This window comes from Salmo trutta, chromosome 6 (assembly GCF_901001165.1).
Source record: "Salmo trutta chromosome 6, fSalTru1.1, whole genome shotgun sequence".
NCBI lineage: Eukaryota > Metazoa > Chordata > Actinopteri > Salmoniformes > Salmonidae > Salmo > Salmo trutta.
In genome coordinates this window covers 22,328,027-22,468,431 of record NC_042962.1, presented here as the reverse complement: position 1 = coordinate 22,468,431, position 140,405 = coordinate 22,328,027, and the positions used below count along the sequence as shown (strand labels likewise).

Sequence of the window (140,405 nt, the reverse complement as noted above, 5' to 3'; positions counted from 1 at the left end):
TAGTGAGGGAGATATAAGTCTCCAACTATTGCATTTTTGCAATTCATTCCAGTCATTGGCAGCAGAGAACTGGAAGGAAAGGCAGCCAAAGGAAGTGGTGGCTTTGGGGATGACCAGTGAGATATACCTGCTGGAGCGCGTGCTACGGGTGGGTGTTGTTATGGTGACCAGTGAACTGAGATAAGGCGGAGCTTTACCTAGCAGAGGCTTATAGATGACCTGGAGCCAGGGGGTTTGGCGACGAATATGTAGTGAGGGCCAGCCGACGAGAGCATACAGGTCGCAGTGGTGGGTGGTATATGGGACTTTGGTGGCAAAACGGATGGCACTGTGATTAGATGCATCCAGTTTGCTGAGTAGAGTGTTGGAGGTTATTTTGTAAATGACATCGCCGAAGTGGAGGATCGGTAGGATAGTCAGTTTTATGAGGGTATGTTTGGCAGCGTGAGTGAAGGATGCTTTGTTGCGAAACAGGAAGCCGATTCTAGATTTAATTTTGGATTGGAGATGTTTAATATGAGTCTGGAAGGAGAGTTTACAGTCTAGCCAGACACCTAGATATTTATAGTTGTCCACATATTCTAAGTCAGAACCGTCCAGAGTAGTGATGCTAGTCGGGCGGGCGGGTGCGGGCAGCGATCGGTTGAAGAGCATGCATTTAGTTTTATTAGCCTTTAAGAGCAGTTGGAGGCCACGGAAGGGGTGTTGTATGGCATTGAAGCTCGTTTGGAGTTTTTTTTAAGACAGTGTCCAAAGGGCCAGAGGTATACAGAATGGTGTCGTCTGCGTAGAGGTGGATGAAGGAATCACCCGCAGCAAGAGTGACATCGTTGATATATAGAGAAAAGAGTCGGCCCGAGAATTGAACCCTGTGGTACCCCCATAGAGACTGCTAGATGTCCGGACAACAGGCTGAGTTAGAAGGAGTTAGGAAGGACTGCAGTATCTTTGTAGTGACTGGGTGTATTGATACACCATCCAAAGTGTAATTAATAACTTCACCATGCAAGGGATATTCAAAGTTTGCTTTTATTTTTTTTACCCATCTACCAATAGGTGCCCTTCTTAGCAAGGCATTGGACACCCTCCCTGGTCTTTGTGGTTGAATCTATGTTGGAAATTCACTGCTCGACTGAGGGACCTTATAGATAATTGTATGTATGGGGCACATGATGAGTTAGTCATTCAAAAATCATGTTAAACACTATTATTGCACACAGTGAGTCCATGCAACTTATTATGTGACTTAAGCACATTTTTACTCCTGAACTTATTTAGGCTTACCATAACAAAGGGGTTGAATACTTATTGACGTTTCAGCTTTTCCTTTTTTTATTAAATTTGTACAATTTCGAAAAACATAATTTCACTTTGACATTATAGGGTATTGTGTGTACGCCAGTGACCAAAAAAATCTAAAATGTAATACATTTTAAATTCATGCTGTAACACAACAAATTGTGGAAACAGTAAAGGGGTGTGATTACTTTCCGAAGTTACTGTATATAGGCCACACATACTCCACTGGTCCGTGCAGTGACTAAGCAGAACTGTCAGCCTCCTCTCCAATCTCAGACAGGCCGCCTCCCAAGCATGACTGTCACTGGCCCGGATTGTTCATCTGATGACCATCCTGGCTCTCTAAACCCTTCAGTGGGGACAACAGGGGACAGGGACAACATGCTGCCATCCCACCCAGCAGGAGTAGAGGAGAGCTGGGACACAAGCCTTCCTCTAGTGTCTGGCTCTCTGAGACAGAACTAGACAAGAGTTGGACCGAGTCAAATGGGGAAAATAATAACATCTCTGTCTTTTCTCTCCCTAGGCCCCACAGACTGATTGCCAACAGGAAGAGAGAGAGAGAGAGAGAGAGAGAGAGAGAGAGAGAGAGAGAGAGAGAGAGAGAGAGAGAGAGAGAGAGAGAGAGAGAGAGAGAGAGAGAGAGAGAGAGAGAGAGAGAGAGAGAGAGGAGAGAGAGAGAGAGAGAGAGAGAGAGAGAGAGAGAGAGAGAGAGAAAGAGAGAGAAAGAGAAAGAGAGAAAGAGAGAGAAAGAGAAAGAGAGAAAGAGAGAAAGAGAGAGAAAGAGAGAGAGAGAGAAAGAGAGAGACTGCCAACCAGAAGCTACTGGGGAGTGCCCTCCACCCCCTCACCCTCTTCCCCCGTTCCCTCTTTTTCCATGGGGTCTGGGCTTCATGCCATTTTTGTATCTGTGAATGAACAGAGGGAGCAGTGGCCCTTCTCTAGCCCATTAAGAGGCAGTGCCACCATGCCAGCCACAAAATAAATGGACCCCTGCCTTTTAGCATTACCATGCCTACAAGTGACTGAAATGGCCAGAGCAGGAATGGCACCATTACTGGCATGACCAGAACATCGACTGACACTATTTAAGAGTGTGGGTTTTCTCTCCATATTTCTTTTGTTGTTGCTGAGTTTCCCTTTAACTTTACTGGCCCTAACAAATATTTATACACAGACACACAGACCTGTGCATGGATACAGGGATATGTTATCCTGACCAGGGTGGTTGGATCCTGGGTTAAAAGGTCCTCCACTGTCTGGATATGTCCTGTTCAACTAGTTCCAAAACCACCCCTGCCTCTTCAGCGCCTCAAGCACCACCGACACCACCCGCTCAACTTTCACTACCTGGGTGTGGATATATCTACATGGAAACTTCCTCAGTGTCTATCTTAGTCAGAGGGTCCTTCATTTAAGTTGCCTGGCCCAACTCGGACTCAGGGTTGTAATGGCGTAAAGGGGAGAAGGAAAGAGTGACTTCACATTCACGGTCATTTTCAGACAATTAAACCAACCTTTTAAACAGTATGAAGGAGATATTATTGGGCGTGCACGTCACGACTTCTGGTCCAATAAGGAGGTGAAAGGCCAGTGATACATTTAAGAGGCTTCCTGGTAGTCTGGCCTTAAAATAAGGCGCCAGTCCGGTCGTGGGTACTTTACAGTCTGTGACAATCGCCCCCATAGGGCTAAACAAGAGAGGGGGAGGGTCGAAATAGGGGCAGGGTGGGGGAGATAGAGAGGGGAAGGAGGAAGAGACAGAAAGAGAGAGAGCATCTGCTCATCCAGAGACAAGGCCCCTGTGTCTGTGTCCCTCCACGACATCGCAGCCAAGTCCTTAATTAAAGAATTTAAGGGGGAAACAGAATTTCCTATGTCTGTCTGACCTGTGTGGCTGTTATGCATTCAGTGGCTGTTGCAGAGAGAGAGAGAGAGAGAGAGAGAGAGAGAGAGAGAGAGAGAGAGAGAGACAGAGAGAGAGAGAGACAGAGAGAGAGAGAGAGAGAGAGAGAGAGAGAGAGAGAGAGAGAGACAGAGAGAGACAGAGAGAGACAGAGAGAGACAGAGAGAGACAGAGAGAGACAGACAGACAGACAGACAGACAGACAGACAGACAGACAGACAGACAGACAGACAGACAGACAGACAGACAGACAGACAGACAGACAGGACAGATAGAGAGACAAAGAAAGAGAGAGAGTGCGAGAGAGAGACAGAGGACAGAGTGTAGTTTATTAGGATCCCCATTAGCTACTGCACATGCAGCAGCTACTCTTCCTGGGGTCCACATAAAACATACAAATACATGACAAAGTTTAGAACAGTTATAGACAAGGACATTAAATTAAAATGTAAAAATAAATAAGATGTATATATTGGAAAGACTCCAAGACGCAACAAAAATACAATTCACACACTATTCATACAGTGAGGGAAAAAAGTATTTGATCCCCTGCTGATTTTGTACGTTTGCCCACTGACAAAGAAATTATCAGTCTATAATTTTAATGGTAGGTTTATTTGAACAGTGAGAAACAGAATAACAACAACAAAAAATCCAGAAAAACGCATGTCAAAAATGTTATAAAATGATTTGCATATAAATGAGGGAAATAAGTATTTGACCCCTCTGCAAAACATGACTTAGTACTTGGTGGCAAAACCCTTGTTGGCAATCACAGAGGTCAGACGTTTCTTGTAGTTGGCCACCAGGTTTGCACACATCTCAGGAGGGATTTTGTCCCACTCCTCTTTGCAGATCTTCTCCAAGTCATTAAGGTTTCGAGGCTGACGTTTGGCAACTCGAACCTTCAGCTCCCTCCACAGATTTTCTATGGGATTAAGGTCTGGAGACTGGCTAGGCCACTCCAGGACCTTAATGTGCTTCTTCTTGAGCCACTCCTTTGTTGCCTTGGCCGTGTGTTTTGGGTCATTGTCATGGTGGAATACCCATCCACGACCCATTTTCAATGCCCTGGCTGAGGGAGAAGGTTCTCACGCAAGATTTGACGTTACATGGCCCTGTCCATCGTCCCTTTGATGCGGTGAAGTTGTCCTGTCCCCTTAGCAGAAAAACACCCCCAAAGCATAATGTTTCCACCTCCATGTTTGACGGTGGGGATGGTGTTCTTGGGGTCATAGGCAGCATTCCTCCTCCTCCAAACATGGCGAGTTGAGTTGATGCCAAAGAGCTCCATTTTGGTCTCATCTGACCACAACACTTTCACCCAGTTGTCCTCTGAATCATTCAGATGTTCATTGGCTAACTTCAGACGGGCATGTATATGTGTTTTCTTGAGCAGGGGGACCTTGCGGGCACTGCAGGATTTCAGTCCTTCACGGCGTAGTGTGTTACCAATTGTTTTCTTGGTGACTATGGTCCCAGCTGCCTTCATTGACAAGATCCTCCCGTGTAGTTCTGGGCTAATTCCTCACCATTCTCATGATCATTGCATCTCCACGAGGTGAGATCTTGCATGGAGCCCCAGGCAGAGGGAGATTGACAGTTATTTTGTGTTTCTTCCATTTGCGCATAATCGCACCAACTGTTGTCACCTTCTCACCAAGCTGCTTGGCAATGGTCTTGTAGCCCATTCCAGCCTTGTGTAGGTCTACAATCTTGTCCCTGACATCTTTGGAGAGCTCTTTGGTCTTGGCCATGGTGGAGAGTTTGGAATCTGATTGATTGATTGCTTCTGTGGACAGGTGTCTTTTATACAGGTAAACTGAGATTAGGAGCACTGCCTTTAAGAGTGTGCTCCTAATCTCAGCTCGTTACCTGTATAAAAGACACCTGGGAGCCAGAAATCTTTCTGATTGAGAGGGGGTCAAATACTTATTTCCCTCATTAAAATGCAAATCAATTTATAACATTTCTGACATGTGTTTTTCTGGATTTTTTTGTTGTTATTGTCTCTCACTGTTCAAATAAACCTACCATTAAAATTATAGACTGATCATTTCTTTGTCAGTCGGCCAATGTACAAAATCAGCAGGGGATCAAATACTTTTTCCCCCCTCACTGTACATACATTTAAATAAGATCTTTAGAAAGACAAATGTTTCTTAAAAAGACTAGAAGAGAAGTAGTCAACGTCTCCTCAACCACGAAAGACTGTCAATGGTGTAGCTAGTAGGTGATAGCTTTGCTCCTCGCTGACTCACAGCGGGTCATTTGGCTGTACATATTCTACATAAGTGCTAGATTTATCAGTCACTAAGTTGCAACTTTTTAAGCTTACTTAAAAGGCTCAAAATAAACTGATAACATAAAAGTCCCCACTTATCAGTGTCAATGGACAAACGCCAGACTGCTTACACAGCTGAAAGTCTCACTGAGACAGCTGATAACAACATAAGTCATTTGAAGATCAAATCAAATGTGATTTGTCACATGCTTTGTAGACAACAGGTGTAGACTAACAGTGAAATGCTTACTTACGGGTCCATTTCCAACAGAGTTAAAGATATCAAATAAAAACTATGAATAGTGAGATGAGAAATAAATACACAGTGAATAACAAATAAAAATAAAGAGTTAAAATAACATGGCTATATACAGGGAGTACCAGTACCGAGTCGATGTGCAGGGGTACGAGGTAATTGAGGTAGCTATGTACATATAGGTAGGTGTAAAGTGACTAGGCAATGGGATAGATAGACAGTAGCAGCAGTGCATGTGGTGAGTGTGAAAGTGTGTGGTGTCAGTATGTATGTGTGTGCATATTATGTGTGTTGGGGTGTGTGTGTGTGTGTGTGTGTGGCGTCAGTATGCATGTTGTGTGTGTGTGTGTATGTTTATGTGTGTGTTGGGGTGTCAGTGTAAGTATGTGTGAGTGTGTGGTTAGAGTCCAGTGTGTGTGCATAGAGACAGCGCAAGAGAGTTAGTTCAAAAAAAGAATCAATGCAGGTAGTCTGGGTAGCCATTTGATGAGCTATTTAGCAGTCTTGTTTAGAAGTCTTATGGCTTGGGGGTAGATGATGTTCATGGCCCTGTTGGTTCCAGACTTGATGCGTTGGTACCGCTTGCTGTGCGACAGCAGAGAGAACAGACTGTGGCTAGAGTCTTTAACAATTTTTGGGGCTTTACTCTGACACCGCCTGCTATAGAGGTCCTGGCTGGCAGGGAGCTCGGCCCAAGTGATGTACTGGGTAGTACACACAACCCTCTGTAGCGCTTTGCGGTCGGATGCCAAGCAGTTGCCATACCAATTGGTGATGCAGCCAGTCAAGATGCTCTCGTTGGTGCAGCTGTAGAACTTTGAGGATCTGAGGGCCCGTGCCAAATCTTTTCAGCCTCCTGAGAGGGAAGAGGCGTTGTCGTGCCCTCTTCACGACTGCGTTGGGGTGTATGGACCATGGTAGATCCTCCGTGACATAGACACAGAGGAACTTGAAGCCTTCGACCCGCTCCATTGCAGCCCAGTCGATGTGAATGGGAGCGTACTCGGCCCTCCATTTCCTGTAGTCCACGATCAGCTCCTCTGTCTTACTGACGTTGAGGGAGATGTTGTTGTCCTGGCACCACACTACCAGGTCTCTGACCTCCTCCCTATAGGCTGTCTCATCGTCGTCGTGATCAGGCCTACCACCATCGTGTCCTTGGCAAACTTGATAGTGTTGGAGTTGTGCACAGCCATGCAGTCCTAGGTGAACAGGGAGTACAGGAGGAGACGAAGCACGCACTGCTGATGGGCCACCGTGTTGAGGGTCAGCGTGGCGGATGTGTTGTTGCCTAACCCTCATCAACTGGGGTTGGCCCGTCAGGAAGTCCAGGATCCAGGTGTTCAGTCCCAGGGTCCTTAGCTTAGTGATGAGCTTCGAGGGCACTATGATGTTGCTAGGCTGGCATTGCAGACGACTCTGCCATGTATTTCAACAGATGGGTCTAGGGGGTAGTACCCCATGCCCACAGAGAAGCGTGCCAGCATGCCAGCCTAGACATTGGAGCCCTTTGTAAGGGTGGATGATGCCAGATTCACAAGTGTCCTCTGGAGAGAGTTTGACTCTGACACCAAGTCACCCGTAGAGGGCCCATGGACTGGGTGGGCAGCTGGCAGAGCAGAACCAAAAGATGCCCGCTTCTCTACAAAGACCCACCATCAAGTACAAGATGAGCCCCTAGACACACACACACACACACACACACACACACACACACATATCTATACATCTCTAAAGAGGCTGTGTGTTTCCATAGGATGTGGTGTGTGTGTGATTGCTGGAGTCCTTGCACGTGCCTGTGTGTGTCTCACATCGTGTGTGTGTGTGTGTGTGTGTGTGTGTGTGTGTGTGTGTGTGTGTGTGTGTGTGTGTGTGTGAGCGTGACAGGAAACCCGTAGCACAATGTAAAGAAGGGGAGGGCCAGGAAGGAAGGAAGGAGATCCTGCTTGGGGAGAGGCTGGTCTGGCTGCATGACCACACAGAGACAAAAGCAGAGGAACTCACTCTGACACTCCAGACCACTCCAGAAAGACTTACCACTGAGGCTGCTTACATTCACACAAGGGGAGGCAAAATATTCCATGCAAACACCACACACCACAGCATAATGCATTGGTTATCATTTACACCTACATGACTCAAAATCACAAGTTAAATCGCCAATCTACCAGCGCTTACATTCACAAGAGGGGGAAGATTCCCAGACCCAGAGGCAAAATATATAGGGTCTTCTTTATAGTGGCCTTCCCTGTGGCTCAGTTGGTAGAGCATGGTGTTTGCAACGCCAGGGTTGTGGGTTCGATTCCCACGGGGGGCCAGTACGGAGGGGGAAAAAAAGAAAATGTATGCATTCACTACTGTAAGTCGCTCTGGATAAGAGCGTCTGCTAAATGACTAAAATGTAAATGTAAAATGTTCTTTAGACTGAATATATAGGGTCTTCTTTAGAATGTATATGACTGAATATATAGGGTCTTCTTTTGCTTGGATTACTGTAGTCAATCTAACCCATAAATCTAAGCCATGTCTTCATTATCAATGTCTGCAGCTTTGAATCAATGACCATTTTTTAAATGTTTTTTCCCCCCAAAACATTCACAGACAAAAGACAACAGACAGACGCACACAAACATCAACGAAATCAACCCTGCCCAGACCCACATGGTCCCACCGCCTCAATCCCCAGGGCTTGCAAGACTCTATTCCACATGACTTCAAACTGCACCACTCTGCCCTTCTCTGTCGCCCACACCCTTTCAATATTCAAATAATAATGAATTTGACTCTTCCACCGTCCCAATGATGGACGATCACTTGACTTCCAGTTTTTAAGCAAAAGTTTTTCAAAATGATTGACAAGAAAAGTACGGTCGAACCCACTGGGTATCTCACCGCACCCTCATATAACATGTCTTGAAATATGTAGACAGACGGATTAAAAGTCAATTGATATTGTAAAACTTCTGAAGGCCAACTTTCTAACTCTGCCCATAACTTTTGGACTTTATATCACTCCCAGAAGGCATGAATCACTGAGTCATTGTTAGTTTTACACTTAAGACATGTCTCTGCCATTGGGCTGTAGAATTTGTGAATTGTCTCTTTTCTATAATAAATTATGTACATTAGAATTTACTGGATTTTTGTTAATTGTCATTTTGTTAAAAGTTTCAACATTCCCTACACCTCTTGCCAATATTAGTTATTTTTAGGTCTTGGGTCCAATAGTTCCTTTTTTTCTGTGTCAAATAGAAATCACTCAACATTGCCCTGATGCCCAAAAGACCTCAGATCAACATTTTGTGTTATAAAACTTTTAAGTTGCAAAATGTCTTTGAAAATGTCTATATTGGTTAGTCCAAAATGGCTTTTTAATTCTGTCATGGAAATAATTGTATTTCCTTTTACCAAGTCATTTATGGTTTCTATGCCTTTAGTTTTCTATGTGGGCCAATTTATCTGTGAATTCTGAAAAGCTATCCAAGGATTGTTCCATGGGGGTGTGTTTTTAGGGAGTGATAGTGGTTCTTGTAGAATCTGTTTCATTTTCTTCCATATTGTTATAGTGTTCTTAACTATGAAGTTGTTCATGTTCTTAGCTCCATCCTTCGAAAACAGACACATGAAAAGATTCTGGGGATGAGCATGTACACACTGTTAACAACAGTAAAAGCCTTGGGTGGCGTGTTGATACACTTTTGATATGAGGCTGGAAGGTTCATCCCCATATTGTTATTTATCTTCTTTCTCTTTTGCACCCCAGTATCTCTACTTGCACATCATCATCTGCACATCTATCACTCCAGTGTTAATGCTAAATTGTAATTATTTCGCCTTTATGGCCTATTTATTGCCTTACCTCCCTAATCTTCTACATTTGCACACACTGTACATAGATTTTTATATTGTGTTATTGACTGTACGTTTGTTTATGTGCAACTCCGTGTTGTTGTTTTTGTCGCACTGCTTTGCTTTATCTTGGCCAGGTCGCAGTTGTAAATGAGAACTTGTTATCAACTGGCCTACCTGGTTAAATAAAGGTGAAATAAAAAAATAAAAGGTTAAAACCACCCTCAGACGTTGGGACATGAAAAATGTTCCTTTATATTCTATGAGTTGTCTTATGGCCGAGTATACTTTATTAAAGAATGTCTTCGGTGGGGTACACCTGTGTGTAGATTGATGAGGGACATTTTTTGGGATCCATTTTAGAATAAGGTTGTTACGTAACAAAATGTGGAAAAAAGTCTAGGCGTCTGAAAACTTTCCGAAAACACTGTATAAGCATCCGAAGTATTTAACATTGGTCCACTTAAAGGATTGCTGTATATCATAAGTTATTCTTTGTCTTATTGCAATTGTTTGTTTTGTTCTACATTAATTTTACAAGGCAGGCATTGTTTTCTCAATATTAGTCAGGTATAAATCAGGAGATCATCTGAAAATAAGTTTAGTTTATATTTACCCAAACTGATAACTGTTACTTTTGGGTCCTGTCTAATTCTTTCTGCAAGCGGTTCAATTACCAGTGCAAACAGGAGGAGGGAGACAGGACATCCCTGTCTTGTACCCCTTTCTAAAGCAATTTCATCAAATAATGCATTATTTTTGTATATTTCTACTTTAGAATATGTACATAATATTTTGATTAAATGTATTATTTGAGCTGGAAAGTTGAAGGCTTCCAAAGCTTTGAATAGAAAAGGACATTCACGACGGTTGAAAGCCTTTTCGGCATTAACAGCCATTATTGATAAATCTACATCTTGTTTTGTAGCATATCGTATTATACTGAAACATGTTCTTGTGTTTGTTTTTTAATAGGGGTGTGAATGTTTAAACCACGTTGGGATCCATAACGTTAAGAAAAATCCTAAAAATAATGTTTTTTCCCCCACATAATTAAAACCACAGTGTAGGGCCTCCCGAGTGGTGCAGCAGTCTAAGGCACTAAATCGCAGTGCTTGAGGCGTCACTACAGACCCGGGTTCGATCCCAGACTGTGTCACAACCGGCCGTGACCGGGAGTCCCATAGGGTGGCGCACAATTGGCCCTGCGACGTCTGGGTTAGGAGAGTTTGGCCAGGGGGGTGTTACTTGGCTCATTGCACTCTAGCGACTCCTTGTGGCTGGCCGGGCGCCTGCAGGCTGGCCTCAGTCGTCAGTTGAACAGTGTTTCCTCCGACACATTGGTGCAGCTGGCTTATGGGTTAAGCGAGTGGGTGTTAAGAAGAGCAGTTAGGCGGGTCATGTTACGGAGGACGCATGACTCGACCTTCGCGTCTCCTGAGCCCGTTAGGGAGTTGCAGCGACGAGACAAGATTGTAATTGGATCGCAATTGGATATCACAAAAAGGGAGTCAAAAAATTGTTTTATTCACAGTACAATTATGATAAAACATTATTTTCTGTGTTATTGCCGAACTAGATTATATGGCTATGAAGGCCTGGGGAAAGTTGTGTAATTTAAATAAAACCAGAGAGGAAGAATTTGTGAGGCATGCAAGACAATTAAGGCATTGTGAGATGCAGATTACTATGACATAAGCGCACGGTTCTGCCTGCCCCTCCTCTCTCCCTCGCACTGGCCTGCCTGCTCTTTCTCTTCTAAATCTTCTTCTAGATTTAATAACCCTGAAGAAAGAAAGCTGTAGGATCAGTCAAACTGTTATTTAATTCTGATTTATATACATTTCCATAGAAGCTATTTATATTGCTATTTATCTTAAATAATTATAACTGGTTTGGCATGTACAGTTGAAGTCGGAAGTCTACATACACATAGGTTGGAGTCATTAAAACTCATTTTTCAACCACTCCACAAATTTCTTGTTAACAAAGTATAGTTGTGGCAAGTCGGTTAGGACATCTACTTTGTGCATGACACAAATCATTTTTCCAACAATTGTTTACAGACAGATTATTCCACTTATAATTCACTGTATCACAATTCCAGTGGGTCAGAAGTTTACATACACTAAGTTGACTGTGCCTTTAAACAGCTTGGAAAATTCCAGAAAATGATGTCATGGCTATAGAAGCTTCTGATAGGCTAATTGACATCATTTGAGTCAATTGGAGGTGTACATTAAGATGTATTTCAAGGCCTACCTTCAAACTCAGTGCATCTTTGCTTGACATCATGGGAAAATCAAAAGAAATCAGCCTACAAACCTGACTCAGTTACACCAGCTCTGTCAGGAGGAATGGGCCAAAATTCACTCAACATTTGACCCAAGTTAAACAATTTAAAGGCAATGCTCTCAAATACTAATTGAGTGTATGTAAACTTCTGACCCACTGGGAATGTGATGAAAGAAATAACAGCTGAAATAAATCATCCTCTCCACTATTATTCTGACATTTCACATTCTTAAAATAAAGTGGTGATCCTAACTGACCTAAGACAGGGAATTGTTAATAGGATTAAATGTCAGGAATTGTGATAAACTGAGTTTAAATGTATTTGGCTAAGGTGTATGTAAACTTCCGACTTCAATTGTAATCTTTTTGTGAGGCCTCAGAGGTGTTTAGCATGTTTATTTACCATAAAATAAATAGTATGCTTTATTTGAGTTTAACCTGTAGTTGTTGGCTCTCTTCAAAAGTAAAAGATAATATTCATGCTTAAGTTCCAAAAATGTATTTTCTTCTTTACTTTGTAAATGAAAGAAAAATAAATCATTAACTCAGATTTAACTCTTGCACAGTATGAGATTATCATTCCCCTATGTACACCTTAAAAGCATCCCAAATTATTTTGGGGGTTGGCTTTTCTCTGTCGTATATGTCTACATTTGTAATGGTAAAGGTCTTCTTTATTTTTTAGTTTACGCATTTAATACATTTTGGGTCTTGAAGATGCACTCTGTTCATTCTCCATATTCTGTCGCTAAGTGTATTTTATTTTGGTGTAATTAAGCATGATACAGGAGAATGATCCAATATCACTATATCATAATAGTTCAATTAAATAAAATCTTAATTTGTGAAAAAAAATTAAGTCTCTCATTCTCTAAGAGCTAATGAGTAAAACCTCACTGAAAAGTCAGAAGGTAAATCCCCAAGCCACGTGGGAAAAATAGATAGGTATTTACTTAATTAGCCCTTTCCAACATTTTAATTGATAAGGGATCTAGAGGTGCACCTGGTGAAGTCTCCACTCCCTCCACTCCCTCCACTCCCTCCACTCCAGAGCTCTGCTCTACCAGATAGTTAATCCCTGCAATCATTCAGCTCTGCCAACAGAGACAAATTTAGTCTAGCGCTCAGGTTAGGTTCCAACACACACACACACACACACACACACACACACACACTAGGGATGGACGTTTGAAATTATTTTATTATTAAAATAATATGCATTTTTTGGGGGATATCCAGATAGTCGGAAAAAAAGAAAAACAAACTAACATTTAGCTATTAACTCTCGACCAATCAGAATGACTCAAATGCACATTGCAGAGGTAAACAGCAGACATGCTGCTTTTCTTCGGTAGTTTGGCTAACAGCAACGACGAGAGAAAAGTCTGATTTTCGCACTGATGGAACTGATTCTGTTACAAAAGGGTTTTCTGGTGAGTGTTTTGCATTGTTCTGCGTCAGGTATTTTGGAAACTCCATTAGGTGAGTGCGTGTGATTGCTATTTGAAGTGGGGAAAATAGGACATCCTGGAGGGCTAAATGCCCAGCAGTAAGTTAGCTCAATGCACCGTTATAAAAACTACATTCAAAAGTTGGTTTATTAAAACTTGAATTTCAAATGGTATATCCTTGCAGGTCTAAATGTTTCACGGATAATGTAGGCCTACAACATTTTTTCAAAAATGAACAATCACTCAAGTAATTTGAATATTAACGTTTGTTCGGATATTCGATTAACCGTGCCCATCCCTAGTTTGCACGCGCGCACACACACACACACACACACACACACACACACGCGCACACACACACACAAACAATCGAACAGGAATACACACAACAGACTTGGAAACACTCCAACTACACACACAACAACTATGGAAGATAAACTTGGGTGGTGATGACATGCTCCTGAACCAGCAGAGGTATGATGAAACCAGTCTATTTATGCCTTGGTTGGTTGGTCGGTACATCGGGCGGTGTGAGATTAGAATGCAGACAGAGATACCTGCTGCAACTCTTCAGGGGCCTCAGAAAGAAGGACGGACAGAAAGAAAAGAACCGCACAATGTTTTCGCTGTTTTCACACACGTGAGACACTGACCGAATAGAATAAAAAAAGGGAGGACAGGAGGAAAAAAACATCTATTCTTTCTCTCACAATCTCTGTGCACACACACACTCAGATAAAGACACGCAGTGTGTGTAACAAGCCTGCTCTAAACCTTGGGAGAAGAGGCTCTGGGCAGAGCTGAGGATAAGATAGAATAAGATAAAGGGATAGAGGGAGGGAGAGAGGATAAAAAAAATCCCCCTCCATGAGAACAAATCCTCTGGAAAAGAACCAGCCCTGTGTGTGTGTGTGTGTGTGTGTGTGTGTGTGTGTGTGTGTGTGTGTGTGTGTGTGTGTGTGTGTGTGTGTGTGTGTGTGTCAGGCCTGCCTGATTAGACAGATAGAGATCTTAATGATGCTGCAAGTAGCACTGGAAAAATACAACTCTCCTTGTCAACAAAGGCTTAGTCCCAAATGGCACCCTTTTTTTTTTACTATGTAGTGCACTTGACCTATGGGCCCTAGTCAAAAGTAGTGCACTATATAGGGAATAGGGTGCCATTTGGGATGCAGAATAATGGATGGAACATATGCAGCCGGTGTTGCCTGTGGGATGGCGGGGTGGAGAGAAGAGAGAGAGAGAGATCCATTAGCTAAGGTTTGGTCCAGTGAGAGTAAAGGGGTGAGAGGGTTACAGATGAGAGGGGTTATAGGTGAAAGCGGGAGAGGAGAAGAGACGAGCAGGGGGAGAGAACGGAGGGAGAGGTGATAGTATTCGGTAGAGTGGGGGGAAGGTATGGGTGAGCAGCAGGGGAGTTAGAGGTTTCAGCAAGAGGGGCAGGGGGTGAGGAGGGCAGGGGGTGAGGAGGTGAGAGGGGCAGGGGGTGAGGAGGTGAGAGGGGCAGGGGGTCAGTCTTAGAGCCCTGGGTGATGAGGAGCTACGTGATGTGTGAAGTCAGCGTGCCTATGGTTAATAAACAGGACTGATCCGTTCCTCTGCACTCTCCACGACGCGTGAGTGTTTTCCTATCTGAGCAGTAGCACACGTTAGCGTGCGTATGTTGTTATCCAAGCGCACGCATGTATTTTGAATGAGTAGGGACACACTGCATGTCAACATCGTCTGTTGCCGTTTCCAGAACACCAGGGGGCTGGTGGGTCAGGAGGGGGAACAGGGGAGGAACTTAGTGAAGTCTTAAGATTAACCGACAGGAAGGAGAGGAGAACAAGAGGTCGCGACCCTGGGGTCACTGGATGTCCGTCCAGAGGATATGGAGCCCCCATCCAAACACGCACACACACACACACACTGTGCTCACCACTGGTCATGTGTGACACACAAAAACAAGATCCCCAGCCCTGACAGCCCGGTAAACAAACCCAGCACAGATTGTGAGAGAGAGAGAGAGATCCGAGTCTGTGTTTTCCTCATCAGCCCTGATTTCCCGTCTCAGCTCAAAAACGTTCTGATTTACAAGCTTTAATTAATATCAAACTACCACAGGTTTGCCAGCTTTATGGTTTTTCACTGCAGGGAAATGTACTCCGCGGATGACCAAATATGCAGAGCAAAAATAAAGACGGTGATAGAGAGATGAATTATTGAAAAGCCTGCATGGAAAAGTGATCCAGTCAGAGTTTATAGAGTCACATTTAGTTTCACGTTAAATCTCGTTTTACGAGCGGGATTATCAAGGTTTTAAAAACATTACATTTAGGTGGTCAATTTATGGTTCTTTACGGTTCCACAAGCTGTCGCAGCAACAAGGAGAGAGGAAAGGGGGGAGGAGGGTTACAGTGGGACCACTAACACAGCAGGGCCTAGGGGAATATATTACACAGAGAGTTGCTTCTTTGCCTACGTCCTAAATGGCACCCTATTCTCTACAGAGCCCTATGGGCCATGGTCAAAAGTGCGTTATAAAGGGCACAGGGTGCCATTTGAGACGCAGCCCTACAAGTCTCACATAAAAGGCGTCCCTTCTCTTCCTCACGACACCCTCTCACTGAAGTGCTTATCGTGCAATGGAGTGGGTTTCATTGTCCCCCTCGCTCAAAAACCAAAACTGTCAACAATGCCACGGTCACAGCCAGGCCTTCCAGAGTACCCGGTAACACAAAAACACCTGCCACCAGAGAAGCACGGGACGCAATCACCAGGAGAGCTTAGTTTACACTCAGTTTATCTTTTCATCCATCCCTTGTTTCCTTCAATCAGACATTTTTTTTAAAAGACCATGTAATTTTCTTGTCCCTCCGTTGTCCAGAATAAACATGGGCTGTGCCACTAATGGCGCCCTACTCCCCGTGGGCCCTGGTCATTTGAGAAACCTCTCTAAAGAGGACCGGGGGACAACATTAAAGTCTCCCATGTTGTTTTCCACTGCCCCAGGCCCCAGCTGTAGGTAGTGTACTGTGGTTTATTGTATTGTGAAGCCAGGCAGGTCGTGTTAGGGTTCAGTAGTTAGGCAGTGGGTCGAGTCCCAAACGGCCCCCTATATAGGGCTCTGGTTAAAAGTAGTGCACTATGTAGGGGATAGGGTGCCATTTGGGACGCAAGAGCGAGAAGCCTTTAGTTTCCTCTGAGCTGAACTCCAGCAGGCAGCTAGCTACTGGCCGGACGGTGTTTTCATTGTTCCCCTGCAATTCCTAACCTCTCAGGAATTCCTGCCTCTACCAGGAAATATGGTTTACAAGAACAGGCACCAAGCCTAGGCATCCACGTCACTAACCTAACCCCCTTTTTCCCCCCTGCACCCTCCTGGTAATGTCTTCCCCTTTGCCTCCTTATACCCCTTTTCCCCCTGGCAGATCCTCCTGGCTCATCCCTCCGGAGTCAGACCGCAACCCCCAAAACAGTCACACATGCCCTCTTGGTCCAGAGTCTGAAACTGTCTGCCTGTGTTTCCCAAATGGCAGCCTATTCCCTATAGTCAGCTACTTTTGACCAGGGCGCATAACCCCTGGCCCGTGTTGATATTTGGATGTTAGACATAGATAATCCAGATAATATCAGACCCTTCATGTGAAAGTTCCTCTCAGATTTCCTGCAGTGCAAAAGGTGTGTGGCTGGTGACCTTCCTCAGAGCCACGTGACGAGAACGTGGATTGTTCACTGTTACTGCAGAGTTGAGGACCTCAAGGATCAGATGCTTGGATGAAGTGCGTGTGTTTCTAATGAAGAGCATCAGATGAAAATGATCAGTCAGGGCTCTCTCTCTCTCCCCAGCCCCAGGGTTGTTATTTCATCCCCAGATGATGACACCCCCCCCCCATAAGAGAGACGAGGAGAAGTAGGCCCATCTCTCTCTCTCCCTCCCACCCCATGTCTCAGAGCGGGTACCTTACCTTTCATCAACATCACATGAACCTCTCAGCTTGAACATATTCAGGCCTTGGAGATGGCAAAATGTTACTTGTTTACCACTGAACTGTAAAGCTACAGTAGTTTGGCTGAGCAAATGCGAGGCTGCTTAAAGGGATTAAAGGGAATATATATGAAACATTTCATAACTACTTGGCAAAGTAGCGTAGATAGAAGTATCACTATCGATAATACTGATACATAAATAAACACATGTTTGATTTCCTGCCAGTGCTTCAGAGCCAGCTCCTTGAATGAATCCCAGTCACAGCACCATAGGGGAGGGCGGAGGCAGGGGTTGCACTCCCAAAAACACAGGACAGAGAGAGGACACTCCCATGCTATTTGTGATCCCCAGATGGCACCCTATTCCCTACTTAGTGTGCTACTTTTGACCAAAGGTTGTGCACTACGTAGGGAATGGGGTGCTATTTGGGACATAACCATTGCCTCTATCCAGGCCATTCCATTCTATCTCAACCCAATTATGGAATGATGGTGGGATGTTTTCTAGGAAGAGACTATTCCAGAAGGATTGCTCTGTATCAAGCTAAGAGTCATTCCTAGTTCCTCGTCTCCCTCCATCCCTCTTCCCCCCCTCCATCCCTCTCTCCTTCACCCCCATCCCACATTTCTCCCTCGATCCCTCGCTCTCCTTCCCTCCCTACATCCCCCTCTCTTTCTCTCCCTCCCTCCCTCCATCCATCCCTCTCTCCTTCCCTCCCTCCAGTCCATTGGAGCCATCTGTGGAGCAGAGGGATGGATGGAGGGAGGGAGAGAAAGAAGGAAGGGATTGAAGGAAGGAGAGAAGAAGGCATAGAGGAACAGAGGATTGTCTACATACAGAACATGTGGTCTGGGAAATAACCTTCTTAATGACACACAACACAGTGCCTCCAGCCCCACTCCCCCCCACCCCCACCACCACCATACAGGGAAAGAAAGCAACGTCTTGGGAGAGTAATGTGGAGGGGAGCCATGGTGGTCAGGACACATAAGACACAGTCTTGATCTGGGGCCGTATGTATCAAGTGTCTCAGTGTAGGAGTGTTGATCTAGCATCAGGTCCCCCCCCCCCGTTAGTCTCCATGTAATTGTATTCATTGTGATCTTAAATGCAAAACTGATTCTGAATCAGCACTCCTACTCTGAGACGCTTGATACATACGGCCCCAGTCCCGAGTCTGACCGGTGGTTACCTCCCGGGTTGTAAATGACAGGTTCAAAAGCTTCCTTCACATGTATGCAGACTTAATAACACATTCATAATCACAAGTTATGAAAAGGCCCAGAGTTTTCCTGTTCAGATCTCCTTAGAAAAACTCCCGGACCTCGCTTATTAAGCCGCCTTCGCTGTCATTAACGAGTCTAGCCAAACATTGTCTAACAAAGTGAGACATAAATAACTCTACAGACAATTCATTTACATTTAGAAAATATGCTAACAGCTTTCTCAAGTTGCCTCGCACGCATAGACAGGCATCCAGGACCCAGTGTGCATTTTTAAACAGCAGTGGCCCTCCGTCCTTCCTGCCTTTGAGCCTGGCTGTTTTCTTAGTAATGCCATTAAGCTGACAGAATGTCATTCTTATGGCCCAGCCAAGTCCTGCATTACCGTTAAGGCCAGGCAGCATAGGGGAGTCCACTCCAGACACACACACACACACACACAGTGGTGTGCAGGAGAACAGCTGTGTGCCAGTACGAGTGGTTTTGATTTTAGGTCCACCTGTGTCTCTATTGGCACCTGTTTCTGGGTGTATTGGTTCAGCTTTTGGCAAAGAGCTCAACTCCCAGGTATTTGCTGTGGAGGTTCTCAGACCACTTTTATGGATGGCATGAGAATCACAATAGAATCATCTTTCAAGTTCGATTGATCACCCAGACACTGTGTTCAAGCCACATTCACATGGCATGTAACTTGCAAAATCCCAGGGAAACGTATAGTTCTAGTAGGTTAATATTTCACTGTGTATTATTTGTAAACACTTAGATATCAGAAAAATACATCACAGAATAGATTTAATCACAGAATAATAGGCCTGCATCTAAATCTCTCAGTGGAGTCTTGTTACAATAAAGGAAGCCTTGTCTTTTAAGTAGCAAAAAAACGATTATAAAGTTGTATTATTGAAAGAACCTGAGAATAGGATTAAACAGTCACACTGGTCTCAGAAAGTCACAGAGAAGAATGCCTTCCTTTATGCAGTTGCTGCTTTCCTAATTTCTCACACTTAATCTGAAAAGGTAATCTCCTTTGAGAAGAGGCCTAGGCTACAAACTCTGCAGGAAAGAGACATGCGGATTTTCTGCTGGTAAACCCTCAACTGAGCTAGATAATGAAACAGTGGTTTACTCTGAGATTGACAAATTATAGTTTGAGTTTCACCATCAATGAGATTGACAGGCAATGCACGACTCTGGTTTTGAGGTGAACCGCATGAGTTCTGCTGCATGGGAGTCGGAGGACTCCTATGCCCCTTGCATAATAAATAGGCACGTTTGGTGTCTGAACCTGTGAGATTCCCTGCCGCAAGCGAATATATCTGGGAGATATTAAATAGGCTACTTCATTAAATAATACAACTTTATGAACTCACTGAAAGGAACTCGAGTGTCCCAACATAATCCCGTTCGGTCTTCAGAAGTTCGTTCAAAACACACACTCTCAGGCGTAGCTGTTTCTCCAAATCTTTCCCGCTTTCGCCTTTCCCGTGTTCTCCTTTGCTTTCATCAGTCATGGTGATCACGCAATTCATGAAGGCGATATATTGTCTGCAGAACGTTTGAAATGAAAAAGTTTAATTCAATTGTTGCCGAAAAAAAGTTTGCAACATGGTTTAAAAGTGGAGGTGAATCTCCGTTCACTCACTCCCTGGGGTGCAAACGCACTCAGTCCAATGAATAAAAGGCCCTTTATAACACACTGTACGAAACAACCAAAACAAAAAAATCTATTTGACAACTTCGCCGCTATAAACGCTCAAAATGCACGATCAAATGCGGAGACCCTCGCTTAGTTTCACACGCCTGCCTGACTGAGAGAAAGGAAAACTGTGAAACACAACAGCGGTACGCGTCTGGACATCAGTCAAACTACTTGACTCCTGTTTAGACCTTCATCCCAGTTCCAGCCTCCCTACTCATTTTCGCTCTTCCACCCATAGAGATAGTTAGAGGACGCAACATTGTATATGTCGTTTTATGGAGTCTATGACCAGTGGCAGGGCCAATTCGATTTTAAAGTAGTACATTTTCTTCTTCTACAACTTCTATGAGATGGTAAACAAACTGAAAGGGTGCATACTACCACCTGGAAAAGGTATGAAGCCAAGGTTGGTGATTTACTGCAAACGTGGTTTTCTCACAAGTATAAAGAATTGGCTGACCCCCCCCCATGACCTGGATGGAATTATGTCATCCTTCCTTAACCCATAGAAAGTCCCACCCAGTTGACTACTTCAAAATCGTGAAAGTCCACAATTGCGCTGATAAAATAGGCTTTTGTGCACTAGAGTCCTCTATCTATCTCTATGCTTCCACCCAACCACCACCACCACCACCACCACGGAGAGGACAGGAAACCAACCCTGGGAATGGCCGCCAGCAGACCCAGGTTATGTCCCCAATGACATGTCCCTAATGGCACTCTATTCCCGACACAGTGCACTACTTTTGACCAGGACCCATAGTGCACTAAATAGGGATTAGGGTGTCCTTTGGGAAACAACTGCAGCCTGCTACCTTCAGACCAACAGTATGGAGGGGAAATGTTCATGGAATGCATGGTAGAGGTATAACACTAACCCGGACAGACTGTTTTGAAGTTTCTCACTATTTATAGGCCTGCTATCTGGGGTTTAGAAGTTATGTATTAGCCTAACGCAAAAGTTTAATTTAATGTGAGAGAGTAGTTATTATTATAATTTTTTAATAAATGTACTTTAGTAATTTAGCAGATGCTCTTATCCAGAGTGGCTTACTTGCAATCCGTCATTCAGGGCAGAGCCCCACCTGTTTTGAGCCCCACATTTTTAGCTAAAAAAATGTAAATATAAAAATTGGGGGGGGGGGGGGGGTGGTAGCCTGTTTTGCATGTTATTTTGGTATTAATACGTGTCACATATCAGTTTGCAAACAATAAAACATTTCATTTAAAAATCATTGAGTTAATTAAGCCTCCATACAAACATGGTCTCTTTCGCTTTCTTGAGTAAGGCAGCTCCAAAATGCAGGTGTTTCAGCCTAGCTCAGTGCATTCTGTGGTGGTGGTGCAGCCAGCAGAAAACATGGAGCATAGGGGTCAGTAATGTTCTCTAGTTGCGCCGTGATTGGCTCAGTGTTCTGTCACTCATGGGGACACTACGTCACTGCCAAATCTAAGGGTACAGCTCGAAAATTCAAGCCCCTTGGGTGCTGCCATAGAGTTACATTAGAAGTGCCCATCCAAGAAGGCTCAAGGTCATTGGCTACAGATAAAATGACGTCAAATCACGTTATATCTACAGAAGCTTTGATTGGACTGTCAGCATCATACTTTCAAAATCTTAGCTAGCAGTCATCATCATGAATCAAGTCAACAATCTATTGGCAAATCTTTTTTATTCCTTGTCATAAGAAGAGAAATAATGAAGAGAAATGATAGATTAAACGTATCGGTGCTCATTGGCCCTTGGACATACACATTACAAAACAAGTTGGAAATCGTAAATTCAACAATGAGTGGTTTGGAAGGAATCAGTGGCTAACTGCAAGCATTGCAAAGCAATCACTAGCCTGCTATTCAGTGGAGTGGGTGTGTGGTCCCAATTCTGGGTTTAAGGGTCTCTTTTCCAAACTAAAATGATAAACATTCCACATTGGCCATACTGTCAATCCAGCATGATTTCAGCTGCACTCAAAACAACTGTTAACTCGGAACTGGGTTATCTGACGTCAGTGAGTTCAAGACAACTGGGAACTCGGGAAAAAACTAGCTCTGACTGGGAAAATACGTTTTGAACGGTCACCCAACTTGGAATTGAAAGTCGGGAACTCGGGCCTCTTTCTAGAGCTACAACCTGAAGATCACTGATGTCATTATGATTCGACCTTGTTTTTTTCCCCAAGTTCCCAGTTGTCTTGAAAGCACCATAAATCCAGAGAATGCCAGACTTTGATGACAAAGTTTGATGACAAAATTTGCCCACAAAGGACCGCCACGCCACCTTCCTGTTCAAGTGAGCACAGCACAACAAAAATGTATTGTATGCTTGTATGATGTAATATGCCAGGGAAATATGTATACTGTAGCTAAGAAAGTAATACTAAGTGTATGTTGTGTAGTAAACTGTTAGTAGCCCATGTGGCTCACCCTAATAATTTGGTATATCTTCCCCTCTTAATTTTGTCTACTGTTCTGACTTGGTGGTGCACATGTAGCCTATAACCTGTTTTAGAGAACTGTAATCATTGAATATTGTAAGAGCTTTAATTGTCAGCTTATATGCCCCCTGTATTTATCCTACGGTTCTGACATGGCGTACAGGGAGAACACTGTAAGAACGGCCCATGTTCTGAATTCTGTCGCTGTACATTTCAAAAGTGCTGAACAAATAGTTACATTTACTACGTCCGTCCTAGCTCGCTCATTAATGTCTTAATTGAAATTACGGATGACCTCTTATCCGCTTGTCACCCTTATGCCATAGTCTGTACATCTCAATTGTCATTAGAAACAACATTTGTTTAAGCAAGTCAGCCATATCACCTGTTTTTATTAAGCAGTAAATGAGGCTGAATGAACTGCCAGACAAGACTTCTCTGATAGCAGTGATAAGGTTTTGGGACTGCTGTTGGGACTCTGCTGTTGAGACAGCTTTATATAGGCCCTAACGGTTTGTGGGCACTGTTTGTCACCGTTATAGTGGAATTCATGTATTGTTTAGGGTTGTGTTGTATAGTGGCTTTGCTGGAATGCACCCCCCCCCCAATTATTTTGTTTTTGTTTGCTCTACCAAGATTAACAATGTTACAATTGCCACTGAGTGCATTCATTTTAAGATATAGGTTTAGACAACCACATATCACACAGTCATAGTAAGTACATTTTTTCCTCAATAATGAAACGGTGGAACTTATCAGATATTTACATACTGGGCTGTTAAGTTGTGGGAAGGAATACAATCTACACCACAACTGACTAGAAACAAGCATAGTCCTACATTTAGGAAATCGCTCAATTAATATTGGTTGGGAATATATTTTTGTTGTTGCCAGTTTGGCAGTCTATTATTCATTTGGCATTCACTAAAGTATAGTATCGTGTTAAACTTCAGATTAGTGGACCGTCTTGACAAAAACCTTGTGAGAATATTTAGTATATGAAAGTTCATCATTACCAGAAAGGAGAAGAATTCACACTTCTGAAGTCGGTGTTATCCATTTATAACATTGACTGAATATCAAGGTGATGTGTGAGGTGACTGCAACCTGGACTCAGTGGTAGAAGCAACATAGTAAACGAATATCCAGGACACTCAAATTAGTATGATATGTTACGTTTGGTGTGGCATTAATTTGTGGATGTCCATCATCCATTTCATATCATACGAATTGTAATTTGTAACGTATCATATGTTACGAATTACAATTGGTATGATACGTTACGAATTTCAATTCGTACAATATGTTACGAACTTGCAATATGTATGACATGTTATGAATTCCAATTTGTTGTGGCTAAAGTTAGCTAGGTTGCTAACACTAGCTAGGCTAGGGGTTACAGTTAGGGTTGCTAAACTTTCGTGAAAGCAGTGCACCGCAAACGAAACAGGGCGCCATGTGGGACACAGCCAACGTGAGGTAAGGACAGATATCATTACAACAACTGGATTGGGCTGCACTCAGAGTATCCTCCCTTGGCAAATCGTGCTGTTAAGACACTGATGCCCTTTGCAACCACATACCTACGTGAGAGTGGATTCTCGGCCCTCACTAGCATGAAAACTAAATACAGACTGTGTGTGGGAAATGATTTAAGACTGAGAAGCACACCCTTCTCATTAACCTGTGGTAAGTTATTCACAATTTTCGATGAACAAATAAGGTTTTATAAGTAATATGGTTAAATAAAGAGTAAAATGATTGATTATTATTATATTATTATTTGTGCCCTGGTCCTATAAGAGCTCTCTGTCACTTCCCACGAACCAGGTTGTGACAAAAATTCACACTCATTCTTATGTTTAATAAATGTATCGTATAGTGTGTGGCAGGCTTACGATGACCCTGGTGCTAGAGGGGGTACACAGCTGGAGGTTGAATGTTTGAAGGGGTACGGGACTATAAAAGGTTTGGGAACCACTGCTGTAGCCTAATCCTTGATCAATGAACTGTAACACAGTATGCAGGTTCCCAGACCAGCACTACTAACAATCACTAAACACACCATAGTGGTGGTGGTGACATTTTTTACATTTTAGTCATTTAGCACACACTCTTATCCAGAGCGACTTACAGAAGTGAATGCATACATTTTTCTCCATACTGGTCCCCCGTGGGAATCGAACCCACAACCCTGGCGTTGCAAACACCATGCTCTACCAACTGAGCCACACGTGACCCAACCAGACGTACCAGCATTTCAATCCAACATAGCGTTGTGTTGCAGAACGCTTAAGTATTTCATGATCAGTTACACGAAGCGTTGAATTTGACATTTAGAGTTAAAATGATTGTCAGGTGAAACATTGATTGGGTACAGATACAGAAACAGGCTGGTTAGATTGTTCTGACATACACAAACACACAAAAGAGAGAAAGAGACCAACACACACATACTCGTGCACACACATACATTCAGGTACACACTCCAGTGCTTCCTCCCATTTGAAGGGGAGTCTATATTGGACATTTTTTGCCTTGAGCTCCTTTTCTATCTCAACCACAATATTAGGCTAATTTACCCCTTCAATCAGTCTATTCTTCAGATTAGTGTGCACCTACTGTGAATTCCAAGTTGCTGGCCATAGTCTACCTTTATCCTCAATCCTTTGAATTGCTGCAGTTTTATTGTCCATTTGTTTTCATCTACATTGGTTTTTAAACATCCCTGGTTTTTCTACTTCTCCCCCTTACTCACTCACACACACACACGCACGCACACCCACACACGCACACACACACAGATTTAGAGATTAGTGTGGAGGCATTAGGTCTGCATAACCTCCCGTGGCAAAAGTTAACAAACGTTGTCCAGCTGAGGTACTAGTCAGGCCTTAGTGAGTTAGGCCTGCTTTTCCTCTGTTAAAACACCCCCTCTGACTCACACTCACGCTTACACACTCACGCTTACACACTCACGCTTACACACACAACAGAGTGTGACCCCTGTAGGAAAGGGGTCCCAAAGCTGGGGTCTCAGGGGACCCACACACACACCGTGTGAGTTCTCTCCCTGCAATGCTAAACACTGACATGGCGTCTACTCCTTTAGTACATACTTTGGCCAAACTCTGCAGTAGGCCTACCTTTACAGGTCTTAGGAATGACCTATGCAATTACCCCGTGTCCAACTGGTCAGTACAATCTACCAGCTCGTCCTCTCATCGGTTTCTAAGAGTAAAGTGACTTACTTGACTTAAACTTTTTGTGGTCTTTGGGGAACATAGGTCATTCACAAATATCCTTCATCAGGATCGGTTCTGTGCCGTTTTCTCCACTTGTTTCAAGAATTGTATTGCTTCTCTTAGTTGTGCCTCCACAACCTTCTCCAGCTGTGCCCTGACAAATAGAAATGGTATTGTCAGTCAGTGGACTACTGGACAGAGTCTAATGCCATTATAAACTGGGTGGTTTGAACCCTGAGTGCTATACCACGGGTATGACAAAACATTTAATTAAGTTGGTAACCAGTTTATAATAGCAAAAAAAGGCACCTCTGGGGTTTGTGGTATATGGCCAATATACCACATCTAAGGGCTGTATCCAGGCACTCCGAATTGCGTCGTGCATAAGAACAGCCCTTAGCCGTGGAATATTGGCCATATACCACCACCCCTAATGCCTTATTGCATAATTATCCTGCAGCTATTGTATTAATTCACCTCATATAACACCTATTGTCTGGTCATTACAGTAGGCCACAACAGTGGAGAGACCAGGGGCTGTATGTGTCAAGTTTTTTAGAGTAGGAGTGTTTGATGTTGCACCAGTCTGGTCAGAATAGTAACTTGAAGAGCACTGTACCAGAACCTTGGTATTGTGTACATTACTAATCAGATGGAGAGAGCCCTTGGGCACCTGTTTAAGAGGAATCATTAACGCCCACATTTACCTGTTTTAGTTTACTGGGTGTGTTGAAGGACTAATCCTTTTAAAAATGATTTTAAGGGAGTCATTTTCACAACCCAAGCTAATGGTTTAATAAGGTTTAACCGTAATCAAAGATGTAATGGGATAATTCAATTAGATCCATTTTACACTGTGTTTTTTTCCCAAATAGCACCATATTCCCTTTATAGTGCACTACTTTTGGCCAGAGTCCTAGTAAATTTTTATCAAATCCAATTTTATTTGTCACAATTTTATTTGTCACAACAGGTGTAGACCTTACAGTGAAATGCTTACTCACAAGCCTTTAACCAACAATGCTTTTCAGTCTCCTTAGGGGGAAGAGGGTTTGTCGTGCCCTCTTCACGGCTGTCTTGGTGTGCTTGGACCATGTTAGTTTGTTGGTGATGTGGACACAACGGAACTTGAAGCTCTCAACCTGCTCCACTACAGCCCCATTGATGAGAATGGGGTGTGCTCGGTCCTCATTTTCCTGTAGTCCACAATCATCTCCTTTGTCTTGATCACGTTGAGGGATAGGTTGTTATTGTGGCACCACACGGCCAGGTCTCTGACCTCCTCCCTATATGCCGTCTCGTCGTTGTTGGTGATCAAGCCTACCACTGCTGTGTCATCTGCAAACTTATGTATTTATTTATTTATTTCACCTTTATTTAACCAGGTAGGCTAGTTGAGAACAAGTTCTCATTTGCAACTGCGACCTGGCCAAGATAAAGCATAGCAATTCGACACATACAACAACAGAGTTACACATGGAATAAACAAAACATACAGTCAATAATACAGTAGAATAAAAGAAAACAAAAAGTATATATACAGTGAGTGCAAATGAGGTAAGATAAGGGAGTTAAGGCAATAAATAGGCCATGGTGGCGAAGTAATTACAATATAGCAATTAAACACTGGAATGGTAGATGTGCAGAAGATGAATGTGCGGCCCGTCAGGAAGTCCAGGATCCAGTTGCAGAGGGAGGTGTTAAGTCCCAGGGTCTTGATCTGAACATTAATTAGGCCTACTCATTGGGTGAGTAGAAAATTGATTCAGAATGTCTGACTATTTAGACTAGAGTATATGCAGGTAGAATACCTCCAAATGAAGACATTATTATAAATATAGTGAGGAAAGCTTTTTAGACATGTCCTCCTGGTTAGTCTAGCTTTCCTAATTGGATCCTAATAAAATACCAAATACCAAGTTTGACAAGCAATGGTATGTGTATTCCATTATCATAGGCTATATTTGTATGCATATCAAACTGCTATGCAGGTTTGCAGTGAAGGGTAGTCCTACAGTGAAGTGAAGACATCCGTAAGGGGAAATATAAACCTTGATGTGTGCCGCCCTCTATTGGTCAATGATCATCAATACGTTTGTGATGAAACTTTAATCAAAGCCAACTTCAATGTAAATTTAATATAATTATGCCAATGCCAACAAATGTGTTATAGACACAATTGTTGTGGGTTCCCTCAATTAAAATGTCCCCAGTAAAGATGTTTTGTATGGGGAGTTTTGGTCTTGGTAGTCTCCAATAATGTGATTGTGAGCAAGCAACTGTATTTGAAATGGCCATTTAATTCACTAGCAAACAAGTGTGCTAAATATCAAGGGACTATATCTTTTTTTTTTTATTAATTCAGTGGGTGTGGCTTGATCAGGTGGTTTTCGAATGTAATCCTATGAAAACGAAAGTAGGCTACTTTGAGGAAATAGATTTACAACGACGGGCCTTTTACTTGATAGAATTCTCACTAAACCGTTCTCAAAATGTCGAGATCATCTGTACTGAAAATAAAAAGTGCAAACGCAGTGAAGGTAAGCACTAACTAATGCATATGTTGTTAATAAGTGTTAAGCGTTCATTTAGCCGTTGCTTTTGGCATCTCCACCATGTAGCTAGCTAACGTTAGCTACATTAGTTTAGCTTCGATGCAACTCTCTTGGTTGCATCGAAGCTATATGTAGCCTAAATCACGTCAATGGACCGAGAAACCTCGCTAGCGTTAATTGGGCTAAATGTTTTTTCTTACATAATGTTACCATTTAACTGTGCGCGAGTGGTTGCATAAGAATACCTATAGGTTATAACAAAACTTTTTTCTTGCGATATGGCCTGAAAGGCAAATAACTTGTTACATTTTGTTCTGTTACGCACAGCCGTTGTTAGTTGGAAAAATCCCTAGTCATTCTGCCAGACAGCCATTACTTAAGCGAAAGCGAAACAAAACGGGCAAAAACGGTTTCACTGGTTTACTCGATTAAGGGGGCGTTCCAGGCTGTCTGAGTTTAGGTGTGTAAAGGTAGTTTACAATAGATTACACAATGATTACACATGATGACACACTGATCCTTGTGTGCTTGTGAGTTTAAGTTATTTTGTAGTATGAGTTTAGTACACCTATTTCCACATTATGCATCATACAGCCAAAGTCTGCTTTCCAAACACTTAAAAAGACACACTCAGACCTCAAATTAAGTGGACACTTCTGATGACGTGTTATGACGTCTGACGAGTATACACTTCCTGGGCAAGGTAGGAAGGAATGAGTTTTAAATGGACCGCCCTTGCCCGGAAATTCATCAGTCGTTCATCCCGAGATGATTGTGTTTTCAGCCAAATTAATTAGCTAAAGCCTGCCTAGCTGGAACTTCTGAAGAAGGGAAATGTTTTATTTCTACAATTTCCAAAAGATAACCAAACAAAAACAATTACTTTTTATAAGACTTGCTTGTGCATTAGTAGCACCATTTTTGTAAACTTATTTACATTTAGTTTTTACTTACACTTGTATGTTGACTCTATATTGCTATTGAGGTTTTAAGTTTTGGCGGACTCTTCTTAGCGGATGTACAATCGTCGCAAATTGAATTATGGGGCGTTTCAGGCCCCCGACGTGAACATAATTGTACACTCGCAAACTCCATTTAAAAAACGAGGGCTGTGGGGCTTAGGTTGCAAACTTCCCTTGCCTGGCTAATCATTTGGACCGACGACAAATATGGCTGCGGGCATTCCCCCAAGGGCATAAGGCGAGGGTAAGTGGATGAGGGTGTGTCTTTTTATGAGAGTGAAACGCAGCCAAAGTATCTTCTTTTCATCCCTTCGCCTTAGGTGGAGAACTTCCGCCAGTCTCTGTATCAACAGGTTAGTATGTGTTTGCCTTATTGTGTTAACAGATGTCTGCTGGTGCAATTGCATTACCATTGGAAGTAGAAACGGACATGCCGTTGTGGCATAATGGTGTAGTTAGTTCTTACCTATTTCTGTTTTTTTTTAGGCAGAGGATCTGTTTTCAAACTACATCCCATTGAAGATCACCCAACTGGACAACCTGCTGAAGGTAGGCCTCATTGGTTAGTTCACATCCCATGTATCACTGTCTGCCCCCACATTGTGAAATTAACCTTCCTTTTCATCCTTCATATCTTGTCCAACCGTCTCTACCTACTTTCCTCTCATCTGTCTCTCCACTTCCCTCCCTCTCCTCTCCACTTCCCTCCCTCTCCTCTCTTCCTCTCCTTTATCCCTCCCGCTCTTCCTCCATCCCGCTCTCCTTTCCATCTCTCTTCCAGGAGGAGGATCTCAGCATCACAGACCTGTCCACTCTCCATGCTCCTCTAGACATCCCTATACCAGACCCTCCTACTCCAGAGGATGAGGTGACTGGCTATCATGCTCTTCTAACCAAATACAAAATCTGCTCCCAAATGGCACCCTATTCACTATTTTAGTGAACTTCTTTTGACCAGGGCCCATTGGGCTACCCATAGGGCTCTGTTCAAAAGTAGCCCACTATATAGGCAACTGGGTGCTATTTGGGACACATTCCATATACACTGAACAAAAATATAAATGCAACAAGTGTTGGTCACATGTTTCATGAGCTGAAATAAAAAATCCCAGAAATGTTCCATGCGCATGAAAAGCTTATCTCAAATTGTGTACTTTTCTTTTCCTTTTCCCCATCCCTGTTAGTGAGCATTTCTCCTTTGCCAAGATAATCAATCTACCTGACAGGTGTGGCATATCAAAAAGCTGATTAAACAGCATGATCATTACACAGGTGCACCTTGTGCTTGGGACAATAAAAGGCCACTAAAATGTGCAGTTTTGTCACACAACACAATGCCACAGATGTTTCAAGTTAGTGTGCAAATGACATGTTGACTTCAGGAATGTCCACTAGAGCTGTTGCCAGAAAATTGAATGTTCATTTCTCTACCATAAGCCTCTTTAGAGAATTTGGCAGTACGTTCAACCGGCCTCACAACCACAGACCACGTATATGACGTTGTGTGGGGGAGGGGTTTGCTGATGTGAACAGAGTGCCCCATGGTGGGGTTATGGTATGGGCAGGCATAAGCTACGGACAACGAACACAATTGCATTTTATCGATGGCAATTTGAATGCAGAGAGATACCGTGACGAGTTCCTGAAGCCCATTGTCGTGCCATTCATCCATCGCCTCATGTTTCAGCATGATAATGCACAGCCCCATGTCGCAAGGCTCTGTACACAATTCTTGGAAGCTGAAAATGTCCCAGTTCTTCCATGCCCTGCATGCTCAGACATGTCACCCATTGAGCATGTTTGGGATGCTCTGGATTGACGTGTACGACAGCGTGTTCCAATTCCCTTCATTATCCAGCAAACTTCGCACAGCCATTGAAGAGGAGAGTTTCAATATTCCACAGGCCACAATAAACAGCCTGATCAACTCTATGATGGTCCCAACAGATATTGACTGGTTTTCTGATTGACGCCCCTACCTTTTTGATAATTTTTTTTTTAAGGTATCTGTGACCAACAGGTGCATATCTGTATTTCTAGTCATGTGAAATCCATAGATTAGGGCCTAATTCATTTATTTCAATTTACTGATTTCCTTATATGAACTGTAACTCAGTAAAATCTTTGAAATTGTTGCATGTTGGGTTTTTTAGATTTTCTTCAGTATAGATCCACAGGATTGAATGGTTTGACTTACTTGACTATAACCGCTTGGCACAATTGGGAGCATAGGGCATCCACCATGATGCTCCACCTCACTGTCTTCTGTGCGAGGGCTTTTGTCTCTAGCCAGGAGATCCCCCACTTTACTCAGTTCTTGTAGAGTGGAGCGTCTCCAGTTGGTTTTTGGCCTTTTCTGCTGGGGAAAGCATTTAAGTTTGAATAGGGAGTTAGCTCATTCATTATAATAGTAGCATATACAGTGTATTCAGACCCCTTGATTTCCCCCCCACACACATTTTGTTTCCCCCTCATCAATCTACACACTATCCCATAATGACAAAGAAAATTTTTTTTTTTTTTTTTTTTTTAAATGTTTGCAAATTGATGAAAAATAAAAAACTGAACACATTTACATTAGTATTCGGACCCTTTACCCAGTACTTTGCTGAAGCACTTTTGGCAGCGATTACAGCCTCGAGTTTTCTTGGGTATGACGCTACAAGCTTTGCACACCTGTATTTGGGGAGTTCCTTACATTCTTCTCTGCAGATTCTCTCAAGCTCTGTCAGGTTGGATGGGGAGCGTCGCTGCACAGCTATTTTCAGGTCTCTCTAGGGATGTTCGATCGGGTTCTTGCTGGGCCACTCAAGGACATGGAGACCTGTCCCGAAGCCACTCCTGCGTTGTCTTCGCTGTGTGCTTAGGGTCGTTGTCCTGTTGGAAGGTGAACCTTCGCCCCAGTCTGGAGGTCCTGAGTGCTCTGGAGCAGGTTTTCATCAAGGATCTCTCTGTACTTTGCTCCGTTCATCTTTCCTTCGATCCTGACTAGTCTCCCAGTCCCTGCAGCTGAAAAACATCCCCACAGCATGATGCTGCCACCACCATGCTTCACCGTATGGATGGTGCCAGGTTTCCTTCAGATGTGACGCTTGGCATTCAGGCCAAAGAGTTCGATCTTGGTTTCATCAGACCAGAGAATCTTGTTTCGCATGATCAGTCCTTTAAGTGCCTTTTGGAAAACTCCAAGCGTGCTGTCATGTGCCTTTTACTGAGGAGTGGCTTTTGTCTGGCCACTCTACCATGAAGGCCTGATTGGTGGTGTGCTGCAGAGATGGTTGTCCTTCTGGAAGGTACTCTGGAGCTCTGTCAGAGTGAGGCCCTTCTCCCCCGATTGCTCAGTTTGACCAGGCTCCCAGCTCTAGGAAGAGTCTTGGTGGCTCCAAAATTCTTCCATTTAAGAATGATGGAGGCCACTGTGTTCTTGGGGACCTACAATGCTGCATAAATGTTTTGGTACCGTTCCCCAGATCTGTGCCTCGACACAATCCCGTCTCTGAGCTCTATGGACAATTCCTTCAACCTCATGGCTTGGTTTTTGCTCTGACATGCACTGTCAACTGTGTGCCTTTCCAAATCATGTCCAATCAATTGAATTTACCACAGCTGGACTCCAAGTTGTAGAAACATCAAGGCTAATCAATGGAAACAGGATGCACCTGAGCTCAATTTTGAGTCTCATAGCAAAGGTTCTGAATACTTATGTAAATAAGGTATTGTTTTTTATTTTTAATACATTTGCCAAAATTTCTAAACTTTTGTTTTGTCGTTATGGGGTATTGTGTGTAGATTAATGAGATGATTTTTATTTAATACATTTTAGAATAAGGCTGTAATGTAACAAAATGTGGAAAAGTGAAGTGGTCTGAATACTTTCCGAATGCACTGTATATTTGACATGGTAGGCTAAGGCTACAGATTGACTAATTTATTCTCCCTCCAGGAAATGGAGACTGACAAGAATGATGATGATGAGAAGAAGAAGAAAGGTAAAAAACAGTGGTTTAAGTCATGGCCTTCATTTAGGAGTGGTAGTTGCCAGCTCAAGACCAATTATTTTAAAATAGGCTTCTAAAATAATTCCAAGTAGTGGGTATTTTTATTATTTTACATAAATGTATTTTATGTGGATGCAGGTGGTGGCTACTTACCAGTTGGTGTTGTTGTTTTTCTTTGGTCTCTTTTAGCTCCAAAATGTGGCTTCATCAAAGGGAATGAGAAGATTGTGAAGCTGCTTGACAGAGTCAAACCAGAGATCCTAGCACTGAGGGAGACAATCATTACAGTAAGAACTATACAGAGATCCTACCACTGAGGGACACTATTACAGTGAGAATCATACAGAGATCCTAGCACTGCGGACAACCGCCATTACAGTAAGAATTAGACAGATGTCCTTGCACTGAGACCATTACAGTAAGAATACAATAAAGCAACAGTGACCTCTTGTGGTCAAATGAGATGCAACGCTCTGATACAGGCTGGTGAAGGTTTAAATTTACTGTAGCAGTCATTGGTGTTTATCTTATTAGGTGTCCTGCTGGATTCAGCATCTCATCCCCAAAATAGAGGATGGGAATGACTTTGGCGTTGCAATCCAGGTAAATGGTCAACACACGTATGTTTAAGGTCAAGTGGTCGTTCATGAAAAACATTAAACTGGTACAGATGGAATTGTATTCTCCTGATGTTTATTAAAAGTCAACATTTCCATGTGTTACTTCCAGGAGAAAATCTTGGAAAGAATAGTTGCAGTGAAGACCAAAGTGGACGGCTTTCACACCAACATTAACAAGTACGATAGCTTTTCATACGTTCAAGTAACTTAGAGCCCTTGAGGTTCATACGTTGATCCTGCATTTGACAATAACTTTTGACAAAATAGATATACATTTCACAATAACTTTTGGTCTTTCAGGTACTTTTCAGAGAGGGGTGATGCAGTGTCTAAAGCCTCCAAGTTAACTCATGTGGTGAGAATTGGCATTTGTAGACACTACCCAATTTTTTTTTATTCAACTGACCTGATGTCTGACACATGCCCTTCTTTTACTCATCCCCATATTTCTTCTCCTTCTTCCTGTTATCAGATGGACTACCGCTCTCTGGTCCATGAGAAGGATGAGGCTGTTTACTCTGACATCAGAGTCATCCTTCTGGACATCCGTGGCTTCTATGTGAGTGCCCCTTATGGGCTCTGGTCAAAAGTAGTGCACTGAATAGGGTCCCATTTGGGACAGAGCCAAGATGCTACTGCCATATATGACTATAGTAATGTATATACTGATACTACTAACACTAGTCTATTATTAATAACATCATTCATCTATAAGGGAAATGGGTCAAAGGGATGAATTAAAGTTTGTTGGCTGTTTTTAAGACCTCTAAAGTGAACTAATGTCAAGATGAGACTGTCCCACAACTTGGTTTGTTTTAGGTCCAGCTATGAACCTCCAACCCCAAAGATAAGCTCCAGTGTACTGTAAAAGATGCAAGAGCACTTACTTCAATGTTTCTGTGTTTGTGTGCTACAGGCGGAACTGTATGACATCATCAGCAAGAACCTGGAAAAAGTGACTAATCCGAAAGGAGAAGAAAAGCCCTCAATGTATTGAGATACGCATGAAGAGAAGGGGGGAGGAATGAAAAAAATAGTCAGGCTCAACAAAGTGACATTTTTCAGGGGTATACTAAGATGGAATTTAAGGATTTTTGGGACTGGCCAGCCAGGCTATTAGACCACAGTTTGTAATAACTCGTGACATTGTACTACGCCATGCGATATTTTAAATGAGAGAATTTAGCTAGCTGGCTAGTTTGGCACATTTTCTACTAGCCTCAGGCTAGCAGACTTCTTTAATTTCCATCCTTGGGTATCCTACTATACCAATCAGTCCTGTTTGTACATCAGCAACAAAGCTGCTTGGCTTTGTCCAGATTTGTCTTCTTTTTTTTTCATGCTAATAAACGCATCTTTAATGTTTAAAACTGAACCTAGAGACTTAATTTTTAAAACTTCCAGCTGACTTCTAGGGAAGACACCATAACGAACGTCATCTCCGCAGTAGAACTGTGGCGATTTTTAACAAGTAAAATCATTGGGAAATGAACAGAAAATGACGGCCGACGTTTTGTGGTCAAAGGTGAGAGGACAGCCACCCGCTGGGCATGACTGACATTTGTGTTGGTCTGTCTTGTCCTTTTTAGGAGCTACAAATGAACACACTGGGGGTTGTTTAATTCCAATGACACTTGATTCTGTGATTTATTTATAAGGAGAAAAAAAGTGTAGTTCCACTACATGGTAGAAATGGTTTACATGTCAAAGGTCAAACCAACTGTTGCTCTGTATACACATTATCAAGGCTTCAAAAACACTTGTTACAAAAATCTTCTCAGAACCAAAAATATAACATTATCACAAACTGGTTAATGTAAGTACTGACAGGAAGGCAAGTATACATCCACAAGAACATAAAAAGTTTCAGAAAACCTCTGCTTCTTTTTTCATACTTCAGGTCCTTCTCCTCCAGGTATGAGCTAGAACAGAAAAAGTAGTTAATGCAAGTGTAGCGAAATGCTTGTGCTTCTAGTTCCGACCATGCAGTAATATCTAAAAAGTAATATAACCTAACAATTTAACAACAACTACCTTATACACACATTTACGTCATTTAGCAGACGCTCTTATCCAGAGCGACTTACAAATGTACACACAAGTGTAAAGGAATGAATACGAATATGTACATAAAAATATATAAATGAGTGATGGCCGAACGGCATAGGCAAGATGCAGTAGATGGCATAGAGTACAGTATATACATATGAGATGAGTAATATAGGGTATGTAAACATTATATAAAGTGGCATTGTTTAAAGTGGTTAGTGATACATGTATTACATCAAGATGGCAAGATGCAGTAGATGGTATGGCGTACAGTATGTACATATGAGATGAGTAATGTAGGGTAAGTAAACATAATATAAAGTGGCTAGTGATAAATTGATTACATCAATTTTTCCATTATTAAAGTGGCTGGAGTTGAGTCAGTATGTTGGCAGCAGCCACTCAATGTTAGTGATGACTGTTTAACAGTCTGATGGCCTTGAGATAGAAGCTGTTTTCCGAGAGATGGAAAACTCTCCACCCTCTCCACTACTGTCCCGTCAATGTAGATAGAGGGCTGCTCCCTCTGCTGTTTCCTGAAGTCCACGATCATCTCCTTTGTTTTGTTGACATTGAGTGTGAGGTTATTTTCCTGACACCACACTCCAAGGGCCCTCACCTCCTCCCTGTAGGCCGTCTCGTCGTTGTTGGTAATCAAGCCTACCACTGCAGTGTCGTCTGCAAACTTGATGATTGAGTTGGAGGCGTGCATGGCCACACAGTTGTGGGTGAACAGGGAGTAGAGGAGAGGGCTGAGAACGCACCCTTGTGGGAACCCAGTGTTGAGGATCAGCGGGGTGGAGATGTTGTTACCTACCCTCACCACCTGGGGGCAGCTCGTCAGGAAGTCCAGGACCCAGTTGCACAGGGCAGGGTCGAGACCCAGGGTCTCGAACTTAATGACGAGTTTGGAGGGTACTATGGTGTTAAATGCTGAGCTGTAATCGATGAACAGCATTCTTACATAGGTATTCCTCTTGTCCAGATGGGTTAGGGCAGTGTGATGGCATTAGCGTCGTCTGTGGACGTATTGGGTCGGTAAGCAAATTGGAGTGGGTCTAGGGTGTCAGGTAGGGTGGAGGTGATATGGTCCTTGACTAGTCTCTCAAAGCACTTCATGATGACGGAAGTGAGTGCTACAGGGCGGTAGTCATTTAGCTCAGTTACCTTAGCTTTCTTGGGAACAGGAACAATGGTGGCCCTCTTGAAGCATGTGGGGACAGCAGACTGGGATAAGGATTGATTGAATATGTCCGTAAACACACCAGCCAGCTGGTCTGCTTCTGATCCCTCCTGTCTCAGCCTCCAGTATTTATGCTGCAGTAGTTTATGTGTCGGGGGGCTAGGGTCAGTCTGTTACATCTGGAGTATTCTCCTGTCTTATCCAGTGTCCTGTGTGAATGTAAATATGCTCTCTCTAATTCTCTCTTTCTTTCTTTCTCTCGGAGGACCTGAGCCCTAGGACTACCTGGCATGATGACTCCTTGCTGTCCCCAGTCCACCTGGCCATGCTGCTGCTCCAGTTTCAACTGTTCTGCCTGCGGCTACGGAACCCTGACCTGTTCACCGGACGTGCTTGTTGCACCCTCGACAATTACTATGATTATTATTATTTGACCATGCTGGTCATTTACGAACATTTTAACATCTTGACCATGTTCTGTTATAATATCCACCCGGCACAGCCAGAAGAGGACTGGCCACCCCTCATAGCCTGGTTCCTCTCTAGGTTTCTTCCTAGGTTTTTGGCCTTTCTCAGGAGTTTTTCCTAGGGAGTTTTTCCCAGCCACCGTGATTCTTTCACATGCATTGCTTGCTGTTTGGGGTTTTAGGCTGGGTTTCTGTACAGCACTTTGAGATTTCAGCTGATGTACGAAGGGCTATATAAATAAATTTGATTTGATTTGATTTGTCTGCGCATGCTCTGAGGACGCGGCCGGGAATGCCGCCTGGGTCTGCAGCCTTGCGAGGGTTAACACGTTTAAATGTTTTACTCACGTTGGCTACAGTGAAGGAGAGCCCGCAGGTTTTGGTAGCGGGCCGTGTCAGTGGCACTGTATTGTCCTCAAAGCGAGCAAAAAAGTTGTTCAGTCTGTCTGGGAGCAAGACATCGTGATCCGCGACGGGGCTGCTTTTTCTTTTGTAGTCAGTGATTGACTGTAGACCCTGCCACATACCTCTCATGTCTGGGCCGTTGAATTGTGACTCCACTTTGTCTCTGTACTGACGCTTAGCTTGTTTGATTGCCTTACGGATGGAATAGCTGCACTGTTTGTATTCGGTCATGTTTCCGGTCATCTTGCCCTGATTAAAAGCAGTGGTTCGCGCGTTCAGTTTTGCGCGAATGCTGCCATCAATCCACGGTTTCTGGTTGGGGAATGTTTTAATAGACGCTGTGGGTACGACATCGCCGATGCACTTGTTAATAAACTCGCACACCGAATCAGCGTATTCGTCAATGTTGTTGTTCGCCGCAATGCGGAACATATCCCAGTCCACGTGATCGAAGCAATCTTGAAGCGTGAAATCCGATTGGTCGGACCAGCGTTGAACAGACCTGAGGGCGGGAGCTTCCTGTTTTAGTTTCTGTCTATAGGCTGGGAGCAACAAAATGGAGTCGTGGTCAGCTTTCCCGAATGGAGGGCCTTATATGCATTGCGGAAGTTAGAATAACAGTGGTCTAGGCTTTTGCCCGCCCTGGTAGCACAATCGATATGCTGATAGAATTTAGGGAGCCTTGTTTTCAGATTAGTCTTGTTAAAATCCCCGGCTACAATAAATGCAGCCTCAGGATATGTGGTTTCGAGTTTACATAGAGTCCAATGAAGTTCTTTCAGGGCCGTCGAGGTGTCTGCTTGGGGGGGAATATACACGACTGTGATTATGATCAAAGAGAATTCTCTTGGTAGATAATGCGATCGGCATTTGATTGTGAGGAATTCTAAGTCAGGTGAACAAAAGGACTTGAGTGAAAGGCACTGGAAGATGGCGGCGAGTGTAGACGAGATTTCAGCTTGCTCCGAGTAACCTTAACTTTTATCCCTCTCAAACTTACTTAAATGTAACGGAACTTGGCTTATAGTAAACACAATAGAGAACAACACTTAGTTGACCGATAATTTGATTCATAACTTTGAGAAATGGAAGGAAAAAATGTGCGAAAGAGCAAAGGGAGGAGAAAGCAGTTGCTAGCTGAGCACTCATACGTTGGAGAAAAACCGCCACCTGACTCCTCAGGAGAAGAAATTGAGGATTCTGGACATTCGGTTGATTCTGAAAATGCAGTCAATAGTCCTGCACCCAAAAAGACACATAAAGAATTGTCTTTGCGCGAACTACAGATCAACATAATCGATGCTGTAAACGAAAGAGCCGACGGTCTGGAGAAAATGATACGCGAAAACACATCAAAAATAGTTGACCTCGAGACCTCTGAATCATGCATACAAGAGTATCGAAGAGCTTAAACTTGCAAACACTGCTACGTCTGAGAAATGCATTGCTCAGGAGAAGACCATCGCAGACATGCAAGAGCGCTTATCGGAAGCAGAGCGATACCGGAGAAGGTGGGGGCTACGGCTTTACGGTGTCCCCGAGGACCAGGATGAGAATGTGAAGCGCTTAGTAAGAGACATCTGTAACCGTGTGGCATCGGACTTTCCCGATGGATATATGGATATGGCTGTGGATGTCGCTCATCGTATTGGGAAGAAACAAGATGCCATCGTCAGCCGTTCGATCATCATCCAGTTTGCTTTTCGCACAGCGAGAGATGCAGTTTGGAAGAAAGCAAAGGAAAGCACCTTTCTGAAAGAAAGAAAACTTAGATTCGGTGAGGACTTTACTGCAGCAGACAAGGCAGCAAAGGCAAAATTGTGGCCTCTCGTACAACAGGCCCGAAATCAAGGAAACGGTGGATACTACAGGGGAATCAGAGCCTTTTTCGCCAACGGTAAAGAAATACGACCGGGGTGATTTGTTCTGTCGGTAGGTTTACAAGGTAGTTCCTTCCCCACTGCAAACTGAACGTTCTACTTTTGAAACATGGTGTTACTATTTTACAAGTTAAGAATTCTGTTAATACATATATGAAGCAACTTTTTATAGAGAGGGTAAAGTTGAGATTGCATAGGATTTTTCTTTCTATTCTATAGATATGGACTTGAAGTTTATGTCAATCAATGCCAGGGGGATACGTAACCTGTTGAAGAGAAAAGCTTTTTTTTTGTTTTGTAAGGACTGCAACGCAGATCTTGTATTCGTTCAAGAAACACATTCATGCAAAGAGGACTATAATTATTGGAAAAATCAGTGGGGCAGTGACATTTTTTTGGCCCACGGGACAAATTATTCAGCTGGGGTTGCAATTTTAGCACACAATTTCAAAGGGAAATTTTTGTTTACTCAAATGGACTCCAATGGACATTGGCTAGTAGCGGTCATCAACCACATGGACAGATTATTTGTGTTGTGTAATGTATATGGATACTGTTCTAGTCCTCCAAATAACTTACTTCTAGAGGAAATTGAAGAAATTCTTAAAAATCTTCTGAGAAAATTTCCATCCAGTCAGATAATAGTTGGTGGAGATTTTAATATGGTTTATTCTAATGAGACTGATAGATTGCCTCATAGGCCTAACATTGGTGTGAACAAGTTGGTGAATTTCTGCCAAAGCCTGGACTTAATTGACATATGGAGAATAAAAAACCCTGGAGAGATACAATACACATGGAGTAATAGAGATCGTTCCTTACAATCAAGAATTGATTTGTGGGTGATAACCTCTAGTCTTGTGCAATAATGGTGGCAATAGCTGTATCAAACTCTGTCATGGAACATCCTCAAGATTTAACATTTACAAAGGAATACGACAAGGTTGTCCAATTTCACCTTTTTTATTTTTGTTAGTTTCTCAAATGTTATGCTCATTAGTTCATAAAAGTCCATTTGAAGGCATTACATTCCAGTCCAGAGAGATCAAGATATCCCAACTGGCGGATGACACCTCACTTTTTTTGAAAAATGTATCTCAAGCTAGATTAGCATTGGATATCGTGAAGCAGTTCTCCAAAATCTCAGGCTTGACTTTAAATCTTTCCAAATGTGAGTTGTTTGTTGTGAAAGGAGCTGTCAACCCAGCAGATTGTAACATCTCTGAAAAAGATACTGTAACCTACCTCAGTGTAAAGATCACCAAAAATCTTAAGGCTATGAATGATCTTAATTTGAACCCTGTAACTGAATCTGTCAAAAAAAAATTATCCTCATGGTTAGGGAGGGATTTAAGTCTTCAAGGAAGGGTGCTTTTATCCAAAGCTGAGGGGCTATCTCGTGCATCCTATCTTTTTTCATCTATTGACATTCCCAAATCCACTTGCTGTACCTTAGATAGGCTTTTGTACAACTTCATATGGAAAAACAAGCCACATAAGATAAAAAGAGATGTTATCACCAACAGGGTTTGTGATGGCGGTCTAAATGTCTTAGATTTCACTCTCTTCAATCAGATATCAAAGGTCAACTGGATTAAAAGGTACATAAAAAATCCTCATAGCTTCTGGAATATTATACCTCATTTTGTTTTTCAGAAGTTCGGCGGGCTTAATTTTTTACTACAATGTCCATATATTGTGGGTAAAATTCCTGTGAAACTGGCGGTTTTTCACAAGCAGGCTTTAATGTGCTGGGCTTTGTTGTATAAACAACTTTTCACCTCATAAATGTTTTATTTGGAACAATGGGTCAATATTACATAGAAATAAGATGTTATTTAACCATAAATGGTTCTCGAAAAACATTGTTCTTGTCAGCCAATTGGTTAATAACAGTGGGAATCTATTTACACGGAGAGAATTTATGGAAATATACAACTTTGAGGTTTCAAGCAAGGAATATGACACTGTTATTAAAGCTATACCTAGTGGGATAAAAACTTTACTTCAGAATAATGCATATTTTGGAATATCTCCGATTGTAAGCGATATTCAGTTGAGTGGCATTGGTCTACTAGATACGAAATTCAACAATCGTTTAATAAGGGATATTTTCTACAGGAAGTCTATTCCCTCTGCGATATTTTGTTGGGCTTCATCGTTTGATGTAAACTGGCGCCGTGCTTGGCTCACTCCACACAGATTTATGGTGACCAATAAAGTAAAGGAGATCTCCTTTAAGATAATCCATAGATGCTATCCGTGTAATAGCTTAATTTCTAAATATATATTTGACGTTACCAGTGAATGCAGTTTTTGTGAACTACAAACTGAATCTATTGAACACTTATTCTGTAATTGTTTATATAGTGAAGTGTTTTGGACTGATGTAAAACTATATCTTAGCCGCAAATTGCATACAACCATTGATATTACTAAGTTTGACATATTATTTTACTACACTGATTCCACAATTGAACGTGAGTATGTCATAAATCTCTTTATTTTATTAGGAAAATCTTTCATCCATAAATCAAAATTTATGAAGAAAAAGCCCCTTTTCTTAATTTTTTTATCTGATTTGGAACAGTACGTAGAATCTTTAAAACGTATACAAAACAATATGTCAAAAAAATGTATTCGATATATGTCTGTATTTGATTTGATATAATAGTTTTTTTATTTTTCTCTAATTTCTTTGGATTCCCTCTGGCTGTTATGTTATGTTTATGTTTTGCATGTTACTGTTATTTACAACAAGTTAAATAAAGATTTGTGCAAACTTAAAAAAAAAAGAAAAAAGGGACTTGAGTTCCTGTATGTTGTTATGATCACACCACCTCTCGTTAATCATAAGGCATACACCCCCACCCTTCTAATTACCAGAGAGATGCTTGTTTCTGTCGGCGCGATGCGTGAAGAAACCAGGTGGCTGTATCATTATATCATGCAGCAAGTGTTTGATAAGTTCAGCTTGAAATACCACGACCTGTGCTATCGAATTGAAAGAGGGCAGTCACGTGTGTTTGCGAAGACAGAAGATTGAATACCGGTGTGTGGGCTCGTGTGGAAGGAAGCATTACTGTTAACCCTTTAACTGTATCTAATTGAAAAACATGTTGAAACAATTATTTCACCTTAAATTCCTATTACTAACAACTCAAATGAACATCCAATAGTATTTTATTTTCTACTTGATGTTTATTTTGGAATCAACAGAGCTCTCTATCAGGTGGTTGAGAAGACAAACGGTCATACCAGTAATACCATACTCTAATGGCAATTTGCATAGCAATTTTAGTCATTTCAACAATATTACAAAAATGACTTTAGGTCTGCTTTTATAGGTAAGTATTAGCTAAGCAATGTAAAATAAGGTCACATTATGGTAATTGTGTATGTCCAGACATGAATATTCAATTACATTGAAATGAATGCATTTTCAGGTGGTGTTTCATGGAATGTCCCTCAAAATAGTTAATTTCAAATAAGCCAGGTTCTTCCACATCTTCAGACTACATTTTGAGATATTTGACAATGTGCATTTTTTTTATTACTGTAGTAGTTATTTTATAGGTCGACCTTAAATGTGAATATTGATTAATTTACCATATTGGCCATGAAATGTGCTTTAACGAATTGATGTTGCCTAATATAGTTTTGTCAACAATTTATATTTTAACCAAAATAGGTATTTTTATTAAAAAAATGTACGTACCCTATTCTTAGTCCACCATACTTTTACTGACATAAAATGTAAAAAAGCTAAAAATAGCAGTTAAACTATTTATTTTCATATTCCTACTCTTCAAGGTCTCTACTAACAGGAATGGTGCAATATTAATCCCTCACCAACTGAATTCCTGCCTTTTATCCCATATCTTTAGTGACTGAGTTTTCTTATAGCCCTCTAAGTGGGCAAAGTTAGAGTGCCACAACAATGCACCCAGAAATATACAAAATAATGTAAAGTGGTGCTGGGGGAGATGACCAATTAAGTTCAAGTGTAGGTTGTTTTCATATCCACTTATAAATCCATTGTCAAAACATGCTCTACCAGCCGGTTGAGAATAGGGTTAAAGGGTTAAGCAAGCAGCATGACCTCGTTACACCTACCATGGTGATGTTGTTGCCGTTGAGTAGGATCTGGTCCAGTTTGGTTATCCTTCTTCCCTCCGGTGTGATTTCACTAAAATACACAGTCATCAATGAGAAGGATAAAACATGTCCAGAATCGTCACATATGAAAGGATTTAGGTGAAAGTACTTACAATTCTGTCACGTCCTCCAACACCATGTCTGAAGCGATGGGTGAAGGATCAACTGTATATTTACTGACAATATACACTGAACAGAAATATAAACGCAGCATGTAAATCGTTCGTTCCATGGTACATGGGCTGAAAAAAGTGATATCAGAAATGTTCTATATGCACAAAAAGCTTAATTCTCAAAAATGTTGCACAAATTTGTTTACATCCCTGTTATTGAGCATTTCTCCTTTGCCAAGATAATCCATCCACCTGACAGGTGTGACATATCAAGAAGCTGATTAAACAGCATGGTCGTTACACTGGTGCACCTTGTGCCGGGGACAATAAAAGGTCACTAAAATGTGCAGTTTTGTCACACAACACCATGCCACAGCTAACTGCAGGAATGTCCATCAGAGCAGTTGCAAGATAATTTAATGTTAATTTCTCTACCATAAGCCGCCTCCAACATCGTTTTAGAGAATTTGGCAGTACGTCCAACCGACCTCACATCCGGAGATGGCGTTGTGTGGGTGAGTGGTTTTCTGATGTTAACGTTGTGAACAGAGTGCCCCATGGTGGGGTTATGGTATGGTTAGGCATAAGCTACGGACAACGAACACAATTGCGTTTTATCGATGGCAATTTGAATACAGAAAAATACTGTGACGAGATCCTGGGGCCCATATTTTTATGCATCTGTTGGTCACATATACCATATCTGTATTCCCAGTCATGTTTAATCCATAGATTAGGGCCTAATGAATTTATTTCAACTGACTGATTTCCTCATATGAACTGTAACTCAGTAAAACCAATTAAATGATTGCATGTTGCGTTTATATTTTTGTTTAGCATAAAGGACTACAGTAACAATGTTTGAATTGAATAGATTGCAAAACTACTGCTGAAATGCAAAACCTTCTTTACAATGAACGACAAATAATGAGACGTTTTGTAGGACATTTCCAGAAAGGATACTGACAAAATCATCAAAACCCAACAGGGTGCCGACAATTTCTTTGTCGTTTTTCATGACGATATGGATTCGGGAACCTATACATTTGTCCACGAGCTCTGGAAGAGAACACAAAGAGGAGATGTTGAAATCACATGATTACTTGCATGACCTATATCTATCCTACCCTGCCTTTCTAAGGTCTTTGAAAGCCAAGATAACAAACAGGTTACCGACCATTTCGAATCCCACCGCACCTTCTCCGCTATGCAATCTGGTTTCAGAGCTGGTCATGGGTGCACCTCAGCCACGCTCAAGGTCCTAAACGATCTCATAACCGCCATCAAGAAGAGACATTACTGTGCAGCTGTCTTCATCGACCTGGCCAAGGCTTTCGACTCTGTCAATCACCACATTCTTATTGGCAGACTCAACAGCCTTGGTTTCTCAAATGACTGCCTCGCCTGGTTCACCAACTACTTTTCTGATAGAGTTCAATGTGTCAAATCGGAGGGCCTGTTGTCCGGACCTCTGGCAGTCTCTATGGGGGTGCCACAGGGTTCAATTCTCAGGCCGACTCTCTTCTCTGTATACATCAATGATGTCGCTCTTGCTGCTGGTGATTCTCTGATCCACCTCTACGCAGACGACACCATTCTGTATACTTCTGGCCCTTCTTTGGACACTGTGTTAACTAACCTCCAGCTTCAATGCCATACAACTCTCCTTCCGTGGCCTCCAACTGCTCTTAAATGCAAGTAAAACTAAATGCATGCTCTTCAACCGATCATTACCCGCACCTGCCCGCCCGTCCAGCATCACTACTCTGGACGATTCTGACTTAGAATATGTGGCTCTATGGCCTATTTATTGCCTTTACATCCCTACTCTTCTACATTTGCATACACTGTACATAGATTTTTCTATTGTGTTATTGACTGTACGTTTGTTTGTGTAACTCTGTTTTTGTTGCACTGCTTTGCTTTATCTTGGCCAGGTCGCAGTTGTACATGAGAACTTGTTCTCAACTGGCCTACCTGGTTAAATAAATGTGAAATAAAAAATAAAAGGGGATTTATGGTAGCCTAGACAGACGCTAGTGGGCGTTATTCTCCACTATCGTCTGGACTCAATGATACACTCATGTCCCCCGGAAACCACTTCGTACATAAAACATTCTCCATTCAGGCTGCATAAGTGTTGTTTCCTCAACGTGATTTAATGGTCCGCCAGCTTAAAAAAAGGGGGGAAATATGCCTACCGTCTTAATAAAACCCAATTTTCCACGACCATTTTAGGATGTTCTGACAACTTACGTATGTTGCATACCAAGTTCAGCCAATCAGGTTGCAGTCTTTTGTTTACCCCTGGCGGTGTTCAACATCGGGAAGTAGCATTAGTCACTCTAGCACAGTGGAGGAAAATAGTGTTTTATTAAGACCGTAAGCATATTTTTCAGTTCTGTTTTTCACCAACGGGCCTTTAAATCAAGTTAAAGAGGAAACCGACACCTTTGCAGCCTGACTGTTGGATGACTTATGTATGAACCGGTCGCCAGGGGACGAGTGTATTACCAGCAGTGCACATTAATGTATGACGCCATTTTGCAAATGACGTAAGGAATAATAGCGCCTTCTAGCGGTTTTTAAGATTAAATTGTCAACCCCAGGTAGCCCAGTTGCTAGATCGAATCCCTGAGCTGACAAGGTAAAAATGTTGTCTGCCCCTGAACAAGGCAGTTAACCCACTGTTCCTAGGCGTCATTGTAAATAAGAATTTGTTCTTAACTGACTTGCCTAGTTAAAGAAAGGTTAAAAAAAATATATATATATAATAACTTTATTTGGCAGTTAAAGATGCACTATGCAGAAATTGCTCCAGCATTTCCTGGTTGCTAAAATTCAAATAGTTCACCTAATTTCAGTTCGTGACAAAACAAGCTATGCATAGTGTAGAGAATCATTGTACCATCTGAAATATCTTTTCCATAACCAACATTTTTATTTTCATCTGTTTGAAGCTGGTGTACAAAACCAAAAGTAAAAGACGCAATAACGAACAGGAAGCATAGAAATAACACAGACCAGATCTACCGCTTCTTAGACTTGCTTTCAATGAGAATGACAGATCTATAACCCATTTCTATGTGAATTTAGTAGGGTCACCCAAAAAGTTATATATTGCAGCTTTAATATAGTCCTTTATTTAATCTCTTGAGATGGGGAAACTTGTTTATGAAGTTGAACATATGCTCTTTATGACAATGTTAAAGAGGTGAAATCCTTTTCATATTTATTTTTTTACCAAGTTACACTTCTCAAAAGGCACTGAATTGATGGAACGACCATGCTACCACAGAACAAAAATCTAACATGTAGAAATTATAAAAAATGTAACATTGAGGCAAACAGGATGTGCAGCATGTGTCCCTCCCTTCTGAACAGTTTAACGTTGGTTTGAAGTTTCTACATGATCAAAGAGTTATTGAAATTTGAATAGTTTGATCATGCACTTCGTTGATGGTCCCTAACTTGTTGCGTTGACCATGCGCTACGCTGCCTACACTGTTGCTGTGCGATTATTAAACTAGGGTCAGAATCGGGGAAAATGAAAACCTCTGAAATGTTGTACACATTTTTTTCTTTTAAAAAGAGCTTAAGGTCTGTAGCTCAAATCGTTAACGAGCTATTGGTGTTTGAACGTCCGAATGTCGAATCTCAAACCAACTTTACCAGTGCTATACCTTAGCAATGCGGACATGCTACTGCTAACATGACTCCTGCATTTCATATGTCAAAAGTGTAACTGTCGCAACACGACTTCAAGCGTTAACAACGTACTTGGTATCTGTAAAGCTAGCTGGACATTACAATTATTAACAAAATCAAACAAACCAAGTGGGAGCAACTGTGATGGATTTGTAGCTGGGGTGGCCGCCATGTTTAGTTTGAAAAAGACGGAAGTAATCGATTGAAAAATGGATGATAGGAATCATCAGACTACAACAGTCGAACACAGACGGTGGTACCCGTCGTTTGGTGCGACGCAGACTCGGTCTGCCCTGCTGAGTCTTCACCCGACAAAGTCCAGTGATCACGTTGCAGCAGTGTGTAGGAGGGGTATTTCTAGATGTGAGAAGTGTGCAGAAGGGCATGAGACAAAGGAATGTGTAGTATCGGTGGAAAAGGTGTGTGTTAACTGTAGGGGTGCCCATGGTGCTGGAGATCAGAAGTGTCCGGTGAGAGGAAAGACGGGTTGAGGTTGCCAGGATCAAAGTGGTACAGAAGTTGTCATATGCTGAGGCAGTGAAGAGTGTAGTAGAGGAAGATTGGTCCAGAGCGAGGGAGCCTTAAGATCCCTGTGAGTAGGCCAAGGCCAAACGAGAGTGATAGGAATAACATGTGCTTGAGTAAGGTTGGTTTCTTTAACGTTCATAGCCATGGTTATCAACTGTACTGCAGAAATGGGACGTAAATCACAGAACATAAATGTTGTGGTGGCAGCTGCAGAGAAGTACTTGGGTGTACGAGATTTTACTGCAGAAGAGCTAGGTGTGTTTAATTCGTGTCCTGTCCTCCCAGGCTGCCATCCTGGTGACGGATCAGTTAGGGCCGAGTAGTGGAAGGCAACGGGTGTAGGTTTCTTCCCTTTCCCCCGTCCCTTTTCCTTCCATTTTTTTTGTGTCACAGTGTAATGCATGTACACTCCAGAACAGTAGGCGGGAAACACAGGGCTAGATGAGAGAAATAGATTAGTAAGGAGGCCGATCGGCCTTAAACTCCACTACAGTAGGTGGCGGTGTATGCACCTTTCAGTTGGTTGCGATCCGCCAAAACAGATTTAAAGAAGAATTGCACTCATTTCTATTTTTTACGCTAGCGCTGCGCTGTTTTGTATTACGATCAATGAACATTTAAAGGAAATAATAATTTAACAGCCCGAACAGAATAGAACAAAAGTTTACGTGATGCATTCCGTGGGCCAAATCATGTGAAAGACTGGTGAAGGCAATGCCCAAGCGGTGGCGTTACATTTGAACGACGTCATCCTACTACTGCAACCTGACTGGGACAGACGAAGAGGAAGACAAGATCCATTGCGTTGATTGTGTGACTGCGGACGTTGATTCGAGGAGCAGAAGCAGCGCCGCCCGTTCCAACCCTGTTTACATTGATATCTCAAGTGATAAACAACACGTAACTGCCCGAATATCTGCGGCCATGGAGTCGCATGGCAAAGAGGAACTCAAGGGACCAGTGTTGCATATCGTGGTGGTCGGATTTCACCACAAGAAAGGCTGTCAGGTACGTCAAGCTCGGGTGGCATGCTAACTAGCTCCTTGTGCCAGTTGTATTAGTAGCAGAGAATGCACTGAAGAGCTAGGCTACACAACACGTCGAGCATTGGGTAATGCCTGGGTGAGGGTGCGAGTGAAATGGGTATTTGACTGATCAGCAACAACAACAACCCACCCAGGGACCTTTCCTGTTCGGTTCTACCTAAGTCATTGATCACTTGTTGCTTATGGAAGAGCACTTATGGGGTAGACCAGGAGGGTATTACTAACACAGCATCTTCTTTACATAGCTAACACGGTTGTAAACAATCAGAGACCACCTTGTTGGTTTACCTAGAATTCATGGTAGTGCATGGTGAAGTCATGCTGTGTTGTGATGAAGCCTATCTAGATGTATATGGGCCCAGAGGCACACTGGTAACAGGTTCATGTAAGAGATGGTATGATGCCTGTGCACCATTTATCAACTGCAGTCAATGCCAAGTACTGAAACTGTGCATTCATTTGCACTTTTAACTGACATGAGATTTCATCTGAGATCTTGTCTCTCCATGGCTCATTAACTCACTCTTGGCCAGAGGTTTGTATTTCACCCGGACAATGTTTGCACTAATTGCCTATACCGCCTCAGCTCTGTGACTGTGTTAAATCACCTATTATTGGCAAATCCAAAGAGATATCCACAGTCACAGCCTGCAATGTTGTCACTGTGATTTTGGTTTTTAGGGATTAGGATCAAGTTTAGAGTCACTGACAAGTGAAGGAGAGCATGACAGTGTTTACACCTGGTTAGTAACCTAATGAAAGGGTGTGTGTGTGTGTAACAGGGACAAGAAGATTATTGCAATAAACTTGAGTTATCTACAGAGCTTCTGAAGAGGAGGGGCTATCCCTCCAGAGGTACACAAATAGGCCAGCAGTCTCCCATAAAGAACGGATGGGGAGATTTACTGCACATGTTTTCAACAAACACAATTTGTCCACAGGCCTTGCTGTATGTGTGTGAGTTATGCTCATTACCTCCTGCTCAATAAAATAGCCCAGCCTACTGCACGCGCATACGTCTTAAAAAAACAAAAGAATCCTAGGCCCTGACTTGTTTTTCATTGCAGCCACAGACTGGGCAAAATATTATTCTTCAATTTATATCAGGCTCTGTCAGTTTCTGTTCCGGTAACGCCATCTTAGCCATTTCTTAGTACCCTACCTTTCATGCACCGCAGAGCCCAACAGCCTGCTGCAAGACGTTCAACAAGACGACAACGACCACTCTGTCTTCTGTTTCTTTGTTACTGGCTGCTCTCCACCTTACTGCCTGCCCCTTTGTCCTGAAGAAAGTCTGCCTGTTTCAGAGCTCTCGGAGACCCAGCTGCTGCTCATTCTGACAGGCGGATGAAAGGGGGTGGTGTGTGTGTGTGTGTGTGTGTGTGTGTGACAAACGGACCCAAACCCACCCCCTTCCCCCTTGTGATCACTACCACCAAACCTGTTAAAAACAGACCAGACCAGACAGAGGATTTTCTTAGTCAGGTAATAGCCTAGGTGTTCACTCGAGGTGTAGGCTGCATCTCAAAGGGCACTCTATTCCCTTTTATAGTGCATTACTTTTGACCAGAGTCCTAAGGGCCCTTGTCAAATGTAGTGCACTATGTAGGGAATATGGTGGAATTTGGGACACAGTCAGGGAGGTGGAGTGGTATTGTTTGTTACCTGATAGGAGAGCTACTGGGTTAGACTGGGTATCACTAGATTAGGTTCTCTTGTCTTTCTGGAGGGGGGGGTGCTCGTTGACTTTCTCTCTGTCTATCAATTCATTTCAAAAGGCTTTATTGGCATGAGAACATATGTTTATATTGCCAAAGAAAGTGAAATAAACAAAAGTGAGAAGAAACAAAAACATCTCTTTCTCTCTGGGACCTGGGTAAAAGTAGTGCACTATATAGGGTATAGGTGCCATTTGGGATGCATCCTTGGTGTGGGGTATCTTAGAGCCTCTCTCCCCCTCCCCTCAGAACTGCAGTTAGGGAGAGAGAGACCTCTCTGTGGGGGTAGTTGTGTGTGTCCTACACCTCACCTGTTCTTTAATGGTACTAGAGAGCCTAGATAACACCTGTCTGTCACGTGAGTGGCTCTGTCAATACAGGGATCAATGATTGGTGTAGGGACTGGGGAGGGGACATGGATATGGTGCTAAGGAGAGTGAGAGCTCTCTGGATTCTATTGCTCCGTGGTCAAAAGTAGTGCACTACATAGAGAATAGGGTGCCGTTTGGGGCGTACTCCCAGTTATTTTATTGCCTTTTTCTTAACTGTAAAAATATAGCCCTACAGTTTCACAATTTCATTAAATCATCCTGGACTTTTGATTTGCACAGCACCAATGGCATAATTCCTTAGAAAATGTAGCCAGTATAAATGAGCAATTGCATAATAATTGCACATGACATATTATGTAATATTTGCCAAGGTTGTGGTTATTTGGCCTTTGGCCTGACCAAAATACTAAACACAGCCAGCAAAGTAATTGGTCGACCACCGGCACATTTGAGCAGTCTGTTCAACAAGGCAACCAAAAAGAAGGCACTGGCTGCCGTCGGCGACCCCTCTCATCCTCAGTTGGAGAGGCTTCCCTCTGGCCGGCGGTTCAGAATGCCCATGGCCAAGAAGAGCGTGTTCAACATTCCTTCGTTCGCTGTGCTGTTGGACTACTAAAGGCAAAGTAAATTGTATCGGTATATGTACTGATCTATCCAGTGCAGTTGGGACAGCGGTCAGTTGTGAATGTATTCATGTCCTCTATGTTGGTAGTGGATGTAACATGATGGACTGACTGGTTTAAATGTGTTTGATGTGAGAATGTATGTGATCATTTTTTAATGGAAGCTGATGCCAAAGAAACATTTCCATTCTGGATGGACAATAACGTTTTTTTTTTCTATTTCCACCATAAAGCTACAGGCGTCTTGTTGAACAAGTTGATGAACAGCTGATAACAAACAGGACCTTGAACATGTTCCGCACAATACCTAGAGGCTGCTGTGACTCATAGTCACATGATGATGAGTGTGAATAGCTCTCTTCATCTGGGCTACTGTTGTGATGCATGTTGTCCTTACTGTACACAGTGTATGAGCTATTATTTTTCCCTAACAAATTGAGAGCCGTATTTTCGAATTGTGTGCATTTGCCCTACTTGCTTTTAGTTTAGTCATTTTACTCCCTGGGCTATGCTAAGTCAATCTGGTCCATGCCTAAGATAGCTAGCGTTTTGAGTTTTGTGGGGTAGTAGGATGGATACCGAGTATTGTATCATTATTTTTGCATTGTTTCTCTCTCTCTCTCCTCAGGTGGAATACTCCTACCCTCCACTCATCCCTGAGGAGGGCCATGACAGCAGCAACCTGCCTGAGGAGTGGAAGTACCTGCCTTTCCTAGCCCTGCCTGACGGGGCACACAACTACCAAGAAGGTACATAGGTCTGCGTCCCAAATGGCACTCTATTCCCTTTATAGTGCACTAGTTTTGACCAGGGCCCATAGGGCTGCCATAGGGTGCAATTTGGGATGCGCACAGTCACTTTTTTGATTCTTTTCTTTGTTTGTCCGTCTCTCCCACATGTGTTATTACACTGCTACTGATGGTTTTAACAAAATGTCGAGTGGAACATTCGACCCCTCTCTTTGCCCCTGCAAGACTGTGTTCTCAGCCAACTTACCTGGTAAATTGATAGTTAAATAAATGAAGTAAAAATTATCTCTGCTGATGAGTCACCATTACCTCAGTGGAAAAATAGACTACATATCTTTGTCGTCTTGTTTGGCTTCGACCTTAAAAGGCTACTGCTCATGTTAGAATGCAGAATGAGCAGGAAGGCTGGAAATGCTAGTTTAAGCTAGTTATATAGCCTAGCTGTGGTGCAGTGGATGACTGTGATAGTGTTGCTCTGCTGTGCTCTGTTGGGTAGTGTTGCCCTGAGGCCCTCGATCTTGTCAAAGCCTCCTTCTGTTCATAATATCACCGAGGCCAACAGGCCGGCTCGTTAGTTAGCACTCATCATGTGATGTGATTTTTCCTTTGGTCTGCCGGCCTGCCTAGCTTGTTGTGTTGTAGTCAGTTGTACAACTGAAATCTGTCTTCCGCATTGAACCCAACCCCTCAGAGAGAGGGAGTGAACAATATTGACGTACGACTGAACCATAAAAGCAACTTCTCCTTTCGAAAACGTCCTATGTGGCATCGATATGAGTCAGAAACAGTTATTCTAGTGCCAAAATTGACTACAAAGCGTCAATAGGATAATTTTGGTCATAAAGTCACTTGTCCAAAACTGAGATTTGTGAGATAATTAGAAAGTAATTGTATGTCACAGAATGAAGGGTACCGTAACATTTTTCAGTTTATTTCAATCCTGGCCACATGCTCACAGCTGGCAGCACCCACGTAATCATCAATTCGGAGCACAGCTGCCCAGTAGTCGATCTTAATGCCCATGGTCAGTTTTATTTTATTGCCAAGGCAACAGCTACTCTTCCTGGGGTCCAGCAAAATGAAGGCAGTTTATACCGTTTTAAAAACATTACAATACATTCACAGACCATGAGCCCTTAGGCCCCTTCTCCACCACTACCACATATATACAGTACAAAATCCATGTGTACGTGTGTGTATAGTGCGTATGCTACCGTGTGTGTGTGTATGCATGTGACTGTGCCTATGTTTGTGTTGCTTCACAGTCCCCGCTGTTCCATAAGGCGTTTCTTTTCCTGTTTTTTAAATCAAATTTTACTGCTTGCTTGAGTTACTTATGTAGTCATGGCTCTATTTAGTACTGTGCGCCTTCCATTGTCTGTTCTGGACTTGGGGACTGTGAAGGGGTGTCCGAGCCGTGCGCCAGTAGTTCAGACAGCTCGGTGCATTCAACATGTCAATACCCCTCATAAATACAAGCAGTGATGAAGTCAATCTCTCCTCCACTTTGAGCCAGGAGAGATTGACATGCATATTATTAATATTAGCTCTATGTTTACATCCGAGGGCCAGCCGTGTTGCCCTGTTCTGAACCAATTGCAATTTTCCTAAGTCCTTTTTTTGTGGCACCTGACCACACAACTGGACAGGTGTGACATCTAGGGCCTGTAGGACCTGCTTTGTTGACAGTGCTGTCAAAAAAGGTAAAGCAGGTTCTTATCATGGACATACGTCTACCCATCTTAGCTACTGTTGTATCAATATGTTTTGACCATGACCGTTTACAATCCAGGGTAACTCCAAGCAGTTTAGTCACCTCAACTTGCTCAATTTCCACATTATTTATTACAAGATTTTTAGTTGAGGTTTAGTGAATGATTTGTCCCAAATACAATGCTTTTAGTTTTAGAAATATTTAGGACTAACTTATTCCTTGCCACCCACTCTGAAACTAACTGCAACTCTTTAAATGTTGCAGTCATTTCAGTCGCTGTAGTAGCTGACATGTATAGTGTTGAGTCATCCGCATACATAGAGACTCTGGCTTTCCTCAAAGCCAGTGGCAATTCATTAGTAAAGATTGAAAAAAGTAAAGGGCCTAGACAGCTGCCTTGGGGAATCTGGATTATGTTGGAGAGGCTTCCATTAAAGAACACCCTCTGTGTTCTGTTAGACAGGTAACTCTTTATCCACAATATAGGAGGGGGTGTAAAGCCATAACACAAGTTTTGCCAGCAGCAGACTATGATCGATAATGTCAAAGGCCGCACTGAAGTCTTAACAAAACAGCCCCCAAAATCTTTTTATCATCAATTCTCATCCAATCATCAGTGCTTGCTGTGCTTGTTGAATGTCATTTTCTATAAGCATGCTGAAAGTTTGTCAATTTGTTTACTGTAAAATAGCATTTGTATCTTGTCAAGCACAATTTTTTCCAAAAGTTTTCTATGGGTTGGTAAAAGGCTGATTGGTCGGCTATTTGAGCCAATAAGGGGGGCTTTAACATTCTTAGGTAGCGGAATGACTTTAGCTTCCCTCCAAGCATGAGGGCACACACTTTTCTAATAGGCTTAAATTGAAGATGTGGCAAATAGGAGTGGCAATATCGTCCGCTGTTATCCTCAGTCATTTTTCATCCAAGTTGTCAGACCCCGGTGGCTTGTCATTGTTGACAAGACAACAATATTTTTTTCACCTCTTCCACACTAACTTCACGGAATTAAAAATTACAAGGCTTGTCTTTCATAATTTGGTCAGTTATGCTTGGATGTGTAGTGTCATCATTTGTTGCTGGCATGTTATGCCTAAATTTGCTAATCTTGCCAATTAAAAAATCATTAGTGGTTGGCAATATCAGTTGGTTTTGTGATTTAATGAGCCATCTGTTTCAATGAATGATGGAGCTGAGTTAGCCTTTTTTCCCAGAATTTCATTTAAGGTACTCCAAAGCTTTTTCTATCATTCTTTATTTCATTTATCTTGGTTTCATAGTGTTGTTTCTTCTTTTTATTCAGTTTAGTCACATGATTTCTCAATTTGCAATAAGTTTGCCAATCAGTTGTGCAGCCAGACTTATTTGCCATACCTTTTGCCTCATCCCTCTCAACCATCATTTTTTTCAATTCCTCATCAATACACGGGGATTTAACAGTTTTTAGTCATTTTCTTAATGGATGCATGCTTATTAGCAACTGGTTTAAGCAATGTCATAAATGTGTCAAGTGCAGTGTCTGTTTGCTCCTCATTACACACCACGGACCAACAGATATTCTTTACATCAACAACATAGGAATCACCACAAAACTTATTGTATGACCTCTTATACACTATATTAGGCCCAGCCTTTGGAACTTTGGTTTTCCTAGATATGGCTACTATATTGTGATCACTACATCCGATAGATCTGGATACTGCTTTCAAGAAAATGTCTACAGCATTAGTAAAGATGTGATCAATACATGTTGATGATTTCATTCCTGTGCTGTTTGTAACTACGCTTGTAGGTTGACTGATAACCTGAACCAGGTTACAGGCACTGGTTACAGTTTGAAGCTTTTTCTTGAGTGGGCAGCTTGATGAAAGCCAGTCAATATTTAAATCACCCAGAAAATATACCTCTCTGTTGATATCACACACATTATCAAGAATTTCACTCATGTTATCCAGATACTGACTGTTGGCACTTGGTGGTCTGTAGCAGCTTCCCACCAGAATGGGCTTTAGGTGAGGCAGCTGAACCTGTAGCCATATTACTTCAACAGCATTTTACATGAGATCCTCTCTAATCTTTACAGTAATGTGGTTCTTAATATAAACAGCAAATTTGATTTGGCATTCAATATCCCTATGAGGCTAGTTGGGAACCATCAGTAAATTACACAATGTACGTGGGACAATATATTTTTAAATGTCAATAGCTCAAATTTCAATGACTTTAAAACCTTAAAGCAACTTTTCAATTGTAGAAATGAATCTACAAATATTGAAAGCATATAATGAGACAACTAAAAGGTGTGCAACATTAAAATATTGTCCCATTTACATTGTGTAATTTTTTGACAGTCCCTAACTAGGCCAACAGATCGGCTATCCAAAGTCAAACCCATTTTGCCACAAGGTGCACACCTGATGATTGAAGCTAATTGGAGAGAAAAAAGTTGTCTAGCTTGCTAGCTAGTCTAAGCTACTTCCAGACACAAGACCTAGTTAGTGTTTTAAAGTTCAAATCAAATTTATTGGTCACATACACATGGTTAGCAGATGTTATTGTGAGTGTAGTGAAATGCTTGTGCTTCTAGTTCCGACAGTGAGGTAATATCTAACAATTCCACAACACATACCTAATACACACAAATCGATGTAATGAAATAAGAATATATGGATGGGCAATGTCCAAGCGCATAGGCTAAGATGCAATAGATAGTATAGAATACAGTATATACATATGAGATGAGTAATGCAAGATATGTAAACATTATTAAAGTGGCTAGTGTTCCATTTATTAAAGTGACTAGAGATCCATTTATTAAAGTGGCCAATGATTTCACGTCTGTATGTAGGCAGCAGCCTCTCTGTGTTAGTGATGGCTGTTTAACAGTCTGATGGCCTTGAGATAGAAGCTGTTTTTCAGTCTCTTGGTCCCAGCTTTGATGCACCTGTACTGACCTCGCCTTCTGGATGGTAGTGAGGTGAACAGGCAGTGGTTCAGGTGGTTGTTGTCCTTGATGATCTTTTTGGCCTTCCTGTGACATCGGGTGCTGTAGGTGTCCTGGAGGGCAGGTAGTTTGCCCCCCCGTGATGCGTTGTGCAAACCGCACCACCCTCTCTCTCTCTCTCTCTGGGACCTGGGTAAAAGTAGTGCACTATATAGGGTATAGGTGCCATTTGGGATGCATCCTTGGTGTGGGGTATCTTAGAGCCTCTCTCCCCCTCCCCTCAGAACTGCAGTTAGGGAGAGAGAGACCTCTCTGTGGGGGTAGTTGTGTGTGTCCTACACCTCACCTGTTCTTTAATGGTACTAGAGAGCCTAGATAACACCTGTCTGTCACGTGAGTGGCTCTGTCAATACAGGGATCAATGATTGGTGTAGGGACTGGGGAGGGGACATGGATATGGTGCTAAGGAGAGTGAGAGCTCTCTGGATTCTATTGCTCCGTGGTCAAAAGTAGTGCACTACATAGAGAATAGGGTGCCGTTTGGGACGTACTCCCAGTTATTTTATTGCCTTTACTGAACTGTAAAAATATAGCCCTACATAATTGCAATAAATCATCCTGGACTTTTGATTTGCACAGCACCAATGGCATAATTCCTTAGAAAATGTAGCCTGTATAATGTAGCCTGCGGTTGTGGGCGGCGATGCAGTTGCCGCGTACCGGGCGGCGACGCAGCCCGACAGGATGCTGTCAATTGTGCATCTGTAAAAGTTTTAGGGGCCAAGCCAAATCTCTTCAGCCTCCTGAGGTTGAAGAGGGGCTGTTGCGCCTTCTTCACCACGCTGTCTGTGTGGGTGGACCATTTCAGTTTGTCAGTGATGTGTACACCGAGGAAAGTTATCTGAAAGGGTGAGTGACTGTAACTGTGTACTGTTTTGGCAGAACGCTTCCCACGTTCGAACACATACACAAAAGACATCCACGTCAAAGCACCCCTCCAAAACGCAAATCTCATTCTGTCGCATTTCCTAATGAGGAGAATTGAAGCCTAGGCTAAATCAGGAAGTTCAGCCCCCCTTTAAGAAGTTTGTTATAGCCATAGAATTAGAATCTTGTTCTGTGGTTATAAGCCTACATACAGCTTTAGCGTAATTACACTCCCAATATTTTTCAGTCCTCAGCTTTTCCATATTTCACACTGTAGGCCGTGTGTGTGTGTGTGTGTGTGTGTGTGTGTGTGTGTGTGTGTGTGTGTGTGTGTGTGTGTGTGTGTGTGTGTGTTCAACGGCTGCTGACTTGATAGATGCAAATAAACCCTCTGTGACGCAGTAGATTTTATTACTGAGCGATTCTGCTGCAGTGCAGTCAGACTATAAAAGCAACAGCGTCAACAACACGAGACAGACTCGTGCATGGGATGGCAGAGTTCATGGGAGTAGAGCAGAGCTGAGCGTAGTGCTACTGGGGAGGGAAATGCACAAGGCAGTACAGCTGTGGCCCATCGTGACTGCCTGGCCCATCCTGCCTGCCTGGCCCTGCCTGCTTCATCACTCCCTGGCCTTGTAGAGATGTGATGGGTCCTTGGTTGGTGCTGTGTTCCTGTCGCTATAGAAACCCACTCCCCCATCATCATGGCCGTTGGTCCAGAGGCGACCCAACCTTTTCTCATCAAATCAAATTCCTTTCCACTGCTCCTTGTATGCACATACCATCCACGGTAGACAAGGGACAACCGTTTCCTCCTTTTTATGTTGTCCTCTTGATGCTCTTACTAGCTTTATGTAACTTTAATAACTGTCAAATGCTTGGAATCTCTTGTCAGTTTACTGAAGTCACAGATAGTTCGGTTATATTTTAATGCCACAACAACAGATGTTCAGTCTACTGTGTAATTTGAATTTGCCAATGCAGAAATGATTGTTGCATGCTTGATTGGCTAATTAACAATCAGCTTAATTAAATAGAGAGAACAGTAACGGTCCAGAGATGTTATATGTAATTAAATGTTTACATTTAATCAATGTTGGCGGATGCTTTTATCCAGTGCGACCTACAGTCAGTGTAGTTAACTAGCCTAAGGTTTGTAGGGACAACAACCACACATCAGTTATTGCAAGAAGATCCTTCTTCTAAATGGCCGTTGATGTTTTGTTTTGCAGACACCGTGTACTTTCACCTCCCTCCTTTCAGTGGAGCAGATATGAAGTGTGTGTATGGAGTCTCCTGCTATCGCCAAATAGAGGCTAAGGTTGGTTCTCCCTCATGGCACTTGAATATTTGTGTCTTCTGCTTCACAGAAAGCAGAGTAGTGTCTCTTCTTTGCTCTCTTTGTGGTTCTGTTTGCCGACTGTTTGCCGACGTGCCATTAGGTGTAGGCCTCAAAACGTTGGTTGTTTTTCCTTTTCAGTCCCTGAAGGTCCGACTGGCTGACGTCACCAGGGAGACGGTCCAGAAGAGCGTGTGTGTCCTCAGTCGAGTGGTGAGTCGGCTAACATGTGACAAGGTTGTGAGAGAGGAAGGAAGGAAGAGGTCTAGAAGCAGGGGGAGATGGGAGTGTCTGCCTCGTGGTCCTGTTTTAATATATATATTTATTTATTTATTTTTAACCAGGCTTGTCAGTTAAGAACAAATTCTTATTTACAATGACGGCCTAGGAACAGTGGGTTAACTACCTTGTTCAGGGACCGAACAACAGATTTTTACCTTGTCAGTATCCCCAGGATACTCCTGTTTGTCTGACGTGTGTTGGCGGTTTGAGACTGGGGCCTGGAGGTCGGGCTGGGGATCTCTCTGGGAAAACGTCTCCGGGAGCACTCTGACTTTGTCCCAAATGGCATCCTATTCCCAATTTTTTTTTTTTTTTTTTGTATTATTATTTTTTTGAAATAATAATAATAATACACTACATAGGGAATAGGGTGCCGTTTGGGACGCAGCCTGTGACCCCTGGGGGTCAGTGGACAGCTCCCATAATTCAGTTACGGAACAGCTGACAAGGCAGGGAGAGCACGCTTCCTTGGGTAATGAGAGCTGGTATGGTGGAGGAGACACCAGAATCATTGACTGTGTAGACCGTTTTTAAATCATTTTCCAGGATAAGTCATTAGAATTAAAAAATATATATTAATCTTGTCACCAAAACTGTGTTTATAGTGTGTGTATACTGTAAATCCACACAGGACAACAGTCAGTGAGTGAGGTAGCTTATGTAACTTGGAGGTTATTGTTGTTGATAAGAATGTTGATGTCTGGGTCTCCCGAGTGGCGCAGCAGTCTAAGGTAATGCAGTGCTAGAGGCGTCACTACAGACCCGGGTTCAATCCCGGGCTGTATCACAACCGGCCATGATCGGGAGGTCCCATAGGGAGGTGCACAATTGGCCCAGCGTCGTCCGGGTTAGGGGAGGGTTTGGCCGGAGGTGCTTTACTTGTCTCATCGCGCTCTAGCGACTCCTTGTGGCGGGCCGGGGGGCTTGCAGGCTATTTCTGGTCAGGACGAAGAGAAGTTGGTTCGCTTCCTCACATAACCAAACTGACAGATGCTAATCACCACCCACTAGGCTGGGCTGACTGCCCTCACTCACCGATGAGTGTTTCTCTCCTCTTCCTCCCCAGCCTCTGTACGGTCTTCTCCAAGCTAAACTACAGCTCATCACACATGCCTACTTTGAGGAGAAAGACTTTTCACAGATATCCATATTGAAAGTGAGTGTTTTCAGAGGCTTGAATCACTTTCTTCTTTGATTTGTGACCTTTTGTGTTTATGAAACATTGAACTTAGAACCTTGTCTTAACTTTTCTCTCTCTCTCGTTTTGTCTCTCTCTTTCTGTCTCTCTCTTTCTGTCTCCTCCTCTCTCTCCCTCCATCTGTAGGAGTTGTATGAACACATGAACGGTTCTCTGAGAGGAACGGCTCTGGAGGGATCACAAGTGTTCCTGGGTAAAATGTTCCTGCTTTTCTATCTGGCTCCAACACGAGGTGCATTGCAAATGACACCTTATTCCCTATTTAGGCTGCCATTTTGGGACACAGACCAGGGCTGTGGCGCATGTCAGTCTCTGACTCGCAGTCTGCTCTCACTAAAATGGCTGCTGTTGAATGATCCTGTCTGTGGTGTCTGTCCTAGATTAGCCATAGAACTGTGTCAGTCACGTGTGTCATTGTTATGGGGTTCAGATCAGCTTACAGAAAGAGGACTGTCCTATTTAAGGATGTCTTTGGTCTTTTTTGTTGGACTTGTGACATTGAGTAATGCCCCAAAACATGTGGGGGAAGCGTTCCAAATGGCGCCCTATTCCCTATATAGTGCGCTACTTTTGACCAGGGCCCATGGAGCTCTGGTAAAATAAAACGCTATATAGGGTGCCATTTGGGACGTCGGTTCACACGTATGATAAATGTCCTCCTTCACGCAAACGTCACATTCTTGATGTACACATTTTCTCCCGACAGGTATGTCGCCAAGAGATTTAATACTGCACTTTCGACACAAGGTAAATTCATGTGTTTTGAGGCAATCAAACATCTAGATTGCGTACCAAATGGCATTCTGTTCCCTACGTAGTGCACTACTTTTGACCAGAGTGCCTTCAAACTGAGCCCTATGCACCCCGGTCAAAAGTAGTGCCCTATAAAAGGAACAGAGTGTACCCTGCCCAGATTGGTAGTTAGTTGTTGTGGTGCTGTTGACATGCTTCTTCTCTCATTCGCCCACTTAGGTTCTTATTCTCTTCAAACTGATTCTGCTGGAGAAGAAGGTGAGGATTTCAATTATATCTATCCATCTATCACCACAATGGGCAATTACTTTGGGCATGTGAGTCATCAACAACATGACAGCATATCATCAATGCCACCACACAGTGACTTCATAGCAAGGTGGCACCTCGTCAGTAATCATCATCATACCACAAGACATTACCGGCGTAACTCCCTCTAGGGGTTTGTAGTCAGACTACATGGCCTTACTGTGTGTGTGTGTTTCCTCTTGCAGGTGCTGTTCTACGTATCTCCAGTCAACAGGCTGGTAGAAGCTCTGATGACTGTTCTGTCACTGTTCCCAGGTGAGCACCAGCATAGAGGTCCTATCATTATGACTCTACATATTTTACTCAGGCCCCTTTAGTTTTTCCTCTGGAGTGTTTGTTTCTTCTTCGTCATGGGGGTTCAAAGGTCAAACCTCATCTTGCGTGTTCGTTCCTCTAGGTATGATAGAGCACGGCCTGGCCGACTCGTCCCACTACCAGCCCAAGAGCAGTGTCTCAGAGGACATCAGCCTGCTGGAGTGTGTGTCGGGGGCTGAGGAGTTTGTGTCTGTCTCTGTCACTGACATCACCAACGCTACCCTGGAGCTGGTAGGGGAGGAGGGTTTCGGTGAGGACCAGACTACCACCACCTCCACGGAGGCCTCGCAGCGGACAGCCTCACCCCCAGACACCTCCACCCCAGCTGGGGCTCGCACAAACCTCAAGCCCCCCTCCCGTACCTCCCCAGACTCGTCAGAGAGCGACTGGGAGACACTGGACCCTAGCGTGCTGGAGGACGTTCCAAAAGACTCTGAGACAGGGGGTTTAGGTTTGGGGGTGGAGCACCCAGAGACGTTTGACCCAGAGCCAGGTGTCCCCATCACAGTTCAGCCCCAGGGCCAGTCAGCAGGGCAAGGGGGGCAGGTGGCTGTCACTCAGGGCCTAGTGTCAGGCCTGGAGGAGGACCAGTACGGACTGCCACTTGCCATCTTCACCAAGGTATGTTTTGGGGGGGTATTTTGACTCTTTATTGATCGATGGATGAGAATATGAGATGGGGAGCTGGATGAGAATATGAGATGGGGAGCTGGATGAGAATATGAGATGGGGAGCTGGATGAGAATATGAGATGGGGAGATGGATGAGAATATGAGATGGGGAGCTGGATGAGAATATGAGATGGGGAGATGGATGAGAATATGAGATGGGGAGCTGGATGAGAATATGAGATGGGGAGATGGATGAGAATATGAGATGGGATGAGAATATGAGATGGGGAGATGGATGAGAATATGAGATGGGGAGCTGGATGAGAATGTGACATGGGGAGCTGGATGAGAATATGAGATGGATGAGAATATGAGATGGGGAGCTGGATGAGAATATGAGATGGGGAGAAGGATGAGAATATGAGATGGATGAGATGGATGAGAATATGAGATGGGGAGCTGGATGAGAATATGAGATGGGGAGCTGGATGAGAATATGAGATGGGGAGATGGATGAGAATATGAGATGGATGAGAATATGAGATGGGGAGATGGATGAGAATATGAGATGGATCAGAATATGAGATGGGGAGATGGATGAGAATATGAGATGGATGAGAATATGAGATGGGGAGATGGATGAGAATATGAGATGGATGAGAATATGAGATGGGGAGATGGATCAGAATATGAGATGGGGAGATGGATGAGAATATGAGATGGGATGAGAATATGAGATGGGGAGATGGATGAGAATATGAGATGGATGAGAATATGAGATGGGGAGATGGATCAGAATATGAGATGGGGAGATGGATGAGAATATGAGATGGGATGAGAATATGAGATGGGGAGATGGATGAGAATATGAGATGGATCAGAATATGAGATGGGGAGATGGATGAGAATATGAGATGGGGAGCTGGATGAGAATATGAGATGGGGAGATGGATGAGAATATGAGATGGGGAGCTGGATGAGAATATGAGATGGGGAGCTGGATGAGAATATGAGATGGGGAGATGGATGAGAATATGAGATGGGGAGCTGGATGAGAATATGAGATGGGGAGATGGATGAGAATATGAGATGGGGAGCTGGATGAGAATATGAGATGGGGAGCTGGATGAGAATATGAGATGGGGAGCTGGATGAGAATATGAGATGGGGAGCTGGATGAGGAATATGAGATGGGGAGATGGATGAGAATATGAGATGGGAGATGGATGAGAATATGAGATGGGGAGCTGGATGAGAATATGAGATGGATGAGAATATGAGATGGGGAGATGGATGAGAATATGAGATGGGGAGCTGGATGAGAATATGAGATGGGGAGCTGGATGAGAATATGAGATGGGGAGATGGATGAGAATATGAGATGGATGAGATGGATGAGAATATGAGATGGGGGAGATGGATGAGAATATGAGATGGGGAGATGGATGAGAATATGAGATGGGGAGCTGGATGAGAATATGAGATGGGGAGCTGGATGAGAATATGAGATGGGGAGATGGATGAGAATATGAGATGGGGAGCTGGATGAGAATATGAGATGGGGAGCTGGATGAGAATATGAGATGGGAGCTGGATGAGAATATGAGATGGGGAGCTGGATGAGAATATGAGATGGGGAGCTGGATGAGAATATGAGATGGGGAGCTGGATGAGAATATGAGATGGGGAGCTGGATGAGAATATGAGATGGGGAGATGGATGAGAATATGAGATGGGGAGCTGGATGAGAATATGAGATGGGGAGATGGATGAGAATATGAGATGGGGAGATGGATGAGAATATGAGATGGGGAGCTGGATGAGAATATGAGATGGGGAGCTGGATGAGAATATGAGATGGGGAGATGGATGAGAATATGAGATGGGGAGCTGGATGAGAATATGAGATGGGGAGCTGGATGAGAATATGAGATGGGGAGCTGGATGAGAATATGAGATGGGGAGATGGATGAGAATATGAGATGGGGAGCTGGATGAGAATATGAGATGGGAGCTGGATGAGAATATGAGATGGGGAGATGGATGAGAATATGAGATGGGGAGCTGGATGAGAATATGAGATGGGGAGATGGATGAGAATATGAGATGGGGAGATGGATGAGAATATGAGATGGGGAGATGGATGAGAATATGAGATGGGGAGCTGGATGAGAATATGAGATGGGGAGATGGATGAGAATATGAGATGGGGAGATGGATGAGAATATGAGATGGGGAGCTGGATGAGAATATGAGATGGGGAGCTGGATGAGAATATGAGATGGGGAGCTGGATGAGAATATGAGATGGGGAGATGGATGAGAATATGAGATGGGGAGCTGGATGAGAATATGAGATGGGGAGCTGGATGAGAATATGAGATGGGGAGCTGGATGAGAATATGAGATGGATGAGAATATGAGATGGGGAGATGGATGAGAATATGAGATGGATGAGAATATGAGATGGGGAGATGGATGAGAATATGAGATGGGGAGATGGATGAGAATATGAGATGGATCAGAATATGAGATGGGGAGATGGATGAGAATATGAGATGGATGAGAATATGAGATGGGGAGATGGATGAGAATATGAGATGGATCAGAATATGAGATGGGGAGATGGATGAGAATATGAGATGGATGAGAATATGAGATGGGGAGCTGGATGAGAATATGAGATGGGGAGCTGGATGAGAATATGAGATGGGGAGCTGGATGAGAATATGAGATGGGGAGATGGATGAGAATATGAGATGGGGAGCTGGATGAGAGGAATAAAACACAGAAAGGGAGTGGTGGAACGAGGGGATCGAACCACTGCCTCCAGGGTCATGTGTGAAGCGGCAACACTATGATTAGACCAGCCTCTCACCAAGTTATGTTGGACTGTTCCACTAGGAAAAGGCCAACACTGCATGGGATACAATTACAAATTGAGGAAGTGGCAGAAACCAAATTACTTGGAGTGCAGCTAGACAACTGCCTATCATGGTTGTCTCAAATATATAATCTATGTAAAAAAAAAAATAGATATATTAAAACTGCATGCATGATCAGAAGGATAGCTAAATATTTACCAGGAAAGATTCTTAAGCAAATAACCCAAGCATTAATTGGGAGTCAGGTGAACTACTGTTCTGTGGTCTGGGGAAATGCATCAGCAAGTGAAATTAGGAGACTGCAGATTGCACAGAACAAAGCAGAAAGGATTGTTTTAAGGTGGAGATATGGTTCTTCTGTTGTAGTCACGCGCAATGCTCTTGGTTGGTCATCAAATCAGCAAGATAATTGAAACAAACATGCTTATTTTATTTTATAATATACATTTAAAACAGACAAACTCTATTCACCACAGTAATCAGTTGGTAAGAGACAGACATTCACTAAATACTGGGAACAGATTGTCCACCATCTATGTGTTATCCAGACAGAAAAGAGAAATAGGCAAAATAACATTTCAATTTAGAGCAATAAAGAAATTGAATAATTTAACTGAGCAAACCAGAAACCTTTCAATATATAGATTTAAACAATACTTTAAAACCATTTAAATATAATACATAGGAAAGTTGTGCTGGACTATGGTAGATGAAGAATCAATGTATATTTTTAGACTGAGTATTTATCAGGTCAATATGTTATTGTATTGTCTGTTTGTAACAGTGTGTTATATGTGAAAATGTGTTTGGAATTATAAATTGTATTTGAATGTTTAAGGACACTTGGAAGATTAGTCCAAATGAGGACTAAAAGAGATCCTAATCAAATCACTATCTTCACCAAGGTACTTCAGTTCAAATTCAAAAACCTTTATTGTCCAGTGTCCACTTAACATAAGATTAAAAACAAAAAGGAAGTACAACTTACCAGAGACGGATAGTTTTTTCCTTTTCAATCACAATGAATAAGATTACATAGACAGAGAGGACCTGATCCTAGATCAGCACTCCTACTCTGAGACGCTTGATACATACAGCCCCAGATCAAGAATAAGGGAACCAACCCACTCTAACCTCTATGCCTGTGGTTGCCAGGGTTACCTGTGCCTGCCCTACATGGCCTTGCAGCAGCACCACCTGCTGTCAGACGTGACGGTCCGTGGCTTTGTCGCTGGGGCAACCAACATTCTCTTCCGTCAGCAGAGGCATCTGAGTGACGCTATCGTTGACGTGAGTCCTGCTCTCTGTCTCTCCTCCCTCCGTCTCTCTCTTCATCTCTCCTCCCTCCCTCATCACTTTCTCGTCATCTCTTCTCTCTCCATCCTCTCCCCTCTCTCCCATAGGTCCAGTGATCTCAAGTGTGTACTGACAGTCTGCTACTCTTAGAGGAGAATTAGTGAAGAGCTTAGGAGAACATCGGTCTGTTTTTAACCGGTTCTCTCCGATTCTAGGTTACAGATAGTGATCTTGTCCTTCTCTATTTTTTTGTAGTTCTATGCTGTTTTCATAATGAGTGTTTAAGTCTCCCACGTGTATCCTGCCTACCAGATTTGGCTTCTTTTTCCCAGATATCTTGAGTTTGTGTGTGTGTGTGTGTGTGTGTGTGTGTGTGTGTGTGTGTGTGTGTGTGTGTGTGTGTGTGTGTGTGTGTGTGTGTGTGTGTGTGTGTGTGTGTGTGTGTGTGTGTGTGTGTGTGTGTGTGTGTGTGTGTGTGTGTCCATCCTACTAGGTGGAGGAGGCTAAGATCCAGATCGGAGACCCAGAGTTGAGGAAGCTGCTGGGTCTGACCACGGCTGACCTGCGTTTCGCCGACTACCTGGTCAAACACGTCACAGAGAACCGCGAGGACATCTTTCTGGACGGGACAGGCTGGGAGGGAGGGGACGAATGGATTAGGGCCCAGTTTGGACTTTACGTCCATTCTCTCCTGTCCTCTACCTTACAAGAAGGTAGGACACTTATAGCTTGGGATGTGGTTTTTTTTCTCATGAATGGGAACACCTTCCTCTAGTCCTACTACTATTTCCATGTGGTATCACTTCCTGCTCACATCGCTGAACTTGACTATACTACTCCTAGTCATTTGTCTCAGATGATTTCAACAGCTAAATGCTCTTTTGTGTGTGTGTGTGTGCGTGTGTGTGTGTGTGTCCAGACAATGAGAAGTTGCTAGCGGACTGGGGCGCGCCCTTCATCTCAGCCTGGAGGATCACACACAACTACAGAGTGTGGTTCAGCAACAAACACCCAGCCATGGCCAAGATCACCCCAGGGTAAGATGGCACCCTATTCCCTGCACTACTTTTGACCAGGGCCCGTAAGGATCAAAGGTAGTGCAATATATAGGGGAGTGGTTGGATCGGCCATCGTCGGTGTCTTGCAAATGATGTTGCTACACTTTCTCAGTTATTTACAAAAAATGTACTTCTGATGTAAAATGACTTGTGTTATTTCTTCTTTGTCAGCCATCCATTCCAAGGGCAGTACAGTGCTGCTGATCTGAAGTTAAGATTCTCACAGTGAGTACTTAATTCTTCATTGAAATCTATTGATTACCCGTATACATACAGTATCAGTAATATAGGCTATATCCCGTGTGTATTTACTCTAAATCAGTTAAATGACAGTACCACGAAAACATACAGATGACTGCCCCCCGGTGGTGAGTTTAGAAGGGTTTCTGTACCAGGTAGAATTTAGTCTGTGGGTCAGCATATAGGGAGACTTAGAATTGGTTTTGCTCAACTCCTGCGTCCTCTCTCCTCCGTCCTGCCTCGCCTCCTTTTGGGAAAGGTCGAAGGTAATCATGAACAAAAATGCGCTTGTATGAAATGACTCTCCTTCCCCCATTGGGCAAATGTTTACAGGGGTGGAATCCCAAAATAAATGTGTCAAGTGATAATAAACAAACAAATAAAGTTAGTTGTGCAATACATTTTATAGATAAAAGGAAAATGTATCCTATCGTTTTTAAACGTGCGTACCAACCGTTGATTCAAAGAGGGCGTGGCTGATTAACAAAACACTCCCGCTCTTGCCGCCAGGAGGAGGCCGTTGTGCATCCTTGGCCGAAGTAGGTCATCGAGGACGGAAGCATACTCTTCGGTTCACCGACTAACGAATTGACACTCCTCAACCACTTATCTGTTTCCGGGTCGCGGAGGAGAGGAGGACGGAAGGAGTCGAGGAGAGGACAGACTTTTGCCTAAATGAGAATCTCCCATTGTTATTTTTTTATTAAACCTTTAATTAACTAGGCAAGTCAGTTATGTGATAGAGAATCTATTTTTTGCCAAGACATGCAAATCCAAGTCAAGTCTTTGAGGCTGAGAGTTTGAGTGAAGTTGTATTATTGAGGACCAACAGGTAGAAATCAGGGTAAATGGATGAAAACCAATGTTATAGGTAACTTTGAATATGTTTGCCCTTAGTTTACAGCAGAACACCTGCAGTAAAATTGTATATTTTTCCCGTTTTGAGGTTAATAGACTCAAAATACCATCTTGGTATAACTTCTATTCTGAGCAAAGTGGGGAAATGAATCCCAAACCAAGTTGGAAGGCTCCAAGATGACACTATGGGGTCATTCCTTATGTATTGGCCATAGTCTAAACTGGGATAAAGGAACGAGAGGCCCAAACATGGTATCTTGCTGCTTCCCGGTGATTCATTCCTGCACCCAAATATACAACATTTCTACTCAGTCTGTATGATTATTTTTTTACCCAGCACCAGTAGTCTCAAGTTTAGGATGTGCATATCGCCCTCCCTTCCTCCATATTCTTAACTCCTTAGTCATTGTCTGTAGTTATGTAATAATTATAATTATATAACCTAGTGCCTTCAGAAAGTATTCATACCTCTTGCATTTTTCCACATTTTGTTGTGTTACAGCCTGAATTTAAAATGGATTAAATTGAGTTTGTGTGTCACTGGCCTACACACAATACCCCATAATGTCAAATTGGAATTATGTTTTTAGAAATTTTTACAAGTTAATAAAAAGCTGAAATGTCATCAGTCTTAAGTATTCTGCACCTTTATTATGGGAAGCCTAAATAAGAAGTAAAAATGTGTTTAACAAGTGACATATTAAGTTGCACGGACTCACTCTGGGTGCAATAATAGTGTTTAAACATAATATTTGAATGACTACCTCATCTCTGTACCCACACATACAATTATCTGTAAGGTCCCTCAGTCAAGCAGTGATTTTAAAACACAGATTCAACCAGAAAGACCAGGGAGGTTTTCCAATGCCTCACAAAGAAGGACACCTATTGTGTAGATTATAAAACATTTTTAAAAAGCAGACATTGAAAATCCCTTTGAGCATGGTGAAGTTATTCATAACACTTTGAATGGTGTATCAATACACCCAGTCACTGCAAAGATACAGACGTCCTTCCTAACTCAGTTACCGGAGAGGAAGGAAACCGCTCAGGAATTTCACCATGAGACAAGTGGTGACTTTAAAACAGCTTTCTCCTGTCACAGCCATTTAAAACTGAGGTACGGCCAACAATATTGTAGTTACTCTACAATACTAACCTAATTGACAGAGTCAAAAGAAGGAAGCCTGTACAGAATAAAAATATTCCAAAACAGGTATCCTGTTTGCAACAAGGCACTAAAGCAATACTGCTAAAAATTTGGCTAGGCAATTCACTTTTTACATTTTTTACATTTCTTTGTTGTAGTTTTACCCCTTTTTTCTCCCCAATTTTGTGATATCCAATTGGTAGTTAGTCTTGCCCCATCACTGCAACTCCTATACAGACTCGGGAGAGGCGAAGCCATGCGTTCTCCGGAACACGACCCTACCAAGCCGCACTGCTTCTCGCTGCTCGCTTACCCCGGAAACCAACCACACCAGTGTGTCGGATGAAACACCGTCCAGCTGCCGACCAAAGTCAGCATGCATGCGCCCGTCTCGCCACAAGGAGCCACTAGAGCACGATGGGACAAGGACATCCTGGCCGGCCAAACCTTCCCCTAACACGGACAACGCTGAACCAATTGTGCACCGCCTCACAGGTCTCCCGGTTGCGGCCGGCTGCGACACAGCCTGGGATCGAATCTGGGTCTGTAGTGACTCCTCTAGCACGGCGATGCAGTGCCTTAGACCGCTGTGCCACTTTGGAGGCCTAGCAATTCAATAAAAAGCAGAAATACCATATTTACATAAATGTTCAGACCCTTTGCTATGAGACTCGAAATTGAGCTCAGGTACATCCTGTTTCCATTGATCATCCTTGAGTTGTTTTTACAACTTGATTGGAGTCCACCTGTGGTAAATTCAATTGATTGGTCATGATTTGGAAAGGCACACACCTGTCTATATAAGGTCCCACAGTTGACAGTGCATGTCAGAGGAAAAACCAAGCCATGAGGTCAAAGGAATTGTCCGTAGAGCTCCGAGACAGGATTGTGTCGAGGCACAGATCTGGAGAAGGGTACCAAAACGTTTCTGCAGCATTGAAGGTCCCCAAGAACACAGTGGCCTCCATCATTCTTAAATGGAAGAAGTTTGAAACCACCAAGTAACTGAGCAATCGGGGGAGAAGGGCTTTGTTTAGGGAGGTGAATAAGAACCCTGTGGAGCTGGGAGAACTTCCAGAAAGACAACCATGTCTGCAGCACTCCACCAATCAGGCCTTTATGGTAGTGTCCAGACGGAAATTGGAGTTTGCCAAAAGGCACCTAAAGGACTCTGCCCATGAGAAACAAAATTCTCTGGTCTGATGAAACCAAGTTTGAACTATTTGGCCTGAATGCCAAGCGTCACGTCTGAAGGAAACCTGGCACCATCCCTACAGTGAAGCATGGGGGTGGCAGCATCATGCTGTGGGGATGTTTTTCAGTGGCAGGGACTGGGAGACTAGTCAGGATCGAGGGAAAGATTAACGGCGCAAAGTACAGAGAGAGCCTTGATAAAACCCTTCCAACAGGACAACGACCCTAAGCACACAGCCAAGACCATGCAGGAGTGGCTTTGGGACAAGTCTCTGAATGTCCTTGTGGCCCAGCCAGAGCCCGGACTTGAACCCGATCGAACATCTCTAGAGAGACCTAAAAATAGCTGTGCAGCAATGCTTCCCATCCAACCTGACAGAGCATTTGAGGATCTGCAAAGAAGAATGTAAGAAACTCCCCAAATACAGGTGTGCAAAGCTTGTAGCGTCATACCTAAGAAGACTCCAGCCTCTAATCGCTGCTAAAGGTGCTTCAACAAGTACTGGGTAAAGGGTCTGAATGCTTATGAGATATTTCAGCTTTTTTTATTAATTTGCTTAACTTTCTAAAAACCGGTTTTTGCTTTCTCATTATAGGGTATTGTGTGTAGATTGAGGGGAACTTTTTTTTAAAATCCATTTTAGAATAAGGTTGTAACGCAAGAAAATGTGGAAAAAGTAAAGAGGTCTGAATACTTTCCGAATGCAGTGTACGTTGTTGCAAATCCAATACAACACATTACCAAGTACCACACTCCATATTTTCAAGCATACTGATGGCTGCATCATGTTATGGGTATGCTTGTAATCGTTAAAGACTGGTGAGTTTTGCAGAATAAAAAAAATAGATAGAATGGAACTAAGCACAGGCAAAATCCTAGAGGAAAACCTGGTTCAGTTTGCTTTCCACCAGACCCTGGGGAAATTAATTCACCTTTCAGCAGGACAGTAACCTAAATCACAAGGCCAAATCTACACTGGAGTTGCTTACCAAGAGGACAGTGAATGTTGCTGAGTGGCCGAGTTACACTTTTTACTTAAATCTACTTAAAACTCTATGGCAAGACCTGAAATGGTTGTCTAGCAATGATTAACAACCAATTTGACAGAGCTTGAAGAATTTTGAAAATAATAATGGGCAAATGTTGCACAATCCAGGTGTTCAAAGCTCTTAGAAACCCAGAAAGACTCACAGCTGTAATCGCTGCCAAAGGTGCTTTTACAAAGTATTGACTCGGGTGTGAATATTTATGTGAATTTGATATTTCTGTATTTCATTTGCAATACATTTTATAAAAAATGTCTAAAAACATGTTTTCAATTTGTCATTATGGGGTATTGTGTGTAGATTGATAAGAAAAAAAATTAATGTCATCCATTTTGAATTCAGGCTATAACACAACAAAATGTGGAAGTCGAGGGGTATTAATACTTTCTGAAGGCACAAGTTGCTATGTTTCACTGCAGTCACACTATTTCATAGAGTACTAAGCTACTAATTGCTGTTCCCTGCTTGTGATGGTAATAAAGAAAGACACCAGGTATCTTATTTAACTCTACATTAATGATGAGAGAGGTTCATTCTCAAAAACCCTTGCTGGCTGTCTTCGGGGGTTACGTTACAGAAAGTGCAGAGGAAATGTGATCCCTCCGTACGCTGACTGTCCCAGGTCCTTATCGCCAACCCTGCCTCTAAGGTTACATTCCATATTCCTCCCAAGTGGCACCCTACTCCCTAAATAGTGCACATAAGGAATAGGATGCCATTTGGGACACCGGCTACGTGTCTTCATCCGGAACTTCTCTATTGATAGCTTTATGGTGAGAACATGGGGAGATCTACTTGCTGGTACTATATGGGTTCTCTCTCTTTCCCTTCCGCTATTCAGCGACATGCACGACCCCTGTGAACTCTGACGTAATGGCAAACAAACAAACAGACTGGGGCGCTGTTGAAAGTCCTCCTGAACTCCTCTGAGCGGTAGAGCGAGAGTGACAAACTCTCAGAGCAGAAAATTACTTCCAGAAACTCTCCTGGTCAGAACTAAGTGAACTGCATAGATTTATATTTGATGTACGTTACAGAAGCTTCGTAACGATGAGTATCAGCTCAGTTAAAATGCAACACGTTTATGTATTAGGTTCTCTGTGGTCCCGGCTGTGTACACATTTCACCGTAAGGTCCACACCTGTTGTATTCCACGCATGTGACAAATAAAGTTTGATTTGATAGTGTAACTCACACAATGAAGCGGTTGCATATATAGGCCAACTTTCCAAAATAATGGAAAAGCATGCCTTTTGTACGGTGAATTTTCCATAGGACTCTGGTCAAAAGTAGGGCACTATATAGGGAATAGCGTGCCATTTGGCATGTAGTCAAGGTGCTGAAGGGGAGTATGGCTGTTACACCCCCTGCATAGTAATCTCTGGATATAGCAGGCTGGATGTAGAGTCACAGGCTTGCGTCCCAGATGGCTCCATATTCCCTATAAAGTGCACTACTTTTAACCAGGCCCCTAGGCGTGCGCTATGTAGGGAATATGGGACTCACCCGTCGGACAGGGAATTTGGCAGTTGGCCATGTAAGCTCTTAAGGAATAAATGAAACTCATTTCCTGCTTCATTCACTTTGTATAAGAGTAGCCTGGGTTCCTTTCTACACAGGAACACTGTGGTATTCAGCATGTCTCACGATCTGTCTCTCTCTCTGTGTGTGTGTGTGTGTGTGTGTGTGTGTGTGTGTGACTCTACTTCCCCCCCCCCCCACTGTGACTGTCTTATGTGAAAGAGTCAGGTGTTTAATGACATTTGTGAAGCTTCCCTCTCGTCACTGACAGATGGACAAAATAAAACAGAGGGTACTGTTCAGTACGGCAAAACGTTCCAAAACATTTTTAACAGTTCTTATAGTACCATCCCATTTCATTCTGTTTCGAAACATCTCATCCCATAGTGAATTTTCGTGTGCCCTAATTGGTCAGTGGAGCCGTCAGTCATCAGGGCCCCCCAGTCCAGACCCTGTCCACCAGTCAGCCAGCTTGTTTCCCTCATCACTCAATGACAGTGGAACTCTCTTTCTCTCCGTCTTTCCCTCTCTCACCCTCTTTCCTCTCTCCCTGCATCAATAAACATGGTGTCTAGTGGGGGTTGGTAGGGGTGTAAGGGCTTTGTATTCAGGTCTTTGGGCAGGCTAGAAGGGTGGTCAACAAAGAGCGGGAGAAACAGAGTTATTTTCTTTCCTCTTGGTCCTGTCACTCAGTCTCACCTCACACAATGACCAGTCTTTGTCCTAACCAGGTCCTAGCTGGCTTCTTTCCTCATCCCCCTCTCTATTTTACACTCTCTCTCTGAAAAAGAGAAAACAAATCTGCTTGACGTCCTGGTGAGAGAGCGTGGTGAATATTGTGTCTGTATTATACTGTTAGGTTCATCACAGCTCTCCTATTCATCTGTCGTTACCTCTTGTTGCCAACAACGAGCGCTCCACTCATAGAGAGACAGAGATGTGCTTTTGAAAACAAAGCCACGTGACTGCATGACTTTGCGCCGGCCCTGCAGCAAGCAGAGCGGGGTCCATGGCTGGCTGCCGACCATCGCCGTGCCAACAGACGGTTGCGTCTCAAATGGCACCCTATTCCCTATACAGTGCAGTACTTTTGACCAGGGGCCATAGGGCTATGTAGGGAATAGGGTGCCATTTGGGACATAAAGGGGGATCTGTTTTATTGTGAGCGGGCCGGGCTGGACCTACATGGCTGTTTATTTGGGTCAGGCAGTGAGGGTTGGGCCTGTCTGTGTGGTCGGGCCGGTGTCCGAGCTCTGACACTGGATTGGTGTCACTCTGTCGCCCAGGCTCCTAGCAACCACCACTGGAGGCTATGAGAGAGGTGAATGGGGTCTGGTGTCCTGTCCCGTGTGCAACAGCCACAAGGCTGTGGTTTGTCACTGACGTTCACAGTCTGTGGTGCTGCAGAGACTGGGACAGAGATAGGGTGTCTCCCAAATGCCACCCTGTTCCCTACATGGTGGACTACGCAAGCACATGCACTCACATACACACACAGATACACTATATATACAAAAGTATGTGGACACCCCTTCAAGTTAGTGGATTCGGCTATTTCAGCCACACCCGTTGCTGACGGGTGTATAAAATCGTGCACACAGCCATGCAATCTCCACAGAGAAACAAGAAACATAGGCAGTAGAATGGCCTTACTGAAGAGCTCAGTGACTTTCAACGTGGCACCGACATAGGATGCCACCTTTCCAACAAGTCAGTAAGTCAAATGTCTGCCCTGCTGGAGCTGCACCGGTCAACTGTAAGTGCTGTTATTGTTAAGTGGTCCTTGGTTGCAACACTCTCACTACCGAGTGCCAAACTGCCTCTGGAAGCAACGTCAGCACAACAGCTGTTCGTCAGGAGCATTTGTTCTGCGCGGCCGCGCATGCGTGCAGCTTAGAGGGAACACCGGTCACTTGTATTCCAAAACGGATTTGAAAAACCAAACTGATTTGAGCATTAAGGCCTGCAGTGTGAACAAGGCTTCAGTACAGAAGTCCATTCTCTGCAGCTGTACTGTGACTGTATCCTGTATGTAGTGTACTGTGACTGTATCCTGTAGGTAGTGTACTGTGACTGTATCCTGTAGGTAGTGTACTGTGACTGTATCCTGTAGGTAGTGTACTGTGACTGTATCCTGTAGGTAGTGTACTGTGACTGTATCCTGTATGTAGTGTACTGGGACTGTATCCTGTATGTAGTGTACTGGGACTGTATCCTGTATGTAGTGTACTGGGACTGTATCCTGTAGGTAGTGTACTGGGACTGTATCCTGTAGGTAGTGTACTGGGACTGTATCCTGTAGGTAGTGTACTGTGACTGTATCCTGTAGGTAGTGTACTGTGACTGTATCCTGTAGGTAGTGTACTGTGACTGTATCCTGTACGCAGTGTACTGTGACTGTATTCTGTACGCAGTGTACTGTGACTGTATTCTGTACGCAGTGTACTGTGACTGTATTCTGTACGCAGTGTACTGTGACTGTATCCTGTACAGTATGTAGTGTAGGAGTCCCTTGGTGCTAGTGCCAACCATAAGAGGTGCCAGGTAGGGAGGGGCTCTGGGTGGGTCACAAAGGGCACTGATGTTGATGCCGGAGTCACGGGACACCACAGCTGAATTCTAAATAGACCCCTAGTCCCTAGATCTGAGAGGATTGGATAGGTCTAAGCAATCTAGCGAAAAACTTCTACCTAGCCAATCAGAAGGCAAGGTGAAGCTAGATATTGCAGTAATGCTATCTATCCTCTTGTCACCGAGGTTAGTAAGAAGAGAACGCTTATATCTATCCAATCATTTGACCAGGACTACTGACCCTCTTGGGACTGTAATGTGTGTGTTGACATCTGGGTGATTTTTAAAAAGAGACTGCCAGGCTGGATTTATTTGTGTGTATGTTGTGAAATGTACCCAGGACAAGAAGTGGACTCTCTGCTGCTCTAGTCTCAGGTTGGCTTGGTTTGGATATTTAGATTCGACCACCGGTGACAGTAACACTCTCTCTACTTCCGCAGAGTTATTCAGTACTATAACAGGCTGTAGCAACATTTTAGTTGAGAAATGTGTCACTGCTACCCAGGGTTTATTTCTGGGTGCAACATGGTCGTGACTGAATTTTTTCTTTTCTCTCGCTGAATTTCAGCTCGGTGCAGAACAGCGAACGGGGGAAGAAAATTGGAGCAGCTGTGATCACCACCAGTCGGAGTGTCGTGCAGACCGGGAAGGCAGTAGGTGAGACCGATAAACAGTCAGTCTCTCTAACCAACCTTTTCCCCAGACTCAAATTAAGCCACCTGTGAAGGATTTGTAGTCCAGGAAACTGGCCTTCAAAAATAGTCAACACAGAGTACTGCTAACTAACATTCACTCCCGGATGGATTTGTTTTCATCAATTAATTTATAAGAAATGTATTGTTCAGTACAGAACTTTATATCTTATCCACAATCCCTCCCGTCTCCATCCTCCAGGTCAGTCGGTGGGTGGAGTGTTAACCAGTGCTAAGTCAGCCATGTCGTCCTGGTTCTCTACGTTGGCCCAGCCTGCTATTTTAGCCACTCCAGCAGCCTCCCCTGAGCCTCAATCACCTACCGAGGCCAAGCCTTGACCACCTACCTGCTGCCTGCCTCCTAACCTAACCTTAGCCTCTGTCACAGGCTTTAGCCAACATGAGTTAAGCCTAGGAGCCGAGGATACCCTAACCTAACCCCCTCCAACGGTCCTTCCCTGAGTGTCTCTCGATTCATCTTTCCTTGATTCCCTGCATCCTTTCTCCTGAGCTCCTTCTCAAACCCTATTGGAGAAGGTCAGAGGGGAGGGATCTTGGACAGTGTCCTCCAATACGGTTGAGAAGGAGGCAAGGAGACAGGATGCGACATGACACACTCCTCCTATTCCTCCTCTCCCCCTTTCTTTCAGAACCAGTTAGTTACAGAAGGAACTGGGGTCAGGTGGGCAGGATAGGTTGATTTTTGCGTGTTTGGGGAAAGGTTTTATTTTAGGAAGGATTTGTTTCAGGCCTCTGATGGGATACCCCAACACAGCAGTGGGATTCAGGTCTTTGTCGTAAATGATACTCTATTCCCTATGTAGTTCACAACTTTTGACCAGGGCCCATAGAGTACTGGTGGTAAGTAGTGCACTAGGAATAGATGCCATTTAGGACGCAACCCTGGTCTGCAGTGCCCTTTCCCCTCCATCCCCAGGTTACAACTGCTCCAGCATGGAGGACAGACCGACAGGGGCAGATGAGAGGAATAGCCACTTGTGCTAAACAGACGGACAGAAATATCCTCAGAGCCCATGCTCAGACACTTCAGATTTCAGTGTGTTTTTCTCTGTGTGGTGGAAAACCTTTTGTGTTTTATCCATTGCCAGTGTTTTGCTCTAACTGTATTCCAACAAGGTGTATACTGTATATACTGAGTGTGAAACCAGTGCATCGCTGGCTGGAAGCTGTTACTGTAAATGAGTAAGATGCTGGGTCAGAGCAAGTTATTCTCAGTTTACTGGACAGGACAGACATCCTATGGCTGTGTCCCAAATGGAACCCGATACCACAGTGTACTACTTTTGACCGGTCCCTGGTAAAAAGAGGGTGCCATTTGGAACACATTCTGCTTGTCATTCCTTCAGGTTAAGAAAACTACTTATCTTTTTCCTCATTATGTCCGCACTATACATGTAATAGTGAACTTTTCTAAAGATGGTTGGAGTATGAGATAAAACTAATTCATTAGTTGTATATAGTTTGTTGGACTTGTACATAAGTGATTTCCCTGTCTCGACACGACTGGAACCAATCTCCCTCTACCTGATCTATGGCTCACTATCATGCATCTGAAATGGCACCCTATTCCCTATATAGGTCACTACTTTTGACTAAGACCCTTTAAACCTATTCCCTAGAAAGTGCACTACTAAAACTAGTGCTGTACGTAGGGAATTGATTGCACCTATACATAGGAAAGATTATATTTCTATGTACTCTCTTAGCCTATACTTGTTACTTTGAGATGATTACAGTACTTTCTCCCAAACTGTTTGTATTGAAGTTGTTGGATTAGTTTAACAGTTAGGCACAGATCCATATTTAGAAAATAAGTGTATATATATATTGATCTTTGGAAGGCATGATCTTGGACTATCCACTAAAAGTCAGAATGAGAGTGCTGATCTAGGATCCCACCTGTCATATAACCTTATTAATTACAATCTAAAAGGCCAAACTGATCCTAAATCAGCACTCGTACTCAGACATTTAGACATGGGGCCCAGGTCCAGTTTTTAAACTGTAATGACGTCTTTTCCAGCTGTCAACTTTGGACCTTGATTTCCTGTCTTGACTTTTAAACTAAAAATCTGAGTCATTTGTTTTACCTGTATGCTTTGTTGCTGTTGAACTCTGAAAATTACATTAAGTATGCAATTATATTTTTTTCATCTGACATGTGTGTTGAAAATATGTATTCTGAATTATAGTTAATTTATGCTGCATTAAATATGGAAAACAAAGTCTGCTCTTTACTGAAAAGACAGATGGAAATCTACTTTCTCATAGCTTCTGTACTTAACAGCTGGAAATCAGCCTCATCTTTACTGCTTCTGTACCTTAAAAAAAAGTGCTTCCCATAAGCTTACAGGAAAAGTACTACCTACTACAAAAGTATTTCTCTGTAAGCTTCTGTTAAAGAGAGCGAGATATTCATGGTCTGTTCATACTGTATGTAGGTCAGCCAAACAAAAGACAGAGGGGGGGGGGGTGTAGCAGGGTCTACTGGACAAAAACAGGCTGCAGCCATGTGCCTCAGTTCAATAACATCACACGCGAACCCAGGGACCTCACGGATGACTTTCAGATTATCAGCTCAAAAGCTATGGGTGGGGAGGGGGCAGAGCAGTAGAGGGATGTTTGTTTGGCTTCAGTGGCTGTCCCAAATGGCACCCTATTCCCTGTATAGAATAGGTTGCCATTTGGGAAGCAACCAGCTCCAGTTATAGCTATTCAGAGGTGGTACTGACAGGGCTTCTGTGAATGGCAACGAATGGTGAAAAACTATTTTAAGCAGGCATAATAGGTCCCTAGGTTATGACTAACTGAACATGTAAATAGGCTAAATCTGTAATTGTGAGCAGACTGGATTAACAGGTAAACACATTGTGACATGTTTAAAACAAAACCAAGCATGCGTCGTCAACCCATGTGAAAATAACAAGTCATTTTTTTCAAGAACGTTTTGGTATGTTTTTTAATAAATTAACGTTCATTCAAAATACAGTGCCAAAGGAACATGATGCAGCCAAACATGCTAGTTAGGTTTGTCATGAAGCACCTGTGCTCATGTTTAAGGTAGGAACCATGGAACAGCTCCGTCCGCTCCTTCCCTCCCACACCACCCTCCAGTCGGTCTCCACTACCGCTAGTGGTTGCCTGGACAACTTCCATAGCAACAGCACTGGGCCAGCCCTCCTTCTCAGACCCAATCAGCAGCAAGATTCCTCAGTATTTCACTCACAAGAAAATAATCTGATGGGGGGGGTGGATACCTAAACACAATCACACTACAGTAATGTCTATTAAATTAAAAAAAAAAATACTAATACAATAGAACCTGGTTGTTTTCCCCACTAAAACAGTTTCTTTTTTAAACATATGAAAAATATATATTTATATATATTTCAGCAGCTTAGGGAAAAAAAAAAAAGAAAAATGCATGAGCCCAAAAATCTATAGTTGAGAGTATTGAGAGAGTGAAGGAGGCGTGTGTTGTTGCAGAGACTCGCGCTTGTCAAAAATAAAATAAAAAGCCGGCATAAATCCTCCCATCACGACGATGAGATGGTGGTTGCTTAGGGTGAGCTCCGTTCTGTAAACCGCTGGCTGGCTCTGTGGAAGACCTGTGTCCAGAGAGATTGACTAAGGATGCCTCCCAAATGGAACCCTATATAGGACGCTACTTTTGGCAAGAGCTCCACAGTGCCAGCTCAACAAGCCTATGGTGGCCCTTTGTGCCCTGGTCAAAAGTAAGGCCCAATTTAGGGAGTCGGGTGCCATTTGGGACACAACAGCCTAAGAGACAGGCAGGCTAGAGTGGTGTTAGTGTGAGCAGGGGACTAAAGGAGTGAGGGGAGAGGCAGGGGGTTACGTGTCTGGAACAGAGGTGAAGAAGAAAACGGGTAGAGTGACTGGACCTGCAGTCACCACCTAGAACCCCTTCTCTCCCATACAGCCCCCAACACTTGGCCCTGTATGTTCCTATACTAGGAGCATCCCAAATGGCACCATATTACCCATTTAGTGCACTACTTAGAGAATAGGGTACCATATGGCTGGGACACAGGCCACGTGTCCCTAGGATGTGGGTTTACAACAGTGGTGATAGAAGAGAGAAAGAGGTGGAGACCAGAAGGATTTTGGTACAGTTATTCCAAGGAGCTTTTTGCCAGTAAGTGCATCATCACAAATCAGTCGACTTTCAATTATCACATTGTAGAAACAGTATAACAGACTTGAAGTTGCAATGAACAAAAGAAAAAACAGAAATCTACTTATTCCATATTACTTTTTCGTTTCTCTCCTATATTTTCAATGTCTGAGGCTTTGTATAGCTTGTTTGTCAGCAACAGCCAGCCAGCAGAACAGCCTTGTAGCTCTCAGATCCCTTTGGAACAGACTGACAAACCTACCCCTCTGGCTTTCAGGTCCATCCCTCAACACACCCAGAGTTCAGAGGGCAATTCGGGGACTCAGTTTGGGGGCAGAGAGGTGGAAGGTTACGAGCTATATGTGAGGGAGGGAGACCATCTCCCCGTCCACCTCAAACTCCTCGGCCCCATCGGGGGAAAACAGGTAGGTGGGTGGTTTCCACGGGGATTCTTCCAGACAGGATGGGTATAGCTTCCCCACGGCGCAGCGGAAGTCCTTCCCCAGGTCCCAGAGCACACGCTCAGACACAGGCTGCTTCAGGTACCAGCGGTCCAGCTCCAGGTCGTACTGGTAGATGGCGTACTTGGCGCGCTCGTTCATGTGAGTCTCCCGCATGAAGATGCACAGAGAGCCAAGGAGCACCACGGCCCGCACGCACGGGTCCGAGTAGCGCTTGGCAGGGATGTTGGCGGCCAGACGCCACTCGTTCTTGCCGACATCGTAGATCTCCACGGTGACGGAGGAGCCGTCGATGGTGCTGGTGGGCATGCGGACGCCCGAGTTGGAGACGACGTGGAGCCCCCCGATGTAGAAGATGAGGTCACCGAAGGTGGCAGCGGAGGCGAAGCAGCGACTAGTTTTCCTCATGGCCATCTCTACCCAGGTGTCAGCGCGAGGGAAGTAGCAGTACATGAGGTCATGGGTCATCACGTAGATACAGTCGTGGGCTGCTACGGACGTGGTCCAGTTCCAGGCGCAAGGGAGGGGGCTCATCATAGCCCACTCGTCTTTCTCACAGTCATAGCGTTCTACCGTACGTTTATTCAGCTCCCCGCCTACATTGTCCCCCCCGATGGCGTAGATGTACCCCTCGCAGTAGACCAGAGAGGGCTTGATGCGGGCACACAGCATGGGCGTCTTAGGCACCCAGGCATTCTGCTGGGCGTCAAACCAGAAGAAGCTATCCACCGATCGGAATACTGCCTGTTGCTTGCTGCCGCTCTTCCCGTGGTTGGCGATAGAGTTCTTCAGCGGGATTTGCCCGCCGGCAATGAACACGTCGTTGTCGGGTGTGACGAGCGTCCCGACCTTCTGGAGGTCGCCGGGCGGGTTGCTGAGCTTGTAGACCTTCTCGGCCTGCGGGCTGTAACACACCACCGTGTGGTTGGGGCCCGCCATCACCTGTCCCATGTCAGACGGCCACTCTGACGTGGCCTCCATGAAGATGAGCATCTCCTCCTTGGTCATGCCAAGGCGGGGTTTGAAGAACTTGGGCATGGACTTGTAGAGGCCCTGCACTACGACAGACTTGTCGTTAGGCGGTAGGCCCTGGAACCAGGCGCGCTGCGTCACCTCGGAGAGGGCGTCGATGCGGATCTGGCTGAGAACTGAAGACAGGTACTGGGACCTAGCCTCCATGTTATACTCCAGCCACAGCATGGCAGCCTCTCTCACTGTCTCCTCCTGAGAGAAAAGATCATATTTTAACAGCAAACATACTACATTGTGACAACACCATAGGTGTCATTTTGCGTAGCCAGAAGCCACATTCTTATCCCCTAGGGGGTAACTTGCTTTACAGCTTAGGGATAAGAAATACACAGAAACAACGTTAAGACAGAGTTACAAAAATATATTTTTTAAAGTACACATACCGGTAGGAATATTTCTAAGTATGTAGTAAGTACATTAGGTACGTATAGCCGGAGAAGTGTGTACCCACCTTCTCCACGTTGAGGTTGTCTGAGCACAGCACGTCGACCAGCAGCTCGTGGGACAGCTGTAGGAAGGCCTCCTGACGGTAGACCACGGGGAACTTGTGTTCCACCATGCGCTTGGCGCTCTGCTTCAGCTCCACACAAGAGAACAGATCCCCGATGCTCAGCATCCGGACACAGTTGTCTGCGTGGATCTTCTTCACCAGGTAGTCCCTGCACTGCAATAGCACATCCTCTACCTAGATAGGTGGTGGGGGGGGGGGGGGGTGGCATTATAGAGAAATAGCTACTGCATGAAAATCATCAAGATCATCAATGCGATTATATTACTAAGAGACACTATCACTCAATTAGGCATATACACACACACTTAGTAATGTCCACTGATCAGAAATAGGAGGGTCAGTGATGTGACGAGACTCATGAAGACAGGACACATCTACCTCTGTAGATCAGATCAGTAGAGTAATGTTGAGACCCAGACGAGTGGAGTGGGAATAGGAGACTGGTACCACACCTGTAGGAAGCAGGCGGTCTCATAGAGTGGCTCCACAGTGCTGTCATTGATAGCCAGATTGCCTGTATAGGCGTAGGTGATGATGATCTGGAGAGTGGCAGGGTCCACGTTCTTCAGGTGAACATTAGTCTGTTTACTCTCAGACAGACCACTCATAAACATTGCCCTGGTGAGGGAGAACACAGGAATCAGTACTCAGTCAGCTCATCATTAAAATGTTGTCCTTTTCAAAAATGGTTGACTTCAGCTATTTCACATCATTAAAAGCAGTAGTTTGCTGCTATGGGTTAAGTAAAACATTGGTATTGTGACAGACACTGAGCGTGACATATTAGACAGTCATCTACAACAGGGTTTCTTAAACTTGGTCCTGGGGCCCCCTCTGGGTCCATGCGTTGTTTTTTCCCCCCCCCCCTAGCACTACACAGCTATATTCAATTAACCAACTCATCAAGCTTTGGTTATTTGAATCAGCTGCGTAGTGCTAGGGCAAAGAAAATGTGGGAGGCCTAGGACGAGTTTAGGATTGATCTACAACATCCGTTTATGTGACTGGGGATCCAGCATAAAACATTCAGAGGTAGGTAACAAAAGACTCCCAACAGCCCCAGTTGGACTTCTCAGGCACTAGACCCAGTGACCAGACCACAGCATGCTCCCTCTGCTCTGTGGCTCAACCACACCCCCCCAGCTTGTCATACTCCGCCCTTCTCTCAGCCTCTTTCCCCACCCCTCCCTCTCCAGGCCATCCTGACACCCACACAGCTGTCTGTGACACTGCCTTTCTCCTTCAAAAACAATATGTCACCAAAACCTGTGAGTTTGTGCTGCTTACAGCAAGATCTGGATCTGCCAGGGCCCTGGGCTGGATATTACACAACCTTGCAGGCATCCTCTGTGTCACTAGCTTACCCCTCTCGCATAACCCCCCCACACCAACCCAGCTCTGCTTGCCTGCGTGACAAGGGTTCCCTTACTAGTATAAGTACGCCAGAGCCCCCCCAGGCCCCTTTAACTGCAGCAAGGAGGGTAAAGGGAGGAGAGCCAGAGTGCCAAGAGGGAGAGAAGGGACACCTCCTGGTGGGGGGGGGGGGGGGGGGAAATGGGAGAGAGCCAGAACGCATCAAGAGCAAGAGAATGGATACCTCTGTGAACCCAAGAGGGGAACTGCTTTGCATGTTGTCACCGGATAACGAGTGGTGTGCGTGGGAATCAGTGAGGACGAATAGGTGGGTGTGAGAGGAGAGCAGCCAGGAAATGTGTCTGCTGGATCTAGGCTACATAAGCTCGTCATGTATATAGTACCAGTCAAATATTTGGCATTTCTTTATTTGTACTATTTTCTACATTGTAGAATAGTGAAGACATCAAAACTATGAAATAACATATGGAATCATGTAGTAACCATAAAAAGTGTTTTTAGATTCTTCAAAGTAGCCACCCTTTGCCTTGATGACAGCTTTGCACTCTTGGCATTCTCTCAACCAGCTTAACCAGGAATGCTTTTCCAGCAGTCTTGAAAGAGAACCCACATATGCTGGGCACTTGTTGGCTGCTTTTCCTTCACTCTGCAGTCCAACTCATCCCAAACCATCTCAATTGGGGTTGAGGTCTGGTGATTGTGGAGGTAAGGTCATCTGATGCAGCACTCTCCATCAAATAGCCCATACACAGCCTGGAGTTGTGTTGGGTCATTGTCCTGTTAAAATTAAATTAGTCCCACTAAACACAAACCAGATGGTACGGCGTATTGCTGCAGAATGCTGTGGTAGCCATGCTGGTTAAGTGTGCTTTGAATTTTAAATAAATCACTGACAGCGTCAGAAGCTAAGCACCCCCACACCACCTCCTCCATGCTTCTCGGTGGGAACCACACGTGGAGATCATCCGTTCACCTACTCTGCGTCTCACAAAGACACGGCGGTTGTAACCAAAAATCTCAAATTTGGACTCAGACCAAAAGGACAGATTTCCACCAGTCTATTGTCCACTACTCATGTTTCTTGGCCCAAGCAAGTCTTGTTATTGCTGTCCTTTAGTAGTGGTTTCTTTACAGCAATTTGACCATGAAGGCCTGATTCACACAGCCTCTTACCTAGAGGTTGACCGATTAATCGGCATGGTCGATTTCAAGTTCTCATAACAATTGGTAATCGGCCTTTTTGGACGCTGATTACATTGCAATCCATGAGGAAACTGCATGGCAGGCTGCCCACCTGTTGCACGAGTGCAGCGTCAAAAGGACCTTGGTGGCTGCAATGAGCCAAAGTAAGGTGCTAGCTAGCATTAAACATCTTATAAACAATCTACACAGTTGATGATATTACTAGGTTAACTAGCTTGTCCTGCGTTGCATATAAATCAATGTGGTGTCTGGGGTTGCCCGGTCATCATCTCCACTGCAGCTATGTAATGTTGTGCTTCTAAATGAGGCCCCTGGGCCTACCTTCTCTTGAGCCACAGACTAAAATTGCATCATTCTACTACTACTAAATAGTGATTAATAACTGACAAACAGAGAAGTAGGATCTGACAAACAGAGAAGTAGGATCTGACATTTTAGGGACACCATTTGAAACACACACGAACTTCAGGGAGAAGGTGGTATGTGTAGCCTAATGCTTGTCATGTTTCCAACATAAGTGAATACTGGAAAGCTAAATGTAGGCCTAACTGAACCATTTCACAGTTCTATCTCCCCAACACACACATGCAACAGTAAGCCCAGGAGTGTGTCGCAAATGGCACCTTGTTCCTTATGTAGTAAGAAGTGCACTATATAGGGAATAGGGTTCCATTTCAGACACAGCCCAGGAGTGACTTAATGGGTTCCCAAATAGGCTTGCTCAGGCAGGGCGAGGGCTACATCATAGTCACAAGATGCTGAGCTGTAGTACTTGTACGTAACATTCTGCTGCACAGAACAGTCCAGAAGACACCACAGTGACTCACCTGAAATAGGAGCTACATGTGGCCAGGACCATCTTGTGACATGGGAACTCGTTGTCCTCCACCAGCAGCACCACGTCAGTCAGTAACTTCTGCTCATAGAAGAAGTTGAGCTGCTCCAGCAGGGAGACCGCGTAGTCCATGTTAACTGGCCTGCGCTCACTGAGATCCGACATGGTTGCATCCCATGAATCGCGCCCCAGTTTCAGCAGTTCAAGCAGCCGGTAAAAGAACCGGGCTCCAAAACCAAATGGGGGGGGGATAAATAGCCTAAAAGCTACTGCAGACTCCTACAGAAAGAGACCCCGCTGCTTTGTGATGACTGATGTCGGCAGGCAGGCAGCGGTGTTGACTCAAAACCAACCCGGGGGGGGGGGGGGGAATGAGAATAAATCAAAGTGACGACAGGGTACAGAGACCCCTCTGCTTTGTGACACCACCGTTGGCTGATGTCGGCAGGGTAGAACAGAGCAGGGGTGTTGACCAAAACAATACGCTGTGTCCCAGGACCAGGATAAAGAGGACCTCTGCAGCAAAAAAACTGAAGCAGCAACTCCTCCTTCTGTTCCCCTGTTATGGAAGAGAAGACAGGATGCAGGGTGATCAAAATCAGGTTGGTTCCCCTCTTAGTGTTAAGAGTGGCGCAGGAAGTTCCCTCTGTCTAAGTCCTTGGTGTGGTCTCTAGAGCCAAAAACCAGTCAGTGCTGGTGCTTCAATGTCGGCTGTGTTTGTTCTTCGTTGCTCTGTATAGCCCAGATAGACCGGTCTCTCAGAGCAGACAAGACAGGCAGGCACAGGGGACTGGATGGAGGTAGTGGGGACAGGAGATGCAGACTGGCTGTGGTGGTGATAGTGATGCAGCTAAATCAGTGCTGGGCTGAAACACAGAATAGAACAAATCAATAAAAGCACTTTCCATAGATCAGATCAGGCCCAGGACACAGAAAACAGGGCTGTTCCCTATGTATAACACTTAACCAGGGGCCCATGAGAGCTGTTCAAAAGTAGTGCACTATGGAGGGGATAGGATGCATCAAACAAACAGCCTATAACAGCCCAGGGGAGGAATACAGGACAGCTAGACAATAACATGTTGGTCCCAACATTTCTGTGTATAAATACTTCCTGGTAACTTTATATTGATCTCACTTAAGACATTTTCCAGGGATACGCTACTGAACATAAAGTGCATAGCAGGCCTAATACTACATTGAATAACAGAGAATCTGCTTTTCAGGCAGACAGTCTCCTCCCCCCATCCCCCTCGCCACCATTCTCACTCCCTGCCTGTCAGATCAGCCCACATCCCCAATCCCTTCCACATGAGAAAAGTGCATTGTCAACAATCTGGTTTCCCCTGGCAGGTCCCCCCCCCTCCCCTCCCCTCCCCTCCATCCATCCATCCCTGGCTCCGCTTGGAGAGACTCATTGCACTCACTGACAGCCAGACTGACTGCTATGTGCCTGTATCAAGCAATTAAAATGGGAGCGAGAGAGACCCTGATAAAACCAAATGTCAGATTAATTTGTTGGTAACAGGGCACTGCATAAAATCTACAGAAAAATCAAGACACAGAACATGCTTTTGGCTGTGGCTTCAGAGCTGTAAGTTAACACCACTCATAGGGCATGTCCCAAATGACACCCTATTCCCTACATAGGACTCTGGTCAAAAGTAGTACACTATGGGTCCAGGTCAAAAGTAGTCCACTAAATAAGGAATATGGTTCCATCTGGGACCCATGCATAGTCATATCCTGGATGACTTTAGCTGCCATGCTATCAAGGCAATTTTCTTAGCAATCCAGCCCATTGGCTTAAAGTGGTGTAGCCTACACCATATGCAGTCCTACCAACGCCAAACTAAGGGCAATTGGTGACAGAAATAGCAATTTCGCCAGGTAAACCACATGGGTGGCCACATGTGAAAGGCAAAAGATTATCAGGCCTTCCATAAGTGAAGTAGTTGAAAGACAACCGTTGTTATTGGTTATTTCTCCACTCTGGCACATGGTTGGAGGTTAGTCATTAAGAACATGGCCACAGCAGTCTGTTAAATAACACTTTCCCACCCACGCGTTGATGATAGCCAATTTGTCCATCCATTGACATAGCTAGCTACCTACGTCAATCTTGAAAGGCAACAGTGTGAAGTAAGCATTCTTCTAAGATCAACAAATTAACATGGACCTGTACATACAGTCCCGAGCTGGCAACATTGGTGACCACGCACCAAAACACTGTACTACTACTAGGCTGATGACGTTAGCCATCTCACTTCACTTGCCAATGGGTGAGTTATTTTGAATGGCCCAGTGCCCCAGGTGGGCAGAGTGCACACATTTTAGACCATTACCATTGGTCCTTAGAGTTTCTATGGTACTTTTATATACTTTTTAGCCAGGAGTTCTGAAAGTAGCACTCACAAGCCAAAAGTAATCCCTGAAAAATTGCGTACTACACCACAAGTGTGTAGATATTTGCACCACGTCATTGCTCCCTCTGCTGTGTGTGTCTTACAATATGTCACTTAAGTGGCGAGGGGCTGAAGCTCATTGGCTACAAGTCGAATTGCTAGGGGCTGGCGCACATAAGTGAAAATAGAGCAGCACAGCTTCTAGAAAAACAGTTGCTTTCAAATTAGGGATTCTGTGGCTAATTGAAGACAGACAGTAGTTTCGGAGCATGTCTTTAAGTGAAATCTCCAACCACCTCGTGCACAAGCCATGCAAAACGAACTGGCCCAATGATTTGTGTTTTTAATGCTCTCCTCCCCACAATATGGGACATAAAGCTGGCTAACCTAAATATGGCTTACTTTCGCCTGTGTACTGATAAAGAAATCTTATTGTAGGTCGCTAATTGCCTGACTATTGTTAGTCAACTAGCTAGTGGTTGGTTAGCAAACTCATCTAGCTAACGTTAGCATAGCCAGCTAACAAGTGCCATCTGTAACCTAGAGAGCAATAGTAATGGCGTCTTTTTGTAGGCACTAACTCTGCCATGGCTGATTGGCCGAAGCCTATAGGGAAATAAATAGGATTTTAGGATAAACACCGAAAATAAGTTGTGGTAAACACAGGCTTAGGAGATATTACACAATTTGTTCTATAAGAACCTTCATCAGCTAACGTCACTTTGTAAATGTTGAAGCATTCATGTAATCAAAAGAAGAACATAAGGACTTCCTAATTCATGAAGGTCATGTTAACTGACTGATATGATATCATAGAACAAAACGTATAAGAACTCCTAAGCCTGCGTTAACCTCAGACCTTATTTTCGACGTTTATTCCAAAACCCCATTCATTTCCCCCATAGGAATGGCTGAACTTGAGGTAACTCATTTCCGGTTTTTAGGACTACAAGATGACAATCTCGATTGACTTTAGGACGCTGAAAATTCTTAACGGTTACCAAATTATTTGTAGGAGTTGTTCTAGAAAACTGGCCAATAATTAAAATGCCTAGCCAGCTAGTAGTTATGTGACTAACGTTAGCCATGTTAATTATCTGTATTACATGACATCCTTACTGCTAGGCCACATTACGGTCACTGTAACTAAAAAAATATATAAGAGCTAGAAGTTGATTGGCTAACTGCATGGTTGGTGACTAATTGCATGGTGACAATTCAAATTCAAACACTTAGCTAAATTCGATCAACTGGATAGTTAGTCAATGTTATCAAACTACTGTAGCTACGTTACCGTTACTTTGTCGGTGTTAGCTAGCTAAACATTCCGGCTAGGTTAGCAAGCTAGCGTTAGTTGGCTGGGTTACTGCCCAATTTAAGCTAGCTACTTCCCAGACCCCCCCATCCAAAACATGGATAAGCAAGCCAGGCCTTCAGTGGATGTGGTGACTGACAGAATAGCTCGCTTACTCACCTTTCTTCTTTTATCCCAAATTAGACTTGAAAGCTTGATTGCCGGATCCCACACAGTCTAATCGCTGCAAATATTAGCTATTGTCTACAGTTACGTTAGCTTGATCATACATCTACAAAGGCGGCAGTTGCTCGTCCCTTCCGGGTAATTCTTGCCCCGACTCGGGAATTGACGTTACACCCACACATATATCCTGCCAAACAAATTATTCAGTTAGCCAACTATAGTGATGAGGTAGGTCCGTATAGTTTCCAGCAGTCTCATAGACCTAGCTAAGCAAGCAGGTAAATAATATCCAACGTAAGCAAGCAACGTAGCACTAGCTAGGAAGGGTTAGCATTTGCTAAGCTCGTTAGCTAGGTTTTAGACGTCGGCGTTAACTAGACTGTGAGCTGGCTAACAAGCAACCGTTACATTACTAGAATGAGTTAGCTATGCATATATATATATGGCTGTTAAGATATTAAACAAACATATTTCTTTACACTAGCAAATTTAAGGCGATATGCAATACTCGACGCCGACCGGTCTTTTCTTGCTATTACAGAAAGTATCTAGCTCCGGAAGCCGAATTTACACAATTAAGGCCGCGAGAGGCAACCAGCAAGAAACCTTTCTCGACAACGCAGGCGCCGCGCAAGACAACAGGGGCCAAATGAGGATACTGGGCAAGCGCCCAAAAACAGTCTCAGTTAGGGGATTATATTAATGCTCCGGACATGCCCCGGGTGTACCGGGTTAGCGTTGATTGCATTCGATTTGGAACCGGGACATCCCGGGCGTGAGCCATGTGTCCTGTGCGGGCGACGGCAAAGTCGGCTTAAAACAACAGTGACATAGGGTGAAGAGGCAGTGCAGTTAAAAACGTGTTTTCCTGTTTTTTTTAATGATATATTCACACTATGAGGTCGATAACACTGAATTTGTGAAAATTATGATAATTCAATTTTTGTTTAAGATGGAACAAATGCCTGGAATTTCATGTGGGTGGGATGGACCTTTTGGCCCACTTCATGAATCACAATATGATCTGATTACAATAGACCAATGACTGTTCATCTGGGTAAAATGAAATGTTTGTCACATTTGCAGAATACCTTACCATGAAATGCTTACTTACAAGCCCTTAACCAAAAATGCAGATTTAAAAAAAAGTAAGAAAAAATATATTTACACACACTGCATTCAGAAAGTACACCTTGACCTTTTCCACATTTTGTTACTTTACAGCCTTATTATAAAATTGATTAAACAGATGTAAAAAAATATATACTCAATATCACATTTACATATGTATTCAGACCATTTACTTAGTACTTTGTTGAAGCACCTCTGGCAGCGATTACAGACTTAAATTGTATTGGGTATGACGCTACAAGCTTGGTACACCTGTATTGGGGGAGTTTCTCCCATTCTCCTCTGCAGATATGTTTTCCCCTATTTTCAGGTCTCTCCAGAGATGTTCGATCGGGTTCAAGTCCGGGCTCTGTCAAGGCCACTCAAGGACATTCAGAGACTTGTCCCGAAGCCACTCCTGCGTTGCCTTGGCTGTGTGCTTAGGGTCGTTGTCCTGTTGGAAGGTGAACCTTCGTCCCAGTCTGAGGTCCTGAGTGCTCTGGAGCAGGTTTTCATCAAGGATCTCTCTGTACTTTTCTCCGTTCATCTTTCCCTCGATCCTGACTAGTCTCCCAGTCTCTGCTGCTGAAAAACATCCCCACAGCATGATGCTGCCACAACCATGCTTCACCGTAGGGATGGTGCCAGGTTTCCACCAGATGTGACGCTTGGCATTCAGGTCAAAGAGTTCAATCTTGGTTTCATTAGATCAGAAAATCTTGTTTCTCATGGTCTGAGAGTCCTTTAGGTGTCATTTTGCCAACTTCAACCAAGCTGTCATGTGCCTTTTACTGAAGAGTGGCTTCCGTCTGGCCACTCTACCACAAAGGCCTGATTGGTGGAGTGCTGCAAAGATGGTTGTCCTTCTGGAAGGTTCTCCCATCTCCACAGATGAACTCACCTCCCTTACCAAGGCCCTTATCCCCTGATTCCTCAGTTTGGCCAGGTGGACAGCTCTAGGAAGAGTCTTAGTGGTTCCAAACTTCTTCCATTTAAGAATGATGGAGGTCACTGTGTTCTTAGGGACCTACAATGCAGCAGAATTTTTTTGCCACCCTTCCCCAGATCTGTGCCTCGATACAATCCTGTCTCGGACGCTCTGCGGACAATTCCTTCGACCTCATGGCTTGGTTTTTGCTCTGACATGTACTGTCATATGGTGGGACCTTATATTAGACAGGTGTGTGCCTTTCCAAATCATGTCAAATTAATTGAATTTACCACAGGTGGAATCCAATCAAGTTGTAGAAACAGCTCAAGGATGATATCTGGAAACAGGATGTACCTGAGCTCAATTTCAAGTCTCATAGCAAAGAAAGTCTGAAGACTTATGTAAATAAGGTATTTCTGTTTTTAATTTTTAATACATTTGCAAAAATGTCTTTGTTGTTATATAGTATTGTATAAGACTGCAAAAATGTTTTAGTTAATCCATTTTAGAAAAAGGGGCTCCCGAATGGCGCAGCGGTATAAGGCACTGCATCTCAGTGCTAGAGGCGTCACTACAGACCCTGGTTTGATTCCAGGCTGTATCACAACTGGCAGTGATTGGGAGTCCCATAGGGCAGCGCACAATTGGCCTATCGTCGTCCGGGTTTGGCCAGGGTAGGCCGTAGTAACCGAAAGTGTTAAACAAATCAAAATATATTTTTTATTTGAGATTCTTCAAAGGTTGCCACCCTTTGCCTTGATGACAGCTTTGCACATTCTTGGCATTCTCTCAACCAGCTTCATGAGATAGTCACCTAGAATGCATTTCAATTAACCTTGTAAAAAGTTAATTTCTGTAATTTCTTTCCTTCTTCCGTCTTAAACATATTTAGATTTTTTTAAACACTTTTTTGATTGCTACATGATTCCATATGTGTTATTTCATATTTTTGCTGTCTTCACTATTATTCTACAATGTAGAACAAGCATCAGAGCCGGTGAGGTAGGATTCAACCGTAGTCCTGTATTGATGTTTTGCCTGTTTGATGGTTCATCGGAGGGCGTAGCGGAATTTCTTATAAGCGTCCGGATTAGTGTCCCGCTCCTTGAAAGTAGCAGCTCTAGCCTTTAACTCAGTGTGGATGATGCCTCTAATCCATGGCTTCTGGTTGGGATATGTACGTAATTACCCTGTGGGGACGAAATCGTCGATGCACTTATTGATGAAGCCGGTTACTGATGTGGTATACTCTTCAATGCCATCGGATGAATCCCGGAACATATTCCAATCTGTGCTAGCAAAACATTCCTGTAGTTTAGCATCCACGTCATCAGACCACTTCCGTAATGAGCCAGTCACTGGTACTTTCTGCTTGAGTTTTTGCTTGTAAGCAGGAATCAGGAGGATAGAATTATGATCAGATTTGTCAAATGGAGGGCGAGGGAGAGCTTTGTACGTGTCTCTGTGTGTTTGGAGTAAAGGTGGTCTAGAGTTTTTTGTATGACATGCTGGTAGAAATTAGGTAAAACGGATTCAAGTTTGCCTGTATTAAAGTCCCCGGCCAAGAGGAGCGCCACTTCTGGGTGAGCATTATCTTGTTTGCTTATGGCCTTATACAGCTAGTTTAGTGTGGTCTTAGTACTTGCATCAGTTTGTGGTGGTAAATAGATATCTACGAAAAATATAGATGAAAACTCTCTTGGTAAATAAGGGGATGGGCTCTAGACCAACCTATCAGCCAATCGGGGCTCTGTATGTAAATATCTTCACATTTGTTTCCTAACACCCATGTGATCACACTGAGCATTTCAAGGGCCAAAGGAGGCTCAGTAAATAAATGATAAAAATATATATTTTTGAGTTATTTTCGTTAAAGAAACACACACAGTGTGATTTATTAGACATAGTGATGATTTAAAAATACAATTACAAAGACTGCATGGGGGCTTTAAGCACGTGGAGTAATGACTAAGATTTGGGCTTTTCACATGCACAATTAATTGCTTTTGATAAAACCGCTTTATCTGCCTCCTCAATTAAAACTAGTTTGAAAATTCGAACATATATTTTATGTAAAAGAGATGAATGTTTATGAACGATGCACCATGCTGCATTGTTGACAATATTACCAAGCAGCGCAGATTACCGTTCGATTTGAGCACGGCGCGCCTCCCTCACCGCCTTCACCAGGTCACGTGACGGGCCATAGCCGGGTTCAACTCGGGGCAACTTAATCGAATCCTCTCAGTCCATCTTCAAATGTCTCTCCAAGGCAAATGGCGCCCTCTTCTGGAAGAAAATGTCGGTGAAATGTAAAAAAAAAAAAAAAAAAACTACAAAAAATAAAATTAGGAGCACAGGTGTAATCTATAAAACTGATTGAACGGTAGATATCCGTAGCTCAAACTATTGAAGATTAGATTTTAGTATAGTTCTGAAAGAGTCTACCAAGTAAAATTACTCAGTAGGATGCTCTTTTAATTGTGAGACAGTGAAGGGAAAAAAGTGGTTCCAATTTGTAGTAGTAACATTGTGAAGTAGGCCTCATCTAGTTTCCAGCGCTCTCATTTTGATAATCGTTGGATACATCAGAAAATGGACGGTAGGCCAATCAAATTTCCCTTGGCCTTGTCTAATTACCTGTCAAGTGTTTTCAAAGTTTAAATATGGATATAAGTCTGTCACTGTAGCCTGGTCCTATATCGGTTTCTACTCTTGCCAACTCCATTGCTGTCATTTTGCCTGGAAACCCAACGTTGAATTGCGTAGAATTCTACGTCGTGCAGAAATTAGCGTTTGTTGCCGTCGGGTTTCCAGGCAAGTCCGTATCTCCAGACACAATGTGTCTGGCACTCGGCTGCTATGAGTGTGCACCAATTATTAGTGATTCTGAAGCTCTCTGAATAAACTTATGACCTAAAACTTTTTTTAATTTTTTTTAATTAACACTGATTAATCATAACATAATGGAATGACAATGATTGTTCTTTTTTTTTATATATATATATATATATATATATAAGGGAGCAAACACCCACAGTCGATGGAAAGCGGTCAGCATAACCAGCGACAGGTCAATCACCCAAGGCCCTTCTTCTATGTTCAGCCGGCTTCTCAACCTTACTACAACATGTATCATCATCACAATCAGTGGCATAATATGAATAACCCATACAACCACTATGGCTTACCTGGTTCTGGTAGGCCTACCTTTTCATGTTTCTTTGTTTGGGTCCCAAATCAAATGGCACCCTATTTCCTATATAGTGCTGTAGTGCACTGCTTTAGACGTGGACCCTTTAGTGCGCTATATAGGGGAAAACTTCCATTTGCGTCATGCAGTTTTTCTCAAACCATAATTTCAGTGGATTATGGATTATTACTGTTTTAGTTAGTGATTTTCTTGGATGCAAATATTGCTGCATGTTCTTTTTTTTCTTTTTTTATCTTATGTTCTCCGCAGGAGTTTATCCCTATGGACGTCCTAGTCCATACATGTCCGCATACCCATACATGCAGTATCCTGGTGGATATGTTGCGCCACACGCTCCACACATGCATCCAGTTGATTACAGACGCATGTATGAACCACCTCATTTTCATCTACCTCCTGTGCATGAGCCCATGTTCCGCCAACAGCAACAACACCACCATGTATGTATTCTCGTGCAACTTGTGCACAGATGAATAAGGCTATTTTATATATTCTCTCATTCATTAATGAGTTAATTCACCACCACCAGGATCACACCCAGAGAGAGGTGGTTTGTTCTGAGGCTCAGACGGACCCGAGTGATGCGCTCAACAAGCTCATAGAATGTCTGGACAAACTCCGGGCCAACGAGATGCAGGGTTCTGAGAAAGAGCTGGATTCCGGTGTCGTTTCTCAGTCTTCCGGAATATTCTCGCCAGATGGGGGAAGGAAATCTTGTGAGGTGGTGGGAGACGTACACAGTGGTCACGGAGCCTCGCGTGGGAAGTTGGAAGGCAGCCAATTGCAGTCGTCGTTTCCGATGGGCAGGTTGTTCAGCGTCGGTAACTCCGCGGCGGCAGTCTATGACCGTGAGTCAAGCCGAAGTCTCGGCGGGCTGGGTCAGGAGGGCTGGGCTGTGGACTCTGACGAAGACCCCCCATTGGACAGCTCATCTATTCATGAGGAGAACCTGGACCCGCAGCAACATGCGGAGGGGTCTCTTCATCGCTGTTCTTTGGAAAATCTTTGCCTCCAGTCTGCTGTCTTGCAGTCAGAAGACAGCCCCAGACCTGAAAACGTAGACAACGAGGCAGAGGAGGACGGCACCAATCCAGATGGTACTAGTTCCACTGAGGGATCTAGGTGGCAGGGCCACTGCTCCAACCTGCTCTCCACACAGTCACTACCATCCCCCCTAGCCTCTGACTGGCAAGCCTTAGAGGACACTAAACGTGGGGAAGAAACATTTGATGTTCCAGATAGGAAAGGTCTGTCTAAACTGGATGTTGACCTTTCCTACCAGATCCTCCATCTGCCCTTTGACAAGGTAACTTTTTACTATCATTTTAATTGGATCTTTTTTTTTCTTTTGATTCTGCAGTGTTTGTTGAGACCTTGTAAGCATTTAATTCATTCTGCGGTGTTTGACACCTTGTAAGTGTTTCATTGTATTCTCTATATTATGACAAACTTTAACTGGATTTAATTTGGACAAGGTCCTGACAGCTGGAACTCTGCAGAAGGACTGCTCTGCCAGCTCTAGCTCTGCTCTGCTGTGTGGAGACCTCCAGGCTTCCACCTCCTCCCCAGCCCGTCACCACTACTACTACTGCCCCCCACAGACAGCCCACGGAAGGCTAAGCGTCCTCAGTCCCTCCCTAGATGAGCTATCGTCCCGAGAGGAGATGTTCTCCACCGACCTGGAGGACATGGATCGGTTTCCCAGAAGCTCCGTCTACGCAGGGAGGAGGTTCCCTGCGGAGGTCGAGCACCACAGAGAGCCAGGGGTTAAGAAAGTCTGTCCTAAGTCCAAGAAGCTCTTGTGCGCCTGCTGTGGCTCGAGCCTGTTGAAAGGAGGGGCAAGCAGGGTTAAAGTTCATCACAGCCCGAGGGTGTACGCCGATGATGAGGCGGGGGATTCTGATGAAGTTGTCGAGCAGGAACAACAGTCTGCAAGGACGCGTGATGAGAGCGCGCACCCCACTAGGGTGGTCGTGCAGAAGCACCCTGTCCCCAAGAAACACCAGCCTCTACACATCCAACAGCATCCCAAACCCAGCTGTAAGAGAGGCCAGTGTAGAGAGGCTGTCGGCCCAGAGGAGCAGCAGGAGGAACCAGAGATGGTGCTGGTGGGATCAGAGCTGGAGTATTATGAAGGCCATGTGGTGGAAGGTGGGCAGGATGCAGGGGATAAGGAACACAAGACATGCAAAGGTAAGTATTCTTCGTAAAAATAGGTTCTCTAGAACGGGCATAGAACCTCCGACCGTTGCAATTTGATTAGTAAACTAATGGGTTCACTCTAATGGCCCCAAGTATGCCCATTAGGGCATCGTTGACATAAATATGGACTCCCATTGAAATAGGAACATCGCACTACTCATGCATTATTGGGGCCAGAGTTGGCTGATATTTGATTTCCCTATATGTAACCGATGTGAAATGGCTAGCTAGTTTGCGGGGTGCGCGCTAATAGCGTTTCAATCGGTGATGTCACTCGCTCTGAGACCTTGAAGTAGTTGTTCCTCTTGCTCTGCAAGGGCTGTGGCTTTTGTGGAGCGATGGGTAACGATGCTTCGAGGGTGGCTGTTGTCGATGTGTGCAGAGGGCCCCTGGTTCGAGCCCAGGTAGGGGCGAGGAGAGGGACGGAAGCTATACTGTTACATGTACACTAAACCATAGATCTGCTCTCTCTAGATGGACTATGCAGAGAGGGCATTGAGACTTCAGAACCGGGTAGGTGGGAGAGAGGTAGGGCCAAGCCCAGACGAAAGCCACAGGCCTCACTGCAAGGTAATATAAACCAATCCCGATCAATAGATTTTAATGGATATTCTTTAGCTGTCCTATGTACCTGCATCACTGACTTGGGGCCATGTGTCAATAATCTGAGTAGGAGTGGCGATCTATGATCAGCCCCCCCCCCCCCCCCCATCCATGTAACCTTCTTCGTTGTGATGCAAAACAGACCCTAAATCAGCACTGAAACGCCTGACACGTATGACTTCAGATGTGTTTTCTATGAATGTGAGAACGTAATGTTCAGGTCTGGTTGTTTTCAGAAAGACTGGCACTGAGGAAAGCTCTGTGGAAGCCATTGGTGTACCAGAGAGTGCGAGATGAGGAAAAGGACAATGATGACGAGGAAGAGGAGCCACCACGATGTCACAGGGGAAAAGGTAATGTTTTTTTCATTAATCTTCTGCTGTTGTTTCACTATTGGCAATACTTGGGCTGCATCCTAAATGGAACCTCATTCCCTTTTACAGTGCTCTAAAACCTTGCTGTTTAAAAAAATATATATATATTTCACCTTTATTTAACCAGGTAGGTTAGTTTAGAACAAGTTCTCATTTACAACTGCGACCTGGCCAAGATAAAGCAAAGCAATTCGACACATACAACAACACAGACTTACACATGGAATAAAGAAAACATAGTCAATAATACAGTAGAACAAAAGAAAACAAAAGTCTATATACAGAGTGCAAATGAGTTAAGATAAGGGAGTTAAGGCAATAAATAGGCCATGGTGGCGAAGTAATTACAATATAGCAATTAAACACTGGAATGGCTGTGTGTTATGTTGGTGTATGAATCCTTTTCTAATCTTCTGCTTCTTCCAGGGTCCACCAAGAGAGGAGACACAAGATGTTAATGTCACACCATTGATCAAATAAAATGGCACAGAAAAAGAGCACTTAGTAGATTGCACAATATAGATGGACACTTATTCTTTGGGGTGATAAACCAAGGAGACTTGGTTAAAGTCTCCTTGGCTAATAAAGTACACTTTCAGGTCTATAGACACAGCCTGTTAGCTAGCACTGTACTGTATTATTTGTGGTAAAATACCTACTTATTCACCAGCACAGGGTTGGTGGCTTTGAAATGTTGATTTGCTTGACCATTGTGTGCATCATTAAAATGAATTTCATTGTACCCTACCCTGGCTGTGGTTTATTACACCTGCTAGTAAGTGTTCATATGGTTTGGAATTATACACATTTTATGCTAGAAAATGAAAGAACTTGATAAATGGCAAATATTAGAATACTTGACATGAGGCAATGCTATTGCCATGTAGGATTTTGTCAGTTTGCCATAGCATTTGTGAAGTGAAGTTGCTGACAGTCTTATTTGGGTTATGATTGCAAATTACAGTTATTGCTTTCAATTACTGACGTGCAAGCTAGTTTTCGTTAGCTGTATACATTTACTGGTAATGATGCAAGTGAAAACAACGGGCGAGATTGTTTTGCATGGCCCGGTGCCTGGAGATTTAATTTAAGGACCAATGGAATGTTCTAAAATACCAAACTCCGCCCACCCGTGGCACCGGGTCATGCAAAAGGAACTTGCCCAATGAGCGCCATCAAATCAAATGTATTTATAAAGCCCTTATATCAGCTGATATCTGAAAGTGCTGTACAGAAACCCAGCCTAAAACCCCAAACAGAAAGCAATGCAGGTGTAGAAGCACGGTGGCTAGGAAAAACTCCCTAGAAAGACCAGAACCTAGGAAGAAACCTAGAGAGGAACCAGGCTATGAGGGGTGGCCAGTCCTCTTCTGGCTGTGCCGGGTGGAGATAACAGCACATGGCCAAGATGTTCAAATGTTCATAGATGACCAGCATGGTCAAATAATAATAATCACAGTGGTTGTCAAGGGTGCAACAGGTCAGCACCTCAGGAGTAAATGTCAGTTGGCTTTTCATAGCCGATCATTCCGTGTCTCTACCGTCATTACGACAACCTCTTTTACGAGTTGATTGGGTAGTTGGGTGAACGGAATCAGGTGCACCTTGAAATAATTAGTAATCGGTTATACATTTTTTTTTTATCCAAAACGTGGTCAATGGCCCAACCCTCTTCAATTCCCTATTTAATTCCCATCACGCCTGCCATACTGGTTCCTAGATAGTTATATTCGTTTTGCGAGTAAGTAAAATGTGTTCATTGCCTGCCTCTCCCCCCAATTTTAGCGTAATAATTTAAAGAGCTTAGTGTTCTTAAAGCGTTTGTGTGTTTAGACATACTTTCAAAAGCGTTTGAAAATTCAGTCAAACACAGTAAACTATAGAAAATACCAACACTGATTGATGAGATGAGGAAGGGGGACTGAATTGTGTAGGAAATATCCTACTCTTCACCCTTCGTTTTTTAAATTCTCTTACAGATATGGAAACAACCGCGTCTACAGCACAGCATGCATTTGGAGCGGGCCCTCGTGGGCCCAACCCAGCCCATGGACCTCAGCCGGGCCAGGGCCCCCGACACCCAGGCCACCCTGGACCTTACGGAGTTCCACGTCCTGAGGACCAGCCCCCACACCAGCAAGTAAGCGTTTATGGCAAGTGAATGTAGCGGATGTTTGTTTAGACATTTCCTTCTGTCGTAATAGTTACGAAGATCCTCCTGTGTGAGACTTGGGGTATATTCATTAGTCTTAGTCCGTTGCTAAACTCAATGTAAAACGTTTTACAACAGTTTATATTGGACAAATTCAGCGGCGTATTCGTTACTGATTGCAATGGAAACAAACTGCACAAACAAGGGAGGGGACATAGTTAATTTTTGTCCTACAAACTCTCGTTTTCGTTTAACAATGTTTTGCATCAATCTGAAATGAACACATCCCTGGTAGGTCTCCCCGCTTTGTTCCGTTAGCTTAGAGTGATGTTTTCTGTTGAAAAACATCTGCAACTAAATGTTATGGAATCAAACTAATGAATACAACCCAGGATTACCTGTCACACATTGTGTTCATCGAATTCTGTGTGGAAACAATACTCCAAACGGATAATGTTCGATTATACAAATAACGGCGTTTTGTTTAACATTTTGCAAGTCAGTTAAGAAAAAAATCTTATTCTCAAAGGGGCAGAACGACAGATTATTAGCTTGTCAACTCAGGGGATTCGATCTTGCAACCTTTCGGTTACAAGTCCAACGCTCTAACCAATACACCCAATGCAAGAGAATGTCATTGAACTGTTTACTATAATCTGTATCCTGTGAATAAAAAAAATCTACTTTGTCATTTGAGCACCAGCAGCCCCACCACATCCAGCACAGCAGACCATTCTTCTACATACACCCTTCCCAGCCGTACCCTTCCCAGCCGTACCCTTCCCAGCCGTACCCTTCCCAGCCATACCCTTCCCAGCCATACCCTTCCCAGCTATACCCCTCTGCTCTACCCTATCAGTGGCCCATGCCATACAACCCTTACTGCGGCTTCCCTGGGATGGGTAAGTACCATGGAGGTATTGACCTCCAGTAAAGCCTTGGTCCTATCCTATATGGCCCCCTATTATTGCACTAACGGCACACATCGTACACTACTTTTGACCAGGGTCTAGAAGGGCCACGTTTATACACTTAAATCTGTTAAGTACCATGTAGGTCATGTGTGTTGAATTTTGTCACTTAAAGTAAAGATAAACACTGTTTGAATTAGAATCTGTTTGTCAGGAGGGTATGGTATGATGCCGAGTCCCTTCCAGCCCAGTCCCTACATGGAGCCTCCGGGTTACATCCTACCCCACTCTCAGCTCCACCTGGCGGACTACAGGCGTATGATCAACCCCCACTACCACACCGCCCACTACCCACAGACCATGGCTTACCATGCACGCAGGTTGTCTGGAGTATTTTATTGAAGTTCACATTGCTTTCATTACCAATGTCGTATGCCAAGCCAATGATTGTGTGAAATACACCAAACAAAGAATTCTGATACATCAGTACAATGTATTAACACCTTAACATCAAATCACCTCATACTAATAATAATGGATACATGTCTATGACTGATGCCCACAGGTTCCGCTACCAGCACAATGCCCCAGCCACCAGCAGGGAGATGATCAACTCTGAGGTATTGTGCTTTCAGAAAGTATTCAGACCCCTTGACTTTTACCACATTTTGTTACATTATAGCTTTATTCTAAAGTTGACAAAATATATATTTTTAACCCTAAATCTACACACAATACCCCATAACAAAGAAAAACAGGTTTTTAGAAATGTTTGCTAATTTATAATAAGAGATTACGTTTGCATAAATATTCAGACCCTTTACTCAATACTTTGTCGAAGCACCTTTGGCAACGATTACAGCCTCGTGTTTCCTTGGGTATGACACTACAAGCTTGGCACACCTGTTTTTCAGGAGTTTCTGCCCTCAAGCTCTGTCAGGTTGGATGGGGAGTGTTGCTGCCCGCTGTTTTCAGGTCTCTCCAGAGATGTTCAATCGGCTTCAAGTCCGGGCTCTGGCTGGGCAGCTCAAGGACATTCAGAGACTTGTACAGAAGCCACTCCTGCGTTGTCTTGACTGTGTGCTTAGGGTTGTTGTCCTGTTGGAAGGTTAACCTTCGCTCCAGTCTGAGAACCTGCTCCAGAGCACTCAGGACTTCATTAAGTCTCTCTGTACTTTCCTCCATTCATCTTTCCCTCGATCCTGACTTGTCTCCCAGTCCCTGCTGCTGAAAAACATGCCCACAGCATGCTGCTTCCACCACCATGCTTCACTGTAGGGATGGGGTCAGGTTTCCTCCAGATGTGACACTTGGCTTTCAGGCCAAAGAGTTAACTCTTGGTTTCATCAGACCAGAGAATCTTGTTTCTCATGGTCTGAGTCCTTTAGCTGCCTTTTGGCAAACTCAGAGCGCGCTGTCTGCAGAAATGGTTGGCCTTCTAGAAGCTGCTCTGATCTCCACAGAGGAACTCTGGAGCTCTTTTAGTGACCATCGGGTTCTTGGTCACCTCCCTGACCAAGGCCCTTCCCTGATTTCTGTTTGGCCGGGTTGACAGCTCTAGGAAGAGTCTTGGTGATTCCAAACGTCTTCCATTTAAGAATGGAGGACACTGTTCTTGGGACCTTCAATGCTGCAGACATTTTATGGTACCCTTCCCCAGATCTGTGCCTCGACACAATCCTGTCTCGGAGCTCTACCGACAATTCCTTTTGCATCATAGCTTGGTTTTCCCTTTGACATGCACTGTCAACTGTGGGACCTTACATAGACCGGTATGTGCCTTTCCAAATCATGTCCAATCAATTGAATTTACCACAGGTGGACTTCACTTAAGGTGTGGAAACATCTCAAGGATGATCAATAGAAACAGGAATCACCTGAGCTCAATTGAGTCTCAAAGCAAAGGGTCTGAATAATTATGTAAATAAGTTAATTTTTATAATATATCAAACATTTCTAAACCAGTTTATGATTTATCATTATGGGGTGTTGTGTGTAGATTGCAGAGGATTTTTATTTAATCCATTTTAGAAAATGGTTGTAAAGTAACAATGTGGGGAATGTCATGAGATCTGATTACTTTCCGTAGGCACTGTGGTTGTACATATGGATAATGTGCAATGTACATATGTATTATGTTGCGCATTTAAAATTAGTTATTTTGTATACAGCAGTACTAAGACAATATTCCCCTTTTCATCCTAGGTACAGACTGAGCCAACATTAGGCGCAGCACGCTCTGACCCCAAACTCTCTAACGCTGACTCGTCTATGAAAAGTAATGTCCAAACCAACTCTGAATCTGGCAGCGACACCAGTTGCACAGCTGCCCAGTCACTATCCCCAGCCTCTGCTGTGCAGGAGGTGATGTCTAAATCACCAGCCTACCAGGACCTTGTTTTGGCACCCGCCCCCAACAACACTCCTATCTCCACCAGGTCTGCTGCACCCCAGAAGGGCAGCTTTGTGTTCCAGACAGAGGTGTTGTGAATTTGTCATTTATTTTTATCCCCTCTACAGTTCCTGGTGTTCTGTTTCTGTATATTTTTGGTGTCTCGTAATGAGTTATGACGCAAGGCAAATTTGTATATAAACTGACAAAATACCATCCTATTGTCTTAGGTGGAGGAGTTGAGGCTGGAGTGCCGCAGCACGCCTACAGGGTTAAATATCCTCCACTCCCATGAGACATCTGAACTGTGCACTGCCCACAGCGTGTCTGGGACCGATGAAGACTTGGTGCAGCTCTGCTCTTCCTCCTCCCTCCACCACCACCAGGCCTCACAGGGCAGGATGCTCCATGGCCAGGAGGGGATGGGTTTGATTGGGGAGGAGGGGGATCAGTGTCTCCAGCAAGCCTGCACGGATATACTTCTAATGGATGGGTCACCCTCGAGTGGCGGACCAGATAACTTCCTTGCTCTTGACGATTGTGACTCTTTCATCGCGGAAACACTTGCCGAACGACCAGGGATTTCTGAATCCGATATGGACTACAGAGTGGTGGTCCAAAGCCACAATGCCGATGGGCCTCAATTTACAAGTAATGACGGAGAACTGAGTGGGAACGGCTCCAAGAGTGTCTATTTTAAGATCCTCCACCTGCCCTTTGACATGCAGTACTTAGAAGAGCTGAGGAAGATTGAGGCGTCTGTGTGGTCGGCGTCTCTGGCACCGTACGTCCCCTCAGCAGAGTTTATGCTCCAGCAGGGCCTGATGGAGCCACACAGGGAGGCACTGAGCCCCGTGGTCGTGGAGGAAGTCCCCATGGTGGAGGAAGTCCCTACGGCAGAGGTGGTCCCTATGGTGGAGGTTGAGATCCCTGGGGCGGAGAAAGTCCCCACAGCTGAAGTGGTCTCTCTAGTGGAGGAAGCCCCCATGGTGGATAGCCCTTGGAATGAAAATATATCAATGGCAGAGATTCTCCCCAATGTGATGGAGGTACCTGCAATATCCAGTCCTAACAAAACGGACAATACTCTCACATCTCCAGATACCAGTCAAAAGAGGGGTGCGGTGAGTGACCTTGATCATCAGGATACCGCCTTTGGGGGGTTACCCACGTACCGTCCCTCAACTAGCTGGCTGGGCGATTTTGGCAACGTCTACTATCACAGCAAGATGCCTTCTGATGTTGAGGAGCAGCGCAAGATCCTCAGAGGCAGCCCACTTAAGCTGTCTAGCCCCAAAGGGAAACCAAACCATGACCAAGAGCCTAAAGATCCTCATTGTGTTTCAGTCACTACAACCGCTCCACTCAGGCTTAAGGGAGAGGGATGCAGACTCGGAGACAAGGTTGACAGGAGGAGCCACTCTGATCAAGAGTTCTGTGCTAACCGGACCTTCAATGTGAACACAGTGACCTCTGGTGGCCACAAAAGGGAGCGCATCTGTGCCAGATGTTTGACAACAAAATGCAACGTGAACAAGATACCTGGCAGTCCAGGACCAGGCCTGGATGCTCTGATTGTAAAACGACAAGGGGTCCCCGTTCCACCATGGGAGGAATATATCCTAGCCCAGACGTGTGCAGCCTGCAAAAGCCTCGCCCGGAGGCGGGTAACAAGGAAAGGTTCCGGGTCAGATGTTCCCAGCGGACCACAAAATGAAGAGACGGAGGGTGAGACCTCTGAGAACAGGTATTGGTTGTGGCATGGCACATTTTATGCCTTCAGACTTTGGATTATGCCTTGTACAGTATGTTGTGCTTGGGGACTAAGGTTCAATCTGCATTTGTCAATGTACATGGCCTTATGTTCAATGTTCTTTACATACACAGTACTCTAAATACCCCAAGTCAAGATGAAAAGAATACAAGATGAAAAATTGCTTTCACCATTCAAACCAATGTGGGCTTAGAACTTTAAAGCCAATGATTTCAATCATCGCTTTGCAGACAGAACCTTATTGTCCCAAGCTCTCAATTAGTATTTTTGTCTGCTGCTGGTTTGACATGTTCCCGCCGTAATGACATGAAATATCAATCTACCTAACAGTTCTTGTCGGGCAGGACCGGGGCCCAAACTGAGGGACCCCAGGAGGCCTCACTCCTCCATGAAGCGCCACTCTGAGGTAAGTACTGCACACTGTTGTACTCTGGCAAATGACACTATTTGAGATATATATAATAGCACTATTTTTGACTAGGGCCAACCTATACACATTCTATGCTTCCATTAAGTTTGGTTTTTACTTCCCGTTTTATACACCAGCTGAAAATGACACATTTTTGGTTTTAATGGTGCTATGATTCTCTACACTACTTGCTTGTTTTTGTCAAACTGAATTTAAGCAAACTATTAGAATTTTAGCAACCAGGAAATGGTCAGTGGTTGGAAGAAGTACCCAATTGTCATGACTTGAGTAAAAGTGAAAGTCACCTGGTAAAATGGATTAAAAGTCTAGCAGTATTGGGTTTCAAATATACTTGATTATCAAAGTATATATCATTTCACATTTGTTATTAAGCAAACAATTATTTATTTACAGATAGCCAGGGGCACACCAACACTCAGACATAATTTGCAAACTAAGCATTTGTGTTTAGTGATTCTGGCAGATCTGAGGCAGAAGGGATGACCAGGGATGTTCTCTAAAAGTGCATGATTGGACAAACTTCCTGTCAATGTAATGATTACTTTTGGGTGTCAGGGGAAAGTGGATGGAGTAAAGTGTACATGACTTGCTTTAAGAATGTAATGAAGTAAAAGTTGTCAAATATAAAGTACAGATACCCCAAACTACTTCAGTAGCACTTAAGTGTTTTTACTTAAGTACTTTACACCACTGGAAATGCGGCACGTTTTCTACAGTGCACCTTTTTAAGTGGTCAAATACATTCTTGATCCATCCAGCAGTGTCCCATGGGTCCGCACTCAAAACTGAGGGAGAAGAACTGTTCCTGTGAAGAGCCCCATCGGCCCCCTGCATCTGTGTTGGGGGGGCCGCGACGCCATCCCCATGGCAATGTCATCAGGGAGCGAAATGAGGAGAACCTTGGCGTGTGCGTCTCTGTCCCACTTCAGGACAAATGGAGAAACCAAGACCAACACCAGGACCAATGCTACCTCGCGGCACAGAAATCTCAAGGTAAGCCCAAAGCATTGTTATTGATGTAATGTGTAAACCAGTTTTAGCCTGTTTTGGTTCCATAGAGCATTTTAAACATTTGGCAGTTGCTATATTTAAGTTTATTTCAACATTTGCGTTGAAATGTTTGACTAATGGCCCTTTCATTTCTGTTCCTACAGAGAAGTTGTGGAAAGCGGCTTTGTCCAACCCTGACAATGAAAGTAATATTAAGCTTGGACCGAGACACATGATTAAACAGAAAAAACACATTTCTCAATCACAAGGTAGTCCTCTACTGTAAAAACCCTACTGTACATTACCATGTGTAAAACACTTTTAGCAGCTTTTGAAATGTTATGTCACCTTTATGTTCAACTCCAACATTTGTTTCCCCCCTCAGGACTTCACAGAAAAGACACAAGATGCTAATTTTTCACGAGCACGTTGTAACAAGTGAAGTAACTGCACTTTTATTGTTATCCTCTACACTTACGAATTAACTCTTAAAGCTCACCATGTATGTACTCACTATTTATGAAATGTACAATAAACACTTGACTAGTGCTTGTCTTGGTTTGCTTCTCCATGGGGACAGAAGGGCTGTGTCCATGTGTATACAGTACCAGTTTGGACACCTACTCATGCAAGGGTTTTTGTTTATTTGTACTATTTTCTACATTGTAGAGATAGTGACAACATCAAAACTATGAAATAATACATTGAATCATGTAGTAACCCAAAAAATGGTAAATGAATCAATATTTGAGATTCTTCAAAGTAGCCACCCTTTGCCTTGATAGCTTTGCACACTTGTGGCATTCTCTCAACCAGCTTCATGATGAATGCTTTTCCAACAGCCTTGAAGGAGTTCCCACATAAGCTGAGCACTTGTTGGCTGCTTTTCCTTCACTTTGCGGTCCAACTCATCCTGAATCATCTCATTTGGGTTGATGTCGGGTGATTGTGGAGGCCAGGTCATCTGATGCAGCACACCATGCTCCTTGGTCAAATAGCCCTTATATATCCTGAAGGTGTTGGGTCATTGGCCTGTTGAAAAACAAACGATAGTCCCAACAAGCGCAAACCAGATGGGTTGGCTTATCGCTGTAGAATGTTGTGGTAGCCATACTGTTTAGTCAGACTTGAATGCTAAATAAATTACTGTTACCAGCAAAGCACCATCAGACTTCAATGCTTTGCAGTGGGAACTACACATGCAGAGATCATCCAGTCACCTACTTTGCATCTCTAAGACATGGCGGTTGGATCCAAACTCATCAGACTAAAGGACAGATTTCAACCGGTCTAAAGTCTTCCTCATGCTTCTTGGCCCAAGCAAGTCTCTACTTATTGGTGTCCTTTAGTAGTGGTTTCTTTGATGCAATTCAACCGTGAAAGCCTGATTTCATGCAGTCTCTGAACAGTTGTCTGTTAGTCTGTAAAATTTATTTGGGCTGCAATCTGAGGTGCAGTTAACTCTAATGAACTTATCCTCTGCAGAAGAGGTAACTTAGTCTGTTCTGTGGCGGTCCTCATGAGAGCCAGTTTCATAGTGCTTGGTTTTTGTGACTGCACTTGAAGGAACTTTCAAAGTGTGTAATGTTATAAAGTAATGGACTGTTTCTTTGCTTAATTGCGTTGTTCTTGCCATAATATGGACTTTAACCAAATAGGGTTTTCTGTATACCTCCCTTGTCACAACTGATTGGCTCAAGAAAAGCAATTCCACATTAACTTTCAAGGCATACCTGTTAATTGAAATGCATTCCAGGTGACTACCTCATGAACCTGGTTGAGAGAATGCTAATGGTGTGCAAAGCTGTCAAGGCAAAGGGTAGCTACTTTGAAAAATCTCATATTTTGTGTAACTTTTTTTTGCTTACACAATGATTCGGTATGTTTCATATTTTTGATGTCTTCACTATTCCACAATGTAGAAAATTGTAAAAATAAAAACCTGGAATGAGTAGGTGTCCAAACTTGAGGTGTGTGTAATATACACACATGGCCTTGGCCTCTGATTTGCTGAGGGAACCTATAATCTTCCCAGAAATAAGTTTTTCTGATACCTACAGATTCCTCTTAAAACATCTTCCTACATTTGAAAATGCTAAACCTTCCATGTTTGATAGATGTATCAAAATGTCCAACCACAGCCAAACTGATATCTCGTCTGACTTTTCACACCCTAAACAGATGCCGTTAAGGCAAAATGGGAGGAAGAACTAGCCACTCATCTCTGTTGCAGACTGGGAGGATGGCCACACCTGCTCAATTAACTACAGATCTTATCTAATACATTTCAAGATCTTACAGATTACACTATTCCAAAACTAAGCTACTTAGGATATTTCCTGATACCTCCCCTCTGTGATATGTCATTGTGTGGAGGGTACATTATTCCACTGGTTTGTCCTATACTCTAACCTGCAGGGTTATTGGTCTGGAAATTTTAGGATCCTCTCTGAATTTCTGGAGACTTCAATTGACCCAGACCTGCCTCTGATCATCCTGGGAGTCTCAAACCCTAAACAGGTTAACCAAGCCCCAACAACTGTCTCTCATTTTGGAAAAAGGAAGTTCCCTCTACCAAATTTTGGCTCAGCGATTTGGTAAACTCTTTACACAAAGAATTTAGTATATTCTGAGCAATAAATTAGTCACATTTGGTTGTGTTTACTTGGGAGGACTGTGAGCGGGAACTTCTGCCCTCTTTTTCTTTGTACTTTCTACAAAGTACCTATACACCTTGCGTTCAATAACTTTTGTTGGTAAAGGGTTGAGTCCCACATGGCACCCTATTTCCTAGAGGGTGGGGTGTATTTTGAAAATATCAAAGGGGAAAATATGTTTTACACTATCAAATGCTTAAGATTCACCCTAATCTGTCATAGGGTATTCTTTATTTTTTTAAATTGACCCATATCTGTTTAACCACAGAATGTAGAAACATGCAGTTTTAATACATATAGACTGGTATGGTGATGGATGAATGAGGTGGTAAAGTGGATGCATTTCCTCAAGGCTAGAGTATTACTGTTTAAATGTGTCTTGGAGGCGAAGGGAGACTGTTTTCTAAAAAATGAAAGGGTAATGTTGCTCAGCATGACTCTGTGTTATAAATGAAATGTCATTACATGTTACGAGCGTTTGCAAAATTGCATCTGTGCCCTTTCCTTTATCTTGAATCGCATGAGGTCAGCAATCAGGGTTCTGGTCATCCAACAGTTGCATGAATGTATTTTTTGTGCGCTGAACTAAATGTTTAGTTCCAGAATAATTCCACCACGATAGCTAGGAAGATAATTGTGAAAAGTCAAACATCCGTTGCTAAACAATGCAGATACTGGTTATCCTGAATGACGTGTTCAAGAGAAATGTTTTGCACTGAACACATTCCGAATACACTGCAAATATACTTCCTGTCATTGGGGCAGAGGCATCCCTCATGAGGAACAGCTGACATTTAACCCCTGGGCCCACCATGGGGGTTGTGCTGCATAACCCGCCTCCTCTGCTGCGTCCTGTGTGAGGTAGGGCTGTACCAGTGTCCGCTGCAGCAGCTCCACCTATTGATCAGAGTACATAGTAAGTAAAGATAATCTTAAATGTGGCAGGTACTGTTTTAGTCCAGTGAAAAATAGTGGCAGAATCAAGTCGTACTGTTTTGACTGTTTGCATCCTTCTGAAAATAGCTTTCATGAGGTTAATTACGTACAATACAACCTGTATTTCAATGTAGTTGGAACGATTTACCTCTGAGAAATCATTCCCCTCAGCCTTCCGTATTGCAGACTCTGCCATCCAGTTCCGCAGCACGTATCTGGGATTGATCCCTGTGGAAAGTTTGATCATCTCAGATGTAAAAGGTTTATTTCATTCTAGCAAGCAACAAAAATAAATCAATAACAAACAGGATTATTTGCAAAGGTCCCCTTTCTTCCTTGCCCTTATTCAGTAGGAGAGGACTGGAGCTTGCTATCAGGTCAATCTGTCGGCGTTCCCATAGCGACTGCTTACTTTTCATCCTGTGTTGACGCTCCTCATCAGAATCACCTCCCTGCCTGAGCCATTAAAAACAAAGAATCAATCCCCTGACATTATGCCATCGATCAGTAAGACTAATGTTAATCGAGCCAGTTATATAGGGCAAACATTTTATTTCTGCCTAAAGAGACATACCCAAACGCAATTACTTTTCATGAATGGCCATAAACAATAACTGGTAATAGTGTATAGTTTTGGAAGGGTCTGGAACTCTTCTTTCTGGTAAAAAGTTATACATTGCTGAGGTGGACACAAGCTCAGTGACATAGTATCAATATTATGAAAATATGAAAAATCATAAAAATTCTTACAATTCAACAAAAGTTGGGCAACGGGGCTAGAAATGACAAATGCTTTCAAAATATAGTAACAATTAAACTGCTTACTAGAAGATTCCACATTTCTTAACTAAAATAAATATGATCGTACTTTAGCAACGGTACAATATCGGCACTATTTTAAAACATGGGACCCAACGACGTTCACAGAGCGTTTTGTAAACCAAAATGTCAGCTGGAACTGGTGCAGAACTGCTCAAAGTCCCCCAAATATGGGACACAGTCGAGTAATGAGTCATCAGAATATTTCAGAGAAACTAACTGAGGTCATAAAAAGCATATTAACCAAATGTATGATAACAGTGCATTCCTATTGTACATACCTTTTTAGTCTATGCAGGTACATGCTGACCCACTCCGGGTACATCTTATGCGAAGCCAGGTTCTGCAGGGCCCACATCACCTAACAGGGACGAAAGAGGAGAGGACTTTAGTTCTTTAAGGGGCAATCTGCAATGTGAAAAACAACGCATCTTCAAGAATCAAAGGCCAAAAATGGATGTAGCAATTGCAAATTGCCCCTATAATGTAGTTAGTCAGCAGTATATTCTCTTGCGATTGTTTGTAGAGGGTTAATGAGTAATATGTATGACCTGTATGTTGGACATGTTATGAAGCTGCTGCATTGAGGCTTCACTCAGCTGTCTGAAGGTCATGGTGAAGTCTGCACCTGTGTCCTCCATCAGCTGAGGAGGAAAAAGCCAATCAGAGACACAGGAGAAAGAGAAAGACAGCCAATAAAATGCACTGGACAGGGACAATATACCAACATCAGGTCAAAGGTCACTCACAGGGTCAGAGATGGACACACACGCACGGAATCTTAGAGCAATGAACCACTTGCCTTAAGCAGAAATGCAATGAGATATTCATCCTCCTCCTCCTCCTCGCCGAGTAAATCCAACTTTGCCTTGAACAGCTTGTGAAACCTGGAATGATAAAGTTGAACATAATATTTGGAGGAAAAAGGGAACTTACAGACATATTCAAATGCACACACAACCCAGAGAAATTGAGAGAGAGAGAGGGAGATAAATTACCTCATCTGGTATATACGTGGGTACCCTTTCAGTACTAGCCCAGCACTTAAAAAAAAACAAAAAAAACAATGTACTGTCACAGTGTACATTCCCCAACATCCTCTGACAAACAAATGTCATGGGAAAGTAATGAAGTACTTGTCTGACGTGCAAACCGATATCACATTTCAGAATTGGTTCAAAATAATTTGGGGTTAGACTTGTCAGAACAGTTCGTATAACCCTTCCCATGCTTACCCTTGCCTCTGTTCTATGGTCAGCACTGGAGTTAGGGCTTCTAGAAGTTTCTCCAGGTTGAACAGACCAACATTGGCCTGAGCCCCGATACTGTACCTCCCCTCCTCATCAGAAGTGTTGGGGACAAAATCTGAAAATATCAGTTTCCTACTTCAACACTAGTGATTCAAATTTCAAAAAGCACTTCTCATTGCAGGTGTGTGGTAAAAATACGATCACTTCAAAGAAAAGAGAAACCTGCACACTGCTCCTATCACTTATTTGATTAAAGCTTACATGATATGTGATACCTAAACATTAAAGGGATACTTCGGAATTCATATCCACTTCCCCAGAGCCAGACTAACTCATGGATACCATTTTTATGTCTCTGCATTCAGTATGAATGAAGTTAGAGGTAGGTTCGCGAGCCAATGCTAACTAGTGTTAGCGCAATGACATCTACTAACACGCTAGCAGTTACCGTAGACGTCCAGTCGTGGCGCTAACGCTAGTTAGCAGTGCCCAAATCCTGAAGTATCCCTTTAAAGTTTCCGTATCAGCGTACCACGTAAGCTTTAATCAAAATAAGTGATACGAAGGTTTCTCTTCACTTCTTCGCCACTGTAAAAACAAGTCGGCTACCAACAGGCATTCTGTTCAACATATGAAAAAGAAATAGAAATCTGTAGGTACAAAATGACAGAAACAGTGGGCCAATATGAATAACATTAGATATCAATATGTCCTGAAAGGGCAGTATATGCATGAATGAGATACAGTACATACTTGGGTTGTAGGCTTCCATAAAGCCAAACGGTCCGTAGTCAATGGTGATAGACAGTAGGCTGAAGTTATCAGTGTTGCATACTCCTGTTAGGGTAATGAAATACTATATAAACACAAAGTTAACCACCATATAGTATGAACAGAATGGAATTATGTGCATACTGCATGTTAGAATCGTGCCATTTCACAAATTCGTATTTCTCAGAAATCACTAAGAAGAGTGTATTATGACTTATAAACGGCTCCTAAAATCGTAATTGCCAATATCACATTTTATTGGATTCAAGTGCATTATTTTTCTGAAGTGCAGTAATTTGTCATACGAAGTACTACTCACCATGTGCAAAGCCAATAGACATCCACTGGGCAATGAGGTGAGCGGTCTCATTCACAACCCTGGAGTAAAATATCTGAGGCCACACACAACAAAAATCAGCATGTACAAAAATATACAGATTGAAAACACCTGTTCAGTATAAAATACTTAATGTTTGAGCATTATATACTGAGATCATTGATCCGGTAAGTAGTAGTTGAGTAGTGTATTTAAGCCTAAATGTCAATTATTAACAACGCCCAAAGGCAAATTAGACCATTGTAGACCAAGATGATGAAGAGAGGTTTAGAAATAATTAGAGGCACTTTATTATTTGAGTATTCAGGTCATTCATTTCCAATGCCCAGTGTGATAGAGTCACATCAGTCCTAGAGTGAGCTACAATGCCTTCGGAAAAGTATTCAGAGCCCTTGTCTTTTTCCACATTTTGATACGTTACAGCCTTATTCTAAAATGTTTTAAATAAAACATTTTCCTCAGCAATCTACACACAATACCCCATAAGGACAAAGCAAAAACAGAAATACCTTATTTACGTAAGTATTCAGACCCTTTGCTATGAGACTCGAAATTGAGCTCAGGTGCATCCTGTTTCCATTGATCATCCTTGAGATATTTCTACAACTTGAGTGGAGTCCACCTGTGGTAAATTCAATTGATTGGACATGATTTGGAAAGACACACACCTGTCTATATAAGGTCCCACAGTTGACAGTGCATGTCAGAGCAAAAACCAAGCCATGAGGTCGAAGGAATTGTCTGTGGAGCTCTGAGACAGGATTGTGTCAAGCAGTGGTGGAAAAAGTACCCAATTGTCATACTTGAGTAAAAGTAAAGATACCTTAATAGAAAATTACTCAAGTAAAAGTGATAGTCACCCAGTAAAATACTACTTGAGTAAAAGTCTAAAAGCATTTGGTTTTAAATATACTTAAGTATCAAAAGTAAATGTAATTGCTAAAACATACTTAAGTATCAAGTATCATTTCAAATTCCTTATATTAAGAAAACCATATGGCACTATTCTTGTTTTTTATTTATTTATGGATAGCCAGGGACACACTCCATCACTCAGACAAACAAAGCATTTGTGTTTAGTGAGTCAACCAGATCAGGGGCAGTAGAGATGACAGGGATGTTCGCTTGGTAAGTTTGTGAATTGGACCATTTTCATTTCCTGCTAAGCATTCAAAAAGTCACGAGTACTTTTGGGTGTCAGGGAAAATGGATGGAGTAAAAAGTACATTATTTTCTTTAAGAATGTAGTAAAGTAAAAGTTGTCAAAAAGATAAATAGCAAAGTAAAGTACAGATACCCCCCAAAATACTTAAGTAGTACTTTAAAGTATTTTTACTTAAGTACTTTACACCACTGGTGTGAAGGCAGAGATCTAGGGAAGGGTACCAAAACACTTCTGCAGGATTGAAAATCCCCAAGAACATAGTGGCCTCCATCATTCTGAAATGGAAGAAGTTTGGAACCATCAAGACTTCCTAGAGCTGGCTGCCCAGCCAAACTGAGCAATCAGGGTGGTAGAGCCACTCCTTGGAGTTTGCCAAAAGGTACCTACAGACTCTCAGACCATGAGAAACAAGATTCTCTGGTCTGATGAAACCAAAATTGAAAACTTCGGCCTGAATGCCAAGCGTCACATCTGGAGGAAACCTGGCTCCATCCCTACGGTGAAGCATGGTGGGGTCAACATCCTGTTGTGGGGGTGTTTTTCAGCGGCAGTGACTGGGAGACTAGTCAGGTTCGAGGGAAAGATGAACGGAGCAAAGTGTGAGAGATACTTAATGAAAATCTGCTCCAGAGTGCTCAGGACCTCAGACTGGGACGAAGGTTCACCTGCCAACAGGACAACGGCCCTAAGCACACAGCCAAGACAATGCAGGAGTGGCTTCGGGACAAGTCTCTGAATGTCCTTGAGTGGCCTTGCCAGAGCCCGGACTTGAACCCGATCGAACATCTCTGGAGAGACCTGAAAATAGCTGTGCAGAGACGCTCCCCATCCAACCTGACAGAGCTTGAGAGGAACTGCAGAGAAGAATGGGAGAAACTCCCCAAATACAGGTGTGCCAAGCTTGTAGCGTCATACCCAAGAAAACTCAATGCTGTAATCACTGCCAAAGGTGCTTCAACAAAGTATTAAGTAAAGGGTCTGAATACTTATGTAAATCTAGTATCTGTTTTTTATTTGTATTTTTTCGCAAAAAAATTAAAAATAACGTTTTTGTTTTGACATTATGGGGTATTGTGTGTAGATTGATGGGGGGAAAAAACAATTTAATACATTTTAGAATAAGGCTGTAACGTAACAAAATGTGGAAAAAGTCAAGGGGTCTGAATACTTTCCGAAGGCACTGTATGGTGTTGTCTTTACAGGCCTTTTCAACAGAGCATTAGTGTTACTAATAATGAGGTTTTGTTTGTCCCTCATGATTATAAAATAGGCCTATTGAAAATGTAGAAAAAACAAAAACATTGAAAATAGACTTATCATCACTCACCAAATACTTGCCTGGATCATTTGAATCAATGGAAGGAAAATGCTCCTGTATCACAAAGTCCAACAGTTTCCTGAAAAGGAAAACATTTCCTGTCCAGAGTTAGAAAGATTCCCTGTTCACGCCAGCTGTCAATTTCATGATGATCCATTTATAATATGTGTATTCTGATACAGTGTGTCGATTCTTTGTTTCTGTATTATTTTGAATGTTATTATGTATACACACCTGTCTGTGATCTGAGCCCTTCACGAGGAAAGAAATAAGTCAAATAAATAGTTGGTCACAAAAAAGAAGATCTGTGTATGCTAACCTTAAAAGATCAAGTTCTTCAGCTTTAGCCAGAACCTCCAACGATCCGATCCGGAACCATGACGTGGCCAGCCGCAGAACAACCGCTCCTGGGGAGAGGACATCCAAAGATTACGGCAGGAAGGGAAAATATACATTTACATTTGAGTCATTTAGCAGACGCTCGTATCCAGCGCGACTGACAGTTGGTGCATTCATCTTAAGATAGCTAGGTTAATCAACCACATGTCTCAGTCAGAGTAAGCACATTTTTCCGCAATAAAGATGCTATCAGAAAAGTCCTTGCTAGTAAGAAAAGACAAGTGGGAGTGTTAGTGCAAGAAAACATGGCTTGGCACACGCTTTTGCCATATGAAGTATCATAACTAAAATGTAAAAATCCCTGGGTCCAGCCAAGATAGCAAGAAACCAGTCAACAGTGCCAAATAACATACTGTATATATTATTTTTTTGAAATACAAATATTTAATAGTTTTAGGTCACACATTACTTACAAGCTTCAGATGATTAAAAAAAGATGAACTTCCAAATAACATATTTAACCTAAAAAAAATCTATGAGGACAGTACAATTACGCCAATGCGTGCTGTATGCATGAGTCTGCACACTGAGTAGCAAAAAGGGAGGTTGCCCCTAAGATAGAGAATAAGGACACAGCTGATCTTGTCACACCCTTACCTCTCTCCTTCTTCACTTTCCCATTGTAGAACTGGTCCCTCCACACTGCCTCTTCACTTACAATAATGCTTGGAGATAAAAGCAACACATTTTACAACAATGAATAAACTGAAAAACGTCTGCATAGCAACCAACACTACATCCCCACTCTTCCAAGTTTACATTGATCCCACACTCAAAGCTTAAACCAAAACATGCTTGACCCCTAGCTGTCATCAAAAGGATGATACCCAATTGAGAAACTGTCAACATGTCCAGTCTCACTTTAATAATGGAACACTAGTCACTTTAATAATGTTTACATATTTTGCATTACTCATCTCATATGTATATACTGTATTCTATACTATCTACTGTATCTTAGTCTATGCCGCTCTGACATTGCTCGTCCAAATATTTATACATTCTTAATTCCATTCCTTTACTTCAGATTAGTGTGTATTGTTGTGAAATTGTTAGATATTACTTGTTAGATATTACCTCACTGTTGGAGCTAGAAACACAAGCATTTCGCTACACCCGTAATAACATCTGCTAAACACGTGTATGTGACCAATAACATTTGATTTGATCTCAACCATGTTGAAACAGCTGATGGCTGGAACAGAAGAAGTGATCTGAATGATAACATTAAAGGTCCTTGGGTAGACCTAGGTTCAGTTCCTGCCCGACTACATTGCTGACGCATGCCAGACCTTATAACACTTGGATAGGTATTTAACATATCAGCTAACCACATCATATGATATAGCACCTGCTGCCCGATTGCACAGTCAATGACGTGGCAGTTAACCACTGGTTGATGCAATGCAACGTCTGCGCATATAGTCGGACAGGAACTCGGCCAGAGGAGGCTGCTGGGAGGAGCTATAGGAGGACAGGTTCATTGGAACCAATGGAATGGAACCAAACACATGGAAACAACATGTTTCACTCCATTCCATTGGTTCCATTCCAGCCATTACAATGAGCCCATCCTCCTATAGCTCCCCCCACCAGCTTCCTCTGAACTCAACCCTACTGTTGTATCTACCTGTCTGTTCTGTGTTTTGATGTTAGCAATCTAAGCTATCTGCACTCGCCTCTCACTGTTTATCCAATGGATTAGCCCTAGACTCTGATTCAAGTTAATATGAACACTTTTTTGCAGAGAAGATCATAGACTACATTCTTGAGAATAGGCAGCAATCTAAAACAATGAAATCTGCATTTAATTGTGAACAATGAAGGGCTCATTTTGGAGTCTTGTGTTTTTATCTTCTGAGATTTTTGGATGGAGTGAGATTTCTTTTGAGAGAGAAAGGGAGCTAAAACCATAGAGAAAGGTACTCATCATGGATATGATCCGTTTTAGCATGGACATTGCCATCATCCACCGTTTTAAAGTTGTCAAGTAGACAACTGGGTGGGGATTCCTATGGGTTGTGGCCTCAATGGCGCTGCACATGCTGTCACAGATGGTATAATGGCACAGATATAAAGATGAGTCCTGTATCTATCTCTATGACTAAAACTCTGTTTGAGTTGTATATCAGAGTGCTGTATTGTATCAAACAATTGTATGGTAGGGTAGTGTTTGACAGACAACAGTCAAAGCAGCTCATTGGCCAGGTTACCTGGCAGCTCTGCTGGTAGGAACACCCAGAAAGTGCATGGCCTCGCTGCACAGGAACTCTCTGACTGAGGAGCGGACCACAGCTCGGCCATCTCCTGACCTGTAGTACAACAGACAACCTTTCTCAGAAGGTTTTCTTGGGTCCAATCCCAAATCAACCCCTAGACCCTACGTCCTATGCACTTGTGGAGATCTGAGAGGATTTGTTGGGCCTAAGCAATACGGTAAAACTTCCTCCTAGCCTATCAGAGAGCAAGATGGAACTATTACCAAATTGCTTAAACTTGTAAAATCCTCTCATATCTCCACAAGTGCATAGGACGTAGGGTCTAGGGGTCGATTTGGGATTGGGCCTCGTTGTTAGGTCAGGCTCGAAATTTTACACCTGTTGGTCATGGTCTATAAAAATATACAAGTGTAGATTTGACCTTGAATATGGAGTCTTTCCTGAGCCTTTGAGCTGGAGTTCCCACCTTTCACCCTTTCTGTGGAAGAACACACACAAGATAACTCATTTGTACCCCGCTGGCAAAGCAGGTTGAAATGCTGTCATTGCAACCTCAACCTTCTGTGTAGTCATGTATCCATTCCCAGTTCTACTGACCTGCTAGTATATTCACCAAGGAGATGTGCTCGGCCATCTCCCAACTGACCTGCCCAGTAGCCAAACTAAAAGAGTAAAGAAAACATCACTAGTATTTAGTCATAAACAAGTAGGTTCTTCAAAGTTCAATATGGTATTAGGAGGGACTAAGCAATTGATACAGAAAAAAAGTGATACAAAATGAATAATGGTATAGAGATGGTACAGTACCTGGTGACCCCCATATCTGTGTGTCAGAGGGCTGGATCCAGGAAAAAGTCTACCACCACTGAAGTAATTTAGGAAATCCTCTGACTTGGACACTGCAACATCTAGATCCAACATTCCCTCAATAACCTCCTGGAAAAACAAAGCTACATTAGAATATGTAGTAGCTCCTTCTATTAAGCTGTTATGACAGTGTTATAACACTTATTCTAGGTTAATTCACATCCATTGTAAACCACATTTCTTGACAATATCTAGTCCCTGGATGTAATTTGCAAAATGACCTTTGAAACAGCCACAAGTCTCAGAGGGCCTTTGAGTGGGGTTGGGTCAGACTCTGAAAAAATGCAGTTCTTCACAGAGCGAACAAAGATGCCATCCACTTGGTCAAGGGGGAAGGCTTCTGCAAGAAATGTCAAACAAAGTTATTTACAAATCTGTTTGATCATGCAAATAACTGTCAAAACTTTACTGGACATTTGGTTGACAAAGAATGCAATTCTAGGGGATTTACCTAATAGCTTTTTACACGACAGTTTGAAGTGGTCCAAATCGTGCAAGTGTTTCTCCACACTCTTGTTGAAGTTGAAAGCATGAATATAGTGTTGTCGGTCTGACATAGTGTCATCATGACCGTGACAGCTTTCAATAGTATCACAATAGTCCATACATGCAGACATGATGATTACATTTGCCACACCTAAGAGAACATAGCTTGAGGCACTGTAAATAACCATTATTGCAACTCAAAATTACCTAGCTAGCAAAACTGACAGCTGATTGATGAGATCCACACTGCATGATCCATATGTCATAAGAGACTATCAAGTTTCTCAACTATCTCGTGCATTCCTCTTTTTGCGGCACCTAACCATCACTATCACATAAGACAATAACTTTACAGTGAGACAGTGGCATACTCTCTACTAAAGCAGGTTACAAGACAACAAAATAGGGATTGTTCGTTGCTGTAGAATACTTCCTGATTTCTAAAACGTCACGACGTCAACCAACGTAATTTCAGTTCTTCTGCTTCCGGCGTCACATTGTGTAATATTTTCCAGCTATGTGTGGAGGAACATGGCGACACCGTGGAGGCACTGTTGGAGGTGGACTATAGGTTCTACGAGTACAAGTGTACTAGAAACCATATGCGGTTTTAATGGAAGGTCTGCTACGTTTGCTGCTTCGTCTTTCCGAGGAACGGGGGCCGTCGCTGGCTCGGGTAAAGAGGTAGGTAACGTGCGCCCGTGTCAGTGCCAAGATTTCGCCGGGCGGGAGTGCTGTCAACCCAATCAAGGTCAACCAGTATATAACATAGAATCTGCAAGCTGATCTTCTTAATGGGTTTTAGCTTGCCTGGTGTAGCTATATTGGGATTTAGTCCAGTTTATTCCAGTTGTTGTAGCGAACTAAACACATCTATATTTTATGAAGGACATTGGTTTTGTAGATATAGTTACAGTAAAGATTGTTGCTATATGACAAGATGGTTTGGATTTCTACCTAGCCATATCTTGCTGGTTTGTTATGCATTCTCAGTTTAGCTAAAGGTCAAGACAATTCATGTCATTGCAGGGCTACACTGTACCAAGCCTTGCGCTTGATTTTTCTCACTGGCTTAACCCTTTTAGTTCAGAAGGGGCACTAGGTTGTAGGGTTGGGCCGATGTATGATAAAATGTAATAATATAATGATATTTGACACTGATATATCGTCATGTGCAAGTCTATACTTTATTCCCCTCAAACTCAGCCAGCTCCACTTAGTTTTTTCATAGTTCCCATCTAACCAGGGACTGATTTAGACCTGGGACACCAGGTGGGTGGAATGAATTATCAAGTAGAACACAGAACCAATAGGCTCTGGACCTCGTAGGGTAAGAGTTGAATACCCCTGCTCAATTCGAACTAAACAAATAAACAATGTGCAGTTTTATAAGTTAGGCTGTATGAAATATGTTGAAAATGAAGTGAATGACCTAAGCCTTATTTTTTTGGGGGGCCATACTAAGATTATTTCATGAGAACGCGACTGCAATTTGTTTGCTTATTTACGATAAAGTCTGGATTTATCTAGTCATTAACGGAGCACAACGATTATATCGGATATCGCAAAATTTGGAGTAGCTTATCATAGAAGAGGTCTCCCCAAATATCACCCAATCCTACCATGTTGTTACTAGACAGAACTGTCAGTGGGTAGCCTACATTGCTTGGTCAAGAGTATGTGGTTCATAGCCTAGAATAACCTGAACTAGGCTACCTCAGAGTGACGTCATGTCCTTCAGTAACTTGAGTAAAAGTTGTCAAAAGTTGTTGTGCTCAGGTTATTCATTTGTGGTATTGATTTCTTTCAGGGACTGTCCACCAGGCCTGTAAACACAACCTCAATAGGCAACTATATTCTGACAAGGTGAGTCTGAGATTGAAATATGATATGCAGTAATTTATATAGATAGAGAAATATGATATACAGTACCACTCAAAAGTTTGGACACCTACTTATTCAAGGGTTTTTATTTATTTGTACTATTTTCTACATTGTAGAGCAATAGTGAAGACATCAACCTATAAAATGGAACATATGGAATCATGTAGTAACCAAAAAAGTGTTAAACAAATAAAATAAATGTATTCTTCAAAGTAGCCACCCTTTGCCTTGATGACACCTTTTCCCGCTCTTTGCATTCTCTCAACCATATGCTGAGCACTTGTTGGCTGCTTTTCCTTCACTCTGCAGTCCAACTCATGCCAAACCATCTCAATTGGGTTGAGGTTGGGTGATTGTAGAGACCAGGTCATCTGATGCAGCACTCCATCACACTCTTTCTTGGTCATATAGCCCTTACACAGCCTGGATTTGTGTTTTGAGTCATTGTCCTGTTGAAAAACAAATGATAGTCCCACTAAGCGCAAACCAGATGGGATGGTGTTTCGCTGCAGAATGCTGGGGTGGCCATGCTGGTTCAGTGTGCCTTGAATTTTAAATAAATCACAGACAGTGTCAGAAGCTAAGCACCATCACATCTCCTCCTCCATGCTTCACAGTGGGAACCACACATGCAGAGATCATCCGTTCACCTACTCTGCGTCTCAAAGACACGGCGGTTGAAATAAAAAATATCAAATTTGGAATCATCAGACTAAAGGACAGATTTCGATCGGTCTAATGTCCATTGCTCGTGTTTCTTGGCCCAAGCAAGGCTCTTCTTCTTATTGGTGTCCTTTAGTAGTGGTTTATTTGCAGTAATTTGACCACGAAGGCCTGATTCACGTAGTCTCTGAACAGTTGATGTGTCTGTTACTTGTTAGGCTCTAAATGAACCGAGTAAAAACTCAAGGACGATTAGTAAAGCTCAAACCAAGTTTATTCACCCAAAGGCTCAGACAGCTGAACAGACAAAGACATGTTCCCACCAGCGTGTGTGTGTGTGTGTATTTATTTATTTATTACACACACCAATTTGGGTGAAGTCTCCTCCTTCACTCTAAACATTACATATTTATTGCTAGGCAGGAATTTAGTGATTTGGGTAATAAACTGTTCCTCCTCCCTCAAAGTGACCTGACCGCGACCCCCATTCCTCACTTATCCACAGCTCTCCATCCTTATCAGTGACCAAAACCATGTGATGGCCTTTCCTTTACTCAATACATTCCAAGCTTAATTCACTCCACCACATACATTCCTCATTTCCATAGGATACCTGATGATTAACAATGTTTCAAGTTTAGAAGTCAGAACCCGTCACTTGAACTCTGAAGCATTTATTTGGGCTGTAATCTGAGGTGCAGTTATTCTTATGAATTCATCCTCTGCAGCAGAGGTAGCTCTGGGTCTTCCTTTCCTGTGGCGGTCCTCATGAGAGCCAGTTTCATCATAGCGCTTGATGGTTTTTGCGACTGCACTTGAAGAAACGTTCAAAGTTCTTGACGTTTCACTGATCGACTGGTCTTCATGTCTTAAAGTAATGATGGACTGTCGTTTCTCTTTGCTTATTTGAGCTGTTCTTGCCGTAATATGGACTTGGTCTTTTACCATGATTCTATATGTGTTATTTTATAGTTTCGATGTCTTCACTATTATTCTACAATAAAGAAACCCTTGAATGAGTAGATGCGTTCTAACTTTTGACTGGCACTGTATATCGATGCGATAATTGTTATATGTGCATATTTATTTTACAGTAGGCACAAATCAAGGTTGCTTTACCCCACACCAAAGCCTTGCTGCTGCAAAAGGATACACAGTGATGCCAAGTTGAAGGACCCATTCTCACTAGCCCAAAAAGACTTGAATCATTTGTATGATGATATTAAAAAGGTAAGTCGCCTGACTTGGAGTCATCATGTAGCATGGTCACAGTGGCGTGGGCTTCTTACTCCGTCTCATTCATCTTCTATGCGCAGTTCAGACTACTGTGACTGATTTTTAAAGTTACGTAACCCCAATAAAGGTGTCATTTCTGTTCTTCACAGGAGCTTTTTGTGTCCAAATCCGAGCTGAAGTCCTTATGTGACTACTACTTTGACGGGAAGGGCAAGGCCTTCCGACCAATGATAGTGGTGCTGATGGCCCGGGCCTGCAATATTCACAGCAACAGAGACGGGTAAGATATTATCCTGGGTATTGTGCAGTGAACTAGGTAGGTAGTATGGATACTAGGTACATACATGCCTGGTAGTAAGTAGCCTAATGGTGTACAAGAGGCAGACTTGGGTGAGAAACTATGCTAATGAAATGTATCTATCTAGCACACACACCAGGAACAACTTGGCACAAGTGACTGGGGAGAATACACATTTTAGAAAGGTAAGATAGGCTGTACCCTTTGATTGCTGTTCATGACTTCATTGCCGGAGATGGATGTAGGCTATTACAGTTGAAATGAATCGTGCCCATGCTATTTCATTGCAATAACCATTGTATAATAAAAGTATTTATTCAGGCTGCCCTTATCAGTGATTGTCTATTGAACCAATAGGTGTGACTATGTAGTTCTCTGTCTGTCTATTTAGAGATCTGCTCCCAGGTCAGCGGTCCATAGCTATGATCTCTGAAATGATCCACACCGCCAGCCTGGTCCACGATGACGTCATCGACGGCTCAGACAAGCGGAGGGGGAAGACCACCATCAACGAAGTGTGGGGGGAGCGAAAGGTGAGCGGAGTCCCCCGACCTGGGGTTGTCTGTTGGCCGTAGCCAGTCATGGTGTCATATTACACACTACACTAAGCTATTCAACTACCACATATGCAGTTCATGTTATTGAGGGAAATGGTCATATGAAATGGCCCAAGTTGTCTTGAAAATATGCAAGACAGACAACTTTTGTAATGCGTCTTATGTAAAACGAATACACCCTAGTTGTCAGATCGTATGGTTTTATTAATCATGTGTTCTCTATGCTCTCCCAGGCCATTTTAGCTGGAGATTTCATCCTCTCGGCAGCCTCCATGGCTCTGGCCCGTATCGGCAACAACACAGTGGTGTCAGTGCTGTCTCAGGTCATAGAAGATCTGGTGCGAGGTAAGGACCCAAACAAGTATGTTGTGCAATATCGTTGTTGCCTTGTACAAGATATGCTGTCCGTTTCAGTTCAAACAGTTTATTTTTATCTGTTTCCTTGGCTGTTTCAGTTACTGTACACTTTACCAGAACTACACAGTCAAGACTGTTGTAATGCAACGCTTCTGATTCTGTAAGGGGAAATGAGTAATCAACGTTCAAGATTACCAAAGCGTATAGGAAACGCCATCTCTGTTCACACTAACATATTTGTTGACGTTCCAGGGGAATTCATGCAGCTGGGCTCCAAGGAGAACGAGAGCGAGAGATTCAAGCACTACCTCGAGAAGACCTTCAAGAAGACTGCCAGTCTTATAGCAAACAGTTGTAAAGCAGTATGTACGTTCTATCTCCACAACAATAACAGACTTCCAGGAAGTCCTAGGGCAGAACTGAAAAGGTGTGTGTTGACTGGCTGTCATTTTCCATTCAAGGTATCTATTCTGGTGAACTCGGATCCAGAGGTACAGGAAATAGCCTTTCAGTACGGGAGGAACGTAGGCATCGCCTTTCAGGTACATTTCTGATATTTGCTTTTGCCTCTTGAATGGGTGTTGTATAATCTTCTTACTTTTTTTTACTGTTTTTTTAAAATAAATGAATGAAGTTATTAAAGTTGACTTCATGTTAATTCTGTGTGTCCTAGCTGGTGGATGATGTGCTGGACTTCACAGCATGCGCCAGCCAGCTAGGAAAGCCTTCGGCTACAGACCTTAAGCTGGGCCTGGCCACCGGACCAGTCTTATTTGCCTGTCAACAGGTGTGTTCTGTGTGTTTGTGAGAGTTGAACAGTCAACCTTTAGCTCCCCATATGGGAAATTAATAACTTTTCTAGTTACTGTCCAACATTGCTATTTCTAGATTGAAACACAGTGACTAACTGGTATGTATGTATGTGCCTAACTGTGTAGTCTGTGACGGTGTATTTTACCATTTACACTTTAGTTTCCTGAGCTGCATGCTATGATTATGAGGCGGTTCAGCACCACTGGAGACGTGGATCGGGCCTGGCAGTATGTCCTGGAGGTAAGGCTGTTGATGAAGATGGACGGACACATTTCTACCTTTTGTGAGAATTTGCGTGTATAAAAACACAATCTGAAAATTCTATTGGTCCTATGGTTATGTTGTCTGCCTCTGCATTGCTTACTATTTGGGGTTTTATGCTGGGTGTCTGTAAAGCACTTTGTGACAACTGCTGATGTAATAAGGGGCTTCATAAAATCCACCCGCCTGGTTTCTCCTTCCCTCAGAGTGATGGTGTGGATCAGACCAACTACCTGGCCCGGAGCTACTGCCGGGAGGCCATCCGGCAGATCAGCCTGCTCAGGCCCTCCCCGGAACGGGACGCCCTCATCAGGCTCACTGAGATGGTCCTCACCCGCGACAAGTGAGCTCCCACCCCCAGGCTTCACTTGTGGAAGCCCCCCCATGGAGGGTTAGATGCCAGGATGATGATGATGATGATGATGAGGGAACGTGGTTAATGTTTCATCAGTGATATTCCCAGTGGGTCCTGATGGAGCACTGTTTATGCAGCTTTTTGTACATAACTAAGTTAAAGGTGGAACTAAACGGTGCATACACAGGTTCTTCAGGACTGACTTTTGAGTGAGATGCACTGCTTCACATTACCCATGGCTTCTTTCTCCCCACTGGAAAACCCTAAGGTCCTCACAGAAAAGAGGGATATGTTATTGACACCAGTGGTTTTTAATGCTAGTCCTGTAGGACCCCTGCGTCTACAGGTTTCTGAACCAACCCCCCCACCTATTCTTCAATTGAACTTCAACAAAGCGTTCAAATAGCACTTCAATGAGGCATGAACACAGACCTATATGCACAGGGACCCTCCAGGATCATTGTTGGAACATGATTTTCAGTGTATACAGTACTGTAAATGCAGCCACCGCCATACCGGCAAGACTGTATTTGGTCATCAAAGGCGGTTGTTATTACACGTGAGGCTTGCGGCGGAATGGACCCTGCAGAATCATTGTAATTCCTTGATGAGTCAAGATGGAGTATCATTATTGTGTGTGTGTGTGGATCTGTATTAAGACGTTGCTCGTAGATCCGCCCGCAGTTCGCACCGTAACGGCCACATGTCAAACGTCTGTCAGGGTGACTCTTGTCAATTGGAGAATGTCATATTGTAGGTATTTCCTGTCGCAAGTGATTAAAGGTCCCAAACAGTCATTCTGATTCCCATGTAACGTAGCCTTTTGAGTGACTAAAACATCACCCACAATATTTTCAAGTTTGAGAAATAATATATTTTTTTTCTCTCATGTCAAACTACCAGGAAGTCCGCAACGATTGAGTCAGTGGGCGGGGAGCTAGTGGGCGGGGAGCTCACTTTGACAGGCGTTCCCAAGCAACATGGATGCAGTGCTAGTGAGATTATCTCAAGCAAATTTGCTGAAACACAAAGGAACTCAAACAACAATGAAATTGCATGCAACATCCGGTCATTTATCAAATCATGGTTTCACAAAATTTGTTTATCCTGTTTGGTTATTGTAACTATCAATGTAGACAAAACGTTGGCTATATAATTTAGTGAGCTAGCCCAAATGGAATTGTCAGCACTGTTTATCACGCTAGCTAGCTGATTCACCTTGGACAATTTCAGTTGGGCTTTTTATTTATGTGTTTACAAAACATTAGGAACTACCTTCCTAATATTGAGTTGCAACCCCTTGCCCGCAGAACAGCCTCAATTTGTCGGGGCATGGACTCTGCAAGGTGTCAAGAGTTACACAGGGATGTTGACTCTAATGCTTCCTACAGTTCTGTCAAGTTGACTGGATGTCCTTTGGGTGGTGGACCATTCTTGATACACACGGGTAACTGTTTGAGTGTGAAAAACCCAGCAGCGTTGCAGTTCTTCACACACACAAACCGCTGTGCCTGGCACCTACTACCATACCCTGTTCAAAGGCACATACATTTTTGTCTTGCCCATTCACCCTCTGAATGGCACACACACTCCATGTCTCAATTGTCTCGAGGCTTAAAAATCTTCCTTTAACCTGTCTCCTCCCCTTCATCTACACTGATTTGAAGTGGATTTAACAGGTGACATCAATAAGGGATCATAGTTTCCACCTGGTCAGTTTGTCAAGGAAAGAGGTGATCATAATGGTGTCAAGAAGTTATGAATTTTGTTTGGCATGTGTCTTAATGTAATGACATGACCACTGAGTTGTGGGCAACCCATCCCCTGCTTTTGTTCCATCCTGGCTAAAGACATAACTAGCTTAAATTAGGTAAGAGAATAAAATGTTACCATTGGTGTATTAAAATTAGGCTTTTTGTGATGTCACAAATCCCTTAAGAGGAAGGATTATTAAGTGTTTGACATGGGGGGAGAGGACCAGTAACTTTATGATCAAACTTGATCAATGCAGAAGCAACATTCAGTTTTCCTACAAATGTCATGAAAAACAGTGATTTAGACTGTTCGGGACCTTTAATAAACCCAGGCCTTAACATCCACAATGACTGTGTACTCACATTAAAAGTTATTTTTTTAAAGTCAAGCTTTACCTTTGTTTTCATTCCCAATTACCACGCCACTAAGTTGTACATAGGACAATGGTTTATTATAAAAGACTGTACATTCATTTTTCAATGAATATATATATATATACACACAAACTAAAGGCAGAGATGAGCTTTGACATTTCTACCCATTGAGCTGGAACACTTGTATATGTTGAATATAACATAGCAAACAAAAGTATCAAGGCATTAGCTGCTACAACCTGAAATGGTGTGCAGTTACTTTCATGTTTTGAGTCCGGACAGGAAAGACTTATCATATAGGAAGAAACTGGTGAAGTCTGCAATTTTGCAGCTTAACCTTAAACACCTACCTGAATTGTCATGAAGCAATCGATAGTCTGTCATTCCTAAGGGATAATTACAACTATAAATGAATATGGACAAAGTAGGTGGGGTCAATTTGGAACAATAAAAGAAAAACAATTTGGCATCAAGATATCCAGACCTGAGTTACGAAACCAAACCGTTACAGGTTAAAAATGACAGATCTAAAACTATTTTTACTTTGTGAAGACTGAGGAGGTATCTGAGTTGTCATATTGGTCTCCATTATTACGGAATAGTAAAACATCAAAACAGTTTGAAAACTATGAATTACAATCTCTTAATCCATTAATAATAGCTTACATTATACTTATGCCTACAGATAGTTAATTTTGTTCAGATTCGTAAAACATTACTGTGACATATTCCTTAAGATGGATATGGAACTAAAATGAGTTGCTTTAGATACATTACCAGATGGAACATTTTCATGTCAATGTAATATCAAATGTTTAAATACAAATTAGAGCATTTAGAAAATAAGACCATCACATCAACAAGTCCGAAAATGGCTTTTATATCTACGTAATTCAATCAATAAAAAATAAAATGTAATTATTACAACAAAATGGAAGCATAATGGCATTAAAACATAGAGGTTATACATTTTTTAATTTAGCATGCTTTACATCGACTTAATTTCAGGAATGACTGAAATAAAAAGTTAAACGTTTTGTTACGCATAAAAAGCCATTTAAGTTTGAATTCAACATCCAAAATGGATCAGCTTTGTGATTGTGAGAACCTTGATTATAGAAAACGGAACAGAATCTTCTGTTGGACATTTGCATGTGTGGCATGTAAACCTGCTTGAGATACCGTGATTAGCATTTACACTAGACACCCAACAGGCTGCAGCTCACTCACATTATATACAATTAACAGTAGTAACACTTCCACTGAAGGTGTGCACACAAGATCACCAGAATGCCTACATATGCATGACATTTGCTCCATATAGCGTAATACTCTTGATACACAAAGAAATCAAGATAAGCTCATGAATAATGTATAGGTCAATAGATGTCGACAAACACAAATGAATAGTCGGGGTCGGGTGTTATGTTGCGCATATGTAGACAGGAAGAACAAAGAAGAAGAAAACTTAAAATGTCCTTCAGCTAGTTTTACCGTGGTCTTTGAAAACATGTTTACACCACAGCCCTTGTGAGCACGTCATCAGCCTTATTCTATTCATTCTTTGTATACTTTATAAAAATGTCCCCCAACCCACCCATAACACCTAAATAAAATAAATTGTTTTATTTATTTGCAATTAGTATAAGGGAACAAGCATTCCGTCATATCCAAAATCACTTCTCTAAGATTTGTATGGTCAGACTCCTGTTTTTATTGGTCTCTGTAGTAACCTAGATATGACTGAATCAATACACTGGAGTAGGGGTGCCTTCACTCGGCATAGTGCATGATGGACTCGACGTAGTTGCCGGGGAACAAGCCCGTGACCCCGCTGCTTAGGCCCTCGAACCAGCCGTCATCGTTCTTCTTGATGATGTAGATGATGGCTCCCTCCACGAAGCTCAGCTCATCGTCTTTATCTGCTGCGTAGTCGTAGATGGCCACCACTGAGGAGGAAAGAGAGGAGGGAAAAACACCAGTGAGGGAACATCTCAATTGCATTCCCTTTTGATCCCTCACATCCTTTCTCCTCGCCTCCTGAAAACCCATTGGATGAGGTGGTCAGAGGTCCCTCCCCCCCTGATTTTCTCATCCGGTGGGTCTTCAGAACAAGGCGAGAAAAGAGGCCGCAAGGAATCAAGGAAATGCAATTGAGATTCTCCCTATTAGAGAAAAGGTTTGCCTGAAGATGTTAAGCACTTTAATGCTTAATAGGTTAAGTAGTTGAATAGTGCAGTGTAGTTGAAATAAATGTGAAGGGTATGGTAAGGAGGGAGAAGAGCAGCGTTCAGTAAAGAAGAGTGGTGTCAGTATTGATCCCTGAGGCACACCTTTCTCTATGTAGCTCTTGGGCGCCCACTGGGGGTCTCCGTCAGCATAAGGGTCGTTGTAGTGCACCACAGCTGCTTCCTCTTCCTCCTCGTAGTCAACTGGCGGGGGTGGAGGAGGGGGAGGAGCCTCATCAAACATGGGCAGGTCATCCGGCGGAGGAGGCGGAGGCGGAGTAGGTGTGTCCGCAACTGCCAAACGGCAGTAGAAGGGAGGGGGGGAGAAATGAGATTAGGAACGCTGCCTGAAACTGGGACGAAGAAAACAGTACAGCACATTACATGTGGGTTGCACATGCAACCAAGCCCAACTGTACAGAGAAAACCATGCAAAAACATGCAATCGTGGCAGAGCAACATGCAGGGGTGTGTATATGCTAGGCACCGATGGTTAGTCGGTCAAGGACCAAATGCACGACAGCGAGTTGTTGGCATGCCGATTTTGACTTTTGTTCCTCCAGGTCACTTGTTCAAGTCACTTGTTAAGAAATGTAATTTAGTTGCAAGTGTTCTTTGCCACTAAGGCAATGCTGCACTTTAATGTGAACTTGTTTGGACACTTTCAATCATCTTCCCACAACATTTGAGTTCTCTTTTTGGTTAAAATGAATGACCACAAACGAGTAATGTCAAAAACAATACAATAGACTGCAGCCTGAATAGTAAGTTACGAGCTCTCTAAATGAGATGCTTAATTAGTATGCGTGGATCGTGGCGGTTTACCTGCATAAATCTAACATGATACCATTCATATGTTGTACCAAAGGGAATAGGAGCTCAAATATTCTCAGGGTTGTGTATAGCAAAGGGGATGATATGGGTACTATTCAAGTGGGTTTTGCTTTACTCCATCTACTGGAAATTAAAGCCGTCATACTTAAGAAACACCAATAAAATGGTGCTATTTCAATTCTGCCGGTAACATAAATCTGTCTAACAATAGCAGGCTAAGCTTCTTTAGCGTTACATAAAAGCATGCACACTATTTCTCTGTTGATCACACAACACATGCGCATACGTTAAGTCCTTCCGCTCATACAGTGCATTTTTTGAGTGAAATTATACTTTATACTTAACATTTGCCTTATCGCACACATGGGATTTTGTGGAAATACCATTTCAGCTGCCAATTTCATTGTACATTCTCCTAAATAATCCTGGAATGGAGCACTGAAGAAAGCAATGGGTGCCAATGGTAATAAGCATGCGTCTGTCAGAACTACTTATTAACACAGACAGTAGATGAGGATGATGATATTGACGATGTTGAGTGAACAGGCACAAGGCATGCTGTGTGTGATTGACAGATGATGGTGTTCTACATCTAGTTCTACATCTACGGAGGTGTTCTACATCTACGGAGGTGTTCTACATCTACGGAGGTGTTCTACATCTACGGAGGTGTTCTACATCTACGGAGGTGTTCTACATCTACGGAGGTGTTCTACAGCTAGATCTAGAGGGAAAAGGAGAGCGTGTGGTGGGCCTCAGGACTTACTGTTCTCCTGCACCCTGGCCACAAAGCCTGTCAGAGGTATCTGTGGAGTCAGCTGGGGCATGGGAGGAGGAGGGGGAGCGATAGACACTGGAAGCCGCCACAGGCGCACACCGACAGACAGACCAACAGACAGACACCGACAGACACACAGACAGACATACACATAAACAAAACGAAATAGAGAAAGCAAGGATATAAAGTAGACAGAGGACAGATATCAGTCACCCAGAACAATATAGGAAAATATTAAGAGAAACAGACAGAATACCCCCAATCCAAGTCAATGCAATACTCTGCAAGAATTACGAGACAAAGCATGTGTGACAAAGCATAAAACAGTCTATGCTTGTGGTTTTTAGTTCAGAGACAGAGTCTAGATTCCCCCAGGTATTTAGTGGTACAGATTGAGGGATTAAAATGGGATTAGGTTTGATTGTCGTTGCTATTTCCTGCTCCTAATCACAATCTGAACCAGATGATTGTAGTATCGGGACATGACCAGAGCGAGGTGCTGTGTGCAACCCTACTAACCCTGGCTCTCAATCAACCAAGTTACTTTCACAACTAGTGGCGTGAAGAGTGCCACCAATCTTAAAAATAACCTGTAAACCTTAGAGGTCAGCGTCAGGTTTATAAGGAATTGGGTGCCATTTTGAATGCAGTTCAGGTGGACGTGTGTGTGTGCGTCTGCCTGCTTGTCTGTGTGCGTGCGTCTGTGCCTGCCTGCGTCTGTGTAGCATGTTGCCAATGTCCACACTGCCTACATTTATCTTGTGACAGTTTGATGTTTCGGTCTGAAATCAAATAAGGATGTTATGACATATTTTTGAAATGATTGGTGCAATATTTAAATTGTCCATCCCAAATAGGTTACTGATAAGTGGTTTAAGCTTGCTCTATAGGCATTTGAGATCAACCCCAGGCCCAAGTCACGATCTTTACTGAACCAAGCATGTGACCACGCCGCCATACACTCCCCCCTTTTAAACACCAGACGGTCCTTTACAGGGCAAGTGAATGAGAGAGGCGAGACCAATCTCAATTCAAAACAGCACAGGTGGCTGCTGTCGGCTTGAGTTTCTCACATTTTATCCTTCTTTTGGCTTTTCCAGGACTTAATGACGTTACTGAGTTCGCCTCCACATCACCGAGACAGTGTGTGTGGGTTGTCCCACGGGAGTTTGTGTTGAAGGGTACAGCACATGACTAAATATAAACACTGTGCTTAAGTTAAATGGACACCTTGAGCTGGAGTCACCTTGTGGAGGCTGGCTAGTGCATTTTAGGAAATGGGGAAGAAGAAAAAAGAAATCACTTAAAAAAAGGTTGTGAAAACACTAAGAAATGGTGATTTAAGAGAACGTCATCTCGTACTTAAACGGAGACCAAAAAGCAGTGACTCTGCAATCCTTGCGTATATCGATCGCCTGGATTGTATCAGCTGGAAAATCCGTGGACAAGAAAGCATTCTACATAAATGCACAAGACGTTCAACCAGAGAGAAATACCTTAACCTGCACTTTGAGACAGGAGGCAAGACAATACTACTGCTTTGAAGAAACGGTCACCATCATTTAACAACAAACCCAACGACGCTGGCCTGCAAAGCCCATCATAGTTTAGAACGTGGACGACACAGACGTCTGTTGGTTTCCAGTGGTATTTTCCACCTGTGTACATTTAGTATTTGTGTACCAGAGGGACATGCTAGGTGACATACTGATGTAGTCACAGTGGTGTCATTAGCTTTGGTGGCACCCAGTGAGAGTCGCAGAACTCAGCGGCGGGACAGTGACCCCTTTTCTAAGAGAGTGATATAGTATAGCTCCCTTTTGCTAGGAGTTTATAAGAGGGAAGCTCCCTTGAGGGGGAAACTATCCATCTCCCGTCTAATAGAGGGCTGTTGGTGTCTGGGGGGGGCATGAGTGTCTTACTTGAGTTGTGGGGGTAGGCGGGGGTGCCCCCGTTAATGTATGGCTGCTGTATCTGCTGCTGTTGTAGCTGTAGGGCCTGCTGCTGCTGCTGCTGCAGGGAGAACTGGGAGCTGACGGACGGCGCCCGGCGGTAGGTGCCCGTGGCCGAAACCATGGAGACCGAGGAGGTGGTGGAGTTGTGCCGTGAGATCTGCCGTGAGATGGTGCCGAACTGGGACATGGGGATGGGGCCTAGACCAGGCCCGGGAGCCACCGCTGAAGTAGAAAACACCCACAGAAAGAGAGAAAGGGATAGAGGAGGGGAGGGAGAGTCAGAGAGAGAGGAAATGACAAAAGGGGAGGACAGAAAGAGGGAGAGAAAGAGAGAGAGAGAGAGAGAGAGAGCCCAGCAAATGAATCAGTGACACCCAACAACAGAGTAGACCCAAAATCGGCAGAGCAATCATTGGATCCCCGAAGCAACTGAACCACCAGCATCACCACCAATCACAGAGACCCAGAAAAAGGGAAGGGGGAGGGACAGGCGACACCACAGCCAATCCTGATGGAGAAGGAGTCATGTTTATTTACGCCCGGATGCGTTCCTTTAGTGCAGAAACGTTTACTTCCATCCATCATTGGCTACAATCACAAAATCTTCACCCAAAAAGCATGCTTGGTATAATAGATTACTTGTGCCTCAGTGTACATTTGTTTTGTAAAAGAGGTAGGGGAGAATAGAAGACACACATAATTTGAGGCTAGGAGACAGTTGAAAGGGGATAGCAGCTTAGGCTTCTCCTGTGGCGTTCTGGCAGTCCACTGTACATGGGTTTAGGGCTCAATGAAACGTTCTGGCAGTTCTGGCAGTCCACTGTACATGGGTTTAGGGCTCAATGAAATTGAACCTGCATTGCAGTAATTACACAGTGACACACGTTCTTTGCTGTATTCAAATTGCAGGACTTTTCGGACGATGTAAAAACGTGCACTATGAGGAATTTTTCAGAAATACACACATTTTAAGCACACACACACACACACACACACACACACACACACACACACGTTTGCGGCGCAGTACAGTACAGATATAATTTACACTGACTACAGCCAATCCATTAGGTTTGCTAGAAGCCTACCATTTGTCACGCGTCAGCATTTTCACAGCAATAAATATTACTGCAGCAGTTAAAGCATATTTCATGATTGTGTCGTCAAAATATTTGAATGAGGGAGTGTGTGTGTGTTTATGAGTGAGTGTGCAGTAAATATGAAAAAGTGTGTGTGTGTAGAATGTGTTTTCTTCCAGTTGGGTATTTCCTGTTTACTGGGTCAGATAACGGTAGCTCTCTGGAGATGCTCTCCTCTCAGATACTGGTGACTGAGTGTGTGTGTGTGTGTGTGTGTGTGTGTGGAATGATAACTGTAGCTCTCTGGAGAAGCTCTCCTCTCAGATACTGGTGACTGAGTGTGTGTGTGTGTGTGTGTGTGTGTGTGTGTGTGTGTGTGTGTGTGTGTGTAGAATGATAACTGTAGCTCTCTGGAGAAGCTCTCCTCTCAGATACTGGTGACTGAGTGTGTGTGTGTGTGTGTGTGTGTGTGTGTGTGTGTGTGGAATGATAACTGTAGCTCTCTGGAGAAGCTCTCCTCTCAGATACTGGTGACTGAGTGTGTGTGTGTGTGTGTGTGTGTGTGTGTGTGTGTAGAATGATAACTGTAGCTCTCTGGAGAAGCTCTCCTCTCAGATACTGGTGACTGAGTGTGTGTGTAGAATGATAACTGTAGCTCTCTGGAGAAGCTCTCCTCTCAGATACTGGTGACTGAGTGTGTGTGTGTGTGTGTGTGTGTGTAGAATGATAACTGTAGCTCTCTGGAGAAGCTCTCCTCTCAGATACTGGTGACTGAGTGTGTGTGTGTGTGTGTGTGTGTGTGTGTGTGTGTGTAGAATGAGAACTGTAGCTCTCTGGAGAAGCTCTCCTCTCAGATACTGGTGACTGAGTGTGTGTGTGTGTGTGTGTGTGTGTGTGTGTGTGTGTGTGTAGAATGAGAACTGTAGCTCTCTGGAGAAGCTCTCCTCTCAGATACTGGTGACTGAGTGTGTGTGTGTGTGTGTGTGTGTGTGTGTGTGTGTGTGTGTAGAATGATAACTGTAGCTCTCTGGAGAAGCTCTCCTCTCAGATACTGGTGACTGTGTGTGTGTGTGTGTGTGTGTGTGTGTGTAGAATGATAACTGTAGCTCTCTGGAGAAGCTCTCCTCTCAGATACTGGTGACTGTGTGTGTGTGTGTGTGTGTGTGTGTGTGTGTGTGTGTGTGTGTGTGTGTGTGTGTGTGTGTGTGTGTGTAGAACGATAACAGTAGCTCTCTGGAGAAGCTCTCCTCTCAGATAGTGATGAGTGGAGCCGGAACAGGTTGGGGAACAGACCACTGCGTAACCATATAGATGAAAACATGTCCAGAATGTCCCTTTGACTGACCCTCGGTCTCGACACGCAGTTACGGGTTAATAAACCATGGGTGAGATGTGGTAGTCATTGTGACATGTTTTCCAACGTTAAAAGATAACCGTTAACATTTTCCAAAGGGGTTAGTCCTGAGGAAAGAGTTCATAAGTATAGCCCCCACAATTCTGAGGTTTTTCTTTGATGACCTGAGGAAAAAAATATGTTTCTTTCTCGATTTGTGGCAGGTTGTTTTTTGTTGTTGTTGCGGTAGCGGCCATCTTGAATGACAGCACAGGGTCATAGCAGGGTTATGTCAGTTGTCATAATTGATATGTTAGGATGCCACGACTTGTCATAACACTGAGCAACTGCTGCATGCCTATTCTGGACAGCCACTTCACTCAAACATACAGACACAATCTGTAACATTTCACATTGATACATCCAAAAACCCATACAACCATATATGAAGACCATATTTACAAAGCATCAGTAGGAGTGCCGATCTGGGATCCCGGTCCATTTTGTCCGTTTCATCCATTTCATTACGATCTAAAAAAGGCTCAACTGATCCGATATCAGCACTCCTACTCTGAGATGCTCGATACATACAGTCCCCTGTACTTCAAAGCTATGACAGTCAATCAAATCAAACCCGTCACACATTTGGAGCCCTGCTTCGGAAAACCCAACAGTCCCATAAGATGCACACAACCTCAATTTGCTTCTGAGATGAAACGGATACAAGCCAATTTGACTGACTTCATATCACCCGAGACAGAGTCATATCAACCACACATAAATCATTTCCCAAAAGCACATTACGCACAATGCAGAAGGAGTCTCTTCCCTTATCAAAGTGTGGTAATTTTGAACTTCGTAAAATCAATTGAACAAAGTAAATAGGGGTTGGTAATTTAATCAAATATAGCCCGGGGGCTGAATGGAAAATGTCCAAATTGAATTAACCTGCACTTTAATTAACATGCATACTGGTTTCTGGAGCCTAGAGCTGGAAAAGAACATTGTTCCTTTAGAGACTTCTGCAGTGCCCTGTCTGGGGCGTGCTGCCCTGTCTGGGGCGGCGGCGGCGTGCTGCCCTGTCTGGGGCAGTGTCCCATTTGACATAACCTGGATGAATATAGAGAACCAGAACCCAAGCACCACCACCAAGTGATCCCCACCACCACCAAGTGATCCCCACCAACACCACCGGATGGACCCATTGTTAAAACACCAGGCTGGAAGAGGCACACACACATTCTCACACATGTAAACCCTCTAATAGCGACAGCCAGAGAGGAGGGGGTTTCGAGGAGCGGCGGTACAGTCTAGTGGGTGGTGGTTATTTGGGCTCACCTATCACTGCAGGAGCCCTTGGGGTGCCCTGCCCCGGGAGAGGAGGCGGCGGAGGAGCCTGATGACCAGGAAGTGGAGGAGGAGGGGGTGGGAGAGCGGACATTGGCGGGACTGAAACGAGTATTTGTCAGAACCACTCCGTTAGTGACTGATCGGGGGTTTCAAGCTGGTTGGCAACGTTGGTGTTAGGTACCATCTCACAACACTTTTATATACGATTAACACATGAACATTTCATACAACACCTTTGCAAGAAGAAGGCAACAGGCACACACACACACGCCGCTGTGGCTATACAGTATGGAGTGTGCGTTACCATGGTGACAGGCTTACAGACAGCTCTAGTCTCGCTGGCCTGATATCCTGTCACTAATATCCAGCTCTGTCTCCTTTCTCTCTCGACCTCAACAGGCCAACAGGACACCTCATCTCACACAGCCAAACTCCCTGTTCCGTTTCCAACTACAAAATCACCTGTAGTCTTCTATTCTCTTTACCTTTGAGCCGCCCCCTAATACAGGATGGCCTATTTACACACAGAGGCAGAGAGAGACGGTGAGAATCTCAGAACACAATAGGTCGTTATGAGCCCTCTGTCTGGTAAAATTAGCTTTGTTCTAAAAAACCTCACTCA

At 43.4% G+C, this 140,405-nt stretch overlaps 10 protein-coding genes and 2 long non-coding RNA genes across 34 annotated transcripts in view; 7 read left to right on the top strand and 5 right to left on the bottom strand.

Annotated features, from left to right (window-relative positions):
• Positions 1–20,448, bottom strand: part of LOC115195677 (phosphatidylinositol 3,4,5-trisphosphate-dependent Rac exchanger 2 protein-like) — a 203,128-nt gene extending 182,680 nt beyond the window's left edge. Inside the window, 1 exon segment of the mRNA XM_029755788.1 lies at positions 19,907–20,448. Within this exon segment, the coding sequence (XP_029611648.1) occupies positions 19,907–20,065 (159 nt within the window). The 5' untranslated portion in view covers positions 20,066–20,448.
• A 7,855-nt stretch (positions 20,449–28,303) lies between these two features.
• Positions 28,304–35,420, top strand: LOC115195675 (proteasome activator complex subunit 2). Its single transcript, XM_029755785.1, has 11 exons — positions 28,304–28,455; positions 29,753–29,785; positions 29,919–29,981; positions 30,214–30,300; positions 33,376–33,421; positions 33,620–33,717; positions 33,965–34,033; positions 34,160–34,227; positions 34,351–34,405; positions 34,523–34,609; positions 34,967–35,420. Exons 1-11 carry the CDS (start codon positions 28,408–28,410, stop codon positions 35,045–35,047), a joined length of 735 nt encoding a protein of 244 aa, XP_029611645.1. The 5' UTR covers positions 28,304–28,407; the 3' UTR covers positions 35,048–35,420.
• Positions 35,421–35,667: 247 nt separating this feature from the next.
• LOC115195676 (U6 snRNA-associated Sm-like protein LSm5) lies at positions 35,668–50,768 on the bottom strand. Of its 2 annotated transcripts, none has more exons than XM_029755787.1 (5): positions 50,750–50,768; positions 45,269–45,364; positions 44,306–44,333; positions 44,151–44,223; positions 35,668–35,972 (listed from the first exon to the last, which is right to left on the bottom strand). In XM_029755787.1, the coding sequence occupies exons 1-5, from the start codon at positions 50,754–50,756 to the stop codon at positions 35,940–35,942; spliced, it is 237 nt and encodes a 78-aa protein (XP_029611647.1). In that variant the 5' UTR covers positions 50,757–50,768; the 3' UTR covers positions 35,668–35,939. The 2 variants fall into 2 exon arrangements, with proteins under 2 accessions (XP_029611647.1, XP_029611646.1); XM_029755786.1 differs by lacking the exon at positions 50,750–50,768 and adding an exon at positions 48,140–48,195.
• LOC115195672 (late secretory pathway protein AVL9 homolog) lies at positions 47,478–80,190 on the top strand. 2 transcript variants are annotated; one of them, XM_029755780.1, is made up of 16 exons: positions 48,917–49,549; positions 52,889–53,009; positions 59,824–59,912; positions 60,072–60,143; positions 61,279–61,368; positions 61,537–61,603; positions 62,117–62,157; positions 62,383–62,421; positions 62,658–62,727; positions 62,870–63,408; positions 67,438–67,572; positions 68,072–68,291; positions 68,498–68,615; positions 68,808–68,861; positions 77,786–77,874; positions 78,112–80,190. In XM_029755780.1, the coding sequence occupies exons 1-16, from the start codon at positions 49,466–49,468 to the stop codon at positions 78,246–78,248; spliced, it is 1,965 nt and encodes a 654-aa protein (XP_029611640.1). In that variant the 5' UTR covers positions 48,917–49,465; the 3' UTR covers positions 78,249–80,190. The 2 variants fall into 2 exon arrangements, with proteins under 2 accessions (XP_029611641.1, XP_029611640.1); XM_029755781.1 differs by lacking the exons at positions 77,786–77,874; positions 78,112–80,190 and adding an exon at positions 69,387–70,045 and having other exon boundaries at positions 47,478–49,549.
• A 670-nt stretch (positions 80,191–80,860) lies between these two features.
• Positions 80,861–92,033, bottom strand: LOC115195673 (kelch repeat and BTB domain-containing protein 2). 2 transcript variants are annotated; one of them, XM_029755782.1, is made up of 6 exons: positions 91,846–92,033; positions 91,361–91,553; positions 87,474–88,347; positions 84,522–84,687; positions 84,010–84,243; positions 80,861–83,750 (listed from the first exon to the last, which is right to left on the bottom strand). In XM_029755782.1, the coding sequence occupies exons 3-6, from the start codon at positions 87,644–87,646 to the stop codon at positions 82,422–82,424; spliced, it is 1,902 nt and encodes a 633-aa protein (XP_029611642.1). In that variant the 5' UTR covers positions 87,647–88,347; positions 91,361–91,553; positions 91,846–92,033; the 3' UTR covers positions 80,861–82,421. The 2 variants fall into 2 exon arrangements, with proteins under 2 accessions (XP_029611642.1, XP_029611644.1); XM_029755784.1 differs by having other exon boundaries at positions 91,973–92,031.
• Positions 92,034–96,433: 4,400 nt separating this feature from the next.
• On the top strand, positions 96,434–100,547 carry LOC115195671 (uncharacterized). The gene is made up of 7 exons (XM_029755779.1): positions 96,434–96,607; positions 96,871–97,061; positions 97,151–97,927; positions 98,097–98,814; positions 99,298–99,393; positions 99,663–99,779; positions 100,227–100,547. Exons 1-7 carry the CDS (start codon positions 96,451–96,453, stop codon positions 100,256–100,258), a joined length of 2,088 nt encoding a protein of 695 aa, XP_029611639.1. The 5' UTR covers positions 96,434–96,450; the 3' UTR covers positions 100,259–100,547.
• A 741-nt stretch (positions 100,548–101,288) lies between these two features.
• On the top strand, positions 101,289–102,739 carry LOC115195670 (uncharacterized). Its single transcript, XR_003878729.1, has 3 exons — positions 101,289–101,541; positions 101,780–101,940; positions 102,650–102,739. It is a non-coding gene; the product is annotated as an uncharacterized LOC115195670 (long non-coding RNA).
• A 31-nt stretch (positions 102,740–102,770) lies between these two features.
• Positions 102,771–108,998, top strand: LOC115195282 (uncharacterized). Its single transcript, XM_029755049.1, has 9 exons — positions 102,771–102,854; positions 103,078–103,243; positions 103,429–103,483; positions 105,069–105,344; positions 105,486–107,002; positions 107,360–107,435; positions 108,218–108,452; positions 108,614–108,718; positions 108,835–108,998. The coding sequence occupies exons 1-9, from the start codon at positions 102,818–102,820 to the stop codon at positions 108,861–108,863; spliced, it is 2,496 nt and encodes an 831-aa protein (XP_029610909.1). The 5' UTR covers positions 102,771–102,817; the 3' UTR covers positions 108,864–108,998.
• A 2,301-nt stretch (positions 108,999–111,299) lies between these two features.
• Positions 111,300–122,132, bottom strand: LOC115195668 (protein adenylyltransferase SelO). 3 transcript variants are annotated; one of them, XM_029755774.1, is made up of 19 exons: positions 121,639–122,132; positions 121,409–121,524; positions 121,128–121,256; positions 120,918–120,982; positions 120,742–120,798; positions 120,315–120,413; positions 118,699–118,766; positions 118,022–118,109; positions 117,712–117,781; positions 115,202–115,274; positions 114,865–114,948; positions 114,097–114,226; positions 113,860–113,904; positions 113,664–113,748; positions 113,413–113,505; positions 113,143–113,222; positions 112,455–112,498; positions 112,191–112,270; positions 111,300–112,003 (listed from the first exon to the last, which is right to left on the bottom strand). In XM_029755774.1, exons 1-19 carry the CDS (start codon positions 121,859–121,861, stop codon positions 111,881–111,883), a joined length of 1,752 nt encoding a protein of 583 aa, XP_029611634.1. In that variant the 5' UTR covers positions 121,862–122,132; the 3' UTR covers positions 111,300–111,880. The 3 variants fall into 3 exon arrangements, with proteins under 3 accessions (XP_029611634.1, XP_029611633.1, XP_029611636.1); XM_029755773.1 differs by having other exon boundaries at positions 121,409–121,527; positions 121,639–122,130; XM_029755776.1 differs by having other exon boundaries at positions 121,409–121,527; positions 121,881–122,129.
• A 19-nt stretch (positions 122,133–122,151) lies between these two features.
• Positions 122,152–128,946, top strand: LOC115195669 (decaprenyl-diphosphate synthase subunit 1). Of its 2 annotated transcripts, XM_029755777.1 has the most exons (11): positions 122,152–122,357; positions 123,484–123,539; positions 125,315–125,450; positions 125,606–125,736; positions 126,146–126,287; positions 126,545–126,656; positions 126,921–127,030; positions 127,130–127,210; positions 127,342–127,455; positions 127,641–127,721; positions 127,949–128,946. In XM_029755777.1, the coding sequence occupies exons 1-11, from the start codon at positions 122,205–122,207 to the stop codon at positions 128,087–128,089; spliced, it is 1,257 nt and encodes a 418-aa protein (XP_029611637.1). In that variant the 5' UTR covers positions 122,152–122,204; the 3' UTR covers positions 128,090–128,946. The 2 variants fall into 2 exon arrangements, with proteins under 2 accessions (XP_029611637.1, XP_029611638.1); XM_029755778.1 differs by lacking the exons at positions 122,152–122,357; positions 123,484–123,539; positions 125,315–125,450 and adding an exon at positions 125,882–125,939 and having other exon boundaries at positions 125,609–125,736; positions 127,949–128,105.
• Positions 128,947–130,284: 1,338 nt separating this feature from the next.
• Positions 130,285–140,405, bottom strand: part of LOC115195663 (abl interactor 1) — a 70,041-nt gene continuing 59,920 nt past the window's right edge. For 4 of the 17 annotated variants that reach the window (XM_029755754.1, XM_029755755.1, XM_029755756.1 and 1 more), the window contains 5 exons: positions 139,772–139,882; positions 135,989–136,243; positions 134,055–134,141; positions 132,560–132,748; positions 130,285–132,175 (listed from right to left, as the gene is read on the bottom strand). In XM_029755754.1, the coding sequence (XP_029611614.1) occupies positions 132,000–132,175; positions 132,560–132,748; positions 134,055–134,141; positions 135,989–136,243; positions 139,772–139,882 (818 nt within the window). In that variant the 3' untranslated portion in view covers positions 130,285–131,999. The remainder of the gene's footprint in view (positions 132,176–132,559; positions 132,749–134,054; positions 134,142–135,988; positions 136,244–139,771; positions 139,883–140,405) is intronic. The other 13 variants (XM_029755759.1, XM_029755760.1, XM_029755763.1 and 10 more) reach the window with 7 other exon arrangements.
• On the top strand, positions 133,790–134,288 carry LOC115195666 (uncharacterized). The gene is made up of 2 exons (XR_003878727.1): positions 133,790–133,869; positions 133,901–134,288. It is a non-coding gene; the product is annotated as an uncharacterized LOC115195666 (long non-coding RNA).

What these genes read in the sequence shown, in the direction of transcription:
- LOC115195673 (XM_029755782.1), bottom strand. Translation starts at nt 87,646, where the DNA reads ATGTCGGATCTCAGTGAGCGCAGGCCAGTTAACATGGACTACGCGGTC. An exon ending in ACATGTAGCTCCTATTTCAG is followed by an intron (nt 84,688 to 87,473) that starts GTGAGTCACTGT and finishes CTCCCTCACCAG; the next exon opens with GGCAATGTTTATGAGTGGTC. An exon ending in ACAACCTCAACGTGGAGAAG is followed by an intron (nt 83,751 to 84,009) that starts GTGGGTACACAC and finishes CTTTTCTCTCAG; the next exon opens with GAGGAGACAGTGAGAGAGGC.
- LOC115195282 (XM_029755049.1), top strand. Translation starts at nt 102,818, where the DNA reads ATGCCATACAACCCTTACTGCGGCTTCCCTGGGATGG. An exon ending in CCATGAAGCGCCACTCTGAG is followed by an intron (nt 107,436 to 108,217) that starts GTAAGTACTGCA and finishes TGATCCATCCAG; the next exon opens with CAGTGTCCCATGGGTCCGCA. An exon ending in CGCGGCACAGAAATCTCAAG is followed by an intron (nt 108,453 to 108,613) that starts GTAAGCCCAAAG and finishes CTGTTCCTACAG; the next exon opens with AGAAGTTGTGGAAAGCGGCT.
- LOC115195675 (XM_029755785.1), top strand. Translation starts at nt 28,408, where the DNA reads ATGTCGAGATCATCTGTACTGAAAATAAAAAGTGCAAACGCAGTGAAG. An exon ending in TGATGAGAAGAAGAAGAAAG is followed by an intron (nt 33,422 to 33,619) that starts GTAAAAAACAGT and finishes GGTCTCTTTTAG; the next exon opens with CTCCAAAATGTGGCTTCATC. An exon ending in CCTCCAAGTTAACTCATGTG is followed by an intron (nt 34,406 to 34,522) that starts GTGAGAATTGGC and finishes TCCTGTTATCAG; the next exon opens with ATGGACTACCGCTCTCTGGT.
- LOC115195676 (XM_029755786.1), bottom strand. Translation starts at nt 48,185, where the DNA reads ATGGCGGCCACCCCAGCTACAAATCCATCACAGTTGCTCCCACTTG. An exon ending in ATCACAGTTGCTCCCACTTG is followed by an intron (nt 45,365 to 48,139) that starts GTTTGTTTGATT and finishes GTTCTCTTCCAG; the next exon opens with AGCTCGTGGACAAATGTATA. An exon ending in GGGTTTTGATGATTTTGTCA is followed by an intron (nt 44,334 to 45,268) that starts GTATCCTTTCTG and finishes CCATCGCTTCAG; the next exon opens with ACATGGTGTTGGAGGACGTG.
- LOC115195671 (XM_029755779.1), top strand. Translation starts at nt 96,451, where the DNA reads ATGGAAAGCGGTCAGCATAACCAGCGACAGGTCAATCACCCAAGGCCC. An exon ending in CTATGGCTTACCTGGTTCTG is followed by an intron (nt 96,608 to 96,870) that starts GTAGGCCTACCT and finishes TGTTCTCCGCAG; the next exon opens with GAGTTTATCCCTATGGACGT. An exon ending in GGAACACAAGACATGCAAAG is followed by an intron (nt 98,815 to 99,297) that starts GTAAGTATTCTT and finishes TGCTCTCTCTAG; the next exon opens with ATGGACTATGCAGAGAGGGC.
- LOC115195669 (XM_029755777.1), top strand. Translation starts at nt 122,205, where the DNA reads ATGGCGACACCGTGGAGGCACTGTTGGAGGTGGACTATAGGTTCTACG. An exon ending in TGTATGATGATATTAAAAAG is followed by an intron (nt 125,451 to 125,605) that starts GTAAGTCGCCTG and finishes TGTTCTTCACAG; the next exon opens with GAGCTTTTTGTGTCCAAATC. An exon ending in ACGTAGGCATCGCCTTTCAG is followed by an intron (nt 127,211 to 127,341) that starts GTACATTTCTGA and finishes TGTGTGTCCTAG; the next exon opens with CTGGTGGATGATGTGCTGGA.
- LOC115195672 (XM_029755780.1), top strand. Translation starts at nt 49,466, where the DNA reads ATGGAGTCGCATGGCAAAGAGGAACTCAAGGGACCAGTGTTGCATATC. An exon ending in GGCACACAACTACCAAGAAG is followed by an intron (nt 53,010 to 59,823) that starts GTACATAGGTCT and finishes TTTGTTTTGCAG; the next exon opens with ACACCGTGTACTTTCACCTC. An exon ending in TGAGTGACGCTATCGTTGAC is followed by an intron (nt 67,573 to 68,071) that starts GTGAGTCCTGCT and finishes CCATCCTACTAG; the next exon opens with GTGGAGGAGGCTAAGATCCA.
- LOC115195668 (XM_029755773.1), bottom strand. Translation starts at nt 121,861, where the DNA reads ATGGTTATTTACAGTGCCTCAAGCTATGTTCTCTTAGGTGTGGCAAAT. An exon ending in GGAAAGACTCCATATTCAAG is followed by an intron (nt 120,414 to 120,741) that starts GTCAAATCTACA and finishes GTTGTACTACAG; the next exon opens with GTCAGGAGATGGCCGAGCTG. An exon ending in GAAGAACTTGATCTTTTAAG is followed by an intron (nt 117,782 to 118,021) that starts GTTAGCATACAC and finishes TTTCCTTTTCAG; the next exon opens with GAAACTGTTGGACTTTGTGA.